This window comes from Falco punctatus (assembly GCF_963210335.1).
Source record: "Falco punctatus genome assembly, chromosome: 15".
Classification (NCBI taxonomy): Eukaryota; Metazoa; Chordata; class Aves; order Falconiformes; family Falconidae; genus Falco; species Falco punctatus.
In genome coordinates, this window is record NC_137595.1 from 22719955 (window position 1) to 22859902 (window position 139948).

The 139948-nt window shown below is 47.5% G+C and overlaps 5 protein-coding genes across 13 annotated transcripts; 3 read left to right on the plus strand and 2 right to left on the minus strand.

Moving 5' to 3' along the window:
• The first annotated feature begins 1756 nt into the window (after window positions 1–1756).
• Window positions 1757–53807, plus strand: ZNF185 (zinc finger protein 185 with LIM domain). Its single transcript, XM_080365395.1, has 33 exons — window positions 1757–1846; window positions 17056–19180; window positions 21776–21914; window positions 22486–22545; window positions 24385–24423; window positions 25066–25140; window positions 25996–26070; window positions 26730–26810; window positions 27842–27925; window positions 29086–29124; window positions 29753–29836; window positions 31447–31521; window positions 32153–32233; window positions 32684–32752; window positions 34308–34376; window positions 35905–35949; window positions 36357–36443; window positions 37305–37388; window positions 37900–37998; window positions 39276–39374; window positions 39805–39918; window positions 40570–40665; window positions 42273–42353; window positions 42569–42667; window positions 43124–43282; window positions 44525–44638; window positions 44908–45003; window positions 46168–46269; window positions 47717–47785; window positions 49836–49916; window positions 50269–50371; window positions 50925–51023; window positions 51856–53807. The coding sequence occupies exons 2-32, from the start codon at window positions 19156–19158 to the stop codon at window positions 51021–51023; spliced, it is 2622 nt and encodes an 873-aa protein (XP_080221521.1). The 5' UTR covers window positions 1757–1846; window positions 17056–19155; the 3' UTR covers window positions 51856–53807.
• A 1032-nt stretch (window positions 53808–54839) lies between these two features.
• On the plus strand, window positions 54840–82038 carry LOC308053708 (SLAIN motif-containing protein-like). 4 transcript variants are annotated; one of them, XM_080365313.1, is made up of 10 exons: window positions 54840–54985; window positions 55787–55879; window positions 57422–58149; window positions 68829–68965; window positions 71558–71707; window positions 75648–75788; window positions 77975–78292; window positions 78502–78639; window positions 78775–79093; window positions 80776–82038. In XM_080365313.1, exons 3-10 carry the CDS (start codon window positions 57440–57442, stop codon window positions 80831–80833), a joined length of 1971 nt encoding a protein of 656 aa, XP_080221439.1. In that variant the 5' UTR covers window positions 54840–54985; window positions 55787–55879; window positions 57422–57439; the 3' UTR covers window positions 80834–82038. The 4 variants fall into 4 exon arrangements, with proteins under 4 accessions (XP_080221439.1, XP_080221442.1, XP_080221440.1 ...); XM_080365314.1 differs by having other exon boundaries at window positions 54844–54985; window positions 55817–55879; XM_080365315.1 differs by having other exon boundaries at window positions 54857–54985; window positions 55792–55879.
• A 2144-nt stretch (window positions 82039–84182) lies between these two features.
• Window positions 84183–109168, minus strand: VAMP7 (vesicle associated membrane protein 7). Of its 5 annotated transcripts, none has more exons than XM_080365382.1 (9): window positions 106071–106143; window positions 99692–99765; window positions 98844–99002; window positions 95621–95678; window positions 94886–95023; window positions 89924–90014; window positions 89224–89291; window positions 86965–87057; window positions 84183–86255 (listed from the first exon to the last, which is right to left on the minus strand). In XM_080365382.1, the coding sequence occupies exons 3-9, from the start codon at window positions 98987–98989 to the stop codon at window positions 86187–86189; spliced, it is 663 nt and encodes a 220-aa protein (XP_080221508.1). In that variant the 5' UTR covers window positions 98990–99002; window positions 99692–99765; window positions 106071–106143; the 3' UTR covers window positions 84183–86186. The 5 variants fall into 5 exon arrangements, with proteins under 5 accessions (XP_080221508.1, XP_080221507.1, XP_080221509.1 ...); XM_080365381.1 differs by lacking the exon at window positions 106071–106143 and adding an exon at window positions 105921–106059; XM_080365383.1 differs by lacking the exons at window positions 99692–99765; window positions 106071–106143 and adding an exon at window positions 106590–109168.
• Window positions 106135–113898, plus strand: LOC308053730 (DNA-directed RNA polymerases I and III subunit RPAC2-like). Of its 2 annotated transcripts, none has more exons than XM_080365385.1 (5): window positions 106135–106241; window positions 110797–110894; window positions 112592–112668; window positions 113274–113356; window positions 113696–113898. In XM_080365385.1, the coding sequence occupies exons 1-5, from the start codon at window positions 106203–106205 to the stop codon at window positions 113741–113743; spliced, it is 345 nt and encodes a 114-aa protein (XP_080221511.1). In that variant the 5' UTR covers window positions 106135–106202; the 3' UTR covers window positions 113744–113898. The 2 variants fall into 2 exon arrangements, with proteins under 2 accessions (XP_080221511.1, XP_080221510.1); XM_080365384.1 differs by lacking the exon at window positions 106135–106241 and adding an exon at window positions 109298–109656.
• Window positions 113899–117166: 3268 nt separating this feature from the next.
• On the minus strand, window positions 117167–131262 carry LOC308053712 (endothelin receptor type B-like). Its single transcript, XM_080365331.1, has 8 exons — window positions 130941–131262; window positions 127150–127677; window positions 123937–124049; window positions 123269–123473; window positions 122410–122559; window positions 121514–121647; window positions 120748–120856; window positions 117167–119865 (listed from the first exon to the last, which is right to left on the minus strand). The coding sequence occupies exons 1-8, from the start codon at window positions 130947–130949 to the stop codon at window positions 119716–119718; spliced, it is 1398 nt and encodes a 465-aa protein (XP_080221457.1). The 5' UTR covers window positions 130950–131262; the 3' UTR covers window positions 117167–119715.
• Window positions 131263–139948: the final 8686 nt, after the last annotated feature.

A 139948-nucleotide genomic window follows, 5' to 3' on the forward strand; every position in this document is an offset into this window, starting at 1 on the left:
GCTCCTTATCTGATTGTCTCAGTTAAGTGCCTTAGTGTGAAGTAAATTGACTCTGCAGTCTTACTGGACATAGCCTCTTGTCTGGAGGGACCTGATGGTGCTGCATTTCAGTGGCCCTGTGCTGTGGTGTTCTTCGAGATGTCACACAGGCCTGCCACTTGCTGGCAAAAAACCTTCTGCCTCTGGCCACTGCTATGATTTTGAAATGCCATGTCATTAGAAACTGAATATGCTCCTGTAATTATGAGGAAGAAAACCACCCATCGGGGTTTCTGTGCCTGCTGGTGTGAGTGACATCCAGCTATACTTTGGGAAGAGTGGTTTATCTAAGAGCTTAATTGGGATGAAACCACAGAGACTTGTTTGGGACTGATTATGCCTAACTGTTCAACCCGCTGAGCACCATAGATGTACTTACTGAGCTTTGTTTGCAGGACGGGAGTCTTATGAACTGTAGTGACATGACAGCCCTGGAAATCTCCAATTCAAGATAAGCTGTCTGCATGGCTGGCCATGGCTATTTCAACTGAACAAAGAGTATGAAAAGCCTTTTCGGGGGTTGGAGGTGGGGGGGTGGGGAGAAATGTGTTCCTATCCTGCTGCCCTTACTGGGAAACAAAAGACAAAGATGTGTTTTACATTAGTATACTTGTATACTAACGTGTGTGTGTATGTATATATGTATATATACACTACGTTTCCTGTGATATCTAATGGGTCTGGCCCTTTGGTGTTGTCCTAGTCCGTGTGAGAAAGATAGAAGGCCCCTTTCCATCTTCTAGTCCTGGAAAACAAGTGTTTGTGAGAATTCCTTCTTCCCAGACTTCTTAAAGTGTGCTTTATCTTTCTTCCTTCTTTAATAGGGAAACCTACTCCCTTAGAGGTCCGTGATGTTCATACTGTCCTTGGAGCATCCCCTTCTCTGCTCCTCTTCAGCCACAGCCATGGCTAGGAGAGTTTCCCTGCTTTACTCTTCCTGCAGAAAGTGGTGTTTGGCAGCCATGTGCTAAATGGTGATGAGATAAGTGTTTTAGTGGCATGATGCTGCCCTTGGTGATCCTCCTGTGCAGACCTCGAGTCTCTGAAATGCACAAGCTTGACTTCCCTTGCAGTTATATTACGGCAAATGAAAGCAGCTCCCCTGAAGTGAAGGGCTGCACTGCTTCAAAACAAATGAGAGAGACCTAACTGGAGCTGCGGGGTAGGTCTCAGGGTTAATTGCAATGATAAGCTGGTACTTTTCAGACAAGGTACTAGCTGAAGCACAGGCATTGCCACAGTGGAGCAAAGTGCTTGCAGAACACATGGGTACCTCAGCACTGGAGGGGCCATGCACCGAAGGGGAAGAAGCTGTGTGTTGCTGCTGTTCACAAGTGAATCATGGCTTCTTAAATAAAATGAAACCGCACCCCACTGAAATGGGAAATTAGCTGAAAGCAGAATAAAATCCCTTTTATTCTGATGTGGGCATGTGTAGCAGTTGTAGCAGTTCTTCCTTGGCTTTCCCAGACATCCTTAACTCTCCTTTTGCTTCACTCCCAAGAAGCTGTATATGGCCAGTGTGGTGTACAGCAGTGAGTAGGCAAGTATTCTGCACTCAACAGGTGTGCTGTGCAACAGCCGTACATCTCAAATGTGTTAGCCAGCAGCTAAAATTAGGTAGTAGCGTTTGCACCAGAAAACCATGGCTATGTTAACTGAAATAAAATGTCTCCTCGCTTTGTCCCTTCTCTCAGGAGCATCGCTGCAGGATTAGCAGTGTGGAGAACCCTCTGTGGGACTGATGCGGATTTCAGACTGGAGTAGCAAGGGAGCTGACTCCGGAAATGGACAAAGGCTGTTTAAGGTCAGTGCTGAGTCAGTGGGGCTTTGGGTGGCATCAGGAGGTTCAGTGTGGAGGCTGGAAACTGAGGACACTTCAGAGAGTTGAGTTTGACAGAGGTTGAATCATTTGACAGTTCATATTGTGGAGGAGAAGCATTTTGCATGGCATTTCTCTGTGTCTCACTAGGCTATGTGCTGCACAGCGTGTCTTTCACTGACGGCTTGTGCACCCAAGTTGTGTTGGAGCTGCCAGCTTGGAAATACATTCTCTGCTGTTCTACCTTGCCACCACACCCCTGGCTTTAAGGCCTGTCTTTGGAAGTTTTGTACATGTGCTTGGACCTGTATTTTCAAGCAAATAACAAAATGTTACTTAATACTGCACCTGTCTCCTCTTAGTTAATTAGAAAAGCAATTCTTTGCTGTGTTCCGTTCTTCTGAGGAAGAGAGCAATGCTGGTAGACAACTATTATTTTAGCCTGTTCAGAATAGTTGCCTGCATCTAGTAAAACCACACTCAGCTTCTGTGTGTATTGTTTCAGGATCTCCATTTCTTTTGGTGTTTAATATTAAGGTCCTCATAATAGGTGCTGCTAGCCTTTTTTTTTTTTTTTTTTAACATTCATTGTGGAACAGTGTGTTCACACTGGGGGGAAAGGCATAGTCCTTAGACCCTGGGGTCCCTTCTGCTTGCTTGGCAGAGGACCTATTGTACCCAAAAGGCTGGCCAGGCTGTTAGTCACTATTATTTCAGGAAGAAACCTGAACGAACCTCCAGCAAACAGTGGGATGACTCAGAGGTTACTGAAAATAAGGCTGCATTGTCAGCTGGAACCCTGGAGCAGAGGATGCTTTACTGATGTAGGGTCTGGGCTGTGTTTCAAACAGCCCACTTTAAACATCCTAAATTTTCCTGAGTTGGACACCTCCCTGTGCCCACTCTGAGCTCAGGGTGTGGCTTTGTGAATATTACATCTTCTCTCCTGTGCTTATCTCAGCTGGGATCACCAGCAGCCTCTAGGGAAGAAAGCTCAGCTGAGCCTGCGCAGCAGTTGGCATTGCAGCATGAGTAGATCAGAGAGAAAGATCTGGGATTGGATTAACAACGTTGACATCAGGGCTTTTCAGACATTATCTTCCTTGTGCTGCTGGGAGCCAGGGATGGGTTATTAGTGCTGTTATAGCACATCCCAGCCCAGCCTGCTTGTGGTTTGCCCACCACCTCACAGCAGATCTATCAGAGGGCTGCAAGGAGACCACAGGAGCACTTCTCTCCAGCAACTCATATACTACAGACTTGGCATTACTTCTAATTGCTTCACAGGGGCGGCAGAAAGCGTGTGCTAGTGGGTACAGAAGTGGGGAGTAGTCCTGACAGATGCTTGGCTGGGGCTTCATCACCTTCTTCTTACCAGCCCATGACAGTCCTCGGCTGAAGCCCTGGCTCTCAGCAGTGCTCTGAACTCATGTCCCCAGCCACCAGTCTTTAGGAGTTGGCAGAAAGTGCATCCACGGGTCTCGCAGTGCCCATTCAGACTCACCAAGCTGGGCCTCAGGGATCTTACAGTGACCACAGCAGTTAGAAGGGGAAATAAACTGAAGAAGAGCAAAGTACCTGGCAATTTCCTCTGTAGTGAATAGTGATAATCATAGCTGCACACCTTATTTAAATAGTTAAAGTAGACAATCGCTATTGAGTGCTAATTACAGTGCCAGTCCCTGATGCTACCTGGGTACCACAGCTGTAAGCGGCTCTGAAATTCAAGGGCTTTCTGGTGCCTGCATAGCAGTGGGGTGCCTGCTCCCCTTTCCTGCTGGGCAAGCAAGCCTGGCAGTGCTTGGCCTGAGAAGTTTGGGGGGGGTGGGGGCTACTCTGCTGTCCCAGTGCAGCAGAGGGCTGGGGAACATGGCATTTGCTGGAGAATGCAAAGAATGTAAAGGAGAGCTTACAGGGAGGGGAGACCATGCCGACTGAATGGAGAAACCTGTTTGATTCCCCTGAAGGGCAAAACACACCCAAGTCTCCTCCTCAAAACAAGGCTTGGCTTCCAGGAGCCAGCCCTCTCGGTCCGCCCAGCAGGTGAGCACTCGGCTTCACCCACAGCTGCCTTCGCTGCCGGGGAGGGTCGGGGAGAGCCGCTGCGCCCTTGAGGGCAGCAGTGCCTAGAGGTTGCGTGCAGCCTGCTCCGCATCGGCCTTGCTAGGGGAAGGCACAGCTGAGGAGCCTCTGCAGGTAGGGCTGGGCAGGGAGGCTGGTCCTGGGCGCTGCAGAGGACAGCTCTCCGCCGGCTTTCACCTGCTCTCTGCCTGGGGAGGAGAAAAAGGAGGGCAAGGAGGGCTGTCCTTTCCTGACCGGCTGGTGCGGGGATCTGCTGGGGGTGAGGGAGGCTTGAACCGATACCTTAAATCCTCCTCCTGCATGGGGAAATGAAGTTTCTCCATTGTGTTCTGGACCAAAGTGTGCATCTAAAATGGTTCATGAGTACTGCAGGGATGGTGTTAGTACAAGTACACAAATGAGGCAGAAGAGGGGAGGTTTGGGTATGGGTCTCTGTTGCTTACCCCATCTGATCACTGAATTCCCTTCCTGCCCATTGCCCCTCATCTCTCCCAAATCTGTCCCCCTCTTAATTTACTACATAGAGCAGGGGGCATGGCAGTGAGCTAACTGGGGAGAAGTCTGTGCGTGGGTAGGAGTGAGCAGGATCTGGTCAATATGGGTAAAATTTGAGCCTGTGTCCCTTGACAGCCTCTCAGGAGGTTTTGGGTAAGCTGCATCACTTTCTGCCTCTCCAGTCCCACATCCTCAGGACTCATGCGGGATGGAGAAGGCTGCAGACAGGGATTTTTCACTCTCTCCTGCTCCGCCTTGTTTTGTTTCTCTCTGAATTAGTATGAAATCAGCACCCTGGAAAGGAGTGGTAAAGCTGGTACAGAGGAGGTGAGCACCTCCCTCAGTCTTTGCTTCATCCTACCACCAAGCTTGGCGAATGCCTTCTCCATTTGTTTCCCCATCTCCACCCCTCTGCTTGGCCCTTGACTGCTCCAGAACAAATCCATAACAGGAACATGAGCTGGATTCAGCTGGGCAGGTTGCTCCGCTGCAAGCTGGGGAGCAGAGATGTCCTCCCTCATCAGATTGATCAGGACTTTGTATTTAGGCTAGTTTATTTTATTCATCCAGTCAAAGAAACAGCATTAAATTTGTTCCCCAAAATTTATCATGTTTTAATTGGAAGTCATAATTTTCCATAATTTCCAGATGACAGATTTTAGTTTTCTTTTACAAAAATGTAGGTTTTTTTCTTGGTAGAAGTTTGTACCTTCTCTGTGATGTCATGAAGCTTCAATGGGATTTTCTGTCCTGCTCTGTTTGTGGGTCTGATTCAAATGCAAAGCTCTGCCTTTGAAAGGAAAACAAACTTTTCATTCCTTCTTGCTTTTCATCTTTATACATCAAGGCTTAAGGTCAATGGCATGTGGGTGCGGTAAACTTCATTATCCTTCTTCCTCTTCAAATACAGAAATTAGTTGAGCAATTAGGAATTAATGCCTTGTAATTAGACTAATGAAACTATATACCTAATATGGTGAAAAATGATCTAGTAATTTTTGGCAATAACAGCAGCGAGGTTTTGTGTTTGGGGGTGGTCATACTGTGTAGGTTTGTACAGCTCCTAGCACAACAGGAGCCCCAAGGTAGTCTCTTGGGATACACAGGTTTGTGTGCTGCTCTAATTAAGTTTATGCCACACTTCCCTGACTTCAATAGCTGACATCTTTGCCAACTTCATCTGGTCAGAATGATTTTTTTTAAATTTTTTTTTTTTTTAGTTTTGTGGTGTATGTGGTTGCAAGTGAATTAAAAGAAATTATAATTGTGCATTTGCAGCTTCACAACTGTTGTCTTGGACACGGCTGAAACATGTCTGCATTGCTCATGTTAATGAATTCTGTGCAGGCTTCCCCATGGCAATTGCAAGTTTTCATCTCTCTTTTCCCCGTGCTCGGGAAAGAAGAGATATTAGCTGTCCTCAGGCAGCAGTGACCAAGTTCCTGAGAAACTGTGGTGCTGGGCTGAGGCTCTTCGTAGAGATCCTGCACAGCCAGTCAGGCTCTTCTGGAGCTGCAAGTGCTTGATGCTTCTGTGGTTTGTATTCAGGGTCGTGTTGGCCACCTTGAAACGGGTGGGTGCACAGTTTGATGACCATGATGCAGTTTCAATTATTTGGCTAGTGTCATGGAAGAACTGTGGCAGAGGCATAACATGTCACTTGCAGTGGAGTAACCATCCATCCTCTCCAGCTGACACCTGACTTGTCAAACACCTCCAGCAGTGGTTCCTGGGGAAAAGAGCCTCCTCTTGTAGCCTGGCCTCTCCTTAGAGCATGTCTGCATGCACCGAGCAAGGTAGTGATGAGCTTTTGTATTGCGTGAGCCTAGAAGGGTTGATTTAAGGTTGCTTGGACTGCTTCAACTATTGTATTCCTAATCATTCGCAAGCTTGACTTCAGAAATCTCCTGGTGTTTCTTAAATATCACCAAGTGTATATGTGATGGTATCAGTGTGAAATAGTCACTGTGTGGAAAAAGGAAAAAGGAAGCATGAAAAGCTGGTCCTTCGGAGAAGCTAAGCATTGTCCAAAACATGAGGACTCTCACCCTGCCTGTATGGATGAGCATTCAGATGGAGTTTAGTATTAAAAGCCTTTCTGCTGTTCAGAGGCAGTTGTGCATGACTTTATCCACATTTGAAAGCCCAGAGCCATCCAGTTACTCCTAATACTGAGCATTATCAAGACACTATAATGTTATTTGCCACTGAGGCACAGTCCAAGTCCTGGAGCGTGGGTCAGGATTTTCAGACTGACTGACAACCTCCCACTTCAAACTCATTCAGCCACCTGTATGCATGAGGTGGGATGAAATCCTAAATTGCAGGTTGCAAGTTCACAGCGTGAAGCCTGAAGTGTAATTCCTGCTGCCACTCATTTCCCCAAGTGTAGACAGTGGGACGGAAGTGTCCATCCTTCCCAGGCACAGGGTGCCACTCAAGTCAGAGTTTAAAGGTGAAATAAATCTAGTTTTAAGAATGCTGGCTCAAAACCATCACAGCCACAGGGCACAAAGTGCTAATCCAGCATGAACTTCCTTTACTGGTTCAAACTTGCTGAAATGAATGCAAAGGGTTAACTTTGTTCTGGCAGGGTTTATGCTAGATCAGGTAGTCTCTCCAAGCTGCTCTCACTTCACAGGAGATCAGGTAACAGCTGACATAAAGGCATAACATTGGCACAAAGTTTGCATTGTGTGCTCTGGCTAATGCATGAGAAATGCAAGTATGTGCCCACGCCTAATCCAGATCACTGGAGGGCAGTCTGACAGTGCACAGATCTGGATTAGCAATCCTGCAACCTGAATGCTGCTTTTCTGGGGCAGGGTGTCTCATGGCTGCATGTAACCTATGGAGAACAGCTTTTTTCCCTGGCTTTCCTTCCTGTGGGTTTGTGAAAGGTGGGCTTGATCTGAGCATTAAATCAAGGTCCCACCTTTCACCATAAGGGATGGAGAGTAAGGACTCGGACCCTGATTTAAGTCTAGATGACAGAATTCTCAGCAGAGTTTAGGAGGTTCAGATGAAGAAGGTTCAAACCTCTTGCAAGCTTTAAATGCATTTTAATTTGAGGACTGTGAAGGTCAGAATAGGCATCAATTATCATTAAACCAGGATACTCTTCTGCGTGACTGACCTCTCAGTCTGTTTGCAGCTGAGGGCCAGCAATCAGGTCACTGGCCAAGTCCTCCATTAGTACACGAGTTCCTAGCTGGTGAAATGAGTTTTGTGCTTCTACCCAGGAACAGGAGGAGCATGTGAGAGCTCCTTGGAAAGCAGCGGGACAGCACGGGTGGTCTCTGCTAACAGGCAGCAGAGCCCAGAGATGCTGCTGGATGAGAGTCGGCAGGTCAGGATTGCTTTGCAGATGGTCACGTAAGTGATGCCACGTGGGCTTTGGGCTGCAGGAAAGTAACACTGGTTTAGGACACAGTTTGTCATCTATTAATGACCCTTCTGTTGTGGCATCAAGAGTTTAATTCCCTGTTTCGTGGACTAGGGAAGGCAGCGGTGCATGGGTCAGCTGTGGGGTACCTGTCCAGAAAGGGTCTGACTGACACTGCATGTCCAGGTTCAGAGCATCTCGCCATGCAGCCCTCGCAGGGACCAGCGCAGTGAAGTGGGCCTGGTGCCCCAGACATCAAAGGCAGATCCCACCCTGAGCTGGAGAGCGAGGCACGGGCAGGAGTGCTGTAACATGAACTCGGTAGCTGGCCGGGGCTGTGTGGACAGTTCAGGAGTCTAAAGGCACCCTGTGGCGCTTCCCGGGAAAGCTGTATTTATGAGATCAAAGCAGCTCTGCTTCCTTTCCCAGAGCATTCATTTAGTCCTCAGAACTAGGTCCAATGTCGGATCCAGCTCATCGCCAAGATGAACGGAGGGCAAGGTGGCTATTAGGCACAAAGGGGCTATTACTGCAAGTGCCCTACAAACTCCTGACAACAGCAGGCTGAAAAAATGTTATTAACATTTTAAAGTTGCAGTTGAACCATCAAAAAGGAGGATGGCTGGCAGTTTTTTTCTTTTGTGTGTTTGCAGGTAATAGGGGCTACAGTCAGCTTTTAAAGAATACTAAGTGTTTCATCTCCTGGGCTATAATTACATCTTTTTAAGTGGCTTACATGGAAAGCAGAATCAGTCCCAATTAAATGATGGGCTGCTGATTTCAGGCACTGGAAGAATTTATTAGCAAAGACTGCTGGTCTGGCTGTAGATCAGCTCCTTTGCAGACGACTGTATGAGCGGGCAAGGATCTGTCACCCTTGCCCTCCGCCAGCTGCAGCTCTGTGGCCTCAGGGGGAGTGGTGGCTACAGGGATGGACAAGAGCATGGTGGTAGTTACCCCCTTGTTCAGCCCATGGGCTGTGCTCTGTAGGGATTGCTCTCTGCTAAGGGTCAGAGAGGAGTCTGTGGTGCCCGAGCCGTCTCAGCTCCTCTGCTGGTACCAGTGACGATGGTGCCCGCTGCTGTGCTCGCGTGTGCGTGTGTGTCATCTGTCCCTGGGCAGCCACACGGATCCCTCCAGCTTGTTTTGGGTAGCACAGCCACCTGCTCGCCTGGCAGGGTGAGGGTTTTCGCCAGGAGCCGCTCTCTGAAGCACTGCTGAGAGACAGAGGCTCTGTGCGCCATCAGCAGCGGTGGCATCGCTTGAAGCACTTTAAAAACACCAAGCGCGTGGAAATCCCTGCGGCCGGGCAGGGACCACTGCAGGAGGGAGAGCCTGGCTGCCCACAGACGGGCACGCCCTGAAGATTAAAATCTAAACAAGGTTTTAGCTCCTCTTTCCTTCTTAAATAGCTTGTAATTGCTTTCCTTCACGCGGTGAGGATCTCCTAGTTAGTGTCTTCAGTGGGAGGCAGCTTTGGCAGCCCCCGCGCCCTTCCTGCCCCAGAGCAGCTGCCTGCCCAGCTCTGCAGCACCCCGGGGGCTCCCAGAGGTGGGCATAACCTGCTTGTCAAGGGTCTTGGTAGTGCTCTGTGCCTTTGAAAACCAGGGCTTTTGTATAAGTGGTTGGCATGGATTTAGCTAGCAGCTCCATTTGAAGCGTGCAGTCTCGGGACACAGTCTAATAGGATTTTGGTCCTGCACAGGCAGAACATTTATTTCTTCCGCTGGGATGCTCATGTTGGATGCTTTGTCAGCAGGAATTTAGTCATCGTAACACCCGCTTTTGTGGGTCTGCTATTGCCTGGGCCATCCCAGTGTTACATCCCAGAGAGTGGTGTTTGAAAGCTGAGCACTAGATACAATCAGCCAGCCTATAAATTGAGGGACTCGGCAGTGGTAGTGTTTTGGCCATATTGTTCTAGAAACACGAGTCTGAGCGGGACTAAATCACAGATGACTTAAAATACCAGAAAGAGTATCCAGATGTCAGGTATTTGTATTGCCCACAGGTGGGGATCCAGTTTCCTGTATCTTGGTGCTGCTTCTAGGGAAGGGCTGGAGAGAGAAGGGGGAGGGGCTGAGGTGGGCAGGCCTGGGGATCCCTCTGGCTTGTGAAGTGCTCTGCAGAATTAAGGAGACTGTAAACTCTCATAACCAGGCCAAGCTCATCCCTGCTGCTTCCTGGAATGAGCCCTGCATAGCTGATGGAGAATGAAACCCAGTTTATCAAGAGGTTCTCCCAGTAATATCACTCAGGTGATCAACCTCAGCTTCTCTAGCATACTGGGCACTTAGCTCCACCTGTGCTACTTACCTGAGACCTGCTATCGCAGGGAAGGGAGGGGCAATTTGGGTTTAATTGCCTGCAGGCTGATCGGATCATGACTCATAAAGGGCTCGTGAGAACTGGGGGAGAGGAGATGAATTTAAAAGTTGCGCTGTCTGGTGGCCAGTGTGTCACTCCTCCCCCGCGCAGGATCAAGGCATTGGTGGCAGTGTCAGTCGACTCTGTCTTTTCTGTTATGTTCCATGCTGGAAACATCCTGTGAAGTCAGAGCCTCTGTAAGGTGCCAGCCTCTTTTAATCTTGGCTGTGGGCAGATCCAACAAGAGGGAAGGACAAGTCTGGGAAACAAGGAGATAACAGGTAAAAGAGATGACAGTGGTATCGGGGCCAAGCAGCACAGCAGGGATGAACGTGGAGTGCAGAAGCCTGCAGCAAGTCAAGACAGCAGGGTGGAAGGTTCGCAAAGACAAACTTGTCTATTTCTCCTGTTGTAGCAGGATCCCATTTTGGAGCGGTCAACACTGAGATAGTGTTGAATGCTCTGCACTTGCCCCTCTGCTCAGCTGGAATCCAGTGCTGGGTGTGAAGCAGGTACAGAAGATCCAAGTTTCAACAGACTGTCCCAACTCTGCTCCTGGGGTAGGATTTCACCACAGGCGCTAATAAGGGCACAAGCAGGCCACTACTGGGCATTCCTGCAAAACATTCCTATGACATGCTGCGCCCAGCCAGCATGTGGGAGGAGAACAACACTCCTGTAGCAAGGATAAAGCTTCACCTCTTGCTTAAGAGCAGAGGGTGTCAGGGAGATTCATCCATCGGAGGAGCAGAGTGGAGGCCAGCTGCACTGAAGCAGGTATGCCCTTAGGATCGTAGGAAGATACACCCCAAATTCACAGCTTGGGCTGTGGGTAGAGCATTTGGTGAGTTTCAGTAGGGGAAGGGTCTTCTTAGGGGCTTTTGGGTTGTATTTTTTTGGCTAGGATCATGGTAAAGGAGACATTTGGAGTACTTTGGGGAGGCTGCAGCTGGCAGCTGCTTTGCCTTGGGAACTTGGACTGGCAGTGATGAACCTGATACAGCTCTGAGGTTAGGCTTGTACAGTGTCTTCCCCCGCCCCAAATTAGCAACACTGAACTCTTTCAAAAATACATACAAGTTTTGTTAGGCTTTTGTTCCCAAGAAAAATAAAATTGAAACCTGAAACAAAAGGCTAACTTAAGCCTTTTGTAATGAAACATTTTCATTTTATGTTTTGAAAGAACATGGTTTTTTTCCTCAATTTTCATTAATTTTGTTTAAAACAAACATGCAGCAGAACATGTAACTAAATCCTTTGGCTGATTTAGTCTGAATTTCTGTTTGCCGAAAGCTGTGTTCTCATGTAAAACCAGACAACCTTTTTCTCTGCTGGAAACACTCAGTGAATAAAAAATCCTCCGTTTTTGCCCATTCCTAATGATGCTTGAGAAATGAGTAAGCCCATAATCCATTAATTTCCCACTCCTTTTAACATTGCACAGCTATGTTGAAAAAGCAGATTATGGAGAAGGGAGACAAATGCCCCCTCCCTACGTGCCAGCAGCAGGGCATGATTCAGGACTCCTGAAGGACACAGACCTGCTCCGGGACCGAGACAGGTGATGCCACTGGCTCTGCTTGCTGACTCCGGCCACATCAACAAAGAGACAGGTGTTTTCTTTGGGCTGCCTGTGGCACCGAGCAGCGTGTTGGGCCTCTTCTTTTATCCTCTTTATTAAATAGACTCAGATGGCACCTGAGGACTTGGTCTTCCTTTCCTCAAGCGAAGGCAGTCAGGAATTAACCCCTCTTATTAACAGTGGTGCTGCCTCTATGTAACAGGCTCCCAGTCACGTCACTCATTGAATGGCTCAGGGCTCTTCCCTTCCTTGGAGAGCAAAACCGGTGGGGGCCTTCCCCCCCCCCCCCAGCTTTTTCCAGTCTGCAGACTGCATTTCCTATTGATACACCTTCACTGCTTGGGGACTGAACATCCTGGCTGTAGCCTTTCCAGACTTATTTTCGGTAAGAGCTTGTTCTTGTAAGCTGTCCACAGGACCCTGGGGGTTGTAAGGATCAGAAGATGAAAACTCCTGTAGGCATTTATCCTGGGAAACAGAATCACTTTGATTCTGTTACCTCCCATTAAACCTTATTACACAGACGGGCTTTTGTGAAGCTGTTTCTTCAGAAATTCAGTAGGTGGTTTGATTTAGCCCATGAGGGGTCTTTTGCAGTTAGGTGCATTTGCTCACTGGGTCTGGGGTTTGTTTCTCATGGCTACAGGTGTCAATAACCCCTGTGTCCAGCATCACGGGGACTGAGGCTTACTGTGCCAGCTCTTAGAGCTTCGCCTGGTTTCCTTCGCTGCTCCCAGCTAAGGGGTTTGTCACAGAGCCCTGTGCTTCTGCAAGTAAAGCATTTACCTTAGAACAAAAGGAAGATGTAAAATGTGTGGTGAAATTGGCACGTTTTTACCAGTCTGGTTTTGTTTGTTTCTTTTTTTCTCAAAAAATATTTATTCTTGGAGAAAACCCAACAAAAACAAAACACGGTCCAAATATTATTCGTAGTGCTTGCTGGAAGAACACAAGTGCCAGTGTTGTGTACTGTTTGAAACATCCGTTCTGAGCTGTGTGTGCAGAAATACCAATGCACAGTGACTCTGCCAAGTGCAAAGAAAAAAGCAGTATGCAGAATAGAAAAAACATAATGCATTTATGCCTAGCTGCAGATTAAGTCATGGGAAGGATTCAGTATATATATTCTTGGTCCAAGTGTCTGTGCATTGCATGTGCTGCAGTGTTTGTAACCCACAGACATTACTGTGGACTGGTATGATGGTAGGTGGTATTTGAATTTGCACTGATTTGTGCTCTGCATGGACAGTACACATGGCTGTTTGAATCACAGACCTTTTAAAACAGATGAAATCTAAATTATTTTAGCTCAGGAGAAGCTTGTAAAAAGGTGCAGGAACTGAATTCTGTCCCTCATGCTACCTAGAAGTTTTCCCTAGACTTTCTATTTGACAGGTAGGTCATGGATGAACATACCTGTGTCTTGAGCATTGCCTGTAGCAATGCCCAGCTGTCCCTGCTGAGGAAGGAGTCACTTCAACAGGCAGGTTTAGGCACCACAGTCAGTCTGGTGGTATTTTATTGCTTGCTTGATGTCTCTTTCTAGCGGGTCATGCTCACAAGTTCACGTGAGTCCCATCTTCCTCACTGTCCAGATAAAACCCCTCCCGTCGTACACCACAGCTTCCTGTAAGCCCAGTGCCAGGGCTCTGTCAGCATGGAAACAAGTGTGTAACGAGGTAGGAATAATGGGGTAGGAATACAGGGGCATGGCAGGAGCACAGGCTGGACAGGGTACACGGGACGTCAAGTGGGCAGCTGCAGCCTTGAGCTATGGCAGCGAAGGGTATAAATGGCCACCTGTCTGCAGCCAGATGCAACTCCTGACGTTCTGTGACGGTTTTCAGAGGGGAATCGCCTCCCAGAGCTGGCGTTATGCAAGCCAACCTCATATTTGTTTCAGGGGTCCCAGGGCACTTTGCAAACATTAAGCCTGAGGCAGCTCTGTCCAGGGAAAGCGTGTTAAGGGAATCAACCTTCCAAGCGCAGCCATTTTGGAGTAAACCGGGCAATGCTTAACGGTGCAGCAGAGCCTGCAATAACTGTTTGGATCAGGAAGTGAGGAAGGATTATTGCTCATTTACATAACGATGGCACCCGAGGGTACCAATTAGGATCAAGGGCCTGTTGCACTGGTGGTGTGCAGGCACTTAATAGGAGGTAGTTGTCTCCAAAGGGCTCCCACTGGACTTCTGAAGAAAAACTTCCATATAAATAGGAAAGGAATAGGGATTTTTATTTAAACAGATTTTAATTTTTTTTGTCTCAGATTTTATATTTGTGGTGAATGTTTGAGAGAAAATACATATTCCTGAACAGCTCTGTTTGGTATCTAAACCAGAGTGACTCGGTGACTTACTGTGTGTCCTTTTATAACAGAGGTGTTCCTAGTCAGGCAGCAGAAGTATTTTCTATTAGGTAATGAATAAACAGGGAACAAAAAGGTGTGTCCAGCCTGGCAGAGCTTATTTTCAAATTGTAAGTCAAGAGGGAAGGGAAGGATCTGGTCTGAGGCAGAAGAGGTTTTGGTCTGCATGAGGTGTGGAGATCTCCATGTTTTCTAAGGGTGGTGACAAGAGTTTGCTGCTCTGTGTTTGGAAACAGGTGATTACAGAGATGGGTAAGTCAGCATGCATAGTGTTAGGGAAAAAAAAAAAAAGAGAGAAAATGGGATTCTGCAGTGGTGGGGAGATGGAGAGAGGACTGTGGGACAATAGAGAACAGGGATGGACGGCCAAGAGCTGTGTGGGAGACAGAAGTGGGAAGGGTTACAAACTCTTCAGCTGTACCTGCTTGTCTTTTATCCAGTGCCTCAAAATCTGAGACCTGCTTGTTGGTGAATGGAGATAAGGATCCCAGAGGTTTTCAGGGGACAGCCACCTTTGTGTACCAGGAAAAGAGGAAGTGAGTTGTTTGCTGCCACGCTCCTCTCCAGTGCTGCCTGCATTTCTGTGGTGCTGCAGGTCTGGAATTTCCCGTGCATGTAGTGTTCCCCGTCAGCAACAGGATGCTGTAGACATGGGGACTTGGGGTGTCCAAAATACAGAGGGATCGTTTGCTATGTTTCCTGTCCCGAAGCACCATTTTTGGGCCGTGGCGAGTCATGTGAACTGCATTTTTTCCTTTTATCTCTCGTTTTGCCACAAGTATGAGGTCCTGGGCTAATGTTTGAGTTGTGTTGGCAAGAGGAGGCCAGAGAACAGCGTATCTCTGGCATCTTGTGTGGAGGAAGGGGGTTCTTCTAGGGCTTTTTTGAGAATCTGTCCTGAAAAAATAGCTATAGTGGCGTATAGCTGGAGACTACACTCACAGCCAACTCCAGAGATTCACAGATATCCCTCAGTACTGCCAGAAGAGAGTTTTTTTCTTTGCTCCCAAACTCATGAGGTGTGCTCCCACCTTCTAAATGACTCTCGAAAGTTGGACCGCTGCTTTTGGATCCTAAAACCTCCAGAAATTCAGCCCACTCCAGTGAAGCCTGGGACTCAACCCACTGGGAGAAAAAGCATTTGTCTTATCTAAAGGCAATAGAAATTTTTTTATCCTGTGGCTGTAGCTAATAATTCCCAATTAAGCTATACCAACAAACCCACTTTTTTTCCTTGTAACAACATCACACATGTAAGTTCCAGCAGCATAAAAGCATATTTTTTAAGAAGCACATTCCCTAACAACATTTTGGTAAGGAAGATTTTTGAAGTGCTCTGTATTGCTTTGTCATAACCTTTCAGGACAATAATGGTAGGCAGTGTTAACAGCTGAAGATACCCCTCCAAATCTAGAGCTGAGGTCTTTGAGATTTACTGCACTGCAGAATTACAGAAATTTAAGTATAAAGGCATAAGTGCTTTGAAACATGTTTTGAGGTCCTATAGCATGTGTTGAAGCCTGAACTCAAATTTTGTCAAAATGGGGAAGCTGTTTCCATTTCTAAGCTGTCCTTGGAGCAGTGAGAAGCACTTTCTTTCCCAGGAGTGTTGTGTCAATGCTGTAGAGCCAGACACCCTCTTGCCAATCTTATCTGGCTCCATCAATCTTGTGCTTGTTTCTGCACATAGTTTGAGCAGATGGACTGGGATGTGGACCCACTGCAGCCTGAGAAGCTGTATCTACTCTTTCTTATACTAACCACCAACCGCTGGAATATCAAAACATGGACACATACAGTTGAAAGGAAGATGCGAGCATTTTTCCTGATAGTAGTTTGCTGACCTGTCTGTCTTTGGTTTGGGTTAGTGGGTCCCATATCTCTCTCCTGTTCTTGTTTCTTCATCACAGCTACTATCTTGGCATCTGTAGATGTCGGTTTATCTGCCAGGTATCACTGCCACTTAGCATTAAAACAAGTAAATGAGCTTTCCATTTCTCATCTGAGAAATGCTGATTTATTCTAATTGCAGGATTCATGGTATAACCTGGGTTGATTTGTCTTTTAATATTCTAGTCACTGAGCAGACACTAAGCATGCATAAGATCAGCACAAAACTACCAAGCCCAGTATCCTGTGACAACAGGAGCCCATAGCAGGTGGTTAAAAAATAAGGGCAAAAAATGGGGTACTTGAATTCTTTTTTTCTTGCTGAACCCACTCAGCTTGCCTTGGTCCTCAGGTGAAAGGTAAAAATAGCCACCTGATAGCCTTCATTAATGAAAGAGAGAAAATGATGTTACAAGGAAGCAAAAGAGTTGACTCCTCTCCATCTCTCACAGAAGAACCTTTGCACCCTTCTCCATCTCTCAGAAGATTTGCTGAAAGCTTCATTCTGCATTCCTTTTTTACACAGCAGGGCAGGAGGACAGCTGGTTCTAATGCCCAGCAGTTTCTGCAAGTCAAGCAGTAGAGCCATCCCGATCGGTCACACCGTGCAGGTACACAGTCCAGCACTGCAGCAGGCCTGGTCTGGAGTGGCCACGCCGCTGCTACCATCGAGTGATTCATAGCTGGAGAAAGCAGGCTGGTAGAAAACATTTGCCAGTCCCCCAAAGCCAAGCCCGGTGAGCACCACCAACCTGTTCCAACACCTGTTTGTCAAGCCAGAAATATCAGTGGAGTACAACAGTGTTTGCTGCGGTCCCTCCCAGGATGATGAGAGCTGGGAAGAGGGAAGGCAGTGCCAGAGGAAAAGGCTTGGCCAGTGTGCAGTTTCTGGCACATTTTTATACACGTGCTGAGTATCACCCTTTGTGGCTTCCCTTCCTTTTGGGTGTATTTGTTAGGAGAATTGTGTGAGTAAGAAGCAAAGTTTCTGTTTAAGCAATAAACGGAGACGTTGTTTCTTGCAGGGCTGGCGCGCGGTGCCCGCAGTACATGCCAGGCGGAGCTGGGGTGCGTGACAGGAGTGGAGTTTAGTCCTGCACCTCTGTGAGCTTCAGTCCTCCCTCCAGACCTTGCCGAGGTTCTTTCCTATATGCTCCTGAACTCTGCTTATTTCTGTAAAAGATCTGTGCTGGGGGACTAATCACCTCTCAGTTGTGCTGCTGGACAGGTAACAGCTCCACAGCTTCCAAACACCTCCATTATATGACAGCACGTAGCTTATATCTACTTCTGCCTTTGATTTGCCCTGGATCAGAGCCATATCAAACTCTTGGAATAGTTCTTTTCCACTGCTTCTCATCCTCTACTTGCTTCAGTTTTATTTTGTCCTGGAACAGGAAAGAATTTACTAAGTAGAGGAGAGTGTCAAATGCAGCTCTGAATTGCAGTCAGCAAGGCAGCTTTGGGTTGAATTTTCCTTACTCGGATACTGTAGGTAATGAAGCCACGTGGCTTCTCTACGTGCAGGTCCACAATGCTGTGATTTCTTTTTAACCCAAAGTGGCCAGATTACAGGTCTGTCAGCTGTGCTCCTGCAGACTGCAGCCATGTCTCCCACCTTTAGTATAAAGATACCCAAGTGTTTTGAAGCTCTTCATGGATATCTAGGACAACACTACAGTTTTCATTTCTCTCTAAATAGCAGGGTCAATTAAATTTGCGTGGGAAGGGGGATGTGGGAATGATAAGAAAAGAGGTGGGCTGTCTGCTCATGGTGAAAGCTGAATTAATGTTTGGGAGTGTTTGCAAAAGGGAGAGGGAGCCTTGGGGTAATAGCAGAGAGCTTGTTCGCAGTCGCAGTGCAAACTGGATGAGGAGTGGATTTGCAGGAGGTAGATCTTCGGCTGAGACAAGCTGAAGGAGTAGGCTTTGCCAAGAAGCAATGCTATGAGATCAGCACTCGGCATTCCTTATGGGCGTGTGGCTTCACAGCAATATTGCAGGGACAAGCCCACCAGCAGATAATAACAACCTAATTTTAGATTCACAGACTCCTGAATAGGGTTGGGCATTTTTATTAATGAATAGCAGAGTCGCTTAAGAATCCAGGTTCAGCAGATAGTTTTGGCAAGGAAAGAATGGAGGGTTGTAAAAGCTGGAAGTTGCCCTTGATTTTCTCCTCTGAAAGGACAACTTGTCCCACAGTTTACATGAAAAACTTTAGAGAGTGAAAAAAGAAAATAAACTTTTCTGATAAACATGTAATCAGGTGCTGAATTAACCTGGGTTCTACTAATCTCGAAACAGTGGGTCCATTTTGAGGGGATTTGCTTTCTTTTGGTTTTTGTGGTGTTTATTTTTGTTTGTTACAACTAAAAAAAAAAGTCTTGGCAGAATCTGAAACAACCAATTTCCACACACACCCGCCCCCGACTCCTGGCTTGTTGTTGGTTGTGGTTCAACTACAGCACTAAATGATCACTGTTCTGCAAATTCCTCACCTCAGAGCATCTCTGAGGTTGTACATCCAGGAGTTTCTCCTTGCTGTTTTACTGTGGTCATTTGAAGGAGGTGCCCAGCTGCCATCAGAAGCAAGAACTAAGTAAGATGTTCTCTCTGCTGTGTCCTGGGGCAATAGCAGATATCTCTGCCAAGTGAAATTTGTCAGAGCACTTACGTTATACTCCCATTTGACAAAAATACTAAGGTTTACCCAAGCAGCCTCAGCTGCTCTGAGTTCTATAGACTCCAGAAGGTCTGCCCCACCTGAGTGACTCTGGGCACTTTTGCTAAGGTCTCCTCCACCACTTTCCTCACAGAGCTGGAGGGATGCATCTGTTGTGGCCGGTCTGAAAACTTACTGTTGTGGAGAGCACACCCATTTGATTTTTCCTATCCTTGATACTGAAGGTACATGGCATGGGGAGAAATCGCAACCCTGGTTATATATGCCCCAGTCTCCCCATCCTCCAGGCTCTGTGGCCATAACGTTGTTGTGGTGCTCTCCCACATAACTTCAAAGTTTTTATATCAGATCTACTATTCTGCTTTCCCCCTTTTTCATTTCTTCCAGGGGCTTGTTGCATTTCAAACAGTGACTGAAGTGGAAGGTGCTTCTGAGAACCATGATGTCCCTGGGTGTCAGTAAAGGTAATTTTTTAACTCGTCCCAAGCTGTAGGGGATCTGTCCACTGTCATGGCTTTCCTTTGCCTTCTTTGCTCAGTTTTATCTGCAGTAACGTCTCTGCTCAACTCCCTCAGTGCAGTGTGCCCAAGGGTACAGGACACCTCTTCCTTGTCTGGGACCTGCTCCAACCTGCAGCTCCAAAATAACATGCATTTGGCTATCATTTCAGTGTCCATGAAGGTATAGAGATCTGAAGAGCTTATGGCCTGACTGATGTTTTGAGATGAGCAAAAGACTAATAAACTTCCTTATTATTCTTTTTCCAAGATCCTCCTTAAAACTCTCTGTCCTTGAAATGTCTACTGAAAATACAGCAGCGATCAGCAGCCAGTACAGCAGCTGACTAGGATGGCTTCCCTTTATCCATGTACCCACACCCTCTTGTTGTCTCTTCTAGAGATAAAAAACAAAAGTCTGTGGGCTGGAGACCACCCTTGTGCAGCGTGCAATATCCATACAGTAATGAGAAGACTACCTTTATTATTAATAAACTCCTAATAATGTCTTATTAACCAAGGAGTGTGGAAAAATCATACTGGGGCTACAAGTTGCCCTGAGTTGTCCCAGGAACATGCCCAAGGTGAAGAATTCTGTGGCTGGCAGACTGAGATGTAATTTTTAAGCAACAGATGCTCACAGGACCTTTAGATGTGAATAAAAGGGACGATGCTTCCAAATCTGTAGGTAAGCTGAAACAGGAATATGAAGAAGAGTGGAAATGCCTTATTCATTTCCATTAGGTAATAGATTTAATTTTTTAAACTGAAAATTAAATTTTAGTGCTAAGAAAAGCAGCCCTTCCCTTTCCAGGTGCTCCCCATGAAGAGTACTACTGCTGGTCCCTAAACTACACCCTAGTGTAGATGCGGCCCTGCATAACTGTGCCTTTTAAGTGCTACTGATTCCACCTGAGGAAGGACCTCCTCTTCATTGTTATAGCTGTTTTCCTTAGAGACTGTCCAATGTGACCAATTTTTTTTTTTTAAATAATAAAATCTTACCCCTACTATGTAACATATACCTGAAGTATATGACAGTGTGTCAGAGATTCATCAATTCACTGCATGTCAGCTGCTCAGCTGTAACTATTTCTGGGCAGCCTTCTGGCCCATCATGAGCACAAGATACAGAGACATAGATGACCTTCCATTCCTGGTAGCTAAATTGAATTATTTCATGTTTGCCACAGGCTAAGAGTGTACAGGCAGGCAGTTTCCTTGGCTTGGATGATAAGAAGTTGTAAAGCTGCAATAACTTGTTGGTGTCTCTAAACTCCTGAGCTGTATTGGTCCAAGTGTGACGAGGAGAGCAGGCTTGACGTTTTCAGCCCTTACCAGTCATTTCCAAAATGGTAAAAGATGGAAGATAGTTAGAAATACATAGAAAAGGAGATTTCCTTATCTGGTCTTCATCTGGGTATTTCCCTGGCTATTCATCAACAGTTATCTCCCTCAGAAGAAAATGCTGGATGGGGAAATTCACAGTTAAAATGTCTTTTTAAAAAAAAAAAAATAGTAGCCAGCAGCAATCAATTTAGTCCAGCAGGACTTTGGCACTCCAGGATGACTGATGCCCTTCACATCAGTCACCTGCACATTTCCTTCCCTTGTGAGAAACTGCTCCCCCTTCCCCAGCCTCCCATCTCCTTCCCTGCCTGTTCCTAAAACTTTTGGCTTTAATACTCCTCCCCATTAACCTGTGCTTTTCCCACCCAATATTTTTCCCACTGGGAGGACTTAGCAACTCCTAATCCATGACCTTCTGCTATTTCCTACATTTTAATTTTATGTTTTAATTGCCATTGCTGACTTTCTCAGCCAGAGGACGTAGGTGTTATTTGTGGCCTTGAACAAAGACAAGGAGCAGAATGAGGATGGTGGCAGATTTGCTGTTGGACAGTAAAAGAGAGACCACACAGGCTAGGACATTTCCAGACTTGGGCCAGAACCACACCACTGGGGAGACATGGTTTGAGAATATGTCTTTGAAACTGAGCTTTGTAATGGAAACGTGGAAATGAAGAACCAAAGGACGTGTCTTCTCCAACTCTGACAGGCCACCAGAGAAAGCTGACAGTCTGGTGTTGCATTTTATGGCTTAGTTCTAACCCCCAACTCTTGGCTCAGCTTCATGCTCCAGACGTATCATCCTCTCCCACAAACCAGAAAAGCCTTATGCTAGAGCTGATGTGATAGGAAATGCTAGAGGGAACTCGGTGCTTTGTAAATCTATGACTAGACCACCCACTGAATGTCTTGGGTCTTCCTGAGAGAGAATGTCTCCTTAATGTTAAACAGTCCTCTGAAAGGACAGAAGAAACTAAGTGAGAGGACGTGATGCATCAGCATAAATTGATCCTGAGGTCTGGATGACAGCTTGTTTCCATCTTTCATTAGAAGTGGCAAAAGACTCATTCAGTGTTTGGATCTCTGGCTGAAAGGAGACTCATGCTCCTTGCTCTCTGAGATTTACCCTGGCTCACCTGCTGATACTGTGAATTCTTGCCCTTTCTCAGCAACCCTCCTCCTCTCTCCTTTCTTTCCCTCTGCCTCTCCTAGGACGTGTCATTCCACCCACGGATGAAGACCGCAGGAGGATCATTAAGCAGATGAAGGTTCGCACCACCCTGAAAGGAGATAAGAGCTGGATCCACCACCATAACTCAGACTCTGAGGATGAGAAAAAGAGCAGCCCGCTGTAAGTGTGGCCACTGAGGAACATTCCTCTTCTCCTTTCCCTTTCCCTCATCAACTTCCCGTGGGTACTCTGTTCTCCAGCCTACAGAAGCAGCACATGCGGTGCTAGCATGTTTTGGGGTCCCCGTGATGCCAGGCGATGGCACTGCCAAAGGGAAGCGGTGCTCCTGTTTATTTTTGTTAAATGCAGCCTGGGGAGAAGCTCTGAGAAACGGCCTTTCCTGGGAGCTGAGAAGCCAACAGCACAGGCAGATTTGAAGTCTCAGGAGAACTCTGAAATTTTTTTGAAGCCAGATTGTGTTTCACCATCTCTCTGGCATGACAAACGAAGGGGCAGACCTCGATGGGAGGGAGTTTAAGTGATAAAACAGCCAGGTCTGCAGCTCCTGCAGCTCACAGGGCTTGTCATGCAGCCAGCCTGGTACCAGGGAACGCCACAATCTGCACCAGCTTCTCTTTATTTAGAAACAAAACCAAGCCCAGATTAGTCTTAGCAACTCTCCCCAAAAATGTCTCGCCATGTTCAATAAGATCAGAAGTTAATTATGTTACTGTGTTTTCTCTTTACTCAGGTCTGGACAGGCCAGTGGGGGATCCACAGCCTCAACGCCTATTGCTCCCCAGAATGACAGGTATTTTTGGGGACCCATCCTGTTGCTTCCCTTCTGTGTTATCTCATGGGGTCCGTGCGTGCTTTCACTGGTTTTTCACAAATATGTGCTCTTTCTGCACCTCCTCCATACCCTGCCACAACTGGGTTGAAAAATACAGAGAGCCTGCATTGGTCAGTGTAACATCTTACAAACTGTCACCTGGTAGAGAGCATGGCTTATCTGCTGCAAAGTCCAGATGGATGAATGGATGGTTTGATGTCTTTAGTGCAGATGAATGGATGCCTTCAAGCTCACAATCTCACAAGATTACTGGTGCACATCAGCTCCTGTGCTGGCACGACTGTATGCTCTAAGCATGGGGGCTCCTCAGAGCAAGCGAAACCCTGTGTGGGAGCTGAATTTCCTTCAAGGCCAGAACATGAGGGATCTTCAGAAGCCCAGGAGCTTGTAGGACTAGTGTCCTGAAATGTAAAACTGTTGGAAAGAGCTTAGTTCCATGTGAGAACTCTTTGCTAGCTGCAGTGCCATTGCTGGGAGAGCGTTGTCCTCTCCCATGAGCAGTTTCCTGCTTCCTCTCCTTTTTCTGTGCCGGCTCTTGTTGCAATTAGACAGGATGGTTTCCCTGCCATGCCCTACCTCTTTCTGCCTCCCTCTGCAGCATAGTGCTTTATCAGGCACAGGATAAGTAAAAACAGGGATGTTTGTGACACTGGAAATGTGGCATCTGAAGGGGCATCTTCACAGAAATGTGTGAGGCCCTCAAGTTGAAAGAAGGTGAGTGACAGGGAGTCCAGGACACTCAGGATCTGTTTATACTTCAAAGGACAGGCATTTATATGACAAGCTGGACAACTTCTCAGCTTCTTTACAGTTCTCATTCAAAGCCCAGGGAACAGCTAGGCAATAGGGCTGAGAAGGTCTGCACCCTGCTGGTGCCTGCTCTGGGGACACCGAAGAAATGAGAGCTTGGGGCTGCGCTCAGCACTCATCCTCCAGCGCATCCCACCTGGAGAGCTCCAGAGCTAGGCTGGGCCTGCAGTGAGCCTGCATTTCTGTGTTTGTGAAGGCAACTGGATAAATTTGAGATTGACTGCCACCTCAAGCATGTGGTGATGGGCAGTGTAAACCTGTGTTCCTGTTAAGCTCTGACCTGATGGCTGACCTTGCTTGGAGCAGAGATCTGCTGAGCTTTCTTACTGAATTATCTTGGTCCTAAGGGCACTTGGGTAGACAGGAAAAGAGGAGGTGGTATCTGCGCAGGGGTGAGGTGAGACTGTCTGAGCTCATTTGATGGGAACCAGGTCCTTGAGGCCCATCCTGGTTCCCACCTTGCTCTCAGGAAGACATGTCCAAGACAGCTTAAAACAAGTTCCAGAGACGCTTGCCTTTGCCCTGGTGCCAGGGGCCAGATCCCCACCTGATAGTATCCCTTTCCTTTCCCTCCAGGGTAGCTATGCCACACTCCCTTCCTGAGAATGGACCCTCAGAGAAGTCAGTGTGAAGATGATATTTTCCTGTGATAAAACAACCGGGATCTCTGCTGTATCTAATTTCCCGGCTGTGTGCCATGAATCTGGGGGCATAATTTTGAGCCAGAAAACACTAATGGCTAATTTTAATTGGCTAACTCTAAAATTCACTTTTCTTATAAAAATCTTTTATAGCACTTCTTCTGATGATTTTTCATTTTTAAGGAATCCAAGCTTCATTTTGGTGCAGCAGCTGAGGTATCACTCGGGGCCCATTTAGCCAGATTTTTGGCTTGACAGCCACGTGAATGTTTCCCTTTAATACTGGTGCTGCTGCTGTTGGTTTTCCTCATGTTTCTTAACTTGCTAATGTCTGTTCTTTGCATAGGTCTTCCGCCCACAAGCCTCAGTCCGGTTACCTCATCAGGTTGGTATAGATTGGCATATATTTGGGCTGTAGGGGAAGAACATGATCAGGAGCAACAAGCATGAAAAAATATGGCTATCTCTTGGGTTCTCCTATTAGTTAGGAACATTACAGTGCTCAGGGAGCGACTTACTGAAGAGATAGTCTTGAAAATTTTGTTTAACAGGTAGTTCAGTAATGTTAACGGGAAATCAGATCTTCCCTGTATGATACAATGACCATGGAAGGATTATTGTGCTGGGAAACCATTCCACCACCCTTGTGATCACAGCACCAGTGATGGGGCTTGTGTGCTTCAGCTACCTCAGACACATGGGTTGCTGCCCACAGAGACTCTGATGCCACCATAATCCTAAACAGGTTGACAAGCTCTGTGATACCCTACCCAAGTCTGTGCACAAGCTGATTTTAGAATCAGAATCAATTTTACCATGTTGTCTAAGGCCAGGAGATAGTAAGATGGGACTTTTTCCAGGTTGACTGTCCCAAGGAAGCACCTTCTAATTCTTGGGGTCCTGAGCCAGTACCTTCTTCCCAACAGGACACACAGCCACTGTTAGGCTTTAGAGTGGCTGCAAGTATCTTAATTTTAGTTCCAAACTCTGTCCAGCAAAAAATGTAACATGTCTCTATTCCTGTCAGAGGGGTGTTCACAAGAACCATTGATAAGACCTCTTCTGTGCCAGATTCTTCATCTTCTAATGAAGCACAGAAAAGGTATGTGTGTGTCTTCCTCTTTTTCATGAAAATGGACTTCTAAATATTGTGCAAATTTCTAGTCATCCTCTTACCTTGGCCAGTGCTTGTGGGCTTCCACTGAGCTCCACTAAATCCCTGCTAAGTGTTGGAAGATGTGGCTGTTCATTTGACAGCTCCACTTAGCAGACACAGCAAAAAGACAAGGCATCGAATTCCCTATTTTCCTCACCAGGGCATGGAATGGCAGTTGGCTGTGAAAGTACTCACAGGTTTGGGTTTAATTTAGCAAACAGTTTTGAGTGGGGGACAAATCACAAGGAGGCCTTGCACAGCTGTAACACTGCATTTTGAGGTTTTTAATGTGGTTTGGTTGTTTGTTTTGAAACCTGTCTTGTGAGAGGCACTTACTAGATCTTACTAGAATTAAATGTAAGTAAGCAAGCAAGCATGGCTCTGGTCTAAGCAGATGCTTTGTAGCACCTCATGTGAAACCTTTTGAAACCCCATTTTATCATCTGTTTTGATTCATCTGGGGAGAAGGATGATGCCACAAGGTGACCCCTTCCTTCTCACTGGCTGATTTTGGGATGGAGCAGCACCGTCCCACAGAAGGGTATGCCCATACTGTCTCTGACAGTATCTTTCACAGTGGCCCTGGGGAAGCAAAGCAGACCTCAGATCCTAGCCTTAGGCTGTGAAAAGATGGCAAACGCTGCCCTTTAATTAAATAGGATTCCCTGAATTCAGAGAGTGGATATTTGGGGTCACCTGGTTTTCCCCCCATCACGTGGAACATGAGCTCACCTGAGGAAGAGGGTGGTGAAGGGTGAGGGTGAAGGGGGATGTTAATAGATGTGATTGTGCCATCTGCAGCGCTTCTGCGAAGAGACACAGCCTGTGCCGTTCTTCCTCTGGCTACAGGATGACCACTGAGGATTACAAGAAACTGTGAGTGTGCAAAGGGGAGCAGCACTTTCTGTCCGTGCGCAGGCTCAGCAGCACCTGAGCCTCAGTGATGAAGTCGCCTGCACATGGATGCCCATGTCCAAGACGGCCAGGCAGGGCTTCATCAGCTGAGCAGTGCAGAGCTGTCACTAGGAGCTGAAGCAGGTCCCGGTGGTACCTCCAGGCCTGTGTGGCCCGTAAGGTGTTCTTTGAACTGGTACTGGCCTTTGTGTGGAGTGAATCGTATCACTTGGTAGAAATTACGGCAGAAACTGGAGGATGCAGCCTGGGGACTTGGTTTACAGCATTGCTGGCCTTTCTGAAACCAGGAGAAAGGAGGGGCCTTGTGGCAGAACAGCACTGCTGACATTTCCTACACAGCTTTTTATGTTCAAAAACTGTGGCTCTAATCTGAAATGCAGCTGAGCATTTATTACGAACCAGCTCTATACTTAACACCTATGCTAAAAACCCCAAAATCCTATGGGGACATGCACACCCCAAAGCACATGAAAAATACAAGTGTCTTCCACACTTGTGTGCAACACTTCTAGGGTATGAACTCATGCCCACGTGCCCTACCCTTGGATTTACCTTGGGTTTTGCTCTGCAACAGGCTACAGAGGCAGTTCCCTTACCTGGCTCTCCCCTTTCTGTTTCAGAGCTCCGTATAACATCAAGCAAAAATCAGTGGACTTGGATGAGGATGATGTGCCTTTTACTCCAGATGAACATAAAAAGAGGTAAGCCCTCCAGGTAACCACCTTTTTCTTGGAGGGGCAGTGACAAGTGGACTTACTTCAGTTATACTGTTCATTACTGGGAGGGTCAGTTTGATGATGGCTGAGCCATTAGGGCTGATTACAATAAAATAATAATAAGCAGATATTTCTACACAGCGCGCATCTGTGCCCACAGGCGACTGCACTCCCAACAAAATATAATTAAAAGCCTGACGTGATTCAACCTGACAGCATACCCCAATTAATTTGGCAGCTGGAAATGGTTGTGGAATCCATCAGCTGTGTAGTGCCTATGCGAAAAGATAGAGATGTACAAATATCCCGGCAGTAACAGGCAGAACCCACCTCCCACAGCCTATATGTGCACCTTTGAGTCTGGACCGCTCGGGGGCTTGCATCTAAGTCCAGATCCAGAGAGGTCTGTCATTCTCATACCCGGAGTGGAATGTGTTTTGTGGTAGATCTGCATCTGATGCAGCCAGCGTCTTTGTTGCTTTCAGTTGAGTTTCTGATTTTGTATCTTTTCCTCAGATACAAGATTTTACAACTGAAAACTTGGTAATTTGCCCACTGGCAGTGAACTAATACAAGTGCTTTCAGAGATCTGCACTCCTCCCTTGGTACATCTAGTGGTAGATACATGTGTAGACATGTGCATCCCATGTAGCACATCAGCCACAAAGCCTGTGTCCCATTGTTTTGTCCTGCAGTACGCAATATTGCAACAGTCTAGGTCTTGAAAAGGGGAGCTCCATCTGCCCTCCTGGAAGAGGAAGTATTTTTTTTTTGCCTGCCTTACACTTTACATGCACGGTGAAAGTGCCATGGCCCAGCCTGAATGATACTAAAGAAAAAGATAAAGATATTGTTATTCCTCTTAGTTCTGGCTGGATTTCCACTCCCCAGAGCACAGGAGCTCTGTCAGGGTTAGCACAAGCCTCCACTGGGGTGTTCACCTATTGCCTCTTCAAGGCTGCAGCCCGCAGCCACTAACAGCATGAGCAGAATGTGACCCCTTTCCTCCCTTCTAGGACAGAGGCAGCCAACAGTGTCCTGAGACGCACTGCCAGCAGGGAACGTGCTTACGTCCTCTCAGCAGCCAAGAAAAGCAATGGGTGAGTCTTCAGTGTGCGGGTTCGGGGAAGGAAACAGGGAAGAGGCAGTTGAAGGCAGTCTTACAGGTGTGGCAGCCTGACCCAAGGCTCTCTGAAGGTCATGGGTGCTTTTTCAATGAGTGAAGACATAGCTGCTGTTTCTCTAGAAGTACCAAGGATTTCTGCAGGTTTCTGCAGAACTGGGGAAATCCTCCAAGAGCCTTGGGAAGTCTTCCTTACTGAGAGGGATGAAATTTCAGGAAGAGAAAACCCATGATAGTCCCTAATTCCCTGAGGCCCACAATCAAGAATTCAGCTTTCAGACTCAGTATGACTCTCTCCAGTATTGTTGCATTCAAGGGGAAAATCAGAACCAATACAAACTGCGTCCAATATGGATCAGCTTTTTGCAACAGAGTTTGGCTTTATATTGTGTCTGAACAATAACTAGATTTAAAAGATCCTGATCTTAGGTACAACTTCAAAATAGTTCTGTGGGGAAGAAGAACAATAACAGTAGTGTGTGGATGTGTTACAGGAATGTGAAGGATGTGTAGGAGCCACTGGTGCTCAGGGCTTTGTTGTCCATCTCTTTCCTGGGAGGGGAAAAAAAAGCAGATTTCCAAGGTCTGTGATCTCCCAGGAATCATGATAGTGACTTTTTTGCAGCTTGCTTTCACTCTAAATCCTTTTTCCTCTTAACATAACTCAGTGTGACACAATGAGGCACCAGGAGGTTGCTTGTGCGGGAGGAAGCAGGGAGGGGATGCACCAGAATGTGCCCAGAATGAGAGAACTGCTTAGATAGGACTTTACGGGTGTTGGCACTGGCTGCTGGTTCCTCTCGTGCAGGATGGTGTGGTATGGAGGGAGGCAGGTTTCTGTGCAGGAAGAAAAACAGCCATCAGGAAAGGATACAATTAAAAAGGCCCTTTGGGGAAACTTCTTTACTTCATGTTATAACTAGCTGCTCTTCCTATTTTTATTCCCTCTGCTCTGTAATTTGCACAGGTTTAACACACCTGGTCACTGTCAGCTCTGCCCAAATGGTGTTACGTGACCCCTTAAATGGCTTGCACCATATGGGTCAGTTACGGGTTAGAAACTGTGGGAGCTGCCCCTGCCCAAGGTGTGTCTTTACCTCCAAACTTCTAACCGTTGCCTTCATGCTTCCTTTACAGCAGCCCAACACAAGAATTTCCACCCTTGTTTGCCAAGAGGTAGGTCACTGACCCTCTGGAAGTACCACTGGCATCATGCATCTGTGTTCTGTACCAGGGCTGCTGTTAAATGCTGGGATAGGAGACCCCCAGGTGTTCCAAAGCAGAGGAGGGACACTTCCTTTATAAAGGAGGTTCTGGGTTGAATCACGCTGGCTTTTGAGAGCCCACAGTGTTGTAAACACCAAGAATACAGTAGTGACGATGCTTTGGGTTATGGGCAACCTGAAACAAGGAGAGACTCGTTCACTGCCTTTATTTTTCCAGGGGAGGCTGGCTCCAGCCAGCAGGATGCGTGCTCTTCAGGCATCAGGCATTTAACTTCCAAAGCAGTCAGTGTGATAAGGAAATGATGCTTAAGGCGCTTTCTGGAATTTAAGCATTCAACTGATGCTGTTTGTAAAGTGACTGTGATGGCAAAATGCCACTGATCTCGCTTCATTCAGCCAGTTGAGATGCTCACCAGTAGCAGAGCAGAGGGAGCATGAGGAGCAAGAAAAATCTGCCTCTAGGGGAAACAGAAGGAAAACATGTCTTAAGGGAAAACAAGAATAAACTGGCTGAATTAGCTGGCAGTGGGAAATAGGAAACAATGTGGTGTTTGTCTTTTTTTTTTTCCTTTTGAAAGAATTGAGATAGAAGAAGAGGAAGGACAGCAGAGGAGGAGTCCAACTGTTTCTGGTTCATGCAGGTTCACACCGGATGACAACAGGTATTTACCTCATCCTGGAGTCGTGTGTTGACTGTCTTTGATTTTAGGGCACATTGATTTGTCATCTTTGCTGGTAACTGCATTTTTCTGCAAGGTAGCAGCTATATGAACACAACTAGAGATGGAGGTTTTTCTCAGAAAATCCTGGTGACCCCTTTTTTGCAAAAAGAGAAAGATCCAAAATGAAAAGTGACATCAGCTAACTTGGTGAAACAAATGGGCAGGCATGGGGACAGGGCCAGAGTGTCAAAATGTACCCAGCTGACAGCCCTGGGGCGTGAGAAACTGCATTTAACCATGGGCCAACTCTAATGTGAGTGGTATGGTGTAAACCCGCCTCTCGCACTCACACTCCATAGCCCAATCAGTCCTGTCTTCACAAGGTGCTCATATGCCACAGGAATGAGCCTGGCGGCACTGCTGGAAAGACAGCTTGCAGGAGGAGTCAGAGCCACCATCAAGCAGCCATCAGATAGTAACGATTTTCTTTTACTAGCAAACTTGGCTGCGTGAACTGACCCCATCACCTAGACATGAAATACTCAATATCTCATTATTTCCAGTCCCCTGAGCCAGCTCTCTGTTTTCATTAGACTTTAGATTTAATTATTCTACTGTGATGGCAACAGATAGGTGTGACCGGAGAGGTTTGAGAGGTTCATTATCTTTAAATTGATCTTTGCTTTGATGGGAAATGTTAGCCTCGTTTCAAGCCCCCAGCCCCTTTCACAGGCTCCTGTGAAACCCAAGTATATGCAGAACTGTACGGAGCAATGACAAAGTGCCTTGGTGCGCAAGACCTGGGGCCAGGCTCTCTCTGGTGTAACGGGGCAGTAGTGACACTGTCCCTGAGTCCACACTGGTCAGAAGCAGCTGGCACGTGGTGTGGGTCTGAGTGAGACCAGTATGCAGAAACGTTTAGCTGAAATGGAAATGTTTGCCCTAGGAGGGAGAATCCTTCTCTGTTTTCAAGCAGATTCATTTAATTTGGGATTCAGCCCTCTCTTCGTGCTCTGAGGGGTGGCTTGGTGCCAGGCAGCAGCATTATTAGCTTCTCAGCCACTCTGGTCCTTAGTGGGCCCAGCAGGGAGTCCAATAAATGGGGCCTTTCAGCCCAAATTGCTTTGTTTTCAGGATGAAGGAGCTGCCTCATGAATTTTGGTAGCAATTTTGTGCTGTTGTGGTGCAGGTTTGAGGCAGGGCTGGGAAGCAGTTACCCTCCTTTCCTCATGTATTACATACGTGCACAACAGTGCAATCAATTTTGTGAATGCACTGAGCTTTCATCTATACATTTGGGGAAGGTGGGTTTTAGTGCAAACTGAAACACTGGGGACAGAAGCAGCTCCAGCTGTGTTAAGTAGGAAAAGCCAGTTTCTAAAGACTGAGTATTTCAGCAGAAAGGCAGATACTAGTCATGTCAGTGCAACAGCGTGTAGGGACAACTGCGTGTGTGAGTCCCTGCACAGCAGGGTTTGGCCTCACTGCCCAGGAAGCAGACACCAGAGCTGGGGGCCAGAAAGCAGGATGTGTGTCCCCCCAGGAGAAGGCACCTAAAAAAATCTTCTATCTTTAATGCTTTGTTACTTTTTTTTTTTTCCCCCTGTCAGTACTAATGGGCTAAGAAAAGCCACCTCTGGGTCTTCCTGGAATGAGCCAAAGACAACAGCAGTGTCTCCCTCCAGGTAAGTGTTACGGCACAGCCAGGATGTCTTGGACACCCTTTGCAGCTGTACCAGCCCACATGTAGGTGTAGGTTAGAGATTTCTGTGGACATCCCTCTGGGAGGTGAAATGAATGACATTTGTCAGCCTTGTACATGGGACACTTTTCTTAGATGCAGGCAGCTGCTTTAAGAAAGGTTTTATGTCGGAAATCCATGTTATATCCAGCAAAAGTGCTCAAAACTTGAAAGGAAAAAAACCATGCATGCTGACCTCTTTCTTGCCAAATATGTGTAGGGGAATAATTTTCAGTTACTTTCAACTTTGATTGAATTCACGACTAGTATAAAAAATGCTGAAACGGTTTTCCACAGTACTGCAGGCAGCACTTGGGTTACTGACCTTGTTATGTTATTTTTGTTCTTTGTGTATCATTGGCAGAAGGTAGACGTTTCTGGCAATATCAGTGTTTTTAATTTCAAAATTGCTTCTGTTAAGATGACTTTGTAAGTGAATGTATTGAAAATGGTGCTGTTTGTTTTCCATTTTATTCACAGAAAGGAACACTTCAATGCAGGAAAATTTTGGCCAGCTGCAGTGGGGAGCTGGTTTGTTCACGAATGACAGCTTTTTTCTTTGCCTTCTCTTACAGCCCTGAAACAGACAGTAAGAGCCAACCAACCAGATCCTTAAGTGAAACTTCAGAGGGAATCTCCACTTCTGCTGAATTCAGGTAGGTCTGTTGGCCCTGCATCATCCTAAAGCTCCACGAAGGATAGCAAGGACCATGCTGGACTGGAGAGTTTGGCTCTGTGTTGTGGGGTTTTGCCAGATACGCATGATTGTTCTAGACACAGTGCAGTCATGGAACAATAAATACTATAGCATAGGAAATCTAAGAAAGGAGCACTTTACAAAAGCATTAGCAACCTGGGAGGAAATATACCCAGATGGAAGCTGTGGGCCTCCCGTGGCTTGAACACTACCCAGTTCATTATGATGGGAATACGAGTGCAAAACCTGCAGACCTTTCTATCTCCCGGACTGATCAGGCTTTCATTTTAATCCAATCCCTGCACTGTGCATAGCACGCTTCCCAACACGCACCTTGCTGTACTGTTCTTATATCTCACATTGTGTCCCCTCAACTCCCTACCTAATTGTTCTTGCTGTTTTCTTGCAGAAATGGTAAAAACAGACAAGTCCCTAATGGAAAACCCTCACCTGAAATGGTGTCACAGCATGGGGATGGGTAAGGAGTTAAGAAAGGCTTATCTGTGCTGCTGAATATAAGGCATAAACCTGCTTTTTGCTCAGAAATAATATATACCTGCTAGTGGTCTCAAACAGATGGGATCTCTCCAGTCATGGTCCTGGGCTGCACTCCAAGAGCATCATCTGCTTGCTAAGCTGCGAGTTTGTCAGTTTTCTCTACTCTTCCTTCACCTCCCTCAAGGATTCTCCTCTCTGGCTCAGTCCCTAAAGAGCCTACTTCATCCATATTTTTTTTAGGTTGTTTTTTTTTTTTTTTTTTAACTACGCTGATTGCCCTCCCACTGCCATTCCCTGGGGAGCTTCTTACACCTGTGAGGGATGTGTTGAACCTCAGTTGCTGGTGGCTCCTGCTAACATTGGTTCTGTTCCTCTGCACCCTGTAGAAAGTCTGAAAGGGTGGCTGGACAAAAAGACGAAGCGTAAAAAGTTCTATTGTATGGAGGAAAACCTAAGAAAGAAGGAATTGACTGGGAACCTGAAGGCATGGGTACAGGTTCTGGACACATTAAAGGGCAGAGCTCTGGCGCTGTGTAGCTGCACAGGTGAGACAGGGAATTTGCAGTTGAGAGCAGGGAAGCTTCTGGCCCTCCTGGGAGTGACATCACTCCCTCCTTGTACGCTTATGGCCAGTAGCCTTTATCCTGTGGACTGCATGCAGGGGAGTTTCAGATTTTTAAAATATGCCCCGTATTAGCAGGGCTCTTTTTGTTCTCAGTGTTATCCCTGTGAATGTTTTGGCTGTGTCTAGACTGAAGTAGGCAGAGTTGTACATGTGGCCTCACCTTTCATTCTGTTGTGCCTAAGCCGCTATAGGCAGCTTGGATTCACTAAGTTAATTTGTGTAGAATATACAGTTAATTGCAGCTCACTCCACCTGTGAAGATAAAGCTAGAAATGTTCCCAAACTGGTCTCTCGGGCTGAAGCAAAATCTAGGGTGCTTGAGAAAAGGTAGAGGCTGGACTATTGTCATGGTCATTCAACTGGGGCCCATAAATACATCCTTGTATGTCATCGCAGGGACAGCCTGGTTACAATGCACTCATTGTGCTTGGGGTCGTTCGGGTCACATAGCTGCTCCTAATTGTGAGGCAGTCTCCCAGAGAAATTAGAGGATGCCTCATTACTTAAGCCACCTAAAACTGGAGGCAGAGTAATTGGCAGGGAAGGAAGGAGACAGACGCACAGCATGACGGGTCTGGGGGAGTGAAAGATGGGTGTAGGGTCCAGCTGGTGGACCCGCAGGATGGCCTTTCTGGCCCGTGAGTAGAGAGAGAACAACTGTTGTAGGGCGCTTAGGCTCACCCAGGCAAAGAGGCAAGCAGTGCCTCGCTGCAGGGAGCGGTGTGACCCATGAACCGAGTAACCCACGCACTGCAGTCGGGCCCATGGTCTCAGAAAGCTTGGCCCTTCCTCTCCCAGTATGTTGAGTTAGCCCCACTTCGTGCTCCTCCTAATCACATCAGCAGACTGCTCTAGGGTGAGACAATATAAATATGTCAGGTCATATCTCACTGGATTTTCCTTTTTCTAGTGACAAACCTCCGAAGGAAAAGTGGGATGAACTGGTCCCCAGAGCAACTGTGGTTTCCACAAATGGAAGGTAGAGTTAGTGTGAAATTCCTGTATTGGCTTGAGCATTCTGCAAACCATAAACTGCTGCTCCTGAGCTGCCTGGAAATTCTGCATGGATATTTACTGATGGAAAAGCACAGTTCAGCCTGTGCTTTGCAGAACTGTAGCAGTTTCTCTAAAATTCTATATAAGAAGGGGTAGAAAAAGAAAACACTACGCTGTTTAATAAAATCATTTAATATTTTGTTCCAATTTTTTAATTTAGTTTCTAGGATAGAAAAAAAAATAACTTTTGTGGGTAATTTCGGCATTTTCCAGGTTTATTCCCAAACCTAAACCAATTCTGCAATATAATTTTTTTACTTTTTTTTTTTTTTTACATTATAGAGAGGTTCCCACTGAATGTCTCTGTAGGCTTCCACCCCCCACCTAACTATTTACTTTTGCAACAAGAGACCCCCTAAAAAACCCAAACAACCAAAAAATTGTGTCCTGACTCTTAAGGTATTGTGGAAAGTGGTTAAAGATCCCATAATGGCAGGCAGTACAGTGTAGCTGAGCTGGCTCTTGTCTCCAAAAGCTCAAGTGAAATCCACCATCGCCACTCTGCTTGCCTTTTGTGTGTATGACAGTCACCTGCCCCTGACAGGACCTTGGCAGGATCTTGCCCCTCTCATGCACACCAGCGTTTCTGGCATGTGACCAAGCTGATAGCCAGTGGGTCTCCTTAGCCAGGGCTCCACACCGTGCTGCTCTTCACTGCTGCCGTGGGCCTTGCTGGAGGCACACCTCCCTCTGGAAAATGCTGATTTAATTTGATCTAGAAACCTCTGTGAATCTGAGAGTACTGCTCAGCGATCCACTGAAGGCGACTAAACCAACTCTGTTCCTGCCTGTGGCAGTCTCTGTGGCAGTCCCTTTTCTAGGGAGTCTGCACCCTTGCTGGGAAAAATTGATACACAAATCAAGAAAGGTCACAAACTGCGAAGAGCAGTGGCTGTGCTTCTGTCCTGCCCAAGGAAGAGGAAGTGAGGGAGGGAAGGCATCGCCCCTGCGGTGTGCAGAAGAGAAGTTCAGCGAGAGATGTTCACTTCTGGGCTGTTCGCTGCCCACAGCCTGGAAGCCAGAAAACAGAAATGTACAATTTGTGAATCAAGACACCTGAAGTTTCCTGTTTTGTCAGCTCCCCTGAGACAAGCCAGAGGATGTCAGGGCTTTGCCTCCCCTTCTGTGCAGGCAGATGGAGGTGCCTGGTTGCAGCTGTAGGCTGTAGGACATCCCACTGTTTTTGGAAGAGTCCTGGCTTGAATTTCTATACCACTGACATCTGTCATATGTTGATGATGTTCAGAGTAACTAAATGCTCCTTTGTACTTCGTATGCACTGAATTTCCCCGAAGTTTCTTGCCATTTTACCTGTAGAAATATACTAAGGAAAGTCTCTAGGAAGTTTTAGAGATTTCCTCCTCTCTCTTTCATTAAATGCATAAGAAAATAATTGTAGAACATTACCCAAACCAAACATGCTTTCTAAAGTTGATGTCTCTTCTTTTCAGTTATACTGAACACACAGAAGCCAACAATGGATTTTACCCACCAAAGTAAGCACAAAACTATTACCAGTGTAAAATTCAGTTTTTCTGCTCAGTTTTAGAGTAAGACGGCTCTTTTCCTGACCTAGCACTGCCCTGACAAATGTGTTCCGAGAGCAACACTTTCTTGCACTTGCAAAATAGGGGGTGGACTTGATCCACCAGCTCAAAATGGACTGGGACTTTTCAGCTTCTTTCCTTGCAGTAGCATGAGTTGGTTGGATTTATGTCTCTGCCCTTCAGGTCTGCTGCAGAAAATTTACTGAGCTAAGCAGGAAGGAGGAAAACGTGTTATGTTTGAGACAGGAAAATCTCATGTTTGATATTTTTGCTTCTTACTCTGTTCTCCAACTTGCTAAGCTTCCTTCTGTGACCCACAAATCTCCCTCCCTTACCAAGTCCAACTCTGGTTGCAGGGACATACCTGCAGATGCTACAGAAAAGCTGCACCATCGGTACGAGACCTCTCACTACCCGGATGATGCAGAGCCTGAACCTGCCAGGTCAGAGCCTAGTGCTGGGACTGCCAGTGCTGCTCACAGAAGCCAAATGTGTGTGTGAGAATAAAAGTAACACATCCAGAGTAGAGCTGGAAGCAGAATCCAAATTGGGCAGCAAAGCAAGGGGAGTCAGAAAATCCTAGGTGGCTAAACAGTGGGAACAGCATTCTTTCTGTTCGGTGTTACACATCAACTTCTTTCTACAAAAGTAGCCTGGAAGCAGATACAGCAGCTTTGTCATTGCTTTTAGCATTGATCTCAGAAGTGTCTCCATGCCACATTCTTTTTAGAGCATACTTGCTCCCCTGACAGTGTCAGAGGTACAGATCAGGAAAGAACTGCTGCTGTTGACAGCAAACACACCAATCTCCCTGAAGCTGCTTTCTTCATTCACTTTAGTCTGTTATTTTGGGTCTTGACTCCATGTATTGGTGTACCAAAGGACTTGAGGTGAGTAAATGATGTCTTCAAGCTTCGTAGCTGAGGTGAGGAGGATTACAAGGCTCCCAGTAAGGTGCTGTAAATCCCAAGACCTAGAGTGATGAAGGAACATCTTCCCCAAAGCTGTTTGTGTTGTACTTTGTCCCAGGTGCATGATCCTGTGCCAGGCCAGAACAGCCTCGTATCCAGCCAAGATGTATAAACTGAGGCCAAGTAACTGCATTAGTTCTGCTAACAGCCTCTATTCCTCTTGATTAGAGGTAGTGAAAATGTCTTTTTTTTCCTGAAGGAAAATTAGTTCTCTGAGAAAAATTACTTTCTGTTTTCTGCTCTCATATAAAGTGCAATTTTGTTATTTCATACAAGTCCCCCTTGACACCTTTGGCAAGCTATCAAGCTGAGATTCCTTCCTTTTTTTGACAGGTCTAGCTTACAGTCTGATGTCCTTTTTCCTCCTACTGAGAGAGCCCCTGTGCACCTAGATGACACAGAATATTCCTTTAAAAGGTAAAAGTGTGGTAAATTTAATGAGTAAGTAATACTGAGGATTAAGGGAAATCTGAATGGGGCAGGCACAGGAGGACGCTTCTTTCCACAGCTTTTGTCCCAAGGATGAAGGCAAATGTGCTGAGGTTTAAAACGCAGCTTGGAAAATAAGCCAAGAGGTTTGCGTTGTGTCCCTCCTCCATCTTCTTTAATAGGAGCCAAGCATCGCAGGTTTTTTTCTTCTCTTCGTGTTTGTGTGCTTGGCGGGGTTCAGTCACTACCTTCTCATTCACTGGTAATCCAGTGAAGTGCTGCAGTGATGGTGGAGCAGCAGCAAGGGAGCTGAAAGGCAGCTGAAACACACTGAAATGCAACTGTAGTTTAAATATGGTCCCTAGAGAAAAACCCTGGTGCGGGACAGTGAGTGGTACAGATTGACACAAGCCTTGCCTGGTGAGTAGATAGTATTCACTAGTGCAAGGGTTCATGTGCCAGTTGTTAAAGATGTAACGGGCATTTCTTTGATTATCAGATCTGCTCTGGGCTACGAGGAGAGAAGCAACACCCAAGAGAGCAGGTACACGAGTCCTGAGGTTCCAGCATACAGCAAGCCTTACTGGAATGAAGAAACGTAAGGACCTGGGGTGCTAACCCCGTGTTTGCTAATATGTTCTTTGTCATTGTTGAAAGCCTTGAAAGTACTGATTGCTCAGGAAATACCAAGCACAAGAACAACAGCATAATAAGGGCCATTTGTCCAAGCAGCTCTAAACTGCTCCACTGTCCAGAATCCATTAAAGCAGTAAATTCCCTACTGCGTTTACTGAAGACTAACCACACAACAAATGCATTTAGCATTTCCCAATTTCTTCCCAGCAGCCCCTAGCCTTGCAGCATCTCCTTTCAGCTCCGCCTGTCCGGTGCTTGAGTCTGGGCAGAGATGTCTACCACATCCTGTACCAGTCCTGGGGTGGGATGGGAGTGTGCATCACCCACTTCTCCCTTGCCTTCTGCAGGGAGACGCCCAAGACACGGAGCCAGGTAGGAGCTGGGGCAGCAGGACTGTTGGGGCATGCCCCTGGGAGTCCATTTGCAGGGACTGGTACAGCTGTTGAGCACTTTGGATTTTACACCCTAGTGTGGAGATGGCAAAGGTCTCTAAATGCTCACAGGAAGAACAGCAAAACAACTGTCGTCATTGCTTCTACAGCACTGTACACCCTAAAAACTTAGTGGAGGCAGCTACAGTGCTCCCCGGGGGAGGGGGTGTCCTATCCTACTAGATAAACAAACAGAAACCCAGTGAGCTAAAAAGTAGGTCCAACTCTTCTCTGAGAGACAGAAGCAGTTACTCCAAAGGTCCAGTGCAAAGTCAACGTGCATCCTAAGGAAAGGGAGTCTGAGTAGAAAGGCAAGGGGAGATGAAGCTGTGTTGAGTGGTATCGTTGGGTATGCTGCATGAGTGAGTCTGGCTACAAAAATAACTTCCAGAATATTGGACGGGGAGGAACATGACAAATTCAGCCTCAGGTATTATCAGACACTGTATCAGGTGTGATGCCCGTCCTGGCATACACATTCTGATGTATGAGATAGCCACAATAAATCCGATACTCTGCAGGTCTGCTGTTGTGCTAGAAAGCAGCATGTTTGCCTAAAGTCATGGACTGGTATTTTCAAGAGCTGACTTCAGTGTGTGAAAATGTCGCTGCTTGACCCATCCACTGAATTCCAAGCAGTTCAGTAGTGTTTTGTGTCGTGCTGAAGTCAGTGCTTCATTGTGCTGGTTACAGCTTAGCCCATGCAATATCCTCCACCAAACCCTTCTTTTTTCTCAGTGTGCACTGAACTGAGCTTTTCAGGTGCTTGTGCCTGTAGCCGTGAGTGGAGTTTCTTTTCCTTTGCTAGGTCTTCCCAAGGTTTCAAAGAGGGGAGCACCCCTGGAGAAGGGGGGCATGAGAGCATGCAGGCCTCAGATGACTATAAACCAGAGATGATCCAAGAAGGGTAAGTGGTCCGTAGAACTCACCCGCATTATCTGTTCACCTCATAATTCTCCACATCTTATTCTGTTCCCAATGTAACTGAGACCACAGAACAGCTCCTCTGCTTTGCACCCAGGAATTGGAAGCATCTAACCATCAGTCTGAGGAATGCTGACATGAGTGCTTTCTCCTGTGCCTAACATTTTCCTTCTGTGACAGTCTTGGATGAAAGGCCTTTAGCTACCATGCTGCAAGCTAGAATGGGATCTATCTGGGCACATGATTCCCATCAGATTTGGTACCAGATTTTGGTACAGATTTGGCTGTTTGGAATAGGTCTGGCCAAACAGTGTTTCCTGCTCCGTGCCTGATGGCTCCTGTTTTGGGAATGGATGTCTACCCACCCCAGCATGTTTTTTCTCCACTGCCTTAAGCACAGATCTTTACTTTAGGTTTTCAGACTCAACCAACCATACTGAGAAGGGACAAGAGCCTCCTGACCATGATGTCCACCCAAAGCCTCCAAAGTTGAAGGAACATACTGCACATGAACCCAGCTTGAATAGGTAAGGAATCAGACAATTACCTGCCCTGCCTTTTCCTGTAGGGTTAATTCCTTGCATGTCTTTCCCAACATACTTATGCTGATAAAATCTTCTCCCAGGCTCCCCTTTTGTGCCTGGTTCTAGTGCTGCTTCTACTGAGTGAACCTTTTACCGTGGTGGAGAAAACATCCTCAGTAGCTAAAGGCACCAAACGCTGTCCAGCTGGACTGCCAGGAGTTGCTGCCTAGACCCTAAATGTGGAAGCAGAGCCTGCCTCTGGAGACACATGCCTATAAGAAGCCTAATCTGGCATGGGGTAACACCTCCATGGTAACGCTGGGTCTCATTTCTGAATTTCTCCAGTCAGCGTCAGGTCTCAGGCTGTACTCTGGGCACTGTGGCACAGCACCGTTCTCCTTCCCACTGGCCTGTGACTCCACCGGGTTTGTGGTGGCTGTCTCCGTGCCTTCAGCCTGCCTCATGCAAAACAGTGCAGGGCTGAATGTCTGAATGGAAGGACTTTGAGGACTGATTTCTTTGCTTTTGTCTGTATTTTCCCCCTAAAACTGAAGAGTTGAGGCTTTGGTCAAATTGGGCTTCGCTTGTGCGTGTGTTTCAGTGAGCAACTCATCTTCAAATCAACTTGTAAAGTGGGCTGCTCTTCTCCCCCAGGTCCGTGCCGTGCTCCAAGGACAGCGCTAGTGGGAGTGTGGACATTAACAAGGGAGTATCGCCCTGCGTGCAGAGTGAAGAAGTCACTTCAAGAAGGCAAGAGAAATAATGGACTGCCTTTTTCTGATGAGAGAACATGGGGAATTTACTGCAGGTGGTTCTGGAAAAGGGACTGAGGACGGTGTGTTTGGGTTTAGGAGTCGCCAAGCTGGGCTTTGTGAGCGCATGGAGAAAGGTAGCGAGTGGTGGGACAGCAGAGTGCAGTTAGTGAGGACTGTGGAGGAGGGAGCTCAGGAAGGGGCACTGGGAAAAGCAGTAGGGAGAGAGCAATGGTGTCACTGTCCTGTCCTCCTGGGTTCTCCTGATGAACGGAGCTGTCCTGGATGTACCACAAATACTCAAAATTGTAGTTCATCATGCAGAGAAGAAGCTGTTGCCAGTCCCCAGGAATGTAAGTAAAAGTTAGACTGCTGAAGAAAAAAAGTTACAGAGAGAAAACTTCCCCTTTCTGTCCAGTAGCCCCCAGCAAAGTGACCAAGATGGATAAAACAGCTGTTGCCTGCTCCATGCCTCCCCCAGTCCACATACTCCCTTTGCATAAGCCCTCAAGCTTAGCAAGTTACTGAGAGAAATGTGGAGTCCTGATCTGAGTGTCTTAGTGCTTCCAGGTGCAGGTGACTTTGGATCAGACTTAGCAAGGAAGCAGTCAGGAGTGCTTCTGCTGCGTCACTCCACTGAAGGACTTATCTCTTGCCCTGTTCAGTAAATTGATTTTCAGTCTGAGCTCCTGGACAAGCATGTCTTCTTTAGGCCTTCAGAACATCCCACCCTGAATGGGAATCTATAGCTCACTAGCGTTTTGAACATTACAGAACATTAGTGTTTTGCTAGAAGGAAGAGTTTAAGGATGTACCTTTGCTGCAAAAGAATCAAACCAAATTGATCTTCCTTTCACCAGGGTGACTGTACCAGTCATTTTCTGGCGTACCCCGTTAGTGAACTTGCAGGCTTCAAACTAATGCTGGTGAAAGGAAGCCCTCTACTAGTAGCAAGTGTAAGGCTGAATCCTCTTTCATCAACCTTAATGTTTCAGAGTGGGATCTTTGAAAGCATTTTGACAGTTTCTTAGTCTAATTAAATGCAGTTCTGATGCAGGAATCCCACCAGTTTTGGATTTTCTACAGGTTATCAGTGTTCCCAGAGGGACTGGTGTGCACAAACATACAAAACCAGAACAGGCGAACAAACTTCCCTAGATTAATGTAGACAGGTGCAAATCCATGGTGGCTCTGCAGTGTGTTTATTCAGTGGATACACTCCTGAGATGGTACCCAAATGGCACCAGCTCATGCTCTTAGCAGTCTGAAATGTGACGCAGAGGTACTGGATGACCCATAATGGTCATAAATAAATGACCAGAATTAAAATGTCAGGTTTTGAAAAAGTAAACAGGTAACTGGTGTTCATCAGGAGCTTTATTTTTCTTTCCTTTCAGCCTTATTTTTTAAGAGATCTGTATTTTCCCTCTGTTTTTTTCTTTGGTTTTGTTTTTCACATCTCTTTGGATTACCTGGCATATTCCCATGTGGGGTTATTGTACTTTTCTTGAGGCAGGAGATTCTCCAGGGCTTGCACCTACATCCTACAGTAACTCAATGCACAGTGGCACTTCTGCAGACCCTAATGGTGTTCTGTCTTGGCAGATCCAGCACTCTACCTAGAGAAGGCAGCATCGCTGCTCCAGAGACCCAACATGCAAATGAATCTGACCCATTCCGGGAAAGGTACGAAGCCAGGGGACCAGGCATGCTCTGCTGCTGTCTCACACATCTTGTGTTCTCCCTGTTGCCCTGCTAAAAGGCATTGTGCATCATTATGAATGCTCATTTCTTGGCTAATGAGTTCAGAAACCAACATCATCACAATGTTACTGATTTACTCCCTACAGATTTAGACACTAAGTGCTAAAGCTGCTAACAGGCTTTTCCTCCCTGACCAGGGTCACCCCACCTTATGAAGAACAAGCTCACCCCACCACAAGTCACCCTGAGAGCCCAGGAGACTGGAGGCACGGCGAGCCTCACCCAGTGGCAGCCAGGTACAGTGGGACCATCCCGTTGTTTCTCCCCATCAGTGGCTCTCAAATCCTCGTCCTTTGCTATTCCTGCTTCTGGCTGAAGTCCTAGACCTGTGTAAATTTGCCCAGCGTACACCAATCAGATGATACTGACAAAAGGAGTATTAGGTTTAGGATTCAACCCACATATTTCATTTCAGATAACGAATCAACTTAGACAACTGCTGAATCTTGCAGCATTTCATTGTGCTGAGAATTCAGCTTGTGTAGGTGAGGGGAAGTAGTACAGACCCCTGCCATTTCCCCTGACCTTCAGAACCCGTTAAGAACCTATTACCAGCGTGGTGTCCCGGGTTTTCCTCATTGCCTATAGAAAGAGGCATGAATCCAACCCCAGCAAATTCTGAATGCTTGTGTGAGCTGGTCATAGCAAGTACAGTCATTGGCTTTATGGTCAAATTGGCTCTAATTCTTTAGCAGGTCTAACTTCAGCTCAAAAGAGAGTGCTGTCAGTGCATATGAGACCCAGCGTCCCATGCCACTGTACATGGACCGCCAGCCTTTTAACACCAGCGTGTCCGCACCCAGTCACAGGATACCGTCCTATGTAGACAGCCAAGTATTCAGCACCAGAAGGTAAGGGTTTAGGGATGGGATGCAGAGACAGGGAGAGCTGCTGGCACAGAAATATTTGACAGAAGCTCTGGTCCAGGTTGTACAATCGCTGCAGCAGGAAGCGAGAACAGGGTTTTGTTCCCAGAGGGAGTAACAGTATTGCCAGGTCTCACAACACGTAGAACAAGATTGTTTTAGGACCTGGAGGGCTGAAGAAGGGATTCAGGAGATCTGAGCTGATAGTTGCTCTGTAACGCTGGAGAGTTCTTAGCAGGATGTATTCAGACCGCCTGCACAGTGCCTGGAAACCTGACAGATGACCACATCTTTTTCTCCTCTGCAGAGAGGATCATGGAGGAGCAGTCCGGTTCTGTTTATGTCTATATCTACATTCATGTGGTCTGAATGTAACCTGCACCTCTTTTAGCATTTTTGGGAAAGTTGGTGTCACAAAGCTCTTGTTTGCTTTTGGAGGCACCTGCAAACTAGGACTAGAAAAAATGGGATTTTTTTGTACTTTATTGTATTCCATGGCCTGTTACTACCCCCCTGGCATTGCGTGATGCCAACATGTCTCTGCAGTGCGAGAAACTCAAGCTTCATTCCTGCCCTTGGGTTTATATCGCAAACCAAATGCATGTCTTGCCCAGAGCAGGGCTTTTCTCATCTTATGATGAGCTTAGCCTGTCCCTCTTTCTCTCTTTAATGCGGCATTGATTTGCAGTGTTTTTCGGCATTGTTTAAAGTTAAGTTATACAGTTGCCTCAAGCTTTAATCAGGATCAAAGTGCTGATATACAATATAAACATAATCTGTGCTCCAGGGCACTTGCAAGAAAAGAATGACCATAAGCTATAGGCTCATTTGCTCTATTAAAAGAGCTGGAGCTCTGCCCACAGGTTAAAGCCATTCCGCTAATGAGTTCTGTCTTGGAAAAGTGAAAATGTGCAGGTCTGACCTGGATGGGCCAGCTGGTCAGCAGGTCACACGTGTGAGATGGGAGTTTGGTGAGCGCTGGGAAAGGAGACAATACTGAGGACAGATCCGTTTATGAACTGTTTCAGCTTTACTCTCAGATTTTGAGCCTGCTGCCCTGTCTCAGAGCTTTGTATGCATGCTGCAGCACCAGCACAGGTGAAAGGGGCAGGGCAAAGGGAGAACACATCGTGATAGTGACTGCAGAGACTAAATATTATGTAGCCGATGTGGGGAGTCCCGTGACTCCTGGTATCGTGTAATCAGGGCTTTGTGCTTCCTCGCCAGACCTACCCCAGATTACGAAGGGAGAGTTTACGATGGGAGAAGCAGCCCTAGGAGCAGCAGATATGACAGCGCCAGTGCCAGAGGGCACTGTGAATTTAACCCCACAGCTGGACGGTAAGAACTTAAAGGGTGGGATCCAGACTTGTTAACCCAAAGAACACCCCACTGCTACATTTACTCGGTATCTGGAGTGTCCTGATCCACTTCTTACCAATTCCCTGGGTCTCAGCACATGCAGTAAGGTGCTGTTTGTGTGGATGGCAGTGGTGTGTGGATGATTTTGGTGCTAAGCAGGGAGACATTTCGCCAAGATTCTCACCACTTGTGAGAATCCCTCACGTGCTCAAGTTCAGTGCTTGAGATTGTATCACTTCCTTTCATAGCCACGACTCCCTTCCCAGAGATACCACCATGTCCATTTCCCAGAGAAGCCACAGGGTGCCGTTCTACATGGACAGCTTAAATTATAACAGCACCAGGTAAATGGGTAGTCTGGATGGTTGTGAGGGAAACCTCCATGAAACTGTTGTGGAAGAGAAGCTAGGAAGCAAAGCCAGAAGCTGAAAGAGAGGCAAATGGTTTCCAGGGAGTGGATGTGTGATCTAGAGGCATGGAACTACACTTAAACCATTCCTAGCAAAAGCTACTCAGCACAGGGTCTGTGGTATGTCTGTCTCTGGAGATTTTTTCACCATGTGGGGTGCCAGAACAGAGTGGCAGGAGAATGAAAGGCTGGTTCCTGGCTACCCTCCCTTGGTCTGTGATCGGCCTTTGCAGAGGCTACAGGGGAAAAAAAAAAAGAGAGAGCGCTAAAAGCAGAGAGGGATGCCAAGAGAGAGGATCCCTATCTCCAGAATGTCAGTGATTAAATGACTGAAGTTGTCCCAGAACAAGGCTGTTGGAAGGGGTAGGAGCTATCCAATATGGAACACCGTCACCCTGCGCTTTCTGCAGTCCTTCGCAGCAGCGTCAGCCCATCCACGTGCAGTCTGACACTACGGAGGCGCCACTGTAGGTCTGAATGTTGGATCTGTAAAGGGGAGTATGTTGTGGGTGTGAGCAGGAGGCACAAGATCCTCAGACAGCCTAGGACTGGCTGCAGGCAAGATCAGCTTCATCCCTGCAAGGCAGACTGGCAGGTCTCGTTGTGGAGTGGATAGGCAGAGCTATTTCACAGAGACATTTTAGTAACCGCAGTTTTGCCGCCTTCTCCCTTATACAACTTTTGAAATTACTGAGCTGGGGATAGTTATGTTGGACTTTGGCCAGTATGTCCCCATCTCCTCTCCTGCAATGTGTTGTGTGCTGTCTCCCTCCATAGCTGCTCCCATTCAGGCTACGTAATTCACTTAAGATCTTCAAATAAGTACAGACCTTGTTTGATCGTTTCTGCTGTGGCCCTATAAATGAGACATTTCCAAATCACTTTTCCAGGGAAGTAGTACTGTCATGTGGCAGATGTGAAAAGAATAAGGGGCTTTTTTGGTCTGCGATAAAGATGAATTCATCTGTGCAGTTAAGGGCCTTATTATTGCACTCTCCCAAACTGTGCTCCTAGCAGTAGTGGTACGTCTTTTCTTGGCTGCCAGCTTGGATCACGTCACGGCTTATGTTTCCAGTGCCCATTTTCTCTCTCTCGCCAGGCTTCTCTCGAATTCGGGTGAGAGGATCTGCAGTCCAGTTGCCACCTTACCACACAACAGCCCAGCAGCCTCCGGGTACCAGCCCAATTCCAGCACTGCCGGGTAAAGAGCGATGGGTGGTTGTGATCCTCCCGCTGCAATACAGGTTTTATGCGCAGCCATCCTGTTTGGTGAAGACAAGCCAGGCGCTGCTGCTTGGCATCTGGCCACGGGACATTTCTCAGCTGCTCTGGCTAAGAGCACAGACATGGCCATGGTGGCCAGAGCCACTCAGAAGGGAGAGATGGGCTGGGTGCTTTCCTCCAGGTGCCCTTTTTTAGAGACCAGGGTGTAACTCACTGTAGGAGTTGTGTCTTTTCTCTTTAGTGTGGCAAAATCATGAATCCTCCGTAACATGTTGTAGCTGGAGGGACATGATGGAGCTCCTCATGCCATACACGCTCATCACAGATGTGGGGCTCTTGGAAGACTGTTTGCCTTTGTTGTCAGTGAGCGGATTTTGGTGGGGCTGTCGTAGGATCCTGATCTGTCACATATTACAGGAGATAGCATCCCATCACAGTGTAGCTGTCAACTCAGAGCTGTATTCTGGGATTTGTGGTTTCCACAGGCTCCACCTCAGAGGTAGAAACTGCTGCAGTTTTACACAATTTAGAGAGGGGTTTCAAAGTGGTGAGAGGTCAGCATAGGCTGTGGGTCCTGCTGGCCTTGCCACAGCCTGCTTATTGCAACACCTTTCTAAGTAGGAGACTCTCATCTGCAACACTTGACATGGGAAGTGTCTATGCTAAATTAGAAAAAAAAAAAAGCTTTTCTTTCCTTAGCTGTGACATGGCTTAGTTTGCTCATATGAGAAGAAAGGATTAATCATAGCTTGTAGGCTGCAACGAAAATGCACCATGGAGAAAGAGCCTGATTAGTTCATTTCATGGTTCTGGGAAGAGAGCCGGTGGGCACAGTGTCTCCCCTCGATCTGTGACAGAGCTGCAGACAGACCGACAGATGGGGGCATGTCATTTTGAAATCAGAATTTTAAAGAGGGAAGAATATGCAAGAAGGGTCAGCTCTGTAAGCAAAAAAGATCCTCAAATCAAACCAGTGGCAATTTATAATGGATGAAAATGCTGGAGATACTCCAGTGACAAAACGGTCACTGTGTAAGTAGTACTGTGCCAGTAGGGTTTTAATGTTAATGGGCAGAATCACAAGCTCTCTAAATACTTGTGTGCATAATCCTGACATGATTTGAAAAAGACTTATCCTTGCAAAACAGGGGATAACTGGATGAAAGAGTTACATTATCCGCCCCATTCTTTTTAATTAACTTGATTTGTTTTGGTGGGTTAATTAGAGGGGGGTATATTAGGTGTTATTTAGCAACAATGCTTGATATTCAGTATTTATTCAAGAACAACAACATCTCACTCTGTGCCTTTTCATGCACGCGTTAAGTGTCCAAGTGCACACATGTGGTCCCTTGCGCTGTCCTTCATCAGCTCCAGTCTTTTTTGATGCAAATGCTTCTTGTTCTGTCTCCATCCGTTCCTAGAAAAGGGGTCCTCTTTGTGAAGGAGTACGTGAACAGCAGCGAGTTATCAGCCTCCCCACGCTATGGCAGGTATGAGGAGTGTCCAGAGACAGTCATGTGTCTACATACATGTGCAAAGCAACAGTGTATGACTTTGCCAGCTGAAATGCCAAGCAAGCTCCTGAGCTGGAACAGTTAGCACTGCGTCAGCATGCCATTGTGCCTGAGCTAATTAGCCCTGGAGGGATTATTACATTGGGTGGGCAGAGAGTTTTGCTAAGGCAGCAGCGCTGCTTTGGGGACCCAGATGGATATCTGCAGTGCACTGTGCTGTCTAGTTCCGTTGCGGTGACAGAATCTATCCCGCAACTCATAGTGGAGGGGTAAACTCCCCCTCTAAGTGGGCTGGCCTCTAAGGTGGGTGACGGGATGAGAACACTACGCTGCAGGTTTTTAGGCTGCATATTTGGGCACTGTCAGGCTGCAGTGTGCATTTGCACACGTAAATGTATGATTGGAATTGGTGAGAAAAATGTGGAGGTTGAGGGTTCTCAACTCAAAAATGAGTTAGAAAAAGTTAGAAGATGCCATTTTCAAGCTTAAATCTTCATTCTTTTGTATTCTGCTCAAAGGTAACTAAGTAAAGCTACTCCAGATTGACACCAACATGACTGAGAGCAGAATTTGGCCCTGCGTGCATCGCGCTTACATTGATGTGGCAGCCGGTTAACACCCCGTGTGATGCCTCCCTGCTGGCATTTATCCTCCCTCAGTGCTGTGTTGGCATTACTGTGGTAGCCGATTACAGACTCCGTAAATCTCTAGCCTTTCCTGTAGGTCGGCAAAGCAGATGTCAGCAACCAAAGATAAGCGTATTGCTGCAGTGTCTAAAAAACCCAGGCAAACAGAAGACAGAAGGGAGCACTCAGCTGGGTGAGGCTAGCGATGTGTTCTGTGTCTTTTCCTGCATAATAGCTCAGGATTGGGGAGTTTAGTAAGCAGTGAAAAAAGCCGCTATTTATAGGGTCCGTATGTAAACATCAGGACTCCAGTGAGGCCGGAGACGTTTCACTGAGTGTGGTGGAGGCAGGATTTCGTGGGTTGCCTGCCCAGCAGCCAGCGCAGCACTTCACCACTCTTCTCTAGCAGCCAGTGGAAAACACGTTGGTCCCCGTAGTCGGGGTCACAGCCTGTGCCTGTCCCAACCCCAGAGCTGCCAGACGCATGCTGTGGGCCCGTGGGCAGCACAGCCAAGGTGGCCGTGGCTCTCGCTGGCAGGGAAGCCCTTGCCCTCCCTCACCCTCCTCGGCGCCCTCTATTTTTTAGCTGTGCTCCCAGCCTTGTGCTTTCTGCCATTTTAATAAGACAACCTGACTCACAGAGGGGTCTCGTGGCTGGCAAGGAGTAAAAGGGTTGGGAGCATGTGGTTGGGAACATACTGGAGGAGACAGGGAGCAAAAGGAAGCAGTATCTTTGCCTTGGCAAGGTTGTTAGGTCTTCTCAGCCCCCTCCTGAGCCGCATTTGACACAGCATGGGCTTTCTGCCGCCCCCAGCTCCTCCTGGCACGGAGGGAGAGTGCTGCAATGTGCCTGTGCCACCCCCCTTGGCCCCAGGCTCGAAGCAGCCCCATTTCAGGGTGCGTGCCCTGGTTTCCCGGCCACACTGCCCGCATCCCGCCTCTCCCCGTGGGGACAGCAGCAGCCAGATGCATTTTTCAGCGCTCTGAAGTTAGGTGCTGGGGCCACCAGCTCTCTTCTGTCTCTGCTTGCCTTTGGGGGTGCCTACTCCCTGCAAACCTCATCTGCCAGGCTGAGCCCAGAGTCAGCTCTGGGTCTGACCCGAGGCACAGCGGTTGTGGTGTGGGGCAGGGAGCAGGTTACTGCCACCCCTATGGAGAATCTGCAGCATCAATCTAGCAAAGGTGGAGATAGTGCTGCCGGCAGCGCTGCCCCGTCAGCCAGCGTGGCCTCTTCTATGAGGGAAATGCCTTTTCAGAGCTGGTTAGGGATGACCAACCTCTCCAAGGAGCAGGCAGCTGGGATGTTGCAGTTAGGACTTCAGGTTCATGACTAATGACTCCATCTGAGATATTCTTCCCATATATCACTGCCAAGTGCTGATCTTTGCTTCTGTCTCCAGTGGCAGCCTTGTGGATTTGACCGATTTGGAGAGAGCAACCTACAGCCACCACAGCTACCTGTCCAGCGCTCCCCTGCAGAGGTGGGACCATTCAGGGCTGCCTTGGGGGTTTCAGCAAACTGTTAAACAAAACTTTAAGGTTTTACTTTTTTAGCATATTGATATGTGTTCAGTGAAATAACAGCATGAAGCGTAAATGAGCTTTGGAAAACACAGTGACATTGACTTTAAGATCTGCACTGCCCTGCTGTTGTGGTCTCTGCATCCCTGCGATAATGTGCCCCTCTGTACTGTCACTTGACAGTCAAACACATGTTGGAGCAGGTATCTCATGGAGAGTGGTGCTGGAGTTAGGTAGGAAACCTCTGGTACCAGCGCTGGGACTGGAACCAGGTTGTGTTACAGAGGAATTCACTCTTCTGTTCCTTCACAGGGCCAGCGAACCTGCTTGCAGTTACTGTGGCCGTGAGATCCGAGACTGTCCTAAGATCATAATAGAGCATCTCAACATCTGCTGCCACGAATATTGTTTCAGGGTAAAAAACCCAAACAAAAACCTTAACTGCTGTGAAATGGAGTGGTGGGAGGAGGAATCTTGCTGCAAATTCTGTCCTCAGACTTTGAGTAATGTATATAGTGTGTGCCAAGTGCTTGCATACACATCGGGACAAGAAACGTCAGGCAGTCACAGATGTTGGTTGTGTCCCCAGTTTTCAGCTCCTCAAATAAATGTGTATTAGAACTAGGAGAATTCTTTATCATTACCTGATAGGACAGCAGCACTCTCTTTCCTCATCTCCTTGTCCTTGTGACAGACTTGCTGCTTTGTGGCCTTTGCACCCCAGCGCAGCTCTTGCTGAATCTCTCAAACTTGCAAAGTTTACAAGTCTGTGGAAATGGTGAGTGTGGGAGGAGGAAGCCTGCAGCGGCATTTGTCTATTGTAAGAAAGTTTAACCTCAAAGGTGTCGTTGCTTTGGCACCCTCACATTTATAGACCAATACAGAGACTGTTTCTCTGCCCCCTCCATGCTGTCATTGCTGCATGGTGCTTTGGTTACTGTCCGACCACCTTGTTTTCCCTCTGGCAGTGTGGAATTTGCCACAAAGCAATGGGAGATCTTCTGGATAAAATATTCATCCACCGGGACCTTGTCCACTGTGACAAGTGCTACGAGAAACTCTTCTAGGTGAGTGCACCTTCACAGCGTCAGCATAAATGCCTGGATGAGAGAGCTCATGGAGTTTACTGACTGAAAAGCGTTTAACTCTTACATTTACCGAGTGACCCATACAGGGATTTTTCCTGTGGCTTTTTAGTGGGAAGCAGTGACCCCTGTTGCAGAATTAGGTAGAAACATGCCAGAGCTGGTCCCAGGGGTCTCGCTTAGAGCCAGAGTCTCTGGCCATAATGTGATAACCAGGCTGTGTTAGCTTCACGTGGGGGAGACGAGTAGAGGGCTGGCTTGAGTGATGAAAGAAATGTCCCTTAGAGGTTGAGAGTCCTCTCGGAAGGGAACTAAAGCCTTCCCCCTTGCGCCCCAGGCTAACCCGCCACAGGTGGCTGGGTGCTGTTTGCAGTCATAACTTTCCTCTAGCCAGGAGGCTGCCTGTCAGTGGCAGGGGCAGTTACTGCTGTCCTTCGAGATGAAAACCACTGGGAAAATTAGAGTTGTACATTCTGTCAACAGGTCAACAAGGAATAGCTTAGATACGGGTTTGTTTTGCCTGATTATCTGGATGGGGCGGGAGTCACCACAGTGGCAGCCAGAAACCCTGCCACTGCACTGAGATTACAAAAAGAGGCTCCTTTCCTCCCTCTGCCTCATGATAGAGAGAAGGAGGGAAAGAGGCACCTGCCTTGCTGCGTACACGGCTGCTTTGTTTGCCTCCTAATGCGATGTGACTGACTTGCCTTTTCCGTCCCATTCCAGCACGTTCATCTGCTCCACTGCACTCTGTAATGCAGTGTTTTCTGCAGTACCCAGCTCCTGCGTTCACCTTCTCTTTATTTGCTTGCAGGGTTTTGCAAAGCTGGAGAAGGCAGCCAGCGGAAAGTCCTCAGCAGCACTTACGAGAATGTATCTAGCAGTTCCTGACCGGCTAAGATAGCAGAATTCCTGCTCCCTGCTTTCCTCAAGTTATTTTCCCTCCCACTGCCTCATCACAGTGAATGAGTTTAACATCCGCTAGTTTATGCTGTCAGCTGCATACAAGACAAGTGCCAATGCTAACAAGATAAGGCAGTGTCACCTACAAAGATAAGTGGGCTGATTTTCCAAAGGTGCTGAGCCCCTCTGCCTGTCTTTAACTTCATTAAGATTCCAGAGCGCTCGCTGTGTTGGAAGTCAGGCAGAGCTCCTTAGGTCTATCTAAGCTAATTGCGAGAAACCTTTTCTGGTTTTGGTTTGGTTTTTTTCTTTCATTTCTGCCATCAGGCTGCAGCTTAGTGTGTGTGAGCACAAAGCAAGAAGATACAAGAAGTGGTAAACACTAAATTTAGGTGCTTGGGAGGGTTTGAATTTAGTTCATAGCAAAAGGCTATTTCTGCTTCTCTCACCCCCAAATTCTGCCTAGAAATAGCTTCTGCCTGATTTCCATTTGCTTTCCATGGGCTTTCAGGAGCACTTGCAGACTCCTTTACTCTAATTGTATGTCAGCTTTAATTTCCCTTTCCTGCCTACTCCTCAGTGGATTGCTGCAGCAGCATGTGTGTCTGCTGTCTGTTTGGGAAGATAACGCTCACTTTCACCTGGTAGTTTAACTTGGCCTCTGATGGTAGGTGTCTCATGGCCATACAGAACGTGCCAGAGAATAGGTGTCTCAGTTGCCTCTCCTGACAAGGAGCACTGCTCGACTGACATCTGAATTTCCCCCCACCTCGCCAAGGCTTGCTGTGCTGCCTCCCTTATTGATCTAAATTGTGTACATCACAAATGCTCGCCCACGAAATTGAACTTCGAGCAGATGCTGTACTTACTAGAAGTCAGAATCGCATAATTTTAGCCCTTAATTCAGATGCTGAGAGGTTGAGAAACCTGAATACCAAAACCTGAAAGTTGGGCTCTATGCCTTCAAAGTGCAGCTCCAAATGTGTCCGGAGTTAGTTTGCTTGTTGAAAGCATTAGGAGTGACCGCAAAGCGCCCAAGTCAGTTCTGTAGTAGCCCTTGCATGGAAATAGGTGATGGCAAAAGCTCTAACACAGACTATTGTTAGCTAGGTAATTCTTTATGCGCTTAGTGATGGAAGCTGGCATGCATGCAAAAGCTTAGCAAGTTCGTGTTTTACAGCACAAGTGCTGCTTAGCTTTATTTAGGCCACTGTACCAGTTATTTAACCGAACCATAGGCATGACCTCGGAAGCAACTCCGTGAGGAGAACTCCCGTTAAGAGCAGTCACAGCTCTGCCACTGCCAGGCTTCAGGTTGAAACCTTAAATCGTTTGTGACGGGGGACTGGGCAGCTCTATTTTGAGGGTGCATGGCACAACACCCCCCTGAAAGCCCAGCAGGCATGAAGGTGTGATTTTCAAAAATGATGAACGATTTTGGCTGCCTACGTTTCTAAATTATCAAGATGTTAGAGGCGTTACTTTCTGAACAAAAAGAGGGTCACAAAAGCAGATCAGGGAGATGAAATGCTCGTTTCTGAAAATCACGGCCAGCAGTTCCTTATGTGTCCTTGTACCAGTGGTGGGAAATAACTGGTGCAGCAGCCGTTAGACGTCTTACCCCACCATGGTCAAAGGGGGCTTGTTTAAAATACTGAAACAGATGGGCCTGTAACTACAGGTGCGCTTTGAGAAGACAATCTGCAGAAATAATTTATAACCGATTTGAGTTCCTGATGGGTACGTGGCCTTATAGGGAACGGGATCTGTCCATTGTACGTTTTGTTCCGTCTCCCCTCTGCACTGCGTTTCCCTGTTTCACCCCGGTATACAGCTCTAATAAACACTCCTGGCTCACGTGTAGCTTCCTCACCCGCGTCCCCATGTAACGCCCTGCTGGTGTGCGCCCTTTGATCTGGTGGTCTCTGTCGACAATTTTGGCTTCTTGGCGGCCTACGGGCACGACCCGTCTGTGAAGTCACTGAACGCTGTGCTCGCCGGTGTGGCAATGAGGGAGTGAAGACGATGCCAAGGAGAAAGGGGGGGGGGGGGGGGCGGGGGGCAGCAAACGGCCTCGGGAAATACGTGATGTGACATCTTCCACGCGATTCAAGTGGCTCCAAAAGGGAGCCTCGGCCTGCAGGGCGGCATCCCGGGGGGCCGGGGTCCTGCCCGCCCCTTCCAGGCTTCCCGGATCGGGCCGGGAGACCTGGGGAACCTGTCCTGCCGATACCGGCGTGGCCACCGTCAGCAACCGGTCAATGGCGGATTTTTTCCACCCCCCCAAAGACATCTACCAAAGGAACCTGTGCCTGCTCCGAAGAATAACGCGCTTTCAGTTGTTTCGGCCAGGACTGAGGAATCGCTGGCCTGCCCTCCCCCGCTGCCCCTCCTGAGCAAACGGACGGAATCCCCGGGCGGTGCCGGTCCCGGGTCGGGGGTGCCCGGGCGGCGCGGGGCACCGTGCAGCCGCCGGGCCGGGCCGGGGGGACGAAGCGGGTTCTGCCGCCCGCGGGAACCCATCGGGTCGGCCCCGAGAAGCTGCCGGAGGGGGTTGGGTGTCGCCCTCCCCCCCCCCTTCCATTTTGGAGGAGGGTGTGAAAGAAGACGATGACCGTCACTGTCGCCTGTTGGCAGCGCGTCCCCAGGAGACGCCAGGCTGGTGGCGGGCCGGGCAGGGCCGGGCTGACCGTGTGCGCCGGGACAGCGACCCCTCCCCCTCGCCCACCGGGCCCTGCCCGCCAGCGCTCTACCCCAGGCTGACCGCCCCGCGGGCCGGGGGGGCCGGGGGCAGCGGGGGGCAGCGGGGGGCCGGGCCGGGCCGCGCTCGCCTCCCCGCGCCCCGCCGCCGCCGCGCAGGCGCAGAGCCCCCCTCCCCCTCCCCCTCCTCCCACCCCCCCCAACGGCTGCGCGCGCGCGGCGGCGGCTGCCTCCCGCCGTGTGCCCGGGCGGCCGGAGAAAGGCGGCGGCGGTGGCGGTGGCGGAGGAGCTGGGCGGCCGCCCCCACACACCCACCGGGCTCCCACCGGCGGCCGCCGCAGGTACCGTGTGAGGGAGGGGTGGGATGGGCTGGGATGGGCTGGGGGTGGCCTGGCCGCGCCCGACCCCCCGCCCGGCTCCGGCTCCGGCTGCGTCCCCGCCCGGGCGCGCCTCACGCAGGATCCCCCGCCCGTGGGGCTCCCAACGGGCCGCTGCCTCCTCCCCGCGGCGCCCGGTGCCGGCAGCCGCTGCTCCCCGCGCTGCCCCGGCTCTGCCCGCGGGGACCGGCCCCGGGCGCTGTCCGGGCGGCGGGGCCGGGCCGGGGGGCGGCCGCGGTGCGGGGGCTGCTGACCTGCCCGCGAGCACCCGGATGTCCCTGAGAAGGTCCCGCTTGTCTCGGGCACGGTGGGGGCTGGAAACGCGGCTGCCCTCCCCACCCCCCGGCCCTTGTTTCACCCCCAGCCACCCCGCCCGTTACACGGTGACGTTAAGTTTTGCCGCCTCGCGGTCCCCCCGCGCCCCCGCTGCTTCACCCGGTGCCTTTGCCACTCGTTCCTCGTGGGAAAAGCCCGACCGGCCCCAACCCGGCTTCCCCCGCGGGGGATGGAGCGTTCGCTGCCCCTCGGCCGAGGGGGTTTCGGTGACGGCCTCGTCGCCCTGGCCCCCGCGGGGCCCCCTTGTCCCTGGGCAGCCGGGCCGGCTGTCCCGCTGGCGCGGCCGTGGCTTGGAAGCATCTTCGGGGATCGCGCTCGTCCCGCCGGGATGCGGGCTGGTTTCGCGGGAGTGCGGATGCACGGCAGGAGGGGGCACGCCAGTGGGAACGGGTTCTCGGTAACTACGAATTAAAATTTCTTTTCCCCAAGCCAAGGTGACTTCAGCAATGCTCCTTGCAGGCACGGCTTGGAACGCTGCGGTGGAGGCGCGAGGCAGCCAGCTCTGTTCGCTTACTGCTCCTCGTAAGTGCTGCCTGTGTTCGGTACTAGTTCAGCTGTAAGCCTAACATTTTCATCTTGCATGTGGAGGAGCAAAACAAACCAAAGCATCAAGTAAAAGAACCAAACCAAACCTGTATTTTTTAGGAAATGTGCTTGGCTACCGTAGGGAAGCAATTAGGAGATGCTAAGGTGCGTTTGGGGGGAGGGGTGTTTCTAATCTTGCTGGCTTTGTGTACTTTGTGTGGCACCCAGTTGTCATGGTTTCCTCTACCTGCTGGCCGTCAACCCTTAAAAACAGGAGAAATTTTCAGACGGTGAAGGAGGGGGTGGGTGGGGGGAGAACATCTACAGCCACAAAAAAACAGGATTTAAATGCACTTGCAATGCTGGCATCAAATCTTTTAATCTCTGAATTGGCTGCATCATCTAACTCCCTTCTTCTGTCTGTCAGTTTGCCCTCCTGCAAAATTGGCTTTATAATTTTTTTAGGGGAATCCATCTTACTTGCTCTGTGGAACATTAATGTCATATTAGGGGCTTTTCAATGAAGAGTCAATTCAGAAATGAATGCACGCGTTGAACATGAAAGCTTATGTAAATCACTAGTAGGGGAAAAACTAGAGTTTGCTTGTTATTTTGTAAGTGCTGTAAAACTGTATGTTAAATGCACCAGTGTTATTATGTGGCTTTTGGGAAGCCTGAATGTCTGTGCTGTTTAAAGCTGCCGGAGTGATGGTGCTCTGCATGTTCTTCCTTGGTCAACACAACCACCGGATGAATAGAATCACAGAATCGTTTTAGGTTGGAAAAAACCTTTAAGGTCATAGATTCCAACTGCTAACCCAGCACTGCCAAGTCGTAGTGCTTAAGACAAGAAAAGCAGAGAGGTGGCTTCATTCTACAAAACTTACTGCAATCTGTAATCCATGGTGTGACATATTTAATTTTCCTGGTTTTCGCTGTGTTTGCATCAGAGAGTGTGCCTCTCTCTTTTCAGTTGTAACAGGAAAATATGCCAGTAAAGACATTAGTCACGTTTATTTTCATGTACCACAGTAACTGCAGTTCTTGTTGTTAGTCTTTGGTATAAGTTGATACAGAAATGTTTTCAAGGTTTTTTTTCTGCTTTTCCAGGATAAACCTGGTAACAAACAAAGGATGTTTTTACCATTTTCTTAATGCTGTCATTGTCTGACGTCAGCACCTTGCTAATTATGTTTCCTGACTTTGCTCTATCAGTGCTTTTCTCCTGTATTTTGTTTGTAAACAGATGGAAACTAAACTATTGTGCATGATTAAATCAGCTTCTTTTTATACAGTCTAATTTGCACCATAAGAGTGGCACATCCTAGCTGTTTAAAATGAGTAATTTGTGTGTGTGGAAATGTTTCATACTCATTTCAGTTGTTCTTTTTCAATAGATTTTGATTAAATTTAGTCACCTTATACCCCAGCGTAATTACTTTATGCCTGTAACAGTCAGAATTTTTGGTGTTTAATTCCAGTTTGCTTAAAATACTGTGTGTCTTTGTGGAGCTTTTATGTGTTTTTCATGTCTTTCAGTGAAACTGTGCTTTCTGGATGATGGTAGTGCCTGGAAATGCCCCAGTCATCCAGCAGGATCACGCTCTAGAGCCTGACTTAGGACGAGACTCAACGGAGAGCTCAGCCATGGGCCCTGACACAGAGCCGGCCTCCGAGGAGGTTGGCCCCGAGCTAGCGGAGGTGCGAAAGCTGCGGGAGCTGGTGAGGAGGCTGGAGATCGAGAATCAGCACCCGAGAACGAAGAGTAGCAGGAGCATGCTTGGGACAAACATGCAGAGCGAGATCCATACTGGTGTGGATAACCATGGCTCTGGTCTTAATGGGATGGAAATTAATAATAGCATCAATGCAATAACTGAGAAGCAAGAATTGCAAATAATGGCAGATCTGCACAACCAATTAAGCAAAATAAGAAAAGAGGAAGGAGAGAACAACTGCTTAAAAAAAGACATAGATGCCCAAATGCAATATAGTCTCATCAGTGCTGCTGAGGAGTTGTCTTCCAGTGTGTGTAAGGTGGAGATGAAGACAGACGATAACGTTAGATGTTCTTCACGTACAGATACAAGTAATAGCACAGAGCGTGTGGGGAACTTGGTCATTGTGGGTATTGATTCCTCGGTTACAATAAATGAACAACATCCCAATGCAAAATGCGGAGATATAGAAAGTCTTTCGAATAATGCAGATCTGGATGAAGTGAAGGTGTTAGAACTTGAAAATTGCACTGAAGAAGAAGATAGCTGGTATGTATTTCAAACCTTCGGTAATACGTGGAGCTTGTGCTGCTTGGGAGTTTCTGTGTTTAAGTGTGCAATAATTTTTAAGGGTATAAAGTATAGGAACTCGTTTTGTACAGTGTTTTGATTTTTAACAGCAGGAGTGCACTTCTCATTATCAGCTATTCTTATTTTTAAGACCATTGTGCCAGAGCATTATTTTATTAAAAAATCAGCGTAAGGCTTGTCTTTCCCCCTTTCTTCCTGACGCTGCTGTAGCAAGCACAGAAAACTTCCTTTCCCTGTTTATGTAAAATGCGTGCAGATGAATGAATAATGGAGGTTTAAAACTTTGTGTGTAGCTGTCAAATACTGAATTTAAATATGCATTTTGTAAAACAGAGACCTTAAACCGTCTGGAATTTGTGGGTTTTGCTAGTATCTAAAGTTGACAAATCATTGCCACTTACTGAATATTGTTTCTTTGCAGTTAACCTGTTTCTTTTGTTTAGGGAACTGAACTGAAACAGATCAATGATGTAATCCTTAACTGACCTTACTTGGTAGCACTCTCCACTTCACCAGCAGCCTTGTTTAGAACTTGTTTTATAAATCAGCAGATTAATTTCCCTTGCCCTTCCAAAGCTAGTTAAAGTTTGAGGCTAATTCCAGCTCATGCAATAGCTGTGATTTGAGATTTTTACCTAGCGTTCTTAACTTTAAGACTTTGTAGGGTAGCCTCTGGGATCTGCAAATTGTGTTTCAAAACTGTGTAGCTAATCTAGTAGCAAAGACAGCATTGCAGAATGGTTGCTGAATACAAAACACATCTTAAACTCTAAAAATTCATTAGCTGTTAGAAGTGATGGTGAAGTTTTGTTAATGGAATGGAGCTCATATAATGACATCAACTCAAGTCTAAATACAAGTTTATATTAAAAACATGATTTTTTTCCCCTCAAGCTTTTTTTTTAAACAGCAAATACTGGTTCTAGCTTGATCACTGAAAAAAAAAAAAGGGGGGGGGGGGAAAGGGTAAAAAGGAAGGAAATAGGGAAAAAAAAAAAAAGGGAATATATTTAACCAGTTGAATTTGGAAGACAGGCTTCATTATTTCCATGCCGATGAAAACAGCTAGTTTTATATTCATGTTTATATAACCTGTGACATGAGAGATTCTTCAAACTACATTGACTTGGTAAAGAAACCAGGCAGAGTCTGAGATTTACACGGACAGTGACTACTGTCCGATGCAATCAGGAGAGATTCTGCACCCAGCAGCTCGGTTTATTAATCTTTCCCTGAGCTGGTGGCTAATACGTTTGTTCTTCTTTACCAGGTACCCCTCTCAGTATAACTTGTAGGTTCTTCATGTTTTTAATACCTCTGTCGTCTTGTCAAATTTGGTTGATAATAGGTTAGCATAGTAAAAAGAGGTACCCCAAGGAGCTTAAAATAATGGTGATATGGAGCACTTGTGCAGGTACTATTATCATAAATTACCTTTGATCATGTTGCATTGCTTCTGTCTGTTTCATTTTCCTGTTGTCAAACAAACCCGGTAAAACAAGAAGTGGCTTTTGCAATGGCTTCTTGTTCTAGAGCTCTTCTGCTACACAAAGTGGGGAACAAATAATATATGTACAGTCAGTAGTGCATGGCTGTGCTTATTGCCAGGATATTAGGATTTAGGGTATTATCCAAAATTGTCTTCATAAGCATGTGTCTCGTGTACTGTCTGTGCAGATATTCATGCATTCCTATCAGCAATAACCAGAAAAAAAGTAGTTGGGGGGGTATTAAAAAAACCACAACAAACCAACAAAACCCCCTTAATGCTTATGGATTTAGGATCAGCTTTAATAAGGTAGCTTTGCTGATTGGGGGGAATTTTGTACTGGATGTAACTAAGTGGATGTAAGTACCAGATGGAAGTAATATCTAATGTGTTGAGCGGTGTATTAGTCAAAGCAAATAGCTTACTATATTGTTACATTTGCAATCTGTTTTTTAATGTTACACATAAGGAAAAAAACCAATCTAATATTGGAAGCGATCATGTGTACTTTGATACTTAGGATTTTTTTTGTGATTTCTGAGAAATTCACAGTGGCCTTGTTTTTTCCTGTCACTGCTGAACTGATACGTTTTAACAGCCCAGAAAAACAAATATCCTTTTGGTTTTCTTTAATATTACCTAGTAGAGGGGATGATGGTTTGTACCTTAGAGCATACTAAGACCTCTCTGCATTGTTTTAAAGTATGGAAGTGTTGAAAACAGGGTGGGGAGCAGAAAGCTGTCGATAAGAGAGGCTTTGGTTGTCAGGGCTTCAGGACATTCTGGTTTCAAGAACAGGTCCAAACTTCAGGGTAATTTCTATCGTGGTATTTGCTTACACTCCATGACTCCTTAGCAGCTGAAGCCTCCTGCTGAGTCTGCCGTGTGGGTTTGTGCCACTTGAGCTGAGGCCGCTACAGCAGAACCCACTGCCCAGGGAGGGTGGAAGCACCAGGAGTGGGTGGGAGGGTTTGTTACTGCTCCCTGCAGGTGCAGATGGACTCTGTTTCTGCCCCGTTTTGAAATGATTGGCTTTATTTGGATCAAACTTGCAAGCGTTTCTGTGCGGCTTCCCTTGGCTTCGGCAAGATATGTGTGGTCTAAGGTTTTGTTTTTCAAAGCGACACGGCAAATCCTGAACGCCTGTGAAACGTGAGGTGTGGCGTCACACGCCATAGCTGTAACTCTGTCCTGCTTTGGTGTCTGCCCCTTGACTTTCTTTCTTAGGTCACTTTCTCAAGTAGCTGTTTGAAATCGTAAATATCCTTGAGAGCCAGTCAAGTGAAAGTTTGCTTTCTGTGCTGTCAAGTTCAGTGTGATGCTTAACTTAAACGTGAGTGCTGTTTGCCCACTGCTGGTGACCAGTTCTCTCCCTTGCACCGGTGCTGTGCAGATCAGCTCCCGAGCTGTTTGTAGAAAGGCAGTTACCTGTGCAGAGGGGGCGAAGGTACCACCTGCATTAGCATCACCTTGTCTGTCTTCCTCAGTGTTTGTCATTGTTAGGTACTCCCCCTGCATGAGAACTGAGTTGTGGCTTTCTGTGCATTTAGTTTATTGTTCTTTGTGCAGTGATTTGTGTTCATCATTTTGTTATGCATTCCCATGCTACTTGTTTGGTGTTTTGCCAAGTATGAGTTATTTTTCCTGCTAAGACTCGGGAGAGAGAATTTTGACTTGGAATGATGATGAAACGATTCATATTCCAACTCCCTCTGAACTATAAATTGTTCTTATTTATGTGTCATTGGATGAAAGAGAGAGAAAGAAGTGGCAGAAGTGAAAAGCCTTACATTTTTTCAGTACTCTTTTACTGAATTAAACTATTTTTGCCTCCATCTCCTTTGATGGACTGAGTACCAAACTCTCTGTCCATGCCTCACCTTGAACAACTTCAGGTTTTCTCCTTGACGGAAGGAAAGAGGCCTTTGTACGTGTCTCCCCAGTATTGCTGCTGCTGTTGCTTAAGATCTTGATCCCAGTGGCAAAACTGCCAGCAGTTTAACACAGGGCTTCAGGTAAGCTTTTCTGTATGTTCTTCTGCTTTTTTTTTTTTTTTTTTTGTAAAGAAACAACAAATCACACCATAACAATCAAGCACATCCATGTAACAGAACCTTGTCTTTACGTTGCTGCGTTCCTTTTAGAAGAAAATGTAACATACGATGGGTGCGTACATGAATGTACCAGTCAACTCAGCCTGAGGTGGTCCTGGTTTCTTGTGGTGTGAGGAGGAGAAGGAATCTGTGTCACTCAGGGGAATCCCTGTGTAGCTGCTACATCCACGCCTTGCACAGTTTTCATTCCCAAAAGCCTGTCTTTCAACGGAAAACAGGCTGTGCTGCCTTCGCCTTAGCGTTGTGTTGCCTCCTGCTTGAATCCAGGGGTTCAACACAGCAAGGAGGGTGCCCTTGAAATAGTCTTTGCAGGAAGAAGGAGCATGGTTTGGTCAAATTACTGTTCAGGAGCTTCCTGGGAGTGTATGTTTTCAGCCTTAGCCCTGTGTCCAGTGGCCACCTATGTTAATGTCTTAAGGTGTTTAATTCAGCATCACTGCAGGGTGTCACCCTTGTTAGCCGCTTGTACCATCAGCGATAGGAAAAAAAAATTATGGAGAAGTTCCACCAAATGAGGATGTGCTTCTGCACAGAAGTCGGGTAATTATACCAATATCAAGAAAAATACAGCATCTTGTGCCTCTTAATTTGGGGGAGAACTTTAACTCCCTACTCTCTATATAATCAATTCACACATTTCCGCAGGCCACGTCGCAGTTTGCCTGCAGTTTTTCCTTGCTGTTGAGACTCTACATGACTCAGAAACAGTAATCTGCGAGGTCTTGGTTTCTTAGGCAGGTCATCTTACGAAAACCTTCTAAAGATATTTTTAACAATGGATGTCAGCTCTGTTGCATTAAATAATGTACAAATGACTTATCAAAAACATTTCCTGACTGCCTAGATTGTTTGAATAGCGCGTTATCTGTTTGTGCTAGCTGCCCTCAGCGGTGACAATGCTCCGTGTAGTGTCTGGCTGGCTGTGCACAATCTCTGGGTAGACGAGCTCCTTCAGAACCCCGTCTGTGCAGCTCTACGATAGCATTGCTATCAGCAAGCTTCGTTGCCAGTAATTGCCAGTGCTGGAGTAATCTGAAAGGAAAAATCTACCTGCTTCTCTGATGCTTGTGTGCAAAATATGACCTTTCAGGTTCAATTGCTTTTGACGGTGGAGGCTTGAAATGACTGAGCTCTTAGTGAAGTGCTTGAGGTATTGGCTCCCGACTCTTTCTGTAGGATGAGGTGTGGGCACGGTAATTCCCTGCTCGGTGGCACTGCCAGAGTGGCGGGGGAAGCCTTTTTATCTTGCTGCAGCAAGCCTGCTACCGACGCTGCTCAGCATCCTTGCGCAGCGTACGTATAATGGGGCTCTTAAGTTGTTCCACAAGGTGCCTTTTGATCATCCCGCAGACTGCAGGCTGCGTCAGGAGATCAAGCTAATGTGATGTTTAGAGCTTCTCTGTGACTTGGTGACTAGATTTTTGCTATTTTGTTCAACAGGATCAGCCACGAGAGAGACATGAGGAAGTGATGCCCCTTCTGGGTTTTGCAGGATAATTTCTTTTTTTTTCTCTTCCCAATTTGTGTTACTTGGGAATGAAGGCTCAAACTTCTACTTGGGCTAATACTATAATGTTTTTTGTGTGGAGTGTTTTCCACAGGATTTTTGTCTTTTTTCCTGTTATATTTCTGTCCCTTCAAGACCCAGACATGACTGTTTCACTGTTGCTTTCCACAACACTATATTGTCAGTATTGGTATTTCTGTTTAACGTTAAATAGTGTCTAGATTTGAGATTAGAGCAACATAAGCACAGTAATAAATCTGAACATAACTCTCTGAAGTCTGATACATAAAGGAGAGGAAAATGAATGCATTATCTGTTTGAGGTACACACTTTATAGAAGAATTTAGTGGCCTTCTTGGCACTTTCTGGAGGTGTATCTTATAAAGCTAAATTGTTCTAAACGTATTTAGCTACCTCAGGACTCTTTCTCCTTGCATTGGTGTGTATAACTCAAAGGTTTGAAAATGAGTGTGATGTCTGCCATTTCCAGTACTGGTGTAGCTGCCAGGGCTACGTGCTGTGAAAGATGATTAATAAGCCGAGCGTATGTCTTAAAAACTGAGGTTCGTTTTACTTTCGGTTTAATTTACCGATGTACTAGTTACAGAGCTTTCTGCAGCTTGAATTTTCTTATGATCTAGAGATTTACTAGTGCATATTCCGCGTGACTAGGACCCTAAATTCTCAGGCAGTACTGGCTTGCACTCTTACAACTCATCTGATGAGTCACTGGGTTGTGAAGATGCTTGGTTTTGGGTACAGCGTGTGAGTTGGGAAAATTGTCATGGTATTTTCTAGATTCTTGGGGCTTTTTGTTTAAAGCAGTATTTTCAAAAATCAAACAAGAGTGGCTATTAACTGCCATAAGTCCTCCTGTGACATTGACCCCAAAAGAAAAATACTCTTTCTAGAAGATGCTCTGCTGTTAGTGCATTGGAATATGTCAGTATAAAATGGAAAGAATCCCACGAATTTATTTTTGAGTGGCTACATTCTAATAGAAGGAAAAAAAAAATAAATCTCACTTTGTGCTTGCTGCACAACTCAAACTACTTGGTTCTTACCAGAGGTGCAGTTCATAAAATACTTCACAGGGGGGAAACACATATACTAGTAAGCAGAAACTAAAGATGTTTTATCTAGGGGTTTCCTCACAGAAGCTGAAGGAAATCTTGTTCACATTTAATAAGTTATGCAGCAAAACCCCAGTACATCAAATTGAGACTATATTCCCAAATGTTTACCTTCTGAATTTTGTATTAGGCCTTGTACCTATCTAGATAACTTCTAATTGTCATTTGCAATTTGACAAAAGAAAACATTCAAAGCACAACTTTTTGCCATTTAAACAGAGCCTGCTTTACACCCAAACTGCTGAGTTGCAGGAACAAAATGCAAAGTAAAGCTTTCTCGGTAATCGGGTGTTTGTTAAAACCAAAAGACTTTGGCTGACTCCTAAACTGGCAGTCGTACACGCGCCTAATGGTACGCCCCGGTACCTTTTCTTCCAGTGCTTATTGGATTAAATTAACCTGACAAATCCAACAGCCTTAGAGGAAAAACCTACCAGAAATAAAATTCTGCTTGTCTTTGAAACAGAGCAGTGAGCAGAGCTTGTCACGAAAGACTTTCAGCCGAGGCCTGCTCAGGCTCAGCTGGACGGCGGCGGCGCGTGGGCCTGCCCTCTGCGGCCATGGCAGTCGTGCCGCGGCGGCTGGCGGGGGAGCGCGGCGTGGGGGGAGCCGCTAGCAAAAGGTGACTTTTGGTTCCTAAAAGCATGTCAGGAAAAATCTTCACTCCGATTTGTGGGACTGCTGGTTTCAGTTTACCGGCTGATGGTGTGAGTGCTCCAGAAGCAGCTGTGGCAGTGTTTTGGGCGGTGTGTCGAACCCTTCCCCAAAGCTGCTCAAAAAGGAGAACAGTAAACCTGCCGCTGTGCGACCAAGCCAGAATTCATCACTTTTATAAGCTGCCTGTTGGTGCTCTGAAAAATTGAGTTGTGCTTGCTTAATTGAGTTTGGTGGAATGACGAGGCCACCTCTTGCCAACAGACTCGTTAGCTGCAGGGCTGGAGAGGGCTCGGACAGCCGGGGACGCGGGAGCTGAGCTCCGCGTGGGAATGGTTGGAGCAGTCGGACAGGGGTCTCCTTCCAGCTGACACCGTCCTGCGTAGAGACGTGATTAGCAGCACGGGAGGAGCTGGGCAGGACAACTATTTCCTGAAGTGGAGCAGGATTGTCTCCCTTAACCTAAAATACATGAAGAACAGCGTGACCTGCCCTAAGGAGGCTGTTGGCCTCTTTTTTTTTGTTTGATGGTTTTATTGCTGCTTTTTTTGGTCTGAACTGTAAAATGAATCCAGAGAGAGGGCACTTTGCTTTCTCTGTTTTATTGGATCTGAGTGGCTGTAATGCTCATTTATCCATGCAGAAACGCAGCAAGATGTGCTTGTGGGGTCTTTCATAAAAGATAACAATTGCAGATTCAGGAGTATTCGTGTTCATGTTTCTCAGCATTTATTTTGTCAATAGCAAATTAACTTTCGTTTGTGTTTGGTTTTTTTTTTTTTTCATTTGCATGTGGTTTTGTGTAAAGCTTGGTATGAAAAAGCTTCTGTGTGAGATGTGACCAAAGAGACTGAATCTCTGCTCCTTGAAAAAGATGGGTCTGGCCAGGGGTGGGAATATTATTAAGATCTGTAAAGTCATGAGTGGCATGTCAGGAGGCAGTAGAGAACAGTTACCCTTCACCTGTATCCCGTGCTCCAAGAACCGGCAATATCAAGAGTAAATTTGATGACGTGTCAGGTCATTTCAGAGCGGGGGAATGGAGGTGGTTCTTCACCCTGCGCATTGGTGCGTGGTGGGACTCATTGCAGTAGAGTGCTGTGGGTGCTGAAAGCAGATACAGATTCAAAAAAGGGATTAGATGGCTCCACTGGAAAAGGTTATTTTGAGAGCTGTTGCGTACAGAGCTGCTCAATCCAATAGCCCCAAATTGCCAAGCGTGGGAGGCCGGGACAGCTTTTGCATCAGTACATCTTGTGGAGTGATTGTTTCCATACTCATCCTGACCAGGAGACAGGGTAATTTGTTAGAGAGACAATAGATGCCACCACAGTATCTTAAATATTCCCGTTGTTTATATGTTTTTTTCTTGGCCAAACATTACTTTCATGGGTAGGACACTTGGCAACCAAGAGTCCCATAGTGTGTTTCTGTATCTTTGAAACATGAGTGTTTTTCAGAAATTAATGGGATAATTACTAAAACAGCTGATGACTTGGATTAGTTTTGTTGTGGAAAGGAGTTATGAATTGAATATGAGATGTCTGTGTGGGAATGAGTAACTGGAGCAGAAAGACTTGATGTATCTTGCTGCAGGAGAGTCGGTTTATTGCTAGAAGAGAGAGCAGGGTGCAACTGAAGTGCACGCCGATATTCCTTTAAATCTTAAAGCCATCCTCATGATCATTTTATGCTCAAATACTGGATTTTGCACTGATGAAGGTGAAATATTATGTATCCATAGTGTGAGGACAGCTGTTGGGAGTAGTGCAAATTGAGTGTGGCTGTAGCCAGTTTGCTGGTGACCAAGAGAGTTCTTTGTCACCTCCGGGCAGTTTGCGAGGTGAAGGAGTAAGGGATTGCTGCTTGAGAGGAGGGTGGCAGTGGAAGAAAAATAGCAGTTGTGGGATTGTGTGCATGGAAGAACTCGCAGGAGATTATGAACCTGTTTACGTGAATTTTCTCGATGCAGAGAGGTAGCAGCTGTGCTGGCTGTGCGAAGGGTGGCCCGGGGACCGAGCCTTGGTGTCCGCAGGTGGCAGCTGAACCCATCAGGCTCCTTGCATATTCATCTCCCCCAATCCAGTCTCAAAGCATTTCCCTTCCAGAAAGGCATTCGGTATCTAAGAACTGCAAAGACCTAGAAGTTTTCTTCATAATTCTACCATGTAATTTTAAGAAATTACATTGTGGAGAAGTTCAGTATTTCGAAACTGAGGTTGAAGAATTTCACAGGCCTGCTCACAAGATCAAAACCACTGGCTTTCACAAACCTCCTCTCTGATTTTTTTAGTGAATTCAGAGGTAATCACCTCACAGACTCTTCCAGAAACTGCACAGATGCAGGTCCCTAAGGTCATCATCGCAGAGCTTCCTTTCCTACCTGTGAATCCTTTTTATGAGCCCCTGAATGACTTCAGCAGAATGCTGTATTAAATATCTTTTTGTAGCAATGCATTCATAGCACCGTACATATATATTGGCACATGCATATGAAGATTACTTAGCTGGAACTCTAATGTTAAAGTAAGGTACCTGTTATTATATGCAGGAAATTTATTGTCTCTGCAGGCAGGTTCTGTTAACGATGGCACTTCACGTTTCTCTTCCTGCCTGCCTTGGGCTATGAATGGAGATCTCGATGCCCTCTGTGAGGGTGTTCTTTTCTCAGTGACATGTAAGAATTAAAAACTGCTTAACTTCTGTATGTAGACAATACCGATTATTTTTTTTCCCCTTCCTCACAAAAGTTTTAAGTCTGTTGCTAAATAGCAAAACTGTTAAAACATAAGGTGCTTTTTTTTGTTGGGATTTTTTGACTGTAAAAATGGAAATGTGGGATATGTAAGTAAAATACTGGAGTTGCTTTTCAGTCTGGCTCCTACGCCCTTTTGACTTTTCTTCAGAAACATTTTCTACTTAACGCCATAAAGGTTAAGGTGCTGCTTTAAACAAGATCAGTTGTAAATAATCCAACACTGTAAGATGATTATATCTGTCTATACATAGGGCTAATCCTGTATGTATATGCAGAACAGCGCTAAGGGTATTAGAACTGTCAGAAGCTTAGGCTTCAGGAGAACTTACCCAACATTACAATAAAAAAGAAGGAAAGGTAGCATACAGTCATACTTCCTAACTGTTTGAAATTTTCTAAATCTTCCAGTTAAATGGTTTATCCCTGAAATCTGTGAATAGAGTTCTTGCTATTCATTCAGTGTCTTGGAGAGCTGCTGTTAGGAGATAGCAGCCGGCCGTTGCCTGCTGTGCAATACAGGGGAACATCCAGAGCCGTGAGGTTTTTAACAAAAAAAAATAATAATAACAACAGTTAGACTTCTGAAAGTAGATCACCTTGAATCTCAAGTTACAACACCTCCTGTCTGTGTCATGAGATGGGTTTTTTGAGGGGGAGTGGAGGGAAGGGCAGTGGTGACAGGTGATGGTGATAAACCAACGACTTAACGTTTAGTAGTATTCCAGCAGCCCAGGCTTGAACCTGGCCTTGTAGTGGCAGCGTACTTCTCTGTGAAGCCATCTTTAAGTGAATTTTACTATTGTGATAGTAAGTTTTGTTTCTGACTCATAGTATACAATTTGTATTTTTCCATCCTGTTTTTAATTTGGATACCTTTTCTATTGCTTACCGTTAGGTATACTTTGGTAAATGCTACGTTAGTGGCTGTGTGCTTTGAGTTAATGAGCATTTTTTTTACTGTCTCCTTTCAATCCTTGCAAAGGCTCTATGTGTCCCCGAGAAAATCTATTACAGATCAGAAAATGGACTCGCCTTTAAAATGGTGCCGCCAGGTGCTGGATAATCCCAGTCCCGAGACAGAAGCAGCCTGCCGAACTCTTATAAACAGACTTGATCAAGGTACGTAAACTATAAGCATTGCTTCTACAAGTGTCTTTTCATTCCACTCGTGTACTCCGCGTTACTGAGGAGCAGTAAAGCAAAGGAGATGTGAAGTTTGTGGTTGCCGCAGTGGAGAGCATCTGCGGAGATAGGCTTCAGATGTTTGCTCTGGGGGCATGTTTGTACAGCAGCGTTTATTATTGTATAAAATTGTATAAAACCCCTGCTTTCCATTTTGATCGATAATGCCTCAGCTGGTGAAGGTAAGAGTTCATTCTGTAAACATTAAGAAAATCATGCTGATTGCAAGTAATAGACAAAACAGAGCTGTGATTTTTTTTTTTTTTTTTTCTTTTTTTCTTGCCTGTATGTTAAGCTGCAAATACAGGCATTTCAAATTAATTGCCAAACTGACCACCTTGCTTTCTGGGTTTTTAATATGTTCAGAGCCTAAATATTAAAATACATTTTGGTGTTTTCAGGCTTTTGATTTTATTTTATCATTTTTTTAGTATTTAAACACCTGTAATGTAAAAATACATAAAGGAAAAAATGTGCTTCTGAGGAGTGGGGGAGAGAATCACATGGAACTATTATTGCAGCTGTTTTCTGTGTAAGAAGTTCTAGTGCTGTTGAGTGTTTCTAATGGTGATTACTCCTGCCATATGTTACCGTTGGTATTACCCGGATAAATAGTTGTCTGATGCTCAAAGCTTAAAATAATGACACATTAAAATCTGTAACTTGAAGAAGTGGTGTCACTTGGAAACCTAGTGTATCTTCCAGTTTTACCATCCCCTGAAAGCACTTCGTATGGTGGCTTTTAGCGGTGTTATTTAACCACTGAGGGAAAATCCCTTACTTCACCTGCCTGAAACAAAAACACCGTGGAGCATCCTGTTCAGTACTCGTGTACCACCATCACAGTCAGTGTCCTGGTGTCATAGGTTTGCGGGTTTTTTTTCTTTCTCAGAGCACAGAAGGATCAATCCCGTGTTCACCTTCACTGCTGTAAGGGCTGTTAGAATAGGCACACAGTTTACTTCATTACAAAACCGTGAAGGTTATTCTGTTTGTACACACCTGTAGTACATCACCTGGAATGCCTGGTGGATATCCTGCCTTTGTCTTTTAAAATGTACTCCGCATTTGTATGTAAGATGGACTGAATTGCTGATAGCCAAGACACTGAGGGCTTTGAAAGTGAATAAGTAATCCTTCTCTATTTTGTATAGCTTGCTAGATCATGCAGCTTTCCCATGTCGACAACTGTGATTTACCCTGCAGCTGGAGGGATGACTAGTTTTATTATTTAATTCTAAAAACTCATTACTGAGCACCATGTTGCAGCCTCATCTATCTCGTGTGACTCGCGCACATCTGAACACAAAAGCTGTGGTTAGCGGTGTTTGAAAAAAGTGAAGTTTCTGAGCGAATTAACGTTTTGAAGTTCAGTGATGTTCTTAACTGCTGAAAATACAACCTCCAGTTTGGTACAAAAGTTGTTGTCTGCCTGGGTTTCAAATTGGCTGGCTTTATCTTCTGTGTGAATGCAATAATTTTGTTTCCAGTGTGACCAGTAATTTGCCTTTGCTGATTTGAAGTCTGAGAGGCCACTGTTTTGCTTTGTTTTTTGAAGTTTACATACTAACAGTGTTTTGGCTCTGTTTGTAATCAGGCTTATTTTGAGTTTAGCCTTGAAATTCCTGATCTGAGATAACTGAGTGTAGTTTGAGAACAAACAATTTACTTTTATAAACCACCTTTGCTTAAAAATTTGAACGAAGATTCATTTGATTAACTCTTTGCTTTCTGTCTGAAATGTCTCAGACTTCATTTGTACTCTCTCTCCTTTTTAACTAAAATAGTCTTATGTTTGGGTGGGAAATAAAAAAACTATTTATGTAATGAATCTTTATTATTTTCTGAGCTACTGTTTTCTCAGTGGTAATGGTTTGGTGGGCAATTCAGCAGCCCCTTGAATACATGTAGATCACAGAGACGTTTCCGTAGTGTTGTAGCTGCTTATTTCCAGCTTCAGTAAGCATGGATGCACGAGGTTTTGCTACCTGGCTTATTTTGATTGTTTCCCTAACTTGTATGCGAGTCTGTGTGCTGGATAAGTATTTCGGAACAGTTGTTTTGTATATGTGTTTGCTCTCCTTTTAATCTAAAGGCATAGCTTTTGTGGTTTAATGCTGTTTTGATTCCATCATTAAAAATTCAGAATAACACATGCATAAACTTCAATGGAGGAGTTTAAAATGACGATGGGGTATAGAGGTGACAGATATTTATGAAAACAGTCTTTGAAGGCCAGCACTGAAACTTTGGGAAATGTATGGCTTCCTTAAAACCTAGCTTGTCAGTGGTTATTCTTGGAATTCTTCAGAAGTGACAAAAGAAGTTAAAGGGGGAGAGTGAGCAAGGGAACAGGCGCTGCTTTGCTTTCTACATCTTGCAAGTGACACTGTCAAGATGTCTTATGTGAAGTAAATCTTACATACAATATTTAATCTTGTTTGATCTGATGCCTTTCTTTATCTTATGCTCTTTATTTTTAAAAACAATTTGATAACCTTTATGGCTTTTCTGTATTTTTCCTTCTAGCCAGTAGATGGAAAAACCTGTATTGCAGTCCATTGGCATCACCAAGCGCACATAATTTGAATACAGAGACAGGCTCCTGTAGCAATGCACTAAACTCTCCCGGGCATCTCAAATCGACTAACAAAGCACTACTAACCTGTGGCAGCTCAGGTATGGCATGTCAGTAGAGCACTGCAAACCTGTAGTGTTTAAAATGCAAGGAGTATTACTAATTGACACAGGGAATTCCAAGTTTTCAAGAGATGCAAGTCCCCACCATGGGGTTTTTCTCCTCTCAATTTGCTCACTTACTGACCCAGGTTTCATCTGTTGCGTGGGAGGAAACCTCCTTGCATTCTAAATGTCTTGTAGTTATTTCATGGTTTTGTGTTTATAACTTTACATATTTATAAATGGTACTAATTTCAAGTGACTTAGAAAACAGCTGTTGGGGCAAAGAAAATACTGCTTTTAATCGTATGTAGGTGTTAACTTTATACAGTTACTTGGATTCAGTTTTCTGACTTGAGCTGTGAGGTTTGTTTCAAGTTTGTGAAAATAAAAGGCGCAGTCTACAGGATAAGCCCTTAAATTGGCCTAGTGGGCAGCTAAACACAGCATTACAAAAGCTTTCCACCAGACTTAATTGTGTTTGGAGTAAGATTTCCTACCTTAGAGGCAACTTACACAAAATTCTTGTTAGAAGCCTGTATTTGTAAGTATGATAATGAAGCTTCTCCTGACGGCTTGGCCTCAAGTCTGCCTTTGCATTTACACCGCTGCCTAAGGAGCCCCTGTAGGCTCTTCCAGGAGCTTTGTTTATCCTTGATGCATTTCATGCTCAGTTTCCTAGTACAAATGCTTTGCCTCTTGGCTCTACTATCCAAGGAGTCTTCATTTGTTTGTTTGTTTTGGTGGAAATTGCTATATCCCAGTTTGCATGTTTAAAAACAGAGCATCTGTGACAGCTTCTGGCTTGAAACTTGATGTTAAGTGAACCTTTTCTTTTTTTTATTTAAGAAAAAATAAAAAGGGTTGCATATGGATGTTTTCACAGCTGCAGGTATGCTTTTAAGATCTGCTGGTTTTCTGCTGTAAATAGAAATTAACGCTTATCTCTGTTTTTCAAACAAAAGGACTGGTTATTTTTGCAAGCTGAATTCTGTAGGGAAAAACCTCTAAATCAATTTCTTGTTCTTAATATGAGGTTGGCTGGCAATCCAGATGTCTAACCCCCTTTTTGCACAGAAACAAGTTACTGCTGTGTAAAACCAAAGTGACTGTGCATTTTCTAGACTCTGCAAATCTGCTGAAGCTGCCAAGGGTACCAAATAAAAAGCCAAGTACAGAACAGGCTTGGCCTGTGTAGGATTATACGTGATAGCTCACTTCATCATGTTTGGTGGCTCTACCCTTGTGAATTGTGTAGGCTCTAACGTGAGTTTAAAGTACATTGTCAACTTGATTGACTCAAATCTAATTTTATTTCTAAGAAAAATGGAGCTTTCCTACAGTTCAGATGAAAAATGTTAAACATTAACTTGCCTTAAAAACTAAATGGACACCCCCCACCACCACCACCTTTTAAGAAGTCCAGATGTGGTATATTTTGAGGTTTCTATAATAAAAACCATAATCAGTTCAGCTTGCAAAGTTGAGCCACAGCAGTTTTTGCTGATGAAAGACTATGACTGTTTTTCTTCCCCTCCTTGAATGTTTTTAAATAGGCCTGCAATTTGAAATGCAACAACCAAACTAAAAACACAGAATTGAATTGGGAGCCTTGCTTTTCACAAAGCTGTATTCTGGATACAGCTGCATTAAAAATAATGCTTTTGGTATTAAAGATGATGTCAGTTACAGCAGGAAACCTGCACTGATTCATTATACTACATCCTGCAGGTGCAATCTCTACATGTTGGCTTTATTTCAGCTGCTTACAGTGTGTTTTCCTGACACCAGAAGGAAAGGAATGGGATTATGTTATACAGCAGTGCAGTCTTAATGCTGGGGTGTCTCAACCTGGGGTATTTGTGTAACACACACAGACGTGCTCCTTACACTACAGTCACACTTCTGTCACTGTTGTCTGTAAGCATCCTGAAACTGGAAAGACCATGCCTTTTTGAAGGAGGAATTTAAGGCTGACTGATACAAAGCAATGTGCTCAATGTCCATGGAAGAAATTTGTTTTACACCTGGACTTCCAATGTGTGTTTTCAGTGTCGTCAGTTACTGTTCTTCAAAGCTGGTTCAAGAAATAACACTGGGGACCTGCTGCGTTTTCCTGCCTGATGGTGGAATTAACCACTGTTTGAAAGGGTTGCTCAGCAATGGTTTTTAGATGGTTTGCTGAGAGCAGACGAAATGTTTTATTCCTGACATCATTGTTGAGAATTATTCAGTAGGGGCACTGCCGTGAAGACTTCTTAGAACGCAGCAGGCAAAACTGCGTGGGCCAAAGTGAGAGTCAATGGTGAATGACATTGCGTAGATGCTTTGGGAGGCCAACCTGCGTCCTTGGTGGTCCTGGTGTACTGCAGCCTGCGTGTTTTGTATGGAGTGATGATCCTGCATCCCTGCTTGGGCAGGATTTGTGTTTCTTAAGCCTACTCTAGCTGGAAGTGGTATTAAGTGCTCTTACGCTTTTGCATATCTACTGGCTTTAGCCGATCTTCTGTCAGATTGTGTTTTGTAATTATTTTTTTGTGGATCTAAATCTATATAGTACTAATTGCAGCCTTGCCTTGGAATTGATTTAAAGTAATGATGTACTGTCTCCTAAAGTAGCTCGTAAGTTATGTAGCCCTACATGTCTGTGTTCAAGGGTTAGTTACGTGAGGAGCATATTATGGTATTTTGTAACGTGTGGCATAGATAAGCACGTGCTGTATAGAGGTTTTACATTCAATAATTCTTCTGTGCTTCCAGATTTTTTTCTAGCAATTTTTTGTTGTTGTTATTGCTGTGATTGGTTGGATTATTTTTTTTTTATACAAAGCAGTATGGTAGTTATAAAATGAGAACAGAACGATGGAGGTATGCTCGCTCTCAAAGGTACCACCCCCAGCCAGAATTAACACTGATGGATGGTAGCAGGATTCTACCACTGCCTGCCCCTGCCTGCCGTCTGCAGGCATGGGTGAGCTACCTGCTAAGTGATGCTCAGCCTTCCTGCAGAAACGGTCATCCCAGATGCCCAGAGGAGAGCTGTCTGAGGAGAACTGAAGGCAGTTGTGGTGCCACATTTCTGTGTGTAAGGGCTACTTATGAGCCTCCCACATCTGAAGGACGAGAACCAGTATAACCCCAAAGTTACATGGCTTGTTCTCATCTCCTGATTTCAGTAGCAAGTAGTTGTACTCTCATGCCATGGAAAATACTGACTTGCTTAAGAAAAAGTGCTAACATGTAAAAGTTTGCACTTGATGGCGATTATGATGATATTTTAACTATTATTCTTCAAAAGGAAAATTATCTTCCTAATGGTTGACTTACAGAAAAACTTTCCTGGTGGGAAGATCCTTCCAATCTGTTTTTTATGACCTGTTGCATGAACAAGCTATGTCCTTCCCTGTAGGAGAAGGTTTGGTTTATGATGACAGCAGGGGGAGAAGGATGAACCTCAGGGATGGGGAGGAGGCAGCCTAGCGTAAACTACTTTGCATAAGCAGATTGCATGTCTGATTTTTGAGATGCTGTACTCTGAAAGCCATTTGGATCCTTTTACTCCTGTGACTGCTTACCAACACCCTAGCAAGCACTTTGTGTAACTTTGTTGCTTCATATCAGTAGTTGCCCCTTTCTCAAAATGGGCAGAAATAATACCAGTGATGTTTCGAAGCTCAAAACGGCCAAGCGTCTCTTTGCCACCTTCTTGACAGAAGTCCACAGTTTGTTCCCCACAGACACTCTGCCTCCTGAAAGCTGCAGGTTAAAATACTGAGCGTTAGGTTCTCAATTTCTAATTTCTTAATTATTTCTAGCGACCATGCCTCACCTTCACAGCTGCACTGATTTTATTACTGGGATAAACTCTGCTGCTCGTTCTTGTTCTGTATGTGGCGGTCTGAATGCTTTTTCTGTTCCTTCCTCCTCTTCCCTCCTGAAGGTTATCTGAGCATGCATTCTGCACTGAGCTCTCAGTCGTCTGTGGACAGTGAGCTGAGTACGTCCGACGACTCCATCTCTATGGGATATAAACTGCAGGACTTGACTGACGTCCAGGTTATGGCTCGCCTTCAGGAAGAAAGTACGTGACAGTGATCTCCTTTCTTTGTGTTACAGTTTTAGAATCGTAGAGAAACGGAGATGGATTCCAACTGTTCTTCTCTTCCCCCTTTCCCCAACAACCAAAAAAATCTAATACATCATTTGAAATGTTTGTGGTTCGCCAGGGCTTCCTTTAGTAATCTAGAGCCAAACTGCCACTTAAACGTAGAGGTTGTATAATGTTCTCAAGATCACACTTCTTAAAGCAGAGGATAGCCTTGAAATTCTTATCCAACCCCCCACCTCGTTAAATACGTAAGCACCCTTTAATACTCAAAAATATTCCAGCCCCAATTTTCTCCGCAGTACAGGTGAAGTTTCATGAGTAACTGTTTCATAATAGTGGCAGTTTAAACAGCAGCAGCTCGGAGTTGCCTGCCTGGCTGCTGTCCCCTCACCTGAGCAAACACAGGCAGCTGTGTGCCTGCGCTGTGTATTGGCTTGGGGAACTCATCCAGCTGAAAAAATAACCCAGCACAATTTTTTTTTTTTTGCTTGTAAATTTTATTTTTCTGAGCAGACGGCCTAACTGCAGCCTGAAATCGTATTGGAAGCTGTCTAGAGGGCTGAGTTGTATAAGCTATTTCACAGAAGATGCAAGGAGTATTTCACTGCTGTGTTGAGTAAAAACCAAGAGTTCAAGGGTACTAGAACTGAAAGAGCTGAAATTACAATTCAACTTTTGTTCTGGTAAAGTGCTCAGAGACAGCTCTGCAAATTTAACAAGCATAGAACAAGTTTGTGTCCCAGTGTGTGGGGATTTCAGGGCCCTGATGCAGTTGGAAGGGACCTTAAAGACCACCTAGTTCCAGCCCCCTGCCGTGGCCAGGGACCCCTCCCCCCAGCCCAGGCTGCTCCCAGCCCCGTCCAGCCTGGCCTTGGGCATTGCCAGGGATGGGGCACCCACAGCTGCTCTGGGCAGCCTGGGCCACTGCCCACCACCCCCACAGCAAAGAATTTCTTCCTTGTATCTTATCTAAATCAACCCTCTTTCAATATAAAGGTGTTGCCCTTTGCCCTATCGCTGCATGCCCTTGTAAAAAGTCCCTGTCAAATCACAGGTGAACTTGCTGTTAACTTCAGTGTGACTTGGATGAGGTCCTAATTGAAGATCAGGGTGGAACAAAGTGGTTGGATCTGTTTTTCTGTGCAAATGAATCATTAATTTGATTTACAGGAAATAGAGAATGAAGTTCTGTTTTTCTTTCGGAGAACATCTATTTGCCTTTAGGACTGTGCCCTTATAAACTTAAAAAATACTGTGATCTAGGAATTGGAATATAGGACCTAAAAGACATAGGATCTTGCTGTCACTTTTATTGCAGCTCAGGAAAAGTTGTATTGATGTGAATAAAGCAAGTAGCTGCTTTTTTTCTTTCTAAACTTGAGTATTTTGTTACGCTTTTTGAATACTTCTTTAAAAATATCAAGGAAACATTACAAAGTTTCCAGTGAAATATGAAAAGCTGGGAATGATGGAAGCTCTTTGTATTTGCGCTGTGAAGGGAGAAGAGCAGGGCATGCTTGTTTTTAATCCTTGCACCGAGAAGAGGATTTTTCAGAACTGTAACTGATGCCTTTCTCAGAAGTCTCTAGAACCAGCTTGCTAAAGTAGTTCTTGATAAGAAGTTGTTTGTATTTTGTTAGGCAGGAAGACTTAAATAAAGGCTTAATTTGGGGGAGGACTTGTAAGTAAACCCGACAGGTGCACTGTAGATGTCAATAAAAAGCAGGTGTTTTTTTTCATGTGGGGGACGAAGTTCAAATCTGTGTTTCAACCTGTTGAAATGCTGGTGGGTGCATAATTAATTGCACTAAAAACTACTGTAAATTTGACTCCTACACCTAGTTAACCTAACAGTGCTTGTGTGGCAATATGTAGTCCACAGTCACAGCTGCTTGTGTATGTGACACAAGAAGTAATTCAGGTCAGTTTGAATATTAACTCTTTGCTCTAATTAAACAGTACTGATTCAGGTGATGCTGTTCCAGTTTAGAGATTCTGTAAGCTGTGTCTTCAGTAAAGAGAGTTATTAACTTGACTCTCCTTCCAAGGTGAAATGAACCGTTGGTAAAAGCATTGCGTCTGAATTTGTGTTGTAACTGGGTGTGGAATTTCTATTTTGAAGTGTGATGACTTTGAGCCACGTTGCCCTCCATCCCCAGGCCTCCGTCAGGACTGTGCCTCCAGCTCTGCTTCCGTGTCACGTCGCAGTTCCAGTGCCTCCCTTCACTCTCTGCGAAGGGGTACCTACAGCGACCAGGAGTTCGACACGTACAGCCTCGAGGATGAGGATGATTACGATTGTTCCCTCTCGTACCGTAGCGCTCACCGATACTCCCCATCTCCGCTCAGTTCGCCCCGCTGTCAGTCCCCTTCTTCCAGTGCCGATTATGGCAGGTCATCTACTTCCCGTATCCGTCCCCCGAGGAGATCGGTGCAAAGTCCGATGCAAGACCGGCTCAAGTACGCCAACAGCGAAGGTCAGCTGGTTGTGAGCTTTGGATAGGCGTCGATAAAAGTAATTCTTGTGTATACATTTTAAAAGCGCTGTTACTTAATGGATGCTAAGAATGAGCTGCACACTTGTCTCCTTTTAAGTGCGTATGCTTTTCAAGAGATAGTCTAAACCATTAGACATCTCTGTCGCTACCAGAAGCAGGAAATAAAGAGAATTTGCTCTTGATTTCAGAGGAGATGCGCCACAGCATGCCCAACCTGGCCAGGACCAGCCTTCGCGCTTTGGAGTCTGTAAGGAGCAGTCGGAGCTTGGAGTCGGATCTGCAGGTGCCAAGCAGCCGCATCCCGAGAACTCAGCAGCGGTCAGCAGGTCCGTGCTGGCGCTGCCGTGGTCTCTCTGACCCACCTGACCCAGGCGAGGCCCCTGGGCGCAGGGTGTACGCTGAGGCATTCTTAAAATACGGTTGCCAGCTGGGTTATTCTTCCCTTTGTTCTCTGTTTCTAGGTCTGGCTCCCAGCAAGCTCCGGTATTCCTCCGGCGCTGGGCAGTCTCCCTTGACGGTGCGGCAGCCCCTGAAGGCCGGGTCCTGCACAACCTCCCTGTTGGCACCCAGGCAGCCCGTAAAAGCCGGCAGTTACACAAGTGCTGTTAGCGGAGTTCGAAAACCACCAGCGTCTTCGCTTAATACAGGGTCTTCCAGTAGCAGCTGCACTACCAGAAGCAGTAATATGGTCACTGTGGCAAAAAATTCACCCGTTAAAGCACGCACGTCTGTGGGAGGGATCTCGGTGCCCAAGAACAAGCCGCCGCCACCATCCAGGAGGTAAGTGTGAGACTTCAAGCCTCGCAGACTTGAATGTCTGCCTTTATTTCACAGGTTAGAAACACTTTTTTATGGAATTCATGTTCATCTCTGACTTTAAAGTGTGGCATGGGTGTAGAGTTGGGTCAGAGCTACCGATTGTAACTTTAGGTGTAGGGTGATGGTTGGAAATGCTTAGAGAAAGGGTGGTGGTTAGCTGGCAGATTCATAGATGTAAGTACTTTGCCCCCAGTCAAGAAGCAAAGGGTTGCAGTTCTTTTAAGTACCACTACAATTAAATTCTGTTAAAGTATGTGTGAACCAGCAGGCTGGGACTCATTGGCTTCTGGGCGAGATACCCCTTTTCACTGTGTAGTATTACATCTGTTCAAAAAAAAGAAGTGCCTTTTTTAAACAAAGCTAACTATCCAGGAAAACGAAGTGGCACAGGCTCAAACTTACTTCTGTAAGAAATTAACATTATGGTAGGTAGCTATTTGGCACGGACATCTGGGTTTGGGAGGGGAAAAACTCTTCCACAGGGCTAATAACCTATCTTTGCTGTTAATTGAATAATCTTCCCAGATGACCTACTTTGTTACTGGTAAAATAAGTTTGGTGTTTTTTTCTTTCTTCCTTAAGTCTTTAGTACTGTAGGTGGGCATTGTCCAAGGTCTAGTAAGATTTTAGAAGGGTTTGGAAAGTAGGACAAATTAACAAGGCTTGTCTTCAGCACAATTCTGTATCATTATAGTAACTGTATTCAGTGGTGAAAGCAGAACATACGTAGTGGTTTCCCAAAAAGCATGATTTTTTTCTTGTTGCACAGGTCTGAACTGATTAGGGGCTGCATCTTAATCAGAAAGACTAATGGGGTTTTTGGACTTCCTTTTTGACATGTATTTCTAGCTTTTTGGCTTTTACAGTTAGCTTCCTAAATATTTAGACAGTGGATAGCTGAAGTCTGTAGACTGTCTAAGGCAAGAGCTGTTCAGTTAGAACAAATCTAATCTCTTTTCTAAAGAATAAAACCTCCAAGATGGTTGTTAACAACTGTATGCACAGACTGCTTTATGCCATCGTGGCAAAGTGCGGTCTTCTCCCGTTCCAGGGCATCTGCTGTGCTTTTTGTGTGTGGTAAATTGCCAAAAGCTACTTTTTTACACCTGCTTGCAGTACAATGATAGCGTAAACTTTTATGATTGAGGGAAGTTAAGTTGATTCAGTATCAGACTAATAAGCAATTAATACTTGTTGACTTTCAATGTCCCATTGTGGCCTTAAATTAAATTGTTATCTGCTTAATTAAAAAAATTCAAAAGGGAACTTTTGACCTCTTGATCTGTGGGAGTATTCTACATACAACCTGATTATTTTTCATGTGTTTAGTCATATTTGCAGGGAAACAGTATTTCTCTTGCGGGTTTTTCCCATAACTGAGTCCAACAATATTAATAACTTAGCAGAGCAGGATAAATATGTCCCTGGTGACAGTTTAAACCGCCTGAAATTGCTGGTGCGGTGCATGGCCTGTGCACGTGTGACTGCAGCTGTTTACCGAAGGTGGGCAGATGTTGACGTTGTCCAAAGCCAGATGCTGCAAAGCTCCATCTAAGCTGCACCTTGCGCACCTCAGCAGGTCGCTGGGGGCTCTGCTGCTTGTAGCTGTTAGTGACTTCTTGTGTGTGTGTGTCTTAAACCAGGTTTCTTCAGTCAGCACAGACCACCGAGGATGACTCGTGGAAGGACGGGTGTTACTGACAACCCGAAGTGCTGATGTGCTGCCAAACACCTCTGTGAAGCAGATCCCCAGCTGGCTGGGCGTAAGAATGGTGTTTGAAATTGAAACCAGAGAGACCCGTTGCACTGCAGACTGATGTATATAGTTCCTCTCCTCTTGAACACAAACCATCCTCACCACCTGCTATTCTGCCAAGAGCCTGACCTCTTCTGGGTGGAACAGCCAGCCGCTTTACTGCGTTTCCACTCTTCTGAACGTTACTGAAATACGAGTCTTCACACGAAGACTGAAAATAGCCTTATTTCATATAAACCTCTACTTGCAGCCCTTCAGAAGGCTTGTCACAGGAGAAGACTTCTGCCGTGACCTGCTCCGGAGGATGCTTGCTTCAAAAGGCTGCTGGTTGTCCCGCCTGTGCCAGAAAGCAGGTTGGAGCTGCTGCTGTGGTGTGTTGCATAGCAGTGGCTTGGGGAGACTAGAAATAGGTATATAGCTGTTAGAAGTTAAGACTTTTTAAATTCAACCTGATGTATTCTAATAATTTGTCTGAAACTCAACTGTTTGGTTTTGATTTTTTTTTTTTTTTTTACTTCTGTATAGAATGTATTTCTGCTACTTTTTATTGTTTGTTCTAGAAGATGAAGCAGGTTTTTATAACTGTAGTACACTTCAAGGTGTTGTATTCAAGTGTGTGCATCACAGTTCACAAGTGAAGGGGCAGTACACAATATTTGTGTGGGTTTGTGAACAGGCAGTTGCAGGGAGGGCGGATGCTATTTAAAAACTGCTGTTTATCAGCATCTTCATCTTTCAAGATGAGGAAGTTAATGAACACCAGTTACAAGTAAACTTTTTAAAAATAACCCTCCCTGACTGATTTGACTTGAAGTGTTTCTCTTTGATCTCTATTAACTAGCTCCTAACTGCCCTGATTTTTGTAGAAGTTTTTACTGTCTCTTTGGATATGAAGGATTCAGTGTCCTTTTTCCTCAGCAAGTGCTGGATGCTATGGATACAGTCTTAGTACACAAAATATGCACCGATAGCGATGTTCTCCCTGCCATCAATGTGATTTTGATAGTGTAGTTTAATAAAATGTTATGGTGCTGAAATAGAGCTGCTTTATTCAAACAGCAAGCCTGACTTCTGAGTGGTTTTTGTGCTGGGAATGCGGCTTTTCAGGATGGGCCTGGCCCTATACAGCTGTCTGCGGCTGCACTGTGGCTCTTAATGCTTGGTCCAGAGGTCTCTTATGATGCAAGTATCGATATTTACCTTCAATTTCCTTAGATTTTGTAAGAATGAGGGGGGTGCTAGTAAAGGAAAAAATTAATTCACAGCACTCACTTCACATCTTTTCTAGAACATCCACAAGTGGCCTAAACACAACAAAATACACAAAATGACACTAGTGAGTAGGAAGCTCTGCAGGTGCCTTAGAGCAGAGAGTGCTTTCTCCATCAGGTTTGCTTTAGAAAGGAAAAAAGAACAATCGGGTACCAACCCTCTCTTCCCATTTCAGACTGGGTCTGTCACCTCTTGGGAGAGGCCCCTGCAAGCCAGGAACTGAAAAGGAGCGAGGGTTTCTTTCTAAATCAATTTTTTATTGTAAGCTGCATAAGATACAGCTGTATGCCGTTATTTTTCTGAAGCTGAAATAACCCATTTTGCTTCAGAGCAGCTTTTTAGATCTCTGAGCCAGTTCAGCCTCGCTGAAGGGCAGAAGGGCCAGTTCCTGTTACCAGCACCAGTACAGTGGAGCCAGGAGACAGACCAGACTGAGCTGGAGCCATTGCTTATTCCCTGGATACAAACACCTCCCACCTGTGAAAGTGGCAGAGACAACAGCATTTACACCAGCAGGCTTCCTGCTCCCCGGATAAAGTAAAGCTCCGCACAGTCCTGCTAGGTTCCTCCTTTCTGGGGAAGGCTCTTTTCTAATACTTCTGCCCAGTGGAAGAGCCACAACCTGGTCCCATTGAACTTACCGTCCCAGTTCACAGAAGGATAAACGACCAGCAACGCTTCCGTTTGAGCTCTATTCCTTGTGTCATTGCTGCAGTCTGTTCCAAGGGCAGAGCATGCCTGCATCTCCCGGCAGCCTCCCAAGCTGAGACAGCTGCTATTTAATGGGTAATTCACAGATATTTAGCGCTAGGTAAAGAACAAAAACTTTCTGGAAAAGTATTTAAATAGTTTAAGGTTATATTCTAGTTAAAGCATATCAGGCATGTAATAACTGTTTCTATGAAGAATTGCAGAATGGGCGTCTACAGAGATACAGATCTGGATACACATTTCTGGACAGACCAGAGGCTAAAGAGAAGTAAGAAAAAAGTTAAGCAGGGCCTTAATCTGAGGTTGCATCTGCCAGAGTTCACGGGCATTGTACGTATAAGCCCGTGAAGGTGGCTGTCCCACCTCAGGAGAGGGCGATCACTTTGCTTTTGGTCCGTGGATAAGGAACACTAAGCGCAGGGCCCAGCTCTGTAAGAACTATGAGATGTTAAAAGTTTTATCCTTTCCTTTTTTTAAGCCGTTCTCAGGCCAAGGAATCTTCCTTCAGATTTTTACATTCTGTGTCATCCTGAGCCCCAGCAGATGCCCTTAGAATGCAACTTCGCCTCAAACCAAGATAACCATCAACTGAACTCAAACTGTTTCTGCGAGTGTAAGAGGAAATCCAACCCCTTCATCCCGCTGCGTGAGCCTGCTCCTGGAACCCAACACCACCTCAGCAGCTGAAGGGCTACACAAAAGTTTTACAGAGAGGCTCCGGTGCGAGACAGTGCGTCAGTCTGGGGGAGAAATGCTTCTAGAAAGATGGGTTCTTCCCTGCTCTGCCTAGAGGAGGCACCTGTTATGGGGCGTTTCCCTCAAGAACAGGGGGGTTGTATCACTGGAAACTGCTCTCAAATGTTCTCACACAGATCTTTCATTTCACTTCCAAGTAACACCTCCACTCCTCTGCCTGCATCCTCACTCTTCCTTTTGTGTCCCCTCCTCCCACAAGTGCTCCCTCCAAGTGAACACCGCGTCCCTCGGCCTCCCCTCGTCTCGGAGCATCGGTGGGTGCCTCAGTTTGCAACAGAGAGAAGCAGATTTCACCACCAGAAATAAGGCCCCATCAAGCCGTGACGGGTGCTAGCACATCCTGCATCCTCACTAAGCCAAAATCCTCCCAAAGCCGAGAGGTTTTCCCCAGCCACCCTGGAAACCAGCTCACAGCAGGACCTCGCCACGCGGGGTGACGCCAAGCCTGGAGCCAGAGCGTGACCCAGGCCCCCAGCTACACACTGGCTTCACAGAGTAGTTCCTACCAACAGTCTACGTCTAGCACTAGACCCACCTTTCACAAAACTAAGGATATCCGCTTTCTGTACAGTAATTTTATTTAAATCAAGTTAACTTTGTTTTTACACTAATGCCTCAGTGCATCCTTTAAAAGGAAAGGAAGTATTTTCTTTAAAAAGTATTTGTACATAAGACAACAAATCATAGAAATGAACACAGTTAACATCGACGATCCCTAACACATGCACAGTTGTACACTGAACTGCGGGTGGCTGCAGAAGTCGGAGGCAAGAGGAAGGAAATCTTTAAGCTTTACATGTGATCAACACAGATGCCAGTGCCCACGGCTGCCGATCAGAACTGCTGACACTTTCTGGATATCAAGGTCTGATTACCCTTAATTAAATTTCAGCCTCGCAGAGGACAGATCCCAAGAAGCACACAAGTTTATAGGAGAGCTCTTGATCTGGCACCTGCTGGCAAGCTCCAAGGTCAGTGTCACATACACCAAGAAAAGCGCTTGAGGGAGCAGCAGCTTCACGTCGCTGCCCCGCCGGCAGCAAGCCTCACGCAGGGAGCCCACGGCACCAACCAAGCGCTCAAGTTCAGTCCCCAAACGAAGCCTCCCCTTCGCACACCCTCGACAGCTTCCACCCACCGTCAGAAGCCGCTTCCCTGGGCCAACAAGATGCAGCTTCCTTTGTAGGCCATGCGATGCTTTTAAGAGATTTCAGTTGTTTCTGTTTCTTCTCTCGGAAATGAGCCCGTAAGAAGACAGAGAAGCCACCAGAGCCCTCGCCCCAGGCAGCACCAGCCTTGGCTCCCGTCAGCCAGGACTGGCCCGATGACCCACATGTCCAGCTGGGACAGAAATACAGCGCTCACAGCTTCCAGCAGCAGGCCAAGCGGTCCCTGTCCTCCGACAGCAGCCCACCATCGGCACACCTGGTCCTACATTTGGTTATTAGCCTTGGGTTTGGTTTTCTTCTTCTTTTCAGAGGACAATGTTACTACGTCCTCTGAAAGAGCCTTTCTTCTTCAGACCATAAATTAATTAGCCATCCGTCAACTCCAACGTTCTGTCCCCTCTCTGCCCTCAGGTTTTAGCGCACACCCTCAGAGTAGAAGCACAAGCAGCAGAGACCTGACACCTTATCAAGCCAGATCAACAGATTGGCCCCAAATTTCACCTCAGTGAGTGATAACATTACTATTCATTTTAGTCCACCCTCAAAAGAAGAACAGGAGAAATAACATGTGAGAAAGCAGATACATTGCTGCAACCTTAACTATATGCAGCCAATTCCTTTACTGTATTGATTTAGCCACAAATTAAGGGGGGGGGGGGGAGCGGGGGGAGATGAGGAAGAAGTGAGGATGAAGAGGCAGCCGTTTCAAAATGCTGAGGTGACCCAACACCCTCTCCTACCACATGCAGAAAGGCCTCCAGGAAACAGGAGACCTCATACAGAGGCAGCACCCACATCCCGCAGTGCATAAAGCTCTAGCCCAAAAGCCATCCTTTTTGTTACTACCAGTATTGCACTTGCAACCTCTATGTGTTGAAGCCCTACAGAACCACACAAGGCCAGACGTGCGGGGAGAGTCACCTGGATCTCCAATATTTGTAGAAAGTGGAAATTCACACATACACCCACTGTGTCCCTCCCCACCCTCTGACACCACCCCTACGGGTAGGCCAGTTGCTAGCAGTACTGTTCTCCACGTGCACGCTCACATGAAAGTGCAAAGCCACGTGGATGAGTATGCACATAACCCTCCAGAGCTGGATGTACCGCCCACCCAGCTGAGAAGGCTGTAGTTGGGACAGAAAAAGAAACAAAAAAACCCCAACAACCCTTCAAGTAATTTAAAACAGCCCATTCTTGAGGTTACAGCTGCACAGAAGCAGTGACCAGCTGGGCCTGTTTGGGGTGATAAGGCAAAAAAGTCCGAAGTCCTGGAGGGATGGAAGAATGAGAAGGTGTCAGTAGTGAAAGATTACAAGTAATTCTGTAGGTTGCTTCTTCACACTCCTGTGATTCTCATCTCCAAGTGACCAGCACCAGCTGCCTCCAGTTACTTCTGCACACAGCTTGGCCATGCAAGCCCACCACAGGCAGCTGATAGAATAATATAGATGATAACCTGGGGAAAGACAACAGCCACATCAGCAGAGAATTTCACTTCCATCATTCAGTCAGCTGCTGACTTGGCCTGGCAATCAAAACACGAGCTTAGAAACCCCAGGTTATCAAAACCCTCAATAACTTCTCAAATGCTCCGCAGGACTTCATGTCAGTGCCTCCTGCTCCGCATCCTTGTGGCAACATGGGGATGGCAACTGCCCTCCAGTAAAACACGAACCAGGGTTCAGTGCTGCCAAAGTACTTCACACATCTAACCTGCAATTACAGTTTGGCATCCTCACATTAGCACTGTTTGCATTTCTTACAGGCTGGAGGGACACTGTCACACTGAAAAAAAACTACTTCAAAGTTAAGTAACAAGACACCAACAGGACTAAGGCCTACAAAGCCGTTACAGAGGGAGTAAGTAGCCATAAACTCAACACCCTAGCTTCTAACAGAGCTAGCAAGGCAGCTCTGAATGGGCACTTAGGAGCTAGACAGAATGGTCTGGAAAGCTTTTCCTATTGCCTTGACAAGAAAAGCTGCCTGACACAATGCTCCCCTCTCCCCACCTCACACAGGACCATCAGACCCCTTGTTTTACCTCTAAGACCCTTCCAAGCGCAGAGCTGAGTACGTGCTGGTCTAAGGACAGTAACACGCTATTGGCGTTTTCCAGGAGTTAAGCCTGACTTAAGAGCTAAAGGCTACTACTCCATACTTACAATTGATACAATGATGATGACGATGGTTAGCTTGAGGTTCTTCATACACATGGCTCTAGCAAGGTTCCTGCTCGTAGTTTTGAAAGTGACTGACTACAAGAGAAAGTAAACCAAGTAATTAATTCCTGAACCTGCTGCAAAGGAAGCGGCATCCCAGGAAGCCAGATGAAGTGGCACGTACTTTTTTCTCTGCCACTACTTCCCTACTAACCCAGTCTGCTGCCATTATCTCCTCCAGAGCCGTTTAACTCCCGCAGTTACACCGGCACAAAGCTGAACAGAGAAAGCTCTCCCACACTATGGCAGGGGCAAGATAAAGCGTTAAGGGTAAGTCCAGGACCAGCCTGGGGCTGTGCCTTCTCAGGCTCAGCTCGGGAGAATTAAACACAGCCCACCACAGGCTGCTCACACCAATTATTTACCTTAGAGTACTTTTGGCTGGGTTCTCACTTGACTTCCAACCTCTGGGCAACTGAAGTGCTTCAAAATATTTACAGAACTACTGATCTGATCACCAATTACATGCAACTTTGTTACCCTAACTACACCTGCCAAAATGAGACAACCCGTACTGCCACTCCTGACAGCAGCTCCACAGGGGCTAGACGAGTCCTTTAATGCTAGCCCTTTCCTCCAGGATCTGGGCTTACTGCATTTTATGGAAAGCTTGTGGTCATCCTGTTCCAAGTCTTCTCTCTGTATCCTGTAATTCCACCCATTCAAAAACAGGTTTCGGTCACCAAATGATCTCCAGCCCCCGTCAGGCTGTCAGTGCCAAGGACAGCCTGCCCAGAGAAGGGCTGAGGCACCCAGAACAGCCAACTCAGCGGCATTCTGCTGGTTATTTCCAGGTTTTCCCCAAAAACCACCCCCTAAGCTTTTTCAGATAAGGCTACATCAAGCACAACGACATCCCTACAACTGTGATTTTGACTTAAAGCAGATTTCCATGCTCAGCCACCACCTGAACCTTGGGAACACTTCTCTTGCTCAGCCATGCAATTTCTCCATCTGGAAGGAGACACCACACCTCATCCCAGCTCGCGCTGGTTCTCCAGAGGGCCAGCAGCTTCTTCAGACCTCCCTCCCCAAAGGGGCCCCTTGCCACTGTTGCTAGGAGGGTTCTAACAAGTTTGGTTTATGTACAATATTCTGGTGGTCAAGGCTCATACAGGAATGACAAAACACAGTCCGTTACTCTGAAGTTTGAGAACTTCAGCCCGGATCTCCCAGGACACTTGCCATCAGGCTCTAAGATGTTTACGCTGGAGGCATATCCCCTTCTTTTGTTTCCTGCATGGTTTCCAAGAACCAACACCCCCCGAGGAGAACCCATGCATGAATTCAGCCCAGCTGCTGAAGGAATCGCAGTCATTTGCCTAAACCATGACACCTGAGCTGAGACTGCTTCCTGCCACCACCTGAGGAAGTGGTAAGGTTTAAACATCTGACAGCTGGAGGACAGTTTTCCCTGCTGGGGAAGCTCCAAGCACCTCTGCGACCTCTCTAATGCACAAATACTTTTTGCCAGCTGAGACATTTGGCTGCCCACAAGCCCCATACTGGGATACGGCCCTCTGCTGGGTTGCGGGTCAGGTGCCACAGAACTGGGCACCAAGGCAGGACACTGCAGAGGAAGATGCTGAACCAGGTCTCGGGATTCCCAGAGGAAAGACAAAAAAGCTTCCAGAGCCTACGACACTTTACTAGACAACATAGTGCTTTATAATTATATTAGGGATTTTTTTTCAGTCTTTTCTCACTTAGAAACAGTCCACAAACCTCCACAGTCTTTTACAGACTATTTAGGTGGAACATCTTTTTTTTTTTTTTTTTAAATCAGCTACACTTTCCCTTGTTGGTATACTAGAACAACTCTACAGATTAACGTTTCCATTCTACCTGCATCAAGCCGACTTCAGACCAGGCTGCGAGAGAAGTTTTAATTACGATCTTTAGCTTCCCTGTCATTCCAGACACCCACAAATCCCACCGGTACTGGCAGGATACAGAACAGAGATGCACGGGATACCATCATTCTCTTAAAGGAGCTGCAATGCTGGGATGCAGCTTGTGAAACAGCTGTAAAGAGGAGGGGGGAATAAGACATGACTTGCGCCTGACACAGGGAAGGATCACCTGTAGACCTAGATGCTTCAGTGTCTGCTTAAAAGTGGCTCTAGATGTTGGTCTTCACCTCCACTGCTCCCTGATGCAGTAACACTATTTCCCCATGTTTAAATTCTTCCCCAGACTTACCGAATCCACAAGATTCTCTGTTTTATCAATCAGCAGCTCCAGCTTCTCTCCTCTTTGTGCCACAAGGTCTGGGGCGGGGGGAAGAGAGGGAGAGAGAGAGAGAGAGAGAGAGAAATTCAAATCTGTAGGTAGAATCCCAGTGCAAAAAGCTGCTTCCAATACCCAAGCCCAACTGCAAGCCAGGAGCTTATTAGACATCAAGTAACTCTCAGCTTTTCAGAGACTGCCAACCAACAGTACTTCAGGAACAGTCTCACATCTCCACAGGCTATGTTTTGGGACTGATGACTCAATTTTGATTAATTCCAGATCTAACCCTTTATTTTAAATGGTCAGACTTGTCAAAACCCAAACCAGAGTCTGACACAAAAGAAAAAAGAAAGCTACCGAGAAGCATTTTCCTCACAGCAGCTGCAGGAAAGCCACAGTGACAAACAGACCAAATCAGGGCATGCTTCACCCCATCACAAGCTGTGCAAGTTCACCTCAAGTACTCCTCACACCCCCGTGCCACCCTCAGCCAAGTTCAACACAAGTAACAGCTTGCAAACTCGGAGCTCCCCCAGCCCCTTCTTCCTCAGTTCATTCTGCCAAGAGAGGCCACCCCACCACCAGCTTCTCTCTCGGTAACTCTCCCTGTGGGACGGCTGCTCTGGCCCAGAGGAACTCGGCATGCGTGGCACTGGGGGAAGCCAGATACCTATGTTTCGAACCATGATTCCTTTAAGTTCATCGATTTGAGCTTGCGTCTCTGCCACCTGGTCAGTGCCCTTGCTCTCCGAGTGGTATTTCTGTAACAAACGAATAGTCAGTGAAAGCAGGGACCCTCAACGTTGCACTTCAGTTCCTTAAGACAAAAAAAGGCAACTCCTGGTCACTACAGAACAGCACAGACATAAATGTGAGTTTTCAGATTACCCAAGACATTTGTAAGGGGGTAGAAGAGCAAAATCCGACTTTCTCAGCCACCTACAGATCACACATGCCCATCTGCTCCTGCGCTGCAAGAGCTGCAAGGCAGCCAGGTGCCTGCAACTCCCCAGAGTGCCCAGAAATAACAGCTCCCTTTGAAAGTCTAAGCAACTGGCAGCAAGGAACCTGTGAAATATGGTTCACTAAACACCTGGGCTACCATCAGTGGTCCCACTCCCACACATAATTTCTGATCTATTTATGAAGGCAACGCACTTCCATGACCTTCTCTACTTATCTCTAGTCCATGTCAAGAGAGCCCTGCAATTTCACAAGCATGACGCCATGCAGCCACCTCTGTAGGTGAGCACCACAGGGAGTCCCAGCAAAGATGAGGAGGGCCTGTGAACTGGAAACGCCACACCAGGAGATGCTGAAGATGGCCGGTCCTGAGTGGCCTAACTGCTCCTCCTGCAGAGGATACAAGCAGCCAGGAGGCAGTTTGCTGTGTATCACACCCACCCAGGAGGATTTCACGTGCCACCTCCTAGCTACAGTCTGGCACTTGTCGATGGCTTTGCCAATATCTAATCCCTCTGGTGTACTACAGCAGGTGGAAAAAGCACGTGTGAGATACCCCAGCACCGGGCTCAGTGTCTGTGTGGAGCAGGCCCACCTGCTAGCTCATCAGGTACCTACAGAAGCACACTCCATTGTGCGACCTCACGGAAGCAAGCCAAAAAACCATGACATGCTGCTAGCCTGTATGTCATTCCCATCATTCCTCACCCTTAATTCCCTTCAGCAGTGACAGGGAGTTCACTCAGAGACTGTTCTTCCTGGTTTGGGGATCACATGTGAACCCCTGAGGGCTGCGTGGTTGAGGCCAGTAGGGGAGGGAAGCGCTAGCCAACATCTCCAGGTTAAAAGGAGTCTCACGGTGTCTGCAGAATCAAAGGAGGGAAACTGAGGTGAAGTCAGCATTGGCTAACAGAGTTCTGCTATTCCTGGACCGATTTTAAGTCGCTGCTCTCATCACAGGTCCTTTGCAGTCAAGCACTGCTCACCACAGCTCCTCCTATCCCACTCCCTTTAAGTCACCTTCACCCAGGGAAACTGGTCTCTACAGCAAAACTCACAGACAAACCGTTGTTTTCCTCAACTTGTACCCACTGCACGCACATCTGAAGACCTTCAGGAAGCATCTCTACCCAAATAACAGACTAAGGAGACTGAGACCAGGACTAGGTCACGACTGCTCTACTTCAGGATCACACACGTGGCTATTTAAACCCCAGTTTCCTTCTGAATAAGTGTTTGATTTGCAGACATTTCTGACAACATGGGAAGCAACAGTCCCTAACCCTAACAGCACCCACGTATCAATTCAGAATTAACAGTTACAGCACTGAATGCAACAGCTCCTTTGAACCTTCTCCTCGGAGATAAGCTTTTTTAGGAGACTGGCATGCTATCCAAGCTGGTCACTGTTTTATCTGGAAGCACAGCATCCCTTTTCTGTATTATCCGTGTGCTACACTGGAGTGGGAGCGTGACCTCTGAACTGCCGCGTGATCTCTTCCTCCACCCTCAGCCTCACACTGGTTGAACTCCTTAAGTTACAGGAATCACCCAGGTAACAGCCCTGCTCCTGCACTGTATGTAATGTTTGATCAGCAGGGTGCTCAGCTCAGCAAGTTCTGGAGCCACTGAGGGAAGAGCTTTGTGTCATCGCTTAACTTCTATTAGCTGATGCCTGGATTCCTATCAATATGCAAGAGCGAAGGTAGGCAGCTCCTCCCCTGCTTTAGAGAAATGGAAAAGCTTGGATTTTTAGAGGAACATCAATGCCATGGCTCTGAAGACTGCCTGGCTCTCACTATAAGGCAATTCATTTAACTTACTCCAGTCGTGCACAGCTTACAATTCAATGAGTCATCACTTTATATAATTTCAGTCTCCACATATCAAAGTGAAGAAGGAAAAATTCAGTCCTATCACACATGGGAAGTTAATCTAATTTATTGTGCACAATGCACTGGGCCGTTCTGGGCCAATGAATAATAATGCCACCGTGGTGGTGTTATTCTTTGCTTTCTATCTGCTGCATAAGCCAAAGAACAGTTTGTGCAGCAAGCTATGTGCAGCTCTCCATGCTCCAAATCACCCCGCTAGGCACCGAGGGCACCGACACAAACGGCTCCTTTCACAAACTCCAGGCAGCAACAGGGCAAGTGCAGATCTTCACCCTCACCCACCTCAGAGTCCTGGCTTCACCTCAATATGCAACTAGTGCTGCGGGAGAGCTTTATAAAGCTTGCCCAGTTTCTACACTTACGGATGAGAGAGATGCTCATGGGTCACCAGCATCGGACCTCTCCTCCTGCACCTGTAACATCACCAAACCCGGCACTAACAGTAGATCAGCAGGTTTTTCCTTCTGCAAAGCCCTTGGCAGCAAACAGCAGCAGCACTAACATGCTCACCAGCAGAGCAAATTGGGCACTTCCTACACCACATGTACAGCACCAGTTGTAGCTGCCCCAGGTACAGATTGTGTACAAGTTCTTGAAAGCCAATATTGCAAGGACATCTTATCTTTGATTGAATGGAGGGATCAAAAAAACCAGGACCAAACCCAAACCAACATGGCTCAAGTTATGAAGTTGTCTGTAGTCAATTAAGGACTCTCTTAAGAGCCTTGAACTGAAGACTCAAAACACTCTCCTCGTAGGCCGTATGCCCTGAGGCTTTGTGCACTAATAAGGCTATTGATTTTGTGAGTCACAGGGCAGTTATTCATTCCTTCTGTATTCTCCACCTGACTTCATTCATTTAACTTGACATTACATCTAGCGACAGCCCTATGCTTTCTCCAGGCCTGTTTTCTTTACAGGTGCTGGAAGTATACCGCTGCAGACCCAACACCAGGCAGAAGTGCAAACTGCAACATTCCCACTACATTGACAGCTCATATTTTAAAAGCAGCTCAATCCTACACCTAGAGCAACTGCTCTCTGCTTTTTCTCCTCCTCTCTCCCACCAAAAAAACTCAACAACCCCCACTGAAGCAGGGCAGGGTGTTGTTTGCAGACCCAGGTTACACATCACATCCACGCTGCATTAAGTGCTCTGTGAAACACATCACGTTCTACAGAGGGCTGAAGGGAAATGCAAATGCTACGCTGTGCACTTAAACACCGCAGAAGCTATACCCATATACTGCTGTGAATAAAATACATTAAAAAATAAAAACTATTTCAAATCTCTCCTGTCTGGCAGCTGTGGGCTTTGCCACACCTCAAACAATACACAACAAGCAAAGCACTTTAGTGAAAATGGGATGGTAGTATCAAGGCTGTATCAGTTTCCTGTAGTAAGCAAAATAAGCACAACTTCTCTGCACTTCAGGAGGGAAGCCAACTCCAGCCCAACCTTTCCCTTCAGGAGTCCAAGAACAGGCCCAGAGTAGTCAAAATAGTGTCTTCTGAACCCTGGAAATTTCTTAAAAAGGTGATTGCCGGTGTTCTGTATGTGCCCTAACAACAGCATCCGGAACTCTGCTTTAGTTGAGCTGTCAACAGGGCCAATAAAATCAGAGAGCACAAGCCGGAACACACCCGGACAGCAGTGCTGTCCAGTTCCAGCAACGGAAAGCAACGTGCTATGCTGCCAGCGGGAAGCCTAGCACAGCCTGCTCCCTTCTCACACGGCAGGAGAGGGGTGCCACAAGATACCTTACACTGCCAGCAGCTCCCCGACAGCGGCTGAGCTTGCAGCACCGCACCCTACGTGCCAAGGCTCTCTTCTCTGTCTACAGCCCTTCACATGCTGTTGTTCAGTGCCTGCACAGACCCCATTGACATGGGCTTAATTTTCCTTCCAGACTGGAATCACACTAGTGGAGCAACTCATCTTGCAAAGACTACAGTGCCTGCAGTCCCTAGACTTGGAATTTGGCATCATCCTAAACACCACTACAGCTTCAGCTGAAAAGCTCAAGTTGAAGATGAAACAAATATTCCCCTCACTTTTGTAACACCCTCACTTTTAATTTTGGGGTTGGAAGGGTCCAAGGCAAACGTCAACTCAGAGAATGTAGGACCTTTCACAAGTCATTTATGCTGCTCTTTAACCTCCTACCCATCTGGGGAATGGAAATCCTTGGAGGTTCTGTGCAAGCTAGCTGGAGAGTCTACCACGGTTCTGTATACAGCACCTGACTGTAGTCCAAGCCCAGTTTTCTTTCCCCCTGGAAAGGATGCAGTACCCTAAGCAAATACCCTGTCACACTCCAGAACTGTGCCACTGAAATTAGCATGAAGTAAATGGGAGACAAGTGAGAGGCAGTCAGAGACTAACAGATACTCAAGTTCTAAAGTTTAGCTTAACAGAAATGGAATAACAAGCATTGTTACAAGTCTTGCTCTCTGTGACAGTGATGTTAGCTTGCACTGAATGGTCAGCTGGAACTAGGTTTGACATTTCAAACGTTACCATCAAGATCTAGCCTCCGGGGCAGCTACCTGGTACAGACAGTTAATGCATCATTATTAACCCCTACCCATTTTTAATCACCTAACTAGTGAAGCAACCCAGCTGCAGGGTAAGCATGGGGAGAAGAGCCAACTCCCTTGGCTTTATACCCAGACTCAGCACAGTGCTTCAGTTCCGAGTAAGAAAATACAAGGAGAATTTCTGGGGAGAAGTTTGGTTTCTTAGGGAAACCTCATTTAGCAACAGATCTCACCAGCTGTGCAGCTAAGACGCTTGAGAACTCGCTGTTCATTGCATAGGGAAGGGCTGTCTGTGCTCTTGAGCCATATGTGGTCTGGAACCTCTTCTTGATCTCATTCAGGAAGTTGAAGGCTCTGGATCGTTCAAAGTCCTGGAGGGAAGAGAGCAGACCACGTCCAGAGCTGTGTCAAGTCGCAAATAATGAAGTGTGCAGGGCACACAGCCAGCTGTAGTGAAACTGTAATTATCAGTTCTTAACAGGCATGCTGCTCGTAACGCTATGGGATTTGACTGGTTATCCTGGGGTTTGAAGAGCAGCCAGATTTCAGTCTCAGCTTCCTGGACATTGCTCAGCAGCAGACTTTACTGGGGAATCCATAATTCGAATTCTGTGCCTAGTACCTATTCCCAACACTTCCAGAATCCAGGAGTATTACACATATATTTCACTGACAATTACAGGCTATCCTCTACATCTAGATTCTACTGGACTGGGGCTGCTAAGACAGAAGCTATGCAAACCCAAGAACTTAACCTCAAAACTAACTATTCACATGCATCTGAGTCCCAGGCTTAGACTTCAAAGCTGTAACTGATGTGAATGAACAGAAGCAGTGGCTCCAATAAGGAAAAAAAAGCACCTCAGCTTAGCACTCTGTATTGATTTTCTTTAACGTACAGATACAAAAAAAAAAGCCAAAACCTGCAAAGAGCCTGTCTGTGCAATAGCTGCGACCAAAATACTTACGTCATCTGTGATGCAGAGGTATATAATCCTGTCTTGGCAGATGTAATGAAACAGATAACTGCAGAGAAGAAAACAACACAAAAAAGTCATTTGGAGCTGCCGAAGGACTAATCTTCTAGAAGACACTAGTGCCTGTGGGGCCTTCAAGGGCTGGAGGAGGAGAAGAGCAAATTCCAGTTACTCTACAGGAACTCACAGAGATGCCAACTTTGTTCAGGGAAGTGTTTCCATTCCTACAAGCTACCCCAAATTAGAGACCACATGTTAAGGAATCACCGGCCTCACGTGCTTCACAGCACTCCACGCTCAGCAATAACTTTGTGGGACATTTAGTTACCAAACACCTTCAGTTCCACATTCTTCCAGCTACTTACTTGTAAAAACAAAACCTTGACAAGATACCCAGGAGCAAGATTTATGTCTAATCCTAATCAATGTGCATACAAGCACCCATGCACTAGTTCACATGTGACAAGAGCTGCAGTTAATTAACGACACTGCTTTAGTGAGCCTCACCAGTACAGCAACTTGCTTCTTTAGCCTTGTTTCTATGACTGCTGGGTTGCCCTACCTTTGGTTTTTGTCACAAAGGCTAACAGACAAAAGCAACCACAGCAGAAAATGAATTAGATAGAACAATAATCAGGCTAAACAAGCCTGAACCATGTGGCTAGGTTATCTATTCATATACAGACGCCTTTGGTGGTGCTGTGCAAACACAGGCATTAGTTAAATGCAACCCTTAGTACCCTAAAAAAGTGCAAAACAGTTCAAAGCAAAGTATTCCTATTTCCTATTAAAATTAAACCAAGCTGTTATTTTAGGCCCACCAGAAAAAAAAACACACCTAAACCCAAACCAGAACTGATCAGAGCATTCTAGTCAGACCCACTGGCTTTAGCTGTGGCTTTTTTATTAAATTGCCCCCTCACTACCATTTGATGCTCCACTACATGATGTATTTTTCTGACCAGTACAGCAGGACAAAATAGGAACAGAGTTGCAAAAAGGCCACATGAACACTACTTTTTTTAAAAAAAATAAATTAAATTTTAATTAAAAACTCTGTGTATCCTTTCACTTTGACATTTGCGTATTCCCATCCTCAGTAAGCATGTGGACCCTCTTACAAACACCAGAATAAAAGCAAGCTAATGCATGTACTGCACAGCTCAGTGCACAATGCATGTACAGCTCTAAGGGCACAGCTCAGTAGCTTTCAGACTCAGGTTTTGTATTATATAAGTAAGATAACATCAAAATAAGCTTTAGGCATGGGCTAGAAGTATAGTTTACTGCCCTGCAGGTCTGTTCTCATAAAAAAAAATAAAAATCCCTGCACATCCATAACTATTGCCTCTCCTTCCTGGAAGGAGAGAGATAAAGCTTGTCTGGTACTACCTTGTAGGCTCCCCAGCAACTCGTAGAAGAATCTTAACAGCAGAGACAGAATAACCCCAAGAACTCCTGACGCTAGAGGGCTGGTTTTCCTTGGAGATTATATGAAAGACACAGAAGTTCTTCTTAAAAACAAAAATAACTCATTAAATGCATTTAAGAAGTTCAAACAAAGTTAAAAAATTCAAGTTCTTTCCTGTTTCAGAAGGAGAATTGATCCTAGACAGGCAGACTACAGGGCAATTTTCTAGCCTACAAGCTGGGACACTCTGGCAAGGTAGAAGGATCCCTGAAACCCTACAGAGGGGAAGAATGACAACTCCTTGTGCTCACTCAGCTTCACAGTTTCACATTCTGCCCAGTTATCACGGTCAAGGGGAAGAAAAAAAAAACCTAAAAGGAAAAAGAAAAAAAAGAGAGAGAGGCTATTCTATAGCACTACAAACCAAAAACCTTGGAGGAAGACAATCCCCCCAAACAGACGGCTAGGATCAATTCCTTCTCCTTTCCTAGAGGGAAGGCAAGGTTGACAGATTCTGACCAAAGAGGCAGTTGTCAAAAGCCAATATAAGGCTTGTCAGGAGAAGCTAACTTTAGCAGAGGAGACACTGATGGTGGCTCAGTGCCCAGAGCTGCTAAATGGCAGCTGTGCTTCAATAGCACAACGCAAACCAGAACCACCAAACTGCAGTGATGTTAAATCCTCATTAAGGAAACAGTCAGTAACGAGCAAGAGATTATACACTTTGCAGCATGCTTTGCAAATGTAAATGCATTAGTTACCTAGCTCTCAGTGCTCCCCAAAGAACAAACCAGTCTCTATCACAATTCAAGTTTTCATCGAGAAAAGTGCGCTACAGTACTCCTAAAACTCAACTCCATAGTTGGCTGAACAGCACACAAGGCAAAGTTACATCAAAAGAAAATAACTGTACCTTAAAATTACAGTAGAGAAAAAAAAGACTCAGCATCCAAAGTATGTTAGACCACAGGGCAGGCAGCTTCCTCAGGAAACTCTGCCCCAGGGACTTTTAGTGCTCTTAAGCCAGGGAGAGACATGAGAAGATACCCCAGTTCTTATCTCTTGAATCCTCAGGCAGCCAAAAGAGGTTTCACACAACAGCTTGGGCAACACTGAGAATCCTGCCCTGCTGCCAATTCCAAAAAATAAAAAAAAGAAGCTGAAGTAGGATCTAATGCTTCTAAATCCGCTTTCTCCACAGATCTTTAGTTTGCCCACCAGCACACTGACTTACCTACTCTGCATGTGCAACACATCGGCATAGTCTCAGGTGATGTTACATCTACTCCCTCCATTCTATCAACATTAACCAAGCATTGCTCAGACATCTCTACAAGCCTGGGAAAAATCCTTCTGTCCCAGAGGCTGATTTATGGTAGCTCAGGATGACTCTACAACTTACCTTAAAGCAACAAGGATCAACAAGTGATCTGAGAAGGGTGACATTTTTATGTGAAGCCATGTTTAAGCCTCAGAAAAGCCAACAAACGACTCCACAAACCAAATACCAAAGTCTCTAACAGTTTGACATCCACAGCTGAGCACCCTCTAACTCACTCTGGAGTTGCATAACAGAAAACTTCATTTCCTATCAACTGCCTTGGTACTTATTGCTTAAGCCAAATTCAAATCTTGGTTATGCCGTGAAGTTCTGAGAAACAAAAAGTAGCTGTTGAGCTGACTGCACATTCAATCAGCATACTAACACATCCAAATATGAATTTGGCTACACCCCATTTATCCCTGTCCTCGTGCATGTTCACTACTCTCTTCTTCCATTCCCAGAAGACAAGCATTACTCACTTCCCATGTGAATAGGTCAGTTTGTTGTTTTCAGATGGTATTTTTGCCAGGATCTGCTCTGTCACCTCCAGGAAGTTTCCTCCACACCAGGCATGTTTGGCAAGGATGGTTGTGCCCCTCGCCACAACAGCGAACAGGATAGCCATGACTTCACACTACCTGCAAACAAGAACACTGCAAGAATTAGATTCACGTTATTTGGCAGAGAAAGTATCATGATCTTAACCATATTCTCTCGGCCCTCAACATAATGGGAGGGAGGTATAAGCTTGTTTAATACTTCAACAGCATACCATTATCAGAAAGCTGCACTTATTTCCCCTTTTAGGCTCTGTTCAGAACACCAGCAAGGCTACAATAACCTCTAGAAGAAGGTTTTTCTATTTACAACTGCATGGTGTCCCACAGCCAGCGATCCCATAATGAATTCTGCCTACCTTGTTTCCACCTAGATTTCTATCTATTAGTACGTATTTTTGCTCTTCAACTGACCCTTCCATTTTTTCTTGCTTGCTATTGAAAAAACTGCCAGTGGCGAGCAAGCTCCAGTTCAGAGAGGAAGTAACTGGCAGCTATGGTAACAGCAGCTCATAGCACAGATCAAGTCCACCCTCCCTGACACATGACTGGTTAGGGTTAAAGCCTTGGCTTTCAAACTGAAGAAGAAAAACTACCAGTTGCTTAGAGTCACGCCATACACATCCCCTTGTAATGGTCTACTTAATGGTCACTAAGTGTATATTGTCCTGAGGCTCCTGTAAACGCATGGAATTGGCACTTCTCGGAGAGACAGCACATTTGCAAACTGATTATCCTCAGCAACACACCATTTCTACAAGCCAACACACCAGCATAAATATCAAACTGGACAGGTTACAGTGTGCAACTGGTTGAGGGCCAGACTTCTGTGGAGTCTCCAGAGCTGGAAAAACACACATGCTATCATATAAAGGGACACACTTAATCAGATCAAGTATCATTAGATTAATCTACTGACGGACCTAAGATTTAACATATGAAACCACAGGTCAGACACAGCTGTGACATCTGCTCGGCTGAGCCGGTCCATCTATAAGCCTCTTTTCTGCTTAGGAAAGGCTTAGGAAGACTTTTTGACCCTGCAAACCCTCAAAATCTTATTTTTCACTTTGCACTTTGACTGCCCACATACTGCCCGCTTTGATTTGTGTTTAGAAACAGCTGCATTCTGGCTGGAAAGAGCAGACGCCTATTTCAATGCCACCAAGTAGCTTGGAGACCTCTCTAGGAACAGGTACAACAGCAGAGCGGCTGCAGTTCCACTTCAGGACCTGGAGACCACAGGCAGAAAGACCAAACACTGGTGTGCCCAGCCAGACTTCCCACCCCTCTGGCACCCACTGGAGTGACCTACTGACCTCTTCTGTGGCAGGGATCGGTCCTACCCAGCACCGTGCAGACAGATCTGCCCCAAGAGCTCACACTCTCACGTGAACCGATGCACCCGTGGAAGAGGTGGGGGAGGAATGCAGAAATGCAGAGCTGTTAACGAGGCCGTGAAGTTGAGATACAATCCCTATCCCAGTGCATCGGGGCTCGCTCTGTCAGTCGGAGCTTGGTGCTGGCCAAGCCTGCCTCTGTCAGGCAGGTAATTTCCCAAACCTCCCACAGGTTTAAGAGCTCAACATTGGAGGGGAAAAGGAAACAAACTTGTGGATTTATTCCACAAGCGAATAGACTCCACAGCTAAGCCACAACCACCTGGAAGCACTAGGGTATTCAGAGCCAGCACAGCTCAAGGGAACAGAAGGCAAAGGATGAGTTTGAGAAGGGCCACAGCAAGCAAAGTGGGAAGCTGAACAGTAAAACGTCTCCAAGGACACTGTTTTGGAGCACAGCACCTAGCCAAGCGCACTCTAGAAAACCCGAAAGGGTTCATAGTGCCACTACAGAGGAAGAGAGAATACACCAGACAAAGCCTCACACCACTCAGATGCAAGTTCCCAGATCAGCTGTTTCCCTTTTCATGACTTGTAACACAACAAAGGGCATCAGTAACTGGAAGAGGGGAGGAAGCACCAGAGCACTCAGCAGCAGCTCCCCAAACAGATTTGCTGCTTTCACTTCCTCCGGGCCTAAAGCTGGTGCTCCAACCCCTATCTGCGCCCTTTCACGGGCCCTACCACGGGCATGGGGGAGGCCCCTTGTGCTGCTTTGCACAGCTTGCTTCTTGTTTACCTCATCTCAGAGCAAGATCTGTTTTCAGAACAAAGGCAACTTGTTGCATTTACGGGCTGCTCTCTTTCAGATGACATCTTCCCCTGTCCTCACTCACTGCGTCCCAGTATCCACGCCCCCGCTTGCTTCCCACCTACCACTCCCACCCAGGCGCCAACCTCATCCAGACCAGGCTCAGGGATTGAAACAACACGATTTACAGCAGACAGGCTTGCACAAAACCTTAGGAAGGAGGAAGGTGAAGAGTGCCCACACCAGCAGACCCTCTTTCACTACTGGTGAAGGAAGTGGGGTTTGCACAGCTGTTCCCCTCCTTTCCAGACTGTAGCAAGCAAGCAAGCTCCAACTCATTAAAAAAATGTCAGAAGAAAGGTGACAAACAGCTAGGTTTGTGTTTTGTTTCCTCCCACAGTCACAGGTGCGCCAGCTTGCAGGTTCACAACTGCCTTCTAAGGAGCCTGTCAGCGTTACAGAGAATCCCCCAAATTCTTAGATATAAAAGAGGAAATTATCTTTAAATAAAGAATAGGCTTATTATGGTCAATTAAGCAGTCAGTGTCCACCTGAAGATGACCGTGGAAGTTACAGAACATGGAAGAGAAAGGCTAAGTTTTTCCCCTTACATACTTTCTAAGGAAACTCCTCAGCACAAAGATACCCAAGGAGAAAGAATATAAAGCACAGAAGAAAGTCATGACTACCCACTATCTGCAATACAAAAATGAAAAGCAAGTTCAAAACTAGCTTCCAGCAGAAGGAAGTAGTTCTTCACACAATGCATCCTCTGAAGCTCATTCCTGCATGTTATCACAGAGAAAAAAGTTCACAGGAGTTCAGAAAGTTTATAGAGGAAAAGAATGACTACAAAACAAACACCACCCAAACAGCTACTGACTGGAGCCCAAGAGTTTATGAAGAGTTTCTTCTATTCTTCCACTCTTCCCTAGACATCCCACCAGTCACCACGCAGCCAGGCCCACCTCCAGTCCCACTCAGTATATCCGCTCATAACACTGAGAATCACTCACTCCACAGAAGCTCAGGGTATTTTTTTTTCCAGGGAGAAATACTATGAAGATCAAGTAGAATCTTCAAGCAGCAAACCAGGTGGCCCACCAAGTCAGATCCATGGTCCAGCCCCAGTCAAGGTTGTAACTCTCACAGCACTTGGGCTTTAAGGCCACTCTTGCTCTCACACCATTCTTCTCATACAGGAACAAGGAAGTTATACAAAGTCCTGTGAAGTTCTAGGGCTCTCAATTTAGAGAAAATGCCTTAAAAGAGCTTAAAATGCACTTCCAAGGCATTGTATCATCTCTTCTAACACTTGAACTACCAAGACATCACATGACAAGCACAGAGCCAAGTAATATGCAAAGCCTCTTAGAAGCATGACCACAACCTTTTCCTTCTAGCACCACTGAAACAGAACCAGCCTGCCAGATCACATCTCACCAACTCTTAGAGCTTCCTCGCAACAGAAAGCTCAGAATTCCTTCCAGAAAGCTGTACTGCAAGAGCTCACAGACCGATCAACCTGCAGCACTGAGCTCTCTGACATCCTGCCACAGAAGACTTAAGCAGCCAACCTAGCAGTTCAGTAGATTTGTTTTCTTTTTTTAAGCCAGCATTATATTTCTGTATCAACCACATGTTGAATTGCATTAGAACAGGAAAAGCAGTCATAGATTCCAGTGATATTTTGCTGCTGCCTCTGACCTTAGAAAGCTACCATCAGCTCTTCACAGCACTGTTCTACAGACACTGAGGGTCACAAAGCAAGCCTCTAGTGCTCCAAGTCAAGACTCACCTACCTCTAGTTAAACACGAGTAAATTACTAATCATAATCCCCACTCCACAGACCTGAAGAGACCAAAAGCTTTAGCCTGATGCTCACAGCATCATTCGTTTAAGATCAGAGCATTTGGACTTGGCACCGAGCAGAAGTAGAGATTACTCTGAGCTAAAACATAGACAAATAAGCAACTCCTTGGAACCTTCCTGCAGGAAACACTACCTCCACCTGAAGATTACGTTAACAGAAGGGAAGCCAAGCGCAAAACCAGACCCAACACGTTTACAATGAAGATGAAACGCAAAACTAAACCTTGGATAACTCAGGTTAAATGCTTATCACACCAGATACAAGGGTAGCCACACAGCTGATACCGAATGTCATAAGAAGAAATTATTAACTGCCGCACAACCGTTCCTAGTTTCTCCTGATCAAAGAGATAGCAGCTCACTCCTGTCTGATGAGGCCACAGAGGGAACAGAAAAGTAATACCTGTGGCCAATGTATTCAACTGTGTAGTCCTTCACAAGTGATTCTCTACAAGCTTAGACTCATCTCCTTTCCTACACCTGAGCTTTGACTAATTTAGCCAGAAGATGCAAGCTACACAAACTGTGCTTTATTCTGTTTTCTACTCACTCAACTCCTGCTCCCTTTAGGTGCTACCAGCCCTAGTTTTCCTAACAACAAGGAACTGCTGAGCAGCACAAGTGAAAGAATTTGTGAACAGTTAGCAACAGCGCACTGATCTGCAACAATACTAACTAACCCAAGAGGAATTTATTACAGAATGATGTCCCTTCAGATCCACCAAGACACAGTCATCTGCAGTGCTCTGGCCAGCAACTGAACCAGAACCATGTCAGTGCATGGCACAGCACTAGGTCACAGAGAGGAATAAACAAACACAACTAAGCCTCTTGAGCCAATCAGGCGACTGTCAAGTATCAAGAAACCAATCTCTTCACATTGCAGTCACTCAATGCACAGGGTCAATATAAAGGAGCAGCTGTAAAAGAAAAAAAGTCACAAACCCTCCCCCCACATACACACTGCAAGAGATCAGCAGCCTGCAAGGCAGTGAGCAACTAAGCTCAGAACTACAAAGCCCACACGAGCAAAGAGGCACCTTAGTTCCCAGAGCAGAACAACTCCAGGTTCAGACTGAGGATTACAAAGTGGTTTAGACAACTTCTAAAAGTCTCTGCTCTTTTCATATTGTGTATTTGCAGAACTCACAGAGGTGAGGTGACAGTTCCATAATATCACAAGTAAGGTGACGCTTGCTGACACTGTAGGATCCCACACTCTTTGTGACAGCAAGGAGAGATCAACTCAATTCACAGTCCTCAGCCTTACTCAGGAGGCAGCAGCCATGTACTGCGGCATGACACCTGCCCCAGCTTCGAGCAGAATGTTCACCTGTTTTGCTTCATTTTGTCAAAGAAGCGTATCTCTCTCTATAAGCAGCATCTCATGCAGCCCTGTAAAACTCACTTATCACTTTTGTTAGTAATACAAATCTATCAAACTGCTACATAACATCTCTCCTCAGAAGTTACAAGAGTCAGGAATTGAATTTATTAAAATCAACCCTTTTGTATAACCTAGAAATTACAACTATTTTCTGTCTAAACTTACAAAATTGAATGGCTGGAAGGAACTAAGACCAAGCCTTCCTAAAAGAAAAACTCAAGAGATATCAGGTAGGCCTTGCATGGAAAGGCTCCAAATCAGAAGGGAAAGGGGGAAAAGGCTGCATTCCTCAGCCACCCAGAAAACACCACGGATCCAAAGAGCTCCTGCAGCAGTGCCAGAAGCATCTGGCAACTAACGGACATAAAGCACAAAGGTGAGCCGAGCATTGCATTTCTATCACGACGACTATTTACTCATTGCAAGTCATGCTGCAAAATGCGCCATGCTGCTGTCTATAAGGCCCCTCATAGTATTTAAGAGAAGGGCACAGAAAAAACTGCAGCATCTCAAAGAACGTCAGAAGCTAAGGTTCAGTCTTCAATGTGATGTTTAAAACTTCAGTAGGGGTGATTTATTATTTTCAAGTGAGACGCAGAACTACCTGTTTGTTGCTCTGACTTCACTGGAGATCTAGAATAAACTATCAGATGGCAGTTAAGACAGCTGGGGCAAGAAGCAAACACAGAGAACTATGCCCATCCTCTATCAGTAGCACTGCCCTCAGCAGCCAAGGGGGACTTGTCACTTATTCTTCTCGACCAGAAGATTCACAGCCTCAGCGCCAACAAGCGACGGAGGTTACTGCTTGTATTTCCAGAAATGCTCTGCACAGAAAGCAAGGGGCATCGCATTACTACATATAACCGAAAGAAGTGTAGATGTTGCAACCCTGCAGGTTTCAAACTGCCTGACTGCAATAAGACCGTTTAAGTACAGTGACTTCAGCAGAAAGCAGCCCAGGCTTCCCTTTAACTTTTCCTTGGCATCGGCAAATTATTATTTCTTTAAAGGATATTGCAGTGTTAAGCCTTGTAGTGTATTTCTTCATTTTAAGCCTGAGAAGCACGACATTCATGCACCAGCTTCACAGAAGTTCAGCTTCCTCTCTGCCTGCGTAGCCTACTTCAGGTACCCCTGCTTCATTGTTATGGAAACAAACTGTTAGAGAAGATGAACCCAGCTTCTCTGCCAGGCCCATCAGCTTCTCTGGCCGGCGGTGTGGCGTGGTTTAGGAAAGGGCTAAAGGAACCGAATATAACTATGGGGTAAGCAGCTCTCCTGAGCGGTAACGTGTACCCCCCAAGGCATGCCTAGCTACAGCGTCCCCCCGCACCCCACCGCAAGCGCGGCTGTGGTTGTTTATCACCGGCCGCTCTCCCCAGCCCGCACACGCCTCCGCTCCCAGCCGCACCAGCAGCGCGACGCTGCGGGGCCCAGCGCAGCAGCAGCGGCCGCCCCCCGCAACCACGGAGCCAGCCCCGCGCTCCCCCCCTCCGCTGACACCGAGCCAGGCCCTGCACCCCCGGCCCGAGCAGCGCTTCTCCCGCCTGCCGGGAGGCCCCGCCGATGCCCGGCCCCCCCTCACCGCAACGGCTCCGGGCCTTGCGGGCCCAGCCACTCAGTCCGGCCCCGCCGCGGCCTGCCGTCCCGGGGGGCGCCGGCGACAGAGTCGCTCGCTTGAGGGCAACCGGATGCTGTCGTGAGGGGCCCGACCCACGGCCCCGCCGCCGCTCACCGGCCGTCGCGGCAGGAGGGAGCGCTCGCAGGCCGCCGCGCTCGTTAACGGGCCCCGGCCCCGGGCCGCCGCGACGCGCTTCCGGAAGGGGGGGGCGCCGCGGGGGCCGCTGGGAGCCGCAGTCCGGCGGCCATGGCGGAGGACGGCGAGAGGAAGGCCGCGCTGGAGACGGTGAGGGAGAGTGGCCGCTCGGCGGCGGGGGACGGGGCAGGGCTCGGCGCTGCGTTCCTCTGGCAGCGGGAACCGCGGCCTCGCCGGGCCCGCGCTGAGGGAGCCCCGCGTCAGGATAAATCGTGACAGTGACGATAGATCCGAGGGAAAGCCGCCTCCGCAGCGCGCCCTCGGCCGCATCCCCGGGCTGCTGCTTCGTCCCGGCAGCGGGAAGCGGCAAACAGCCCTTCGGAGACCGGCCCGGGTCTGCGGCCCGCTTGCCCTCTCACATCCCGGCCTGAATCCCCCTCAGTGCCACCCCTCAGCCCTGCCCGGCTTGTTTCAACCCGTAAACCCTCCTGGTTTTACCTAGCATGGGGCGGCTGCTCCGTTCCAGTGTCTGTGAACGGCAGAGGGAGAAAGAAGCTGAGGAAAGCGTGTAGTGTTTCCTGAAATGGGAGGGACAGAGAGGAATACACCTTTTGTTTGAATTACTTGAAGTTTGGGTGATTGAGAAGCAGCTACACGTCAGGACTGGCTAGAACAGAAGCAGCTAGAGGTCAGGACTAACCTGTTTTAAAGCTAGTCATGTTTTCTAAAAGAAGCCTCGTTTTTTAAAGATTTGATTTCTCAGCACTGTGTAACATCAGGCCTTGGGTGGCTTTGCACGTTGGCCGCAGGGCCCGGCAGCATGCCTCGCCTTCTCTCTTCCACCCATTTCAGGTTGCTGAGCCCCGTGACAGGAGTTTATGGACCCTCTTTCCATCTCCAGTCCCCGTTGCAGACAGCAGAAGGCACTAGATGGCACTGGACTTCACACTAACGGGGTTGTAGGCGCCCAGCTGGCAGTTACACCAAGTGACAGGGAGAACTGACACAGGATCATCCAGTGCTCTGTGCACCTGTCTGTCAGTGGGAAACGGGGAAAGCTGAGCACCAGGACAGCCTTACAGGAGAAATAAGTAGGTTCTGTAAGTTGCCTGGTTTTAAAAGCTGTTTTTGGGGAGAGCTTAATACAGCGGTTTTCCATAGCCTCTCAGTCTGCAGCCCCCAGATTTTTGTGATGGTGCAGCTGACCCTGGAGCCTCTTACCAATAGTCTGTCTTCTGGTCATTACCTTTCTCGGGCCCTGTAGAGCCATATTCTTCTCCCCAGTTGTGCAGGCCACAGGCTGAAAGTCACAATTGCGCCAGGAAGTCCAATTCTAATCCTGCAAGTCTGATGTGATGAATGAAATTGATCTTTGAAGAGATGCCATTAGGAGAGAAGCCCTTGGCAACAAACCAGCAGATTCCTCCATGAGGAATGCAGGACAGTACAGAAAACAGGAGGATGTGTAGAAAGCGATACTGGCTCATGAAGACCAGCAAAGGACCATATATTCTGACACACAAGACAAGTTATAAACTGCAATGAGTGAAGGAAGAAGCGAGTTGTAGGACTGCTCCCCACGCACTTAATGTCTAGCTGATCCCATCTATCTCAGCGCTGTGCTAATGTATCCGCCACAGCACTACCTCGGCACCAAATACAACATTAAATAATTCATCATCGTAAATCACAGCCCCTCTAAGCAGGAGAGCTTCTGGATGATGTGAGAATGCAGTGTTTAGGCTTGTATAGCCAGTAGAGGAAGAGGGTGTCTAATGCTTGGGTGGCCAGGTTGCAGGGGCTGTATCCTGACTTTGCTGAGAGGGTGTACCCCAGATAGGCACCTTGCCTGAGACTGCTTTTCCCAAAGTGGTGGGGGCCTGAGGGGACCTCTGGGGATCACCCAGTCCAACCCCTTGTTAAAGCAGATTTTCCTAGAGCTGGTTGCACAGAATCGCATCCGGGCAGGTTGTGAATGTCTCCAGAGAAGGAGACTCCACAGCCTCTCTGGGCAGCCTGTGCCCATGCTCTGTCACCCTCAGAGTACAGTTTTTCATCATATTCAGATGGAACTTCCTTGTGTTGCAGTTTGTGCCCATTGCCCCTTGTCCTGTCACTTGGTGCTACTGAAAAGAGGCTTTTCCATTTCTGTTGTCTCTGAGGGAGTCAAGTGAATTTGAACAATCCTAAAGCTTCCTTGAGATCCCATCAGCTTTTCCTTCTGCCTCTACCATAATGCAAGAACAATGACAGTTTGGTAAAGAGACTAGCAAATCAGTGTGTAACCAAGGAAGAAAAACTCCAGATGAGCAGAGTTACCTACTCCATGGCATCGGGGCTTTTTTTACAAGTTGGTTCACAGGACAAGTTTTCTTGTGATTAATAGTTTGATACCTGAACACCTCTTAGATGAGACTCAAAAACACTCTGAGAAATCTCAACCTTCTGCCTCAGGGCAGGGACTTGATAGCTGCAGGGACCAGAGAAAAATCTGTCCTCCAGGGCAATGTGTTGGTTTTCCTCAGAAGCATCAGACAGCATCTGTGCCAGAGGCGACATACCTAACTAGGTGGGCCAACGGTTTCATGAGAAGCAGCAAACTTACGGTCCTGCTGAGATCCAGAATTGTACCTGAGGACTCTGCACAGGAAAGAGGAGAGAGAAATTGAGTCTGTGAAGCAACCAAGTTCAGCGCAATGTGTTCTTTATGGCTGCGTGAAAAGGCTGTGCTCTGGTTTTCATCTGCCAGAGCAATGCACTGGGTACTTAGGCTGTGCTAAGGTGGCAGGGACAGCTTAAATTCACTGGGTTGCTGCTCTGAGGCACTTGGTGTAGCCCCACGAACTGGCCCAGCCACCATGCATGCCAGAGATGCATCCTCTCCTTTCCTTCCTATGCGTTCATGTTCCTCCAGCTCTGGGAAGGAACCCAAACTCGGTGCAACTCCCAGCACCGTGTGTTAAACTCCCAGTTATCCTATTTTTCAAATAATTTTTATGCAGCATTTGTAACTCAGCTGTAAATACTGCTTTCTGTCTGGAAAAGCACCTCTTTGCTCCCATGTGTGCAGAGCCACACCCGAGCTAAGGTGTAACTCCTGTTGTGTGATGAAATTGGAAGAATGTCAGTCCCAAAGAACAGAGCTGTGCCTGTCTCGGGGGGTGGTGGTGGGTTGGGTGGCACTTGGGGTTTTGGCACTTCTAACCCTGTGACTGGGCGCCTCCTGAGTTAGTCTGCTCTTGTCTGAGCCTGTAGTCTTTGGAAGAAACAAGCACTCAAGTTATGATTGATGCTAATAATTTTAGTAAATACTTCCTTGCAAGGCCTCATGGTAGGGGAGACTGAGGCCAGTCGCTGCTTCTGGGAAGATGGAGGATGGTGCTGGATCTGGCAAGCAGGAGAGCAGGCAGGGTGTCCCATCCATGCCCCTGGCTGCCTGAGTGACCTGTGTCAAATCACACATTTTTGTTTGACAGCAAGGGCAGGTTGGTTTTGCCACTCACTGCCTCATTTTAATCACCAGTTATACTCACCGCTTCGGTTGTGGATTGTGAGATGCTGGGAGGTGAGTGAGACCCTGTCAGTCCAACATCCCTGTTGTTGATGTGATGTTGCTGCATCGTACCTACCCTCCTGCAGTTGCTGGTGCACAGGGAGCCTGCTCTTGAATTGTGCTGCAGGTCTGCATGATCTCTTCATCTGTGTTTCCTTTCCGAACTGCTGAGTAAATTCCCTGTGGAGGCCGTACCTGTAGAAGGAGGAATAGGACTGCTAGGGGAGTATTACTACCCAAGGGAAACGTGAGGGGTCATAAAACCCCTGGAGCGGTTGAGGATTTGGCCACGAGCAGGATGTGAAGAAATCAGCACTCGGCCCAGCTCCTCACTTAACCTTGAAACCTCTCTCTGCTGCTGAGAGGAAGCAGTTGGGGGCTGTCTGGGCACATCAGGCTCCACAGTGGCTATGCTGAGCCTGGGGAAAGGTCAGGCTCAGCAGCCCTCTGACAGCTAAGCGATTAGTTAGGTGACTTGGGTTTGGAGGGGATCCCAAACCAGGCTTCTCAGGAAGCGTTAGCTGGTAGAGCTCTTTCTGGGTGCCTGAGCAAAAGCAGCAGGAGGATCAGGAGCTGGCTGCTAGTGCTGCCGGGTTCATTACACGTGGGGCTCAGCAGCCCAAGGCTTGCTGGTGGGCTCCCCAGGCTCATCCTAAGCATGTGAATCTGGGCTTGCAGCTCCTTTTGGTTTCAAGGTGGGATAAGATTTCCCTGCTGACAGGCAACATTCCTCCCTGGGAAGTTTCTGACTGTCCCCTGTCATTCCTATCTAGTCAAGGGCTGGTGGTGGGACCTGGGGTAACATCAATCTGAACAGTCATTCCCAGCTTCCTTGCACTATGGGTCCTGAAGCTGCAGTTTTCTTTGGGCTCCTCTTCTCTCCTGTGAAGAGGAAGAACACACAGGCACTTTGACGACCAGGGAGAGGTTTCACTGAGGTCTGTGATGTTGCAGTTTTCCCTCATCTGCAAAGGTGCTCTTGGTCACACTGCAGCACCTGAGACATGAGCCACAGAGGTGGCCCAGCTAGACCTACAAGCCCTCCCAGTTACTGTGGTTAAGCTGAGCACAGCAGCTTATTCTTCACCCTAGGGCTGGTGTTTGTTACCTCAGAGAGCCTTACAGCATTTCTTCTTTCCCCATTTGTGGCAGGTCCAGGCAGATGGGACAGATGGAAACTGCGTCACGTTTGTGTTGCACGATGAGGACCACACACTTGGCAACTCCCTCCGATACATGGTCATGAAGAAGTGAGTAGAGCCTGTCTGGTACCTGGCATTACTGCGGGTACCTGTCTCCCACTCTGGCTTTCTTCTTACTGATCTGCATCTCAGTTGTTGCTGGGACAAGGCAAATAATCAGAAACCACCTCTGTGTATGCCTGTTAGAAGTGCCAGAACCTCCTTACCTACTACCTCTCTTCAAGGATTACCTTTTTCTCTGTGCTGCTTGTTAGCATTGGGACCCTGAGTGCACTAATAGGCCTTAATAGGCCTGACCAACCATACCTGGGACCTCCACCCACACTCTGCCCATGGGCCCAGGAGCCCCATTTAAGCTCAGCTCAGGGCTTTCAATCCCTCCCAGGCAATGTTGTAGGAGTATGGGCCTCCAGCTCAGCCTGTACTGGGCTATGAATTCTGTTCACCTGCATGCTGACCCAGGGACTGAATTCCTGACCTGATATCAGCCCTTCCTCATCACTGTATACCTATTTGGTGCTCGCTGGGTGGTGTCTGACCCTCATTACCCTCACCTGACCTGACGCTGACCTGCAGATTGACTTGCTGGCCTGACCTTGGGCCTGCTTCATCCCCACAAACCTGCCTGGTGATCCAGACCCTTGGCTGACCCTAGCTACCACCTTTGCACCTACTCTGCTCCCTTGCTTGGGTGCTGTGGGACAGAGCTAGCCTAGTAAGGCCTGTGCCTTCCTGGCCATCTTATTGTTCATTGCTCCCAGCTCCCCATCCCTTAGGGAACAGCCAGCCCTCATTGCTCCTTGATGGCTAATTGTGGAGGAAAATTAGTGTCTGACATGTGAAAGGCTTCTGAATATCTTACTTGGCCCTGGGTAAAATGATGCACGACTCCATGTAAGTACATGTGGTCAGGCAGTATCTGTGTCCTCTTCTGGGACAAGTGCTGTCAGAAAAGAGAGTAGGAACAGCCAGTATCAAGCAAATTGATCATCTTTCACGCTTGCATGGAGATGCAGGAATTGGTGCTGGGAATTAATTATCTTGCTGCCCCCATCAAAATATACAAATATGTTCACCCTGGTTGCCCAGTTTTATCGAGCTGAGCAGCACTGAGGGTTTGTGAAGATCTGCTGGTAAGCCTCAGAAAAATTACAGCAGGCAATTCAATGCATCATCTCAAATGACAGTTGCATTGCAAATGTCATGTGAATTCCTCTGATAAATCATCATGATGAGAAAAGCAGCGAGCTTCTTGCAAGGAGCTGTTCTTTCTGCTGGGTGCACAGGTGTTCTACCAGCCACCTCAGCTTATGAAGGCAGGTGCCATGCAGGCCACAAGCCATCTTGGTAAATCCTTGCAGTGCCCTAGACCCATCAGCCTCTTTTGTCCAGCAGGACTGCAACAGGTTTGCATACAGTGAGGTTTCCAAGCATCCTGGATCCCTGGTTTGAACTTGGCAGGCTTCCCTGTGGACTGCTGGTGCTGCCGAGATGGTGCCTACGATCGTGCCAGCCATGTCCTTCCCCTGCAAAGCTCCAGCTGCAGCTCCAGGACAGATGGGGGTGTGTGAATAAGGTTACACAGGTAGTTTCCCTTCAGCATATCCCTCCCATAAGACCCTCAGCTATTTTAGAAACACCCTGAGCCCCAGCAGGTCTGGGGTGGCCTGAGCATCTGACTTGCCAGAGGTTTGCTGTGGACTGGCCTGGGTTTCACGGTTTCTCTTTTCTTTCCCTTCCTGCAGCCCTGATGTGGAGTTCTGTGGCTATTGCATCACACACCCCTCAGAAAGCAAGATCAACTTTCGGATCCAGACCAGAGGTATGGGCGTGGACATTTCTTTTGTGTCTGGGGCCACCTTTCTTTTGTCGAATTCCCCCTGCTCATGTCAGGTTTCCGCTACAAGTAATTTAAATAAAGAAAAGCACTTTTCTCTCTCTTCTGTGCTAGCTGCCTGCAACTGCTATGGCCCGTGCTCAGCTGGAAAGGCTGCTCTGAGCCATTATAAATGATTCTACGATTCTGCTACAGCTCTTCTGTTTCCCAAGTGTAGGGCTGAGCCAGCTGAGGCCTGAGGAGCCCACAGCCTTGCCTAGTCACGAGGTGTCTGGGTTGGCTGGCAGCACGCACCAAACTGTAGTGCTGGGGTAGAGTAGGTCTGCTGCTCAGTGTCAGAGGTGATGGGAGCTCCATCTGCGCCTAAATCAGCACAGGAATCGGAAAGCAAAGCCAAAGTGGCTGACATATAGCTGCAATGAGATAACTTGTTTCTGCTTTTCCTTCTTGGTTGTCTTGCAGCTTTGGTCATCAGGCTGGTAGCAGGCCATGCTGCCTCAGAGCGGCAAGGGAGAGGGCTACCAACCCCTTTTGGAAGGGTTTTTTTGCAAGTCACCTCCCATTTCACTAATGCATCTTCTTTCCTGAAGGAGCCCTTCCTGCTGTCGAGCCATTCCGGAAAGGGCTGAACGACCTGATGAGTGTTTGCCAACATGTGCTCAACACCTTTGAGGTGAGACTATTCCTGAAAAGCTCAGGGGCCTTTTCTCTCTTGGTCTCAGAGGTGAGAGAAATGGGCTGAAACCTGTGCTAAAGGCACCTTTGACAAGAAAAAACTGATAGTTTTTTCAGACATTCTCTGCCTGACCTGCAGCATGGCCTGGCTTTCTTTCCCTTGGAGTGCCTGTAGAGCTCAGTAACTTCTGAAGGTACCTGAAGCTCTGTCAGAGCTTCTCAGGTCCCTCAGTCTCTTCAGGCACCGGACAGAGAAGTCACAGTGCAGACCAGGGTGGCGGTATATGTGTCACTCAGATATATGCTGTTAACGTTTGTCCTTTGTTCTTGTTTGCAGAGGAGCATGAAGGAATACAGGGCCCAGAGGGATGAAGAGATGCAGTAGTATTTGGGGATGGCAGTCCCCATGGTTGTGTGTAATGTCTCTGTTGAATTCCCCGTGTCAAGCGTTTTTGTTTGTGTGGTGTTTTTTTATGACTGCTTTGATGCAAACCTGTATTTTCTCTAATAATAAAGTTCATGAAGTTTGGTGCCGCAGAAGTGACACTGCGTTCAGCTCAGCACGGGTATAGAAAATGACAGCTAGAAGGCAGCTCTTTCAGTCTTCCATCTTCTTTCCCTCTCCAAGTGTTGCTGTTTCCTGCCCAGGCTTTTCAGATCACAGGGTTTGCAGGTGGTCTGCTGCACAGACTTAGCTGCCCCAGGGAGCAAAGGGGTTCTGTGCTGTGTAAAATCAAGCTTTTAGAGGGGCAGCACCCTCACTCAATTTAAATCTTTCTGTTACTCGCACCATTGCAGTTGACTGAACAGATAGGGCCAGCCTTCCTTTTTCAACATATCATTATAAAATGATACTCTGCTCATTTGGGAGGTGAGATGAGTAAAAAACCACTTGCTTTTTGTAACCCCCCGAAGAATGCAGACAAAGGCAAGCCCAGACCACTCCTCATGAACAGGTTTAAAGGGTACAACACTGAAACCCTGGCCTCGATCGGTTCTGCTGGCAGCTAGCCAAGTGAAAGCCTTTGGTTGAGCGTAATGTGGCGTGAAATTGCAGGGGTTTTTCTGCTCTGTGCAGGGCGTAGGATTGTGAACCTTTCTAGTTTGCTCTGCACAGGGGGGACGCTGCTTGTCTCTTCAGTGGAGGTCTGCAGTTACCAAAGGAACCTGCTGACACTCAATTAAGTATTTAGCAGACTTTGCAGACCCCCTGCTGCTCAATAAGAAAAACCCAGAGATTTTCCTTTCAAACACCAACATGTTTTATTAACGTACAGAGGAATAAGAGGGAGGATGTAAAATGTCAGGTCTTCTCTAGAAAATCACTCTTTCAAATACGAATTGACAGACTTGGTCTCTCGGACAGGCTGGTGATGGGTTTGTGTTCGCAGGCACTAGGCCAAGAAGCCAGCTGAACCCTACATTTCATAATAAGGCTCCTTTGCCTCTCTGTTTGCTGCAGTGGATTCAGCCTGCCCTGCCAATGTGGTCCCACATCTATAGTGGGTAGCTATCGTGGCTTTGCTTTTGGCTGATCCCCTCTGGCCCGCTTTCTTCATGCTGAAACCCGTGGGTGGTTAAAGCATGCTTTCATATAGGGCTTGGGGCACGTGGGGAAGAGGGCTGTGCCTGGTGGGTGCTGGTGAGTGTTTCACCCTGCTGCATAGGAGCAAGCGCAGGCCTGGGGACTTTCTGGTTGGAGAAGCAAGAGGGAGACAAAAAAAAAAGCAGGAAAGCAGTTTACCCAGGGCAGGGGGAGAGGGTAAAGGGGTGAGTAAACCAGGAGCTGACTACAGCCCTGGTGTCACAGAGAACAGCTTTTTGAAAAGGTCTTGAAACCCAGCTTGTTGCTTCTTCCAACACCCAAGGGATGCTGTGGACCAGTTGCATGTTGGCTGGGCTGGTCTGGGCAAAGCACTGTTTCTGGACTTCCTCTGCCTGGGGAAACAAGGGAAGGATGTGCCTGCCCAGGACTGTAGAGCTCTCGCCTGTGAAGGGCAATAGGAGCTGGCAGCAGGGAGCTCTCTTCGCATTTGCATTCCCATGAACAGCTAAAACCAGTTGCACGCGCACACCTTGTCTGACAGTCATTACTTCCCCTTGAGCAGAAACTTGCTGGCCCTGGCCTTGGTTGTAGCCTAAGGGAGACCTTCTAGGAATGGGAAAGGGCTGTCTGGATGCCAGTGCGATAAAGAGCTTTAAAAGGGTACTGAGTCCTGCTGGTATCTCAGCTCTTTTCTCCTCTCTCTCCTCTCTCACGCTTGGTCAAACTTTGTGATGTTGGTTTTACTAGAGGATGTCTGGGAGGAAAACACAAGGGGAAAGTTACACCAAAGGAGGATGAAGTCACTGTTAAACAGGCATGCAGCAAGCGGTGGCAATGTCTGGAGCTGGGGGTGAATGCATGTCAGTCTTTTTGTTGTAGTATTAATAATGTGCAGATCTGAGACTGGTTTTGAACCGTTTAAGGCTGAAATGTTGATCTGAGTATAACTGCTAATGCAGGAGTGATTAAATCTGCTCTTGGAGCATAAAAAGAGATGTTAGCCACTTGGGGCCCAGGAGGTTAAATAAGGTAAAAGGATTCCCCTGTGTGCTTGTAATTGCTATCTGTCTTGTGAAAACCAGCAGGTCCTGGCTGTTCTGCCTGTCCTTAGGAGAGGATCGTGGCTCTTCAGTGTTTGGGACGCTGCTCCTTATGGCATTACCAAGATCACCACTGGGAAATTGTCAAGGTACTTCAATCTTCACTGAAATTAGCAAGTAAAAGACAGAACAACCTTTGCTCAGCTGCTGGCAGGCACTAAACTGCCTGTGTGTCTTGCTCTTGTTGTAACATGGTAAGTCTCACTTTTACCAGTTGGGACTGACTTTATTTTGCAGCAAGGAGGATGGCACCAGCCAGGGACAGGTCTATAGCTCTAAACTCCTAAGCTGCTTTTTTTTGCTTTTTCAGTTTTTTGGTGCTTGTGGCTCCTCTGCCAGGAGGACATGCAGAGCTTGATGCTCTCTTCTGTTTTGAGGCACTGAGGCATTTCAGCTGGCTCCTCTGTCCCCGAAGTATTTCAGTCCTCTAGAGAACAGTATCTCCCTCCCCCACGTCCTGGTGCAGTGAGCTGATGTCCACGTCCCTCCTGGGTCTCGAACTATCTAATTTCTAAAGAAAGCTGCTTCTCCTGACTGCCTAAGGGATCCTGTGTTCTGACAACTCCAGTTCATTTGGCATTATTTCTTTTTAATTAAGGGCAGTCCTGTGACTGGTGTCTCGGGGTCAGGTTGGAACAAAGCACCTGAAAACTGGCACCTGGGCTAGCAGAGGGCAATGTACGTGCCAGGAGGGCAGAGTTGGGCAGGACAGAGGGAGTTGCATTCCTTGCACGTGTGCGTGCTCATCCTCAGCTTGTCTCCAGTGCTGATTTGGGGCTGAAGCTGCCCTGCTCAGCACATCTGTTGGCCTTGAATTACCTATTGTGACCCAGACTTACCAGCTTTACCTGACAGATCTCCAGATCTGACCAACAGCATCCTTTGTCAGCCTTCTCCAGGCTGTCCAGGCTGTAACGCCACTGACCCAAATCAGACCCCAGAAGGCAGGTCCCCTGCTTACACGGTGTTTCTCATCTATGTGACTCTCACAGTGGGGTCCCCACAAGCCAGGGCTACGCTCCAGGCCTGTGCAATGCATTGAGGACCCCAAGAGAGAAAGATGTTGGCTCAACCTGTGATCAAAGCGCCAGCCGTTTCAGGTGAGGGAGGGAAACTGTAACCACGGGGTCAGAGCATCCCCGTTAGCTGCTAGCATCCTAAATACTGCCTGTTACAGGACTTTATTACCTGACAAGTGATCTGAGACCTCCATGCCCCCCAGCATTGTGTGGCCCAACAAGCAGACCCTTGTTTGAAGTGCCAAGAGGTTTGTAATTAACAGAAAACCCCTGGTGATGCACGTGGCAGCAGATGGAAAGGTCAGCACATCCCATCTGTCTCTTCCCACCCTCCCAGCCACCAGTGCTGCACAGCTGCCCTGGCACCTCCCGAGCACGCTAGACCCAGAGCTCGGGTCTACGTGTGAATTTTAGGGAGTACGATCAGAGATGCAATGGCAGAGGTGTTAACCCGAAGCAAATCACTCCGTAGCGGCTGCTTGCAAGGCGGCAGCGCAGGCCTGGGGCCAGCCTTGTCCTGGCAGGAGGCTGCCGGGGAGCTGGGCTACCTGGAGCTGAATTTGCCACAATTTGCGGTAGGGCAGGGTGTGAGTGAGACATTGCATTAGGCTTGGTGTGCCGCTGGCTTACCCACTGCTACGTCCTTGGAGTGGTATGAGGTGTTGAAGTCACAGAATCCATTTGCCTGTAAATGTGGACAAATACAGAAATACATAGAATTCAGATTTTTTTGTATAAGCACAATCATTAAAAAATATCCTTCTACTAAGATGTCTGCAGGGAATGCTTCAGTCTTTATCAATTTTCTCCGTTGACTTCATTTGTCCACCAACAAAATGGAGCCAGCCGTAGGGCAAAGCACAGCAGCAGCGCTGTGGAATTGATACAGACAACTCTACAGTAGGTAGGTAAGTTTATGGAAAACATGCTAGTCTAGATATTGCTTGCTTTCTGTTTTTGTCGAAACCCTTTTGTCTTTCAGAAATGTAATTTGTTTGTAAAATATTTGCATTTCAGTGTGTTTTGCTTTATTTGCAGGTCTTTTCTCTTCCTTTTTCCTCTCTCTGTTTTTTTTTTTTTTTTTTCCCTCATGACAAGATGAGAAAGGGAAAGAAGAAAGGGAGAGAGGTAAAAGAGAGAAGGAAAAAAACCCCAGGAAAAATCATCAAAAGCTTGGTGACTAAAACTTTCTCATACAGGTTTTCTTAAAGTTTTGGCAAGAGATGCAAGCATGACTTTTTGGAAAAACATGCTGGAAAAGCACTCGGGGATTCATTACTTTAAATAGTAAATTTGTGGAAGCTCTTTGCCGTATTTCAGTTAGCTGTAGCGGCTCATTCGGTTGAGATTGGACTTTCCCCATTGCCTTTTCCACCTTAGTTTGACCATGAGGATGAGCATCTCTGTCCCCCTTAGAAATGGCATGAACCTTGGTGTCATGGTGCTGTGGCCAAGGCACACTGGGGTCCAGCCCCACTGCCCTGTTGGAGCTCAGCCTTGTTGGCAGGCGGAACATGAGCTACAGTCATTAAAATGCAGGGCACCCCTGTTTTCCCTTCAGAGCTGTGGTCTTCCAGGCGATCCCCCTCCCAGGAGCCAGTGGCTTAAGGAGGCGGTGGACTTTGCAGCTGCTGAAGACCACGGATCAAGGCTGGATGCTCTTCTGGAAGGGCAGATCTGGATCCTCTCCCCTGCATCCTATATCCAGCAGAATTGGCTCCTTCCAGTTTATGCAGGAAGCTGGAAAGGTGGGAGGCTGGTTCCTTGGTTCCAGCCTCACCCAAATTTGAGCCATTTCTGCCTTCCCTCTCCTGGGCTTACAAACTTCCCCTTGAGCCAGCAACGGTGCCCTGCGAGCCAGGAGCTCGCCTGGAGGGGGGAGCAGGAGCTGATGGTTTGGCTGGATGCTGCTACTAGCTTCTAGCAGGGATAGCTGATCCCCTAAGCCACAGCCCTGCGGTCCCACACAACCGTTTTCTCGTGCCATACACAGGTGGGGTGAACATCATTCCTGGGTGGGGAGCCTGGGCTGGATTTCCCAGGAAAAGGTGAAGAGAAGGGGGTGCTTTTGGGGCTCCCCCAGTCAGGTTGGTCACACAATGAAGCCAAGTACTGCCCACCTCTCCCTACCATGAACAGGAGGAGATATCACACCATTGATGGTCTACCAGACATGGATGGTGCCTGGATCTTATCCTGGCTCTGCCCAAAGACACACTGTCCCAGCAGCAGAGGGAGATGATAAGGGATGTTATCAAAGCCTTTCTTTGGCTTTTTCAGCTGGAAATTTTCACTCATGGTCTTCTCCCTCTCCTCCTCATCCCACATCCATCTCAAAGTGACCACATCTCAACCTTCCTTCCCTTTCCACACACATGTCCCCACCCCATGTTTCCACCCAAGACAAATGGCCATAAGTCACTTGGTTTTTCTGCAAGGAAGTGAAATATCCTGTAAGGATCTGAATCCCCTTCCCCCTCCTCCAGAGACGACTCAGACCAGAGGATGGATCGGTGTGGTTCAGCGCTAGTCTCAGGGGTCCATGAAATGCTGCAGCTCCTTCCAGGTGGGTTACGACACGAAGGCAAAAACGATTCAGGCCCAGCCAGGAGATGGCCATGTGAGAGCAACGGAAGGCTCCTGCTGTCCTGGCACGGTGCCTTCTCCTCTCGGCCCCACGGGTGGCATGGCTTTAGGAAGAGCTGTACTTGTTACTCAAGCGGGAGCTGCTCTGGTCCAGCCCAAGCTCCTGCCCGTTGGCTTTCCACTTCCCAACAGAGCCCTTCTCATCTGTCGGTGTGATGCTCAGAGCAGGTCGCTGGCACCAGCAGCACAGGCAGGACTGTGAGGAGACAAGAAGGTGGAGGAAGAGGTTACAAGCATGGGCTACAGGGTAGAAGAGGGGGAGTCAGCAAGTCAACCTGCGCAGTGCCAGGCTGGGGATCGCAGCCTGCACTTCTGAGCCTTGCTGTCCTGCAGATCTGGTGGGAGCAGGCTGGTATGGATTGGAAATGAAGATACCAAAACCTTGGGTACCTTTTGCAGTTGTGTTTTCTTGTCCTCAGGGGACAGAAAACGCAGGTTTTCTGCTGCTTAGCTGGGCTCAACTCTTCTTTTTGCTACAGCAGCTGGGAGATGACTCCTTCCCCACCCCATCCCATCCTATCCCATTCCCTTCCTTTCTCAGGGCTCCACTGCTCCTGAAAATTATATCTGAATAACTTGGCCTCAAAGTTTAAAGCAGCCCCAGTCCCTGATCTGATGGTTTGTGGGGATGCTTCTGATCCAGAACAGGGACTTTTTTGGCTTGTCCTAGGTCCTGCACTGGCAAAAGCCTCCCCATAGCAGGGCAGAGACATCTAGTGAACTGGGAGCTGGGAGGAGAGGCACCTGGCTGAGGGAAAATTTGGGAGGAGAAATAAGATCAAATTATATATGAGTAAATCAAATGTATATGAGCAAATAGGGGAACGCTGTGCGCTGCTGGCGGCCCCAGCATGTCCCTGATGGGGAATTTGTCTGGGAGCCAGGAGCTGCGAGGTCCAGACCTGTCTCTGCCACTGCTTGCTGGGTGTCTTTGCCAAACCCTCTCCACCTTTCCCCTCATCTTGTAAGCTCAGAAGTCCACTGCAATGGGGGCAACTGGTCCGTGGGGCTTGTGTCCCTGTGACTGGTGTCTGGGGATGGTCACCATAGCCAGGAGCTCTGGAGGGGTTCACCCTACCTGGAAGCAGTTCTTGAATTTCCGGCTGACGAAGTAAAGAGCCACAGGGTTGATGCAGGAGTTGAGGGAGGCCATGTTGATCCCGAAGTAATCCATCACGAGGAGGAAACTGAGGCGGGGTGGGAGAAAAGAGGGTGGACATATTGGAAGCCCACTGAGTGGACATCTGAGAGAGGGTTTCCAAACTGTCTGCAAACTGCCTGGCCCAGGAACCTGCTCCCACGGAGAGCCACTCGGTGACTGATAACATAGAGGTGAGCCCAAGGCAGTCCCCTCTGCAGGAGCCCACCACTTTCTCCAGTGCGAGGAGCATTTCCTGAGGAAGCCAGAAGTGTGAGATCTGATCCCCCCTGGTGACTTTAATGTTCTCAAACTGAAGCACAGTAGCAGCGCCTGGCTTGTACTGGATTTTAGCATGATGGGTTAAAAGGAGAGGCAAAGATGGGCACCTACCACATGGCAGAAAGCGTGCAAAGCCCTCAGAAGTGCTGCAGTCCCTTTAGCCCTGCAGGGAATGTTTCTTTGACCAGGAGCACTCTTTAACCCAAAGCTTTATAGAGACATTTCAAAATTTAATGTTTTTCCTTTCTTACGGTCCCCCACACCCTTTCTATGTGCCTACCAGGAGAGCAATGTCACCTAGAAAAGGAGCTGTTGCAACAAGGTGTTCAGAAGGCAGCTCCGGCAGCCTGCATTGAGCCCAGCGGAGCCTCAGCCGGTGCCCGCCGGGGGTCCCAGCTCAGTGCCCTTCTGATGCTGCCCCTACCTGAGCAGTTCACATCTGTTGGGGTCCGTCTGGTCATAGATGGTCTTTTTGAGGATGCGGCTGAGGTGGAGCGGCAGCCAGCAGAGTGCAAAGATCACCACGAGGCAGAACACGGTCTTGGCCACCTCCCGGCGCTACGAAGAGAAGATGGGCAGGAGAGAAGGGATGGTGTGGCTGAGCATGGGGGAGCAGGTGGAGCAAAGTACCATCTCCCCAGGCTGAGCAAGAGCCCTTCGATTTCTGTAATCTGATGACAGCAGGGTGCCCCTTTTGAGTCCAAAGCACAACCTGCAGGTCCCAAATTCTGCATCATGAGGAGGACTCTGAGATCCAGGCTGCAGAAAGGGGCATGGTACCAGCAGCACAACATGGACCAGACTCTTTTAATGCCTCTTCCCAACATTGCTCCTGGTGACTTTGCTGGGGTGACATTCCCTGGGACATGGGGCCCCCCTCCATCCACCCGTCACACTGTATTATTGTGACAGCCAGCTGGTCTGCCTCAGGGGATCATTCTGCAAAGTGTGGGAGGGGACCGTAAACCATTCTTTGCCCTGCACCCCTCATCTGTGATACAGCACATGCAGCCTTTGGTGTGATCTGGGCTGGCGCAGCACTGCCAGAGATAAATGACCATGAGAAATCAAGAACCGAGCTGATCCATGGCCATAACGCTGGTGGTTTGGGTTGTCCCTGAGACTGGAGGTTGTAGAGCTGAAGGCCCATCTCCCTGGTTTAATCCATGCATCTGCATCAGTGTGCCAATAGCTGTTGACCACTGAGAGGCTATGTCAGCTCGTACGTGTCCTTTACAGGGACAGGTAGGTCTTCTCCCCTTGGACAGCACTCCCTCCCATTTGGGGAATACCAGGGTGCCTGCCTTCCTTGTTTCTTACCCGTTTCATGTGGTCATTCAGAGCAATTCTCATGCCGTTTCTCTTGCTCAACATCTCGCATGACATGAGGCTGTAGAAGATGCCAGTGCATACCAAGGGGAGGCAGAAATAGAAGCCAAAAAGCCACCAGTCCTTCACATCCCGGTAGAACTGCATGCAAAAGAAAGAGCAACTGGGAACTGGAGAATGGGGTGGGGGAGTAACTGGGGCATGAACTGACCCGGTCCCTGACACCGACGCTGGCCTGTATCAGACACTTCTGATGTGTGAAAGTGTAACAGCTCCTGCGCTAAGTGCACATGGGATTACCCTCCCCCAAGGCGGGTGCACATGTTTGACATAAGGAAGTAAAGGCTGGTTTATGTCTGGCTGCCAGTCCAGTCTGGCACTCTTGTGCAAGAAACAGTTCCGAGGAGCTGATTTGGTAGACGCAGTGGGATAAGTTCTGTTGCTCTGTAAGTGTCTTAATTCCCTTGCTCACCCTTAGCTGACCCTGTGAGCGAGGTTACCCATGCAGACTGGTTATGGAGATGCTTTTTGGCCTGCTGTGACAGCGGGGCAGGTTCTGAAGCTTCCAAAGATGTGTCATGATTTTCTGATGTGGATGGTGAAGACATGACACACCTTGAGGAGCAGCTGCCTGATTTCTGGCCCCATATTCAAGGCAAGTCTGCCCCGTGTCACTGCAGCATTGGGTATTCTGTGCTTTCTCTGATAGTGCTCTCCTGGTGTTCACCCTGATGGCTAGAAGAAGCCATCTACAGAAGCATCTAATACTCTGATCAAGGAGGGAGGATGCCCTGGTTGCCCGTGCCTCCCTCTCCCATGCACTGCAGCTGGGGTGGGATGGAGCACCTACCATCATGAAGCTGGATTTCTGTTCGGAGGCAAGCATGCACACCCACAGGTGTCGTTCCCAGTAGCTGAGCTCCACCATGTCAAAGGCTATAGCTTCAGGGACTGCGAGCAAAATGGCCACTGCCCAGATCAGCATCACCTCCACTGCCTTCCACATGGGGATTCCTATCCCCTGGATCCGACTCCAGGATGCCACTGCTCGGTACCTGCCCAACGTGATTGGAGTGAGAGAAGCAGCCATCAGGAAGGGGCCAAGAAGGCGCAGGTTAGAGTTTTCCCCAAAGGCTCTTTCCCTTACACCTTACTCCTTCACCCCTGAACTTTCCCTTTCAGTGGAATGGGAAAGATCAGCAACAGGGGCTCCATGGATGGATGTGATGGTAGCTATCCTTGGCCAATGTCTACTTGCCACTGGGGAGCTGCCACCCTCCCACAGCACCCCAGCACATCAGCATCCTCCCCTCAACTTTTTCCATCAGGATTTAAACTCTGTCACCAGAGTCAGTTACCGTTGGATTTCAACTCTACATGCCAGCACCCTGCCACCATCTCTGAATCCGGCCTGGGACCCAGCCACCCTGCAGTCTGCCTTCTGGTTACAGTGGAGGGACATGCTATAGTCAGAGGTGGCTCAGGCTGGGCTGTGCCGCTGTAGAAGCTCTTTCTTACCTGTCGATGCTGAGAGCACAAAGGCTGAGGACGGTGATGCCCACTGAGGCTTTCTGGATGAAGGGGACCAGCTTGCACACCTGCACACCAAAGGGCCAGTCCTTTGCCAAGAGCTGGGGAAGAACCACAGGGTTAACAGGCTGCTTCAGGAAAGCATGTCCGGCTTCCCGTAATGGCAGGTGGTTACCCACAAGGTGTGAGAAGCCCACAGAGAGCAGCTGAAAGCACTCTGAGGTTACCTCTGCTGGGATTATGCAGTGTGTGCTATCCAGTATTTTGTGATCCACTGGGAACCTTTCATTTCCCCAAGGGCTCGTTGTGAGGTGAGTTGACACATAGACAGAAGGATGGTGGAGACACCAGGTCCTGACTTCAGACCCTGGGTGGGTTTGAATGTTTGAATCCTAAACACCACGATGGGCTTTGGGTTGCTTTTAGAGGGAAAAGGGGTGTCATTCTCTGTAACAGCCAAAATCCAGCAAGGACAGCTTCTTTCAGATGGCTTTCAAAGTCTTAAGCCCTTACCATACTCTGACACTCTACCATACTCAGGTTCCTTATAGAACACATACACCGTGGCCCCAAGCTCAGCTGGAGCAAGCAGAAGATGTTGGTGAGGACAAGATGCCTTGAAGGCAGAAGTCCAGGCCCCTCACTCATGAGGATGAGTGAGCCTGCGTTCACAACCCTTATAGCCCCATGGCACCTGGAGCCCATCCTAAGGTTCCTCCTACTCACAACCATCCCCCTGGGCAAGCTCTTTAGTTTGGTCTCAGCGGCCAGACAAATCAATCCAGAAGCTCTTCTGGAAAGCAGGGTCTCAGGTGAAGGCAACCGACCAACCCTACCCTTTCCTTTGCTCTGCGCACCCAGGGAGTCAACCCGTCTCATGTGTTGCTGAGACGCACCGTGCGGGAACTGGGCTGCCCTTAGGGGCAAGTTGCTCGTAGTCAGTTTGGGCTTCTCAAACAAGGGAAAATTTCTCCTCCTGAAGGTGGCTGGAAAGGAGAGGTGAAGAAGGGAGTGGGATTGCTTAGGTGGCCTGGTGAAATCCTGAACATCAGTCAGGAAATGTCAGTTTAGACATGACCAGAACAGGGAGTCCCAGCCCTGGATTTGACCCAGTTTTCCTGTTACAAGGCATGCAACACCAATGCAAGATGTTGTCCTTAGCCTGGACAAGATATCTTGACTTTGCTTTCTGTCAGCTGCAAGCTGTGCTAGTTGTAGCTCCAAGAGATGAGCAAGTGTGTCTCCAAGCCACAGCCTGTGCTAACAGGAGGTGTCCTGTAGGCTTTTGGTCTAAGCCATGGACTCTGCACAGCCCAGTGCACAGCCCAGTGCAACCCCAGTTCCCAGCTGACCAGGACGCAGAGCTGGGTATTGAGCCTGTCACTGGTTTATCTGCCAGCTTCCCTCAGCGGAGTCATTCCTACAGCCTCCACCTGGTCCCACATGCCTTTTTTTTTATGATACATAGGGCCTTCCAACAACAGGGACTTGTGAAATGCATCAGAACTGGGCAAACAGATCCTGAAAGGAAGGGCTGTTGGACGCGTGTCCTCACGGTCCCGTTGTACAAGCCTTTTTCCTTCGGGAACCCAGGCTAAAACCAACCCAACCGCCCTGATATTGTGGGTGATGTAAACATGACAGATGGACCCTGCAGTCCAGATCCGCCAAAGTGGAGAAGTATTTGCAACCCGTGGAGGCAGGTCTGCCAGATATTTTGCTGTTGCCTGTTACAGTGTGCATTCTTGTTAAATGCACATTGCATGACCCAGATTCTTTCCCTGGCTAGATGGTGCATCTCCCATCAAGTGTGGCAAAGGCAGGATTAAAATGCAAATCTTCCCTGCCTTGGGTTTGACTGGGTACAAATACTGGGGGGGCTTTGCTGTTCAAAATGTTTCGGGGCTCAGCTATGGCCATGCTTGTTGGGTGACCTCCACAGCCTCTGCCTGTGCAATGGGTGCAGGGGGGAGATGACCCCCGGCAGAGCTGCCGGTGTTGCAGCCGCCTTCCCCAGACTGTCTCGTGCCTTGGGCAGAACAAATCGTGCCTTATTCAAAGCAAAGGGGGCCCGGTGGGTGAAAGCAGAGGGGCTGTACCCCACGGGTGAAGGGGGCAGCCCTCCCCTGGGTCAGTGCTGCTCACCCCAAGCTACTCTGTTTTCTGGCACGGGTAAAACCCTCTACATGGAGCCATATTCTTGTAACAGCGGGGATCATCAGGCTCACGGAGAACCTGTTTGTTTTGAGCTAAAAAACCTTTATAGTTTTCAGTCACTTTTCACTTGAAGGGTATCTATTCACAGTGATCTGAGACCGTCCCGCCAGCCACATCTGGTTGTTCGCACTGTCAAATTACATGTACCTTCTTCCTGATTTGAATTTCTCTGCCTTCTCCCCCTGCCATCCAGCCTGCTTGGTCCAGGACCCCTCTGGCACTCAATGTCCACTTCGCAGGCTAAAGCTTCCCTTTAACAAACAAATCTGACTGAGCTCCAAGCCCTTCACCCTCCAGCATCCCTTCATAGAAACCTCTGGCTCCAGCCCACCAAAACGTGTCTCCAGCAGTTGGCCAGAAAGAGCCACAACAGCTCAAACACATCTCACGGATGTGGTAACACACCTTCTGCTCTTAACTGGGGTCTCAGGTCTACTGCCTGCATCTGCTCATCCCCCTCTGCCCCGGTGCACCGCGCAGAGCTCAGGTCACCCTGATACTGTTGTGCCTCTTCTCTCTAGTTAGGGGTCAGTGCCTCCTGAAAGAAGCCCCTGTTCTGTATTACAGCCCTCTTCCTTATTCCTGGGTGAGTCTTCATGTTTAGCTGGAATAAAAAAGATATTTGCTTGAGGCTGATTAACTGAGCTGAAATAAACACCAGGTTGTGATGTCAGAAGACTGCAAGCAATTCTTTTCATGTGATTTTAGATCAGATTTAAAAGATCTGGAAGGTTGTGTGTTTGCATGTGTGTGTGTGCATAACACAGCTGTAGCTGAGAACACCTCTGCTTTCCCAGGAATGTACTCTGAGCTTTTTGTTTGTTTTTCTCGTCCTTTGGAGAGCAGAAACACCCTCCCTTGCAGAAATGGAGCCTGTAATAAAGAGCAGAGGATTGATATTCCCCAGGGCACCGAGGCAAGTGGGAGCAGACACCATCCCCACAACCACCAGACTGCTGCAGCGTTGGTGCGCATGGAGCCTACCTTATATACGTTGATGGGCAAAGCAATGAGGATGTAGAGGAGGTCTCCGAGCGCCAAGCTAGCAATGAGGACATTCGGCCCATTCCTCATGCACTTGTTCTTGTAAATGATCCTCAGGAGCGTGGAGTTCCCGATGATCCCTACTATGAAGATGGTGCAGGACACAATGGTGTTGATGTACTTGAAGATGTGTCTGATATCTGCAGGCTTCACGCACACGGGCAGCAGGGGCGGCTCAGAGCTGGTGCTCCTGGGGAGGGTCTCCGAGTGGTTTGACAGCTTGGTGTCCTGGAACAGGCTTGGCTGGACCAGGCTGTACGCCTGCTCCTGGCTGAGCAGCTCAAAGGGGTTGGTGCTCTCCTGAAAAGCCCTTGGGGTCTGGCTCTGTGCCCCAGAGAAGAGGCAAGTCAGGAAAATGGCCAGAGTGGTGGGAGATGGGACTCTTGCCATTGAGGATTGAAAGGCAAAGTTGGTGGCAGAAGTTCTCACCGTGCTCGAGGGACGTCCTTGCTCGGGTCTTGGTGGGATCTGCAGGTGGAGAAAGGGACAAGGGCAAGAACTCGGTGAGCAGAGGAAGGAGGAACAAGGCAAGACTGAATGAAAGGAATTCCTGGAGAAAGTCTGTCATCACAGTGCCCAGAAATAATGCCACATTAGATCCCATCTGGTCAGAGCTGCTGAGCCCTGTGGGTGGGAGTCTTCGCTGCTGAAATTGAACAAGCCTGTTCGATAAACAAACTAGAAGGAAACAGTCTCTTATGCCCCTTACACAGTATTTCAGCAGATGAGGGCACCTGCCTTTTCTCAAACACGTGTGTTGAATCAGCCGTTGCACTTTCTGACCTTGGTATTGCTGCTCACATGGCAAATCTGACTTTTCTTTTATGCCCACCCCACACTTCTCATCTAGTTCCTGACTGTTTGAACCAGCGGTTTTGGGGCACCTGCCCTGCTGACGCCTGCACAGCGGGGCAGTCCTGCAAATCCTGTCTGGGTGTCCACAGGACAAGCAGACCTTTTCTTCCAGTCTGTGCCATGGGAAAGCCGGAGCTGCACTGACATCCCACCCTTCAGCAGATCCTATGGGCTGCCAGATGCCATCTTTCAGTGCAAAGTTTTTCCCAGTGCAGTTTTGCTGGGAACCATGACGGGAAAATGTCACAAGATTTTTTTCCAGAAATGCTGTATTGATACCTGATATCTTATTTCGATTTATGTGCAAGCAGTAGAGTCCCTCCTTCCCCATCCTTATCGTCGTTAATTGAACCACTTCCTTTGCAGATCCACTGTGCCCATTCAACCCAACACTCGGGGATATAAATCTCCCTGTGCTGTTTGCAGATTTGACTGCTGAGCACGACAAAAGGTCTCTCAGGCTCACCAGGGCTGGAGCACCACTAATAAATATCACCCGAGCGGGGGGCGCTGTGCGAGTCTCAGGCCATGCTTCCAGCCAGGGCTCGCTAAGCTGCTGCTCCACAGCCACAGCAGAGAGCTGAGGGTGGCTGTAGGGCTCTGGCACGATGTGAATTTGTGGAAGGGGCTTCCAGGTGATCCAGATATGTCCCCCAGTGGGAAGTGAGTCTAGAGAGTGAGTGGGAGATGTCAGCACCCTGCCAGTCTGTGCCCCAGCACTGTCTGTGCCACAGGCAGGGACAGCTCGGGGGTCTCCTAGTTCGAAGTGGCTGAAGAACTTGTTTCTCAAACTCTGACACTTTACAGCTCTGAAGGGAGGAAAAACTGCTGTGCCTAGAGCAGGAACAGGAGCCTTTTTGGGCTTCCCTGGGGTGTGTTCTGCTCCAGAGAAGCGGTTAGGCAGGGATCAGGGTGCCTACCTGGGACTGGAGATGGGACTCCAGCCTTTGCTCTGACTGCACCAGGCAGAGTTGGGGTCTGAGCCCAAAGCAGCCGTACCCCGGGGATCTGCTCCCCAGGCCCATTCAGCCAAGGCATTGCCAGGTTGTAGCACGGTTCCCCTGCCCAGGACTTGGGGAGACCCCAGGACCAGCAACGCATGTATGGTGGAAACACGCCATCCCCACTCTGGGAAGGCATGGCCAAGCTGACCGCGAGTCCTGCCAGGCACAGCCACGGCTTCTCTGGATACAGCTGTGCGCTCCTCAGCGCCAGGCTTTGTGGAAGTGCCTGGGCACCCAGCTATGTTGGGAAGGTGGGGAGAAGAAAGAAAGGGAGAAAAAGGATAAATAACCTGAAGGAGCGCAAACCTGACTCATTGGAGACCTGAGCACAAATTCCTGCTCTGACTTGGTGCAGGGACTTCAGCCTGCACCCCTGCTAATGTCCTCAGCAATCTGTCCTGCCCCAACCTACACCGGGGGCAGCTGGCTCATGGGTCGGTGCCCTGACCAAAGCCCTCCTCTCCTCCCCACTATGCCCACAGCATTGCAGCTCATAGGAGAGGGCAGACCCAGCTCAGAATTCCTGCCTGGGATCCTTGAGAGTCTGAGCAGCTCACAGGGAGCAGCTTCGGATGGCACAGCAAGCCTCTACCGCCCAGGGCTGTCTGGGAGCTTGGAGAAACGTGGTGGCTCTTGAGTGAGCAGCTGACAGAGAGGTGACCATCCCTGCGAGGCTGTGTCCTGTGCCCTCCGCAGCAGTGGGCTGCTCTTATCTGCTCTCTCCGGCGCAGGACTACAGAGCCTGGGGTGGCTGTTCTGCCCCTGGGTATTTGGCAGAAGAGCTCATGTGAGTATCACAGGACACGGCTCACTGGATCCTGCCCGTCCCCTCCACAGCACAGCTGCAAAGCACTGGAGAAAAAAACCACTTCTTCCCCGTCTTGCCTTAAAATCCAGAAATTTAGTAGAAGAGAAGCATTGTTTTCTTCTGTTCAACAGCCTGTTTACTTCCCACCCTCCGTGATGCCTGTCACATCTCAGAGTTCTTGAAAGCATAACCCTTTCTCAATTGCAGGGGAAACTGAGGCACAGGAGCATGAGGAAGCTTGTTCAGTGCCCAAGAGATGTGAAGCCAAAGCCAGCATTGCTTGACCTCAAATCCTCTGAGCTTTGCTCATGTTGCTGATTTGGGGAAGCGACTTGGTGCCTGAAGGGGCTATCCCCATCCCACCTGCCCGGCTGGGGCTCTTCTGCTAGCAAATAGCTCAGGCGTGTGGAAGTGGAAATGCCCCTTATGCTGTGCTTAGTCCAAATCACAACTGAAACCACTGCAGTCATGACATGCGCATCAGAGAATAATTCCTGGAGAGGGGATGAGCCTGAAAACCATTGCTATAACCCAGCACAGCCTGCTCCCATCTGAAAGGTGCCATGCGCGGGCCAGGGGGCTTGGGACTCCTCTTGCCTGGGAGCCCAGGAGAGCCCACCGCATCCCAGGCAGCATCCTCATCTCAAGGCAGATGCACCTCCGCTTGCACTCTCCTGCCAGACTAACCTCGCCAAATGCAAACCAGACCTTTTATGCAGAAAAACATCTCTGGCAGCAAAAATGCCATGGGTGGGGCAAAGGAGAAAGGCAGATGACAACACCACATCCCCAGCTGCTTCCCTGCCGTGAACCCAACCCGGTCCGTAAGCAGAAGGATCTTTTCCCCCTGCCCCCGAGGTCTGCTGGATTTCTTCTCATGCACCCTCTCCTTTCCCACCTGTTGGCCCTGGCACAGGCACCACGGTCCCTTCAACGCCTCCCTCAGAGTGGGGGCCCTTGGGGGCAACCTGGAAAATGTGTGAAAACTCACCCTGAAGCAAGAAATCATTTTGTCTGCAGACTAGTGCATGGAACAGCAAAGCTTTTCATCAGAGTTAAGTTACCTTCCTCATGGCCACAGACTCTGGATGCTCCTGGGATCAGTTTCTTCCCCTCTCACGGCTCCTTCCCAGTGCGCGGGCAGCTGGGCATGTCCTGCAGGCCCTGGAGAACTGCAGTGCTGTAGATCCTGGAGTTGGTCGTGTGTGTGGGCTTGTGCTCAAGGGAATGTTTCTCCCCTCTCGTGACTTGCTGAGGTCTCTCTGAATGGAGTGGTTGGTTATATAGAAAATGACTGGGCTCCCCCCGAGCGCAGCCCCGGCAACCAATAGGCAAAGCGCGGGACAGGGATGTAGGAGGAGGGCGAAGCAGGAGAAACGCAGGACAGCGCTGCGAAGGAGGTGAAAATAATAAACAAATAAAGCTTGAGGCGGAGGGAGGGAGGTGGGGGAGGGCTGCTGACCACAGAGCAGCGTGCCTGCTCAGCACATCGCAGTGACGGGCTTGGAGGAGCCCCGCGGCTGTGCTTTGGTGAAGGGAGCTGCAGCCCCCACCACCTTTGGGGAAAAGAGACAGGAAAGCCTGCTGTGCCCAGGGGGTACAAAGCCAGCTGCTCCACCTGGGGCTTTTGAGCTTTTGAGTTCAGGAGCAAGATGAGTACTGCCAGCGAGGCAGAGGGGACCTGTGGTCCCCCTTCTAGCAGGGTATATGTTGGCCAGGACAAGCCTCACTTTCCCCCCACCACAGTCTCCCCGAGCCCTGGTCTACTGCTGAAACAGGCTGGGAACAGGTTTCAGACCATGCTTCCACCTACAAGAAGTTCCACTGGTGCCTTCTCACATGCCAGCTCTGTTTTCATTTTGCTGTGGTTTCTGAGCATCCTGAACTGCCTGAAGAGCAGCGTCCAGCTGCCGCAGGTGCAGGGCAGAGCACTTGGTGGCTGAGCCACTGGTGCTGCCGTAAGGTCACACCAGCCTCCCCCACCAGCCACGCACCCAACCCACGCTCTGGACGTGGTCCGGCTTGGAGGCTGCCCTCTGCTCACCACCTGCTTTTGATCATGAGCCACGCTTTCATGAGACTCCTCCTGCCTTTCTCCAGACTGTAGGAACCTGTAGACAACTTGTGCTGCTGCACAGCCTCCTTCCCTGTGGACAAAGCCTCTCCCAGCCTCTCAGCTCATCTGCTTGGAGAGGAGAGTTTCTTTCCTCACCACGCTGTGAACCCGGCTGTTCTCAGGAATGGGACATTTATTTGGAACGTGGCAGGTTGTTTATTTAAGAAAATGCCAGAACCCCTTGCTCTGGGGTCCTTGATGGCCCAGAAACGTCTTGGCATGATGTGACTGTACTGAGTCAAGGCAACTTCACTCTGATGAAGGAATCCCTTTGCCCTTTTAGCCCCGAAACAAGGACAGAAAGAATTGGTTGACTCTTTCCCAAATTGAAAGCATCTCAAGTGGAATGAGATGACGTTTCTCTGACACACTAGAGGATCGTGTTGCCATCCAGAGGGATCTGAAGAGGCTGGAGAAATGGGGTGGCAGGAACCTCATGAAGTTCTGCAGAGGGAAGTGCCAAGTCCTGCCCCTGGGGAGGAATAACATAGATCTCTTGTAGGAAGCCATCTCACAGCCTCACTCACTCCTGTTGTCCATCTCTGATCTTTTTCTCAGTTGTATCATGGTATTTTGTATGTTGGTTTATCTTCAAGCCATGACCTTGTCTAATCTCTTTTCTTACTGTGTTTTTGATTGCTAGTCTTCAAAATGTAATTGCCAATAAAATATGCCTGGTATTGGAAATGTCTCTTTGCTCCTTTCTACTTTGTTCTTTTTTCTTACCCCTTTACTAAAAGTTTTAAACTTTCGAGTACACGCAGTAAGTTATTAAAAAAAAAATTGTAATAACCTAGTAAATTCAAACCCCAACAAAGTCATGCAAAGGTATTCCTATGTCCTTGATTAGCTGGTAGAAGGATTTCTGCAGCAAATCTGCTGCGATCCACTACTGGAGACAGACTTCTGTGCTACGTTGCTCCTTTTGTCTGACCAACTGCAGACCACTTAAGCTTGTGGAACATGACAAAAACAAATACAGAATGGACAAGTAATTTTGATTCCTCAAAACTCAGAGGCAAACAAGTGACTGTCATCACCCTGAGGCTAAGGAACTGCGGCTGGCTGGGTAGCTGCACACAGGGACAGATTCACAGCATTATGGTTGAACAAATTTTCATGGGAAGCAACAGTTCTGTGCTTTGCTGCAAACTCTGCCTTCATGCTAGGGAGCAGTGCATCAGGCAGGAGATGGCCCATATCCATCCTGCAATTGCAGACGCCTTTGCAGCCCCAGTTATTATTTTTCATCCTGATAATCATGGGGCTGCTGAGTTTAGACCCAAACGTGTCTTACTCTGGTCCTTGTAAGCTCCGGAGTTGAGCAGGTGCCTGCACGGTATCTTCATGGGACCCGTTTGCTGCGTTTGGAGCACAGGTATTTCTGCTGCTCGCTATTGGAAACGATAGGTTGGACCCCAGCTGCCTTCAGCCCTGTTGGTCTTCAGTTACTATATCTTAAAATATGTTTTCATAGACCTTTGGCCATTTATTATTCTGATGACACAGAATAGTTGAAGCTGTCAGTGAGGGTTTTGCAAGAAATCATAACTGCTCTTTTCTTAAGGTAACATGAAATGTCCAGAAATGGACAGATTAACCCACAAGTGTTATAACATCTGTTTCTCTTGCTGATTGTGTTTGAGATCTCCTCAGAGTCTACACTGTCCTCTCCAAAAGCACGGGCTTTGGTTTTGTCTGTGTCTGATGGGTGTAAGCTTCTCTCTCAGCGGCTCCCTCAGGCGAGAGCAAGCCCCCTGTTAGGAAGACATGCCCTTCCTCCCCAGTGCTGCCCAAGCATCCTTCGTCCTGGGGGTTTTTGTGACTTCCTAAGATCCTGCCCTGTCAGCAGAAGGATTAGGGGGATAGATGTCAAGATTCAGAGAATTCATAAAATCGATGTTAATTCCTAAACTCTCCCTTCAGACTTCTCAAACCAGCTCGGTCCATCTGTGCTGTGTCAGGCACCAAGGAGGACTCCTGACTTGACTGCAGCCTCCACAAGCCTCACAGCAAAAGGTGGGGACCCTATCCAACCTGTAAGGTGAAATTTTTCAAAGGCACCTTGGAGGCACAGATGAAAAAAATCCTCATTACTGTGGAATGTGCCAGTAAATCTGTGACTGTAAAACTTTGTACTGGTATAGATACAGATCTTAGACTTTAAACTAGGTAAAGTGAGAAGACAGAAGAGATTGATCAGGTCTCCTTTAGGAACTGAGAAAAGAACAAAGTAACTTAGTGCTGATGCATAAGGAGAGCTAAATCACTGAGGAACAGATCATGAAATTAATAAAAGACTTCTAATTTCAAGAAGTAATGAAGATCAGACCACAACAATTGAGACAACTCTCAACAGGGAAAGCTTTCTAGCGTTATTGCTGGCATTGTTGGCAATGCGATGGAAGAAATGCTGTACTTGCCTTGGTTTATAATGGACTCCACGTTCTAATTTGTGGCTACCCTTTTCAGCCCTTTTCATGGGGATCACGAGTGAATTTGGGCAGGATCTCTGCTACTTATGGGAGCACTGCATACTAAAATACTGCTGTACGTATACCCTGTTACAGCCCTTCTTCTGAGTGGGTCCAGACACAAGAAGGGATTAACTTCCTCTCAGCTTTGGATTTGGCCAAAGGCGCCACTGAGAATTTGCCCAGCCTGTCTTTTCTCAGTGGTCAAGATATGTAGATGGGGTAGAGATAATCTATATTGGTTGTTTGGGAACTTTCTTTCTCTGTGTGAAAACAAGTTATCTGTGTTTCTCCACTGAATCATTTCCATGTTTCCTTGAATATTTGATGAATCAGGCCTGTGGATAATCCATAGAAAAGTCATGTCTTTATTTACTGCCTACCCTTGTTTATGGAGAAAACTCCTCACTCCAAAAAGCAGAGAACAAAACCTCCATTCAGACTCTTCTTTCTTCACCCCATCCCAAACTGGAGAGTCCATCTTAGGGATCCGTCACCCTCCCATCTCTCCATGGCTCCTCAAGCCTGGGCTCATGCCTGCTCTGTAGATAGAGATGTGATACCGCATGGGCAGACGTGTCCCCAACAGCGCTTTGGTCTAAGCAGCTTAGTGGCCAGAAGCAACACAGGTGATGGGCAGGTGTTGAGTGATCTGGTTTTCTTGGTTTGCTTTTATTTTTAAGTTGAATGTTTTATTTGTAATTGTCACTTTATGCTTTTTATTGGGGAGAAGGCTGCTTGTGGAGTCTGCTTGAGGATCCTGTTCCTCACTTTCTGTGCTGACATTGCCATGCAGTGATTTTGCTTTCTTTTCTCCAGCTTCAGACTTCCTAGTGTGTGGCAGACCATATGAGCCTCTGAGGATGGAGGCGTAGGGTAAAGCCAGCTAGTGGGCTGGGCTGGGTGGGTATAACCCACCGCTGGCCTCCTTTGAGGGGCAGTCAGCTGGTACCCCCCGTTTTGGTCAGTAACGCTCACTGAGGTCCCCAACTTGCAAGCGTCTGTCCCAAAGCCAACTCTGGGCCTCACTGACGCATTTCTGTACCTTGGTGGGTGCCTGTGACACTGAGGCTGGGCCAGCGGTCTGAGCCAGGGTGGGAGCGAAGAAGCTCATTACCAGCTGGTGACTTTGAAGGGGGGGTGGGGGGGGGGTGGCCTCCCACCATTCCCAAAGGGGTCTGGCCCCCTGCACACTTACACTCCCCAGAGGGATCAGGAAATACGCACCTCAAATAGCCCACCCCCACCTAGAGCAGAAGTCACGGAGCATTGGGCGATGCCTCCTTTAACCCTTTGGCCTGTTTGGAGGGCTGCAGCTTTTCCTTGGCTCTCTTCCCAGAGCGCACGAGTCCGCACGGCACCTCTCCTCCTGACCCCACTGGGGAGGTCTTCTGCAGCCCTATTCTGGGACAGTCATGTTTCTGCATGTGACAGAGGGATGAATGCGCCTTTCTGTTCTGTTGGAGACAAAGGATGGCTCCAGCCCCCTTTGGAGACCCCCAGGAAAACAGCGAACTTCTTGTACGGTCAGCTAGTGCTCTTGAAACACCATTCAGTTTCAAGGCTGATGTTAAGAGTCACTTAAATTATCAGAATGAAGAAGCTACCTCTGAATTAAGCCACAGTCCCGTCCAGCAGCAACCAGCAATGCAGCACCGTGCTGGCAAGCAACAGCTTCATGGGATCCGTTTTATTCAGACTGCCCTTACATCTTAAAGCAGACATGTCAAGTGTAATTAATTTGGCTTTCTGCTGCCGTTTGTGCCTAACTGATGCCCATGCAAGCAGCACACAGGTGGCTTGGCAGGATTGGCTGGTCCCATGCATGGCAAGCTCAAAGGAGCCATAGCTCAGAAAAACACTGACTCCTTATTGATATATTAGATGAGAAGGAGACAGATACTTCGTCTTCACGCTGCCTTTAAGCCTGGTCCATTGATTTGCAGCCTGGAGCTAAGATTTCATTTGGAAATCAGACATACTCTCAAGTCCTTGAGAGAGCAGCTGGATGAGATCCTTCCAAAGACCATCATCCGTCAGTGTCTGCTGCTAATGCTTCAATCATAGTTGTTGAGAAGAAAGACAGATCTGTCTTGAAATGAAATACCACAGCCTTATCATATCACAAGAAAGAGCACATAGCTTTCACTTTTAACTTCGAGCTGCTGGAAGGATGTGCTTTGAAAACCTCCGTCTGCAGCTAAATTTTAATGGCTTCTTCAATTTATTTCCTATGCAAGAAGCTAAGGTGTGAAAAAAATTCACATTTTTGCACTAAGTGTAGCTGTCTGGAGTACCTGGTTCATCTCTTCGGTTTGTCCAGTGTTCATCGTCTTACATCCTTTTGTCCCTCTTAGCATAGGCTTTGGGTCACCTAGTGGCCATCTACCTCAACAGCCTTCAGCTCTTTCCTACCTAACCTGTTCCTGTCTGTACGATGCTTAAATATCACAAGGGAAAGGGTTAATAGGTAAAACCTAAGAAGCATGAATTTCTTAGATCTTTCTTAGATCATAGCAAAGATCTTGTGAATGAGTGTAACCAAAAGAGTGCTCCTATGATGGAAGATGCCAACTGAAGATGAAGTGAATGGCAACCAAGTTTTGGGCTGTTTGTGTGCTCTGGGATTGTCTTCGACCAGTAACTGTAGGTCTAGCACTCCCAGTTTCAGATACTCATAGAAAGTAGTTCTCCAGAGCTCTGAGCTAAAATGCAGTTTGTTCCTGGCCTTTAATCTGCGCCTTCCTGCTCATCTTGGAGTCAGTCATCCCAGTGCATGGCTCTGCCTGGGAGCTAACTTTTAACTCTTTAAAGCTGCAACCCCAAAGCAAAGCCAAGTCCCATGATACTGTGTCACAGCAAGAAATCAGCTTGCTGGTGTGATCAGCGTATCTTTGTGGTCTGGAGAGAGGCACAGATTAGGGTGTCCATCCCTCATAGCTTTGCCAACTGTGGGAACATGTTGATGGCTTTCTAGTCAAAGCCACTGGAACAGCAGTCCTTAAAACATTGATAAAGAAAAATAATTGCTTCTGCTTCAAGCCTGAATCACCAGATTTAACCTGCAGATAAGTGAGTTTGGGACTGTCCCACAGACTCAGTTGTGCACTGTGTTTTGTGTGTGACCATACAAGAGGAATCAGATCATAGCAGAGAAGGTCACACATTTAAGAATCATTTAAGAGGCTCACCTCACACACCCCTAACATAGGGACACAGACACACGCATTCACGCTCCTGCAAATTGAATAAAGCTGTTTACCCTGAAATGTGTTTAGGCCTGGGCTGGAGATGGCTGTCAGGATCCTTAGGGCACTAATTGGTCTTAATAGCCCTGAACAGCCTCATCTGAGTCTTCCGCCCCCACCCAGAGCTCTATTTCAGTTCAGCTGTGGGAGCCCTAGTTTCTACCTCAGCCCTGCCTCCCTGCTGGGCCACAGGCTCTGTTGAGCCATGTCCTGACCCACGAGTTAGGTTGACTTCATCTCAAAATGTGCCTTGCCACCATGAGCTTACCCAACAATTTCAGCTCTTGGTTGAAGCTGGCTGCCTTCTCCAGCCCTGCTCTGCTCACCTGGCTCAGGTGCTGTGGGACAGGCTCTGGCTGGTGAGGCTCTGCCCTGCTGCCTGGGGTATCCCCTCAGCTCCCTGCCCCTTGAGGGAGCAGTGGTCTGGGTGGTGCCCTGATGATGGGGTGGTGCCCTGTGGTAGAGGTGCACCTCTGGGAGCAGGGATATGGAGGAGGACTTTGTGGCTGAGTTGGGGAAACCTGTCTCTGTAGGGAGAAGCTGCGTCCAAGCTTGCCTCCTGAGCTCACCTTGGGGAAGAACGGGGAGTCTGCCACAGGGACCATCTCATTGCCTGTTCCAGCTCCTTCACACCACCTCTCGTCTGCCATTTCCTTTGCCTTCCTGCCTTGCTGCAGTGCTTTGGCTGCTTCTATGTGCCCTCCGCAGATCCTGCCGTCCCTCTCTACCTCTGGGCTTGACTCATCTGTTCCTGTGCTCTGCTCTGAAACACAATGTCATGAAAAGTTATCATCGCCATGGGAAGAAATATTATTCACTCAACATCACTTTGAGCCTGACTGCAATTAATCCTGCTAATTAGCCAAGGGGCTGTACCTGCTTTCCCCCCTGTATCTCCCAGGGTGTGCATCTGCGTTACCCCAAATGTGGAGTGGCTGGAAGACAACGGTTGTGTCCGAACTTTCCACATCACCCAAATGCAGGGAGTGTTCTGCAGGAGCAGGGGTGCCGGGGAGGGTACTTGTGCAGGGGTCAGGTACAGTGGCTCTCCTCTCGACCTGAATAGGAAATAGGAAAGCTTGGAGACAGTCCTTTAGGAATTCAAACACGTAAAATGTTCTGGAGAGGAAGCTGCTGGGGACCTGCATGACCAAATCCTTTGGGAATATGCTTCTTTAGGGTTGTGGTTGGGCAAATCCTCCTGCTTTTGGGAGGCCTGTTTTTCTCTGACTTGAATGCTCAGTGTATTTTTGTTTAGTGAGCCTCCAGGAAGGCTTGCATTTAGTTCTGGGGCACTGGGAATGCTGGCGTCAAAAGCTCTGAAACTAACTCCCAAACTGTCATCTTCACTGGCATTATTATAAAAACAAAAACAAGAAAAAGGGTTGTGCCTGCATTTCTAGTCATATTCCTCAAATCTTGCTGCCAGTGTTTGCTTTACCCTGCCTCTTTGCCTGAGAGGTCTGGAGTCCCAGAGAACAGCTCCGGCATCTTTCCGGGGGTGCTTTTCTGCAGCAAATGTTTTCATTCTTGTCAAGCCCTCTAGTACTGCTGATCTCTGAACTTTGTCACATCCTTTACCCTCTCCAGGCTGATACCCCCAGTTTTAACCCCTGGCACAATGGACAGTAAAGAGAGCAAATGGTGGTGCCAGCGTCTATCCTGCCCTCTGCTCCTTTCCTGTCTTATGGGGTAGCCCGAAGAGATGCTCCATTGGCTTGGGAAAGCTCTGTAGCAGTGGAATGAAGCGCCCCACTTCCCCCATTCTGTTGTCAAGGATCCCCAGCCTGACCTGTACCAGCCCAAGAGGAGCTACAGGTAGTCTCGCGTGGACCCCACACTACAAAACCTTCAGCAGTTCCAGGCTGGATCCCACCAAACTCTGCTGATGTGCTTCTTTGCAAAGGACTAGAAAATAGTCGTTGTTTGAGTACTTGCATCTGCCTGTGTCTATGTGTTTGCTGCCATATCCCTTCCCACCAGTCAGGATGGGTGAGCAGAGGATTAGGCTTGTTTGGAACACATGGGGTGCTGGGACTCTTCCTTCCCTCTGGAAGAGGGGATGGCTCAGAAAGCATCTCTAGGCTGCAAAGCCACATCGCTGCTGTTCCCACGAGCCCATGCTGACCCTGCACTTGATGTTTTCTTTGCTTATGACTTTATCAGCTGGGGCCAACTGAAGTCAAGCTATCTGGGGCTGACAGGGCACTTGCAGCCCTGGATTCTGAGGCATG

Excerpts from the sequence above, each read along its gene's own strand:
- VAMP7 (XM_080365383.1), bottom strand. The coding sequence starts at position 98,989 with ATGGCTATCCTGTTCGCTGTTGTGGCGAGGGGCACAACCATCCTTGCC. Across the intron at positions 87,058-89,223 it reads CAGAGAATCTTGTGGATTCG|TCAGTCACTTTCAAAACTAC; the intron begins GTAAGTCTGGGG and ends TTTCTCTTGTAG. Across the intron at positions 86,256-86,964 it reads TCATCATCATTGTATCAATT|GTTATCATCTATATTATTCT; the intron begins GTAAGTATGGAG and ends GTCTTTCCCCAG.
- LOC308053712 (XM_080365331.1), bottom strand. Across the intron at positions 124,050-127,149 it reads TGCCCATCAACGTATATAAG|CTCTTGGCAAAGGACTGGCC; the intron begins GTAGGCTCCATG and ends GTTCTTCCCCAG. Across the intron at positions 122,560-123,268 it reads AGAAATCCAGCTTCATGATG|TTCTACCGGGATGTGAAGGA; the intron begins GTAGGTGCTCCA and ends TTTTGCATGCAG.
- ZNF185 (XM_080365395.1), top strand. The coding sequence starts at position 19,156 with ATGATGTCCCTGGGTGTCAGTAAAG. Across the intron at positions 34,377-35,904 it reads GTGGTTTCCACAAATGGAAG|TTATACTGAACACACAGAAG; the intron begins GTAGAGTTAGTG and ends TCTTCTTTTCAG. Across the intron at positions 43,283-44,524 it reads CAAGTATTCAGCACCAGAAG|ACCTACCCCAGATTACGAAG; the intron begins GTAAGGGTTTAG and ends CTTCCTCGCCAG.
- LOC308053708 (XM_080365313.1), top strand. The coding sequence starts at position 57,440 with ATGATGGTAGTGCCTGGAAATGCCCCAGTCATCCAGCAGGATCACGCT. Across the intron at positions 78,293-78,501 it reads CAAGTACGCCAACAGCGAAG|AGGAGATGCGCCACAGCATG; the intron begins GTCAGCTGGTTG and ends TCTTGATTTCAG. Across the intron at positions 79,094-80,775 it reads CCGCCGCCACCATCCAGGAG|GTTTCTTCAGTCAGCACAGA; the intron begins GTAAGTGTGAGA and ends GTCTTAAACCAG.
- LOC308053730 (XM_080365384.1), top strand. The coding sequence starts at position 109,381 with ATGCTAATAATTTTAGTAAATACTTCCTTGCAAGGCCTCATGGTAGGG. Across the intron at positions 109,657-110,796 it reads GGATTGTGAGATGCTGGGAG|GTCCAGGCAGATGGGACAGA; the intron begins GTGAGTGAGACC and ends CATTTGTGGCAG. Across the intron at positions 113,357-113,695 it reads ATGTGCTCAACACCTTTGAG|AGGAGCATGAAGGAATACAG; the intron begins GTGAGACTATTC and ends TCTTGTTTGCAG.